Source organism: Lynx canadensis, chromosome B1, assembly GCF_007474595.2.
Source record: "Lynx canadensis isolate LIC74 chromosome B1, mLynCan4.pri.v2, whole genome shotgun sequence".
In the NCBI taxonomy this organism is placed as follows: Eukaryota; Metazoa; Chordata; class Mammalia; order Carnivora; family Felidae; genus Lynx; species Lynx canadensis.
In genome coordinates, this window is record NC_044306.2 from 194,393,997 (window position 1) to 194,538,175 (window position 144,179).

General features: G+C 42.7%; 2 protein-coding genes, 2 long non-coding RNA genes and 1 other non-coding gene across 8 annotated transcripts in view; 2 read left to right on the forward strand and 3 right to left on the reverse strand.

Annotated features, from left to right (window-relative positions):
- Positions 1-37,391: 37,391 nt before the first annotated feature.
- Positions 37,392-68,723, reverse strand: BST1 (bone marrow stromal cell antigen 1). Its single transcript, XM_030314173.1, has 9 exons — positions 68,493-68,723; positions 66,371-66,497; positions 64,519-64,654; positions 59,962-60,044; positions 56,078-56,154; positions 55,638-55,730; positions 52,873-52,959; positions 49,219-49,278; positions 37,392-38,847 (listed from the first exon to the last, which is right to left on the reverse strand). The coding sequence occupies exons 1-9, from the start codon at positions 68,663-68,665 to the stop codon at positions 38,742-38,744; spliced, it is 942 nt and encodes a 313-aa protein (XP_030170033.1). The 5' UTR covers positions 68,666-68,723; the 3' UTR covers positions 37,392-38,741.
- Positions 68,724-76,144: 7,421 nt separating this feature from the next.
- LOC115513098 lies at positions 76,145-78,950 on the reverse strand. Of its 3 annotated transcripts, none has more exons than XR_004343557.1 (3): positions 78,764-78,950; positions 76,734-76,855; positions 76,145-76,366 (listed from the first exon to the last, which is right to left on the reverse strand). It is a non-coding gene; the product is annotated as an uncharacterized LOC115513098 (transcript). The 3 variants fall into 3 exon arrangements; XR_004343558.1 differs by lacking the exon at positions 78,764-78,950 and adding an exon at positions 77,157-77,197; XR_004343556.1 differs by lacking the exon at positions 78,764-78,950 and having other exon boundaries at positions 76,734-77,150.
- A 1,403-nt stretch (positions 78,951-80,353) lies between these two features.
- Positions 80,354-90,214, reverse strand: LOC116737747. The gene is made up of 3 exons (XR_004343559.1): positions 89,851-90,214; positions 80,963-81,300; positions 80,354-80,498 (listed from the first exon to the last, which is right to left on the reverse strand). It is a non-coding gene; the product is annotated as an uncharacterized LOC116737747 (long non-coding RNA).
- Positions 90,215-90,530: 316 nt separating this feature from the next.
- On the forward strand, positions 90,531-98,696 carry LOC115512794. The gene is made up of 2 exons (XR_003968485.2): positions 90,531-90,772; positions 98,519-98,696. It is a non-coding gene; the product is annotated as an uncharacterized LOC115512794 (long non-coding RNA).
- Positions 98,697-121,763: 23,067 nt separating this feature from the next.
- FBXL5 (F-box and leucine rich repeat protein 5) overlaps positions 121,764-144,179 on the forward strand; it is a 41,941-nt gene continuing 19,525 nt past the window's right edge. Inside the window, exons 1-6 of one of the 2 annotated variants that reach the window (XM_030314176.1) lie at positions 121,764-121,915; positions 131,602-131,817; positions 135,979-136,074; positions 138,263-138,449; positions 140,815-140,997; positions 142,970-143,095. In XM_030314176.1, the coding sequence (XP_030170036.1) occupies positions 121,832-121,915; positions 131,602-131,817; positions 135,979-136,074; positions 138,263-138,449; positions 140,815-140,997; positions 142,970-143,095 (892 nt within the window). In that variant the 5' untranslated portion in view covers positions 121,764-121,831. The remainder of the gene's footprint in view (positions 121,916-131,601; positions 131,818-135,978; positions 136,075-138,262; positions 138,450-140,814; positions 140,998-142,969; positions 143,096-144,179) is intronic. The other variant, XM_030314175.1, reaches the window with a different exon arrangement.

A 144,179-nucleotide genomic window follows, 5' to 3' on the forward strand; every position in this document is an offset into this window, starting at 1 on the left:
AGGTTCCTTAGCAGTAACACCATCTGTGACATTCAGCAGAGACCTAAGGAAAGTGAAAAATCAGGCCACAGGACTTCCTGGGGCAAAAGTTCTCCAGAGGGTGAGGTGAAAAACTCTGAGGAAAAAAAAAAAAGAAAGAAAAAAAAAAAAAAAGCCCTTGACCTGTTGCAGCAGCAGCAAGGAGGCCATTGGAGCTGGAATGCAGGGTTAAGGGAGACAGAGCAGGAGAGTTCAGAGGGTAGCAGAGGACCAGATCACTAATAGCCCTGTGGGACAGGATAAGGAATTTTATTTTGAACACATTCAAGGTCATTGGGTGACTTGATCAGGCATGACATTTAAAATTTTGTTTTAATGTTCATTTATTTCTGAGAGAGAGAGCACAAGCAGGGAAGGGCAGAGAGAGAGAGAGGGAGACACAGAATCCGAAGCAGGCTCCAGGCTCTGAGCTGTCAGCACAGAGCCTGATGTAGGGCTTGAACTCACAAACCATGAGATAGTGACCTGAGTCAAAGTCTGAAGCTTAACCGACTGAGCCCCCCAGGCGCCCCTGGCTTGACGTTTTAAATGCTCAATCTGGCTTCTGCGCTGAGAATAAATTGTAGGAAAGTAAGGAAGGATGGAAAGGTGGAGACCGGTTATGATGACTTTGACCAGGAGAGTAGTAACAAAAGAGTCAAGAAAATAATCAGTTGGATCCTGGATACGTTTTGAAAGTAGCAGCAACAAAGGATTTGCTGTGGAGTCAGATGGCGGAGGGGGGTTGCAAGAAAAAGGAGTCAAAGAGCACTCCAGGAATTTGGGTCTGAATAACTCACCAAAGGAAGGACAGCACTGCCATTTATAGTGATGGCAAAACTGGGGGTGAGATAGATTTGGTTTGGGGAAAAAAGGTTCCAACCAAAAATTTGGTTTGGGAGGTAAGTTTGAGATGTTCAGTAGACCCCGAGTAGGGGACATCAGGTAGCTATTTGGGTAAAAATATCTGGGATTCAAGGGGTCAGTACTGGAAACATAAATATGGGAGGCTTTACCATACAGATAGTTTTTATTTATTTTTATTTTTTTAAGTTTATTTATTTATTTTGAGAGAGAGAGAGAGCACGAGCAGGGGAGGGGTATAGAGAGGGGAAGAGAGAGAATCCGAAGCAGGCTCCAGGTTGTCAGCACAGAGCCCCCACGCGGGGCTGGATCTCACAAAGCTGTGAGATCATGATTGGCCGGAAATCAAGAGTCGGACGCTCAACCGACTGAGCCACCCAGGAAGCGCCCCCTACAGGCAGTATTTATTTATTTATTTATTTATTTAAATTTGCTTAACGTTTATTTATTTTTGAGGCAGAGAGAGACAGAGCATGAACGGGGAAGGTTCAGAGAGAGAGGGAGACGCAGAATTCAAAGCAGGCTCCAGGCTCTGAGCTGTCAGCACAGAGCCCGACGCGGGGCTCCAACTCATGGACCGCGAGATCATGACCTGAGCCGAAGTTGGACACTCAACCGACTGAGCCACCCAGGCACCCCCCTACAGACAGTTTTTAAAGCCAAGGGGATAAACAGAAGTTTCAGAGACTCAATGAGTACTGAAGGTCAGGAAGATGAGGAGGGCTCGGGCAAAGGATGCTGGCGAGGGCGACCCCTGAGACAACAGCCTGAGACCAGACGGAGAGCTACTGGTGCGCTCGACAAGAGCCGTTGCAGAGGAAGGTGGAGGGACAGAGCCCGATGAGAGTAGGTTCATGGGAGTGTGTGAGAGGAAGACGTGTCAGTGAGCTCGATGGGAAGACTTTCTGTCAAACGGATAGAGAAATGAGGCCGTAGCAGGAGGACAAAATGTCTCTGAGGAGAGACCTACAAGCTTATGTCTGTGGGATGACTGGGTGACCCAAGAGACAGGCAACAGCTGATAATGCGGAAGAGGGGAGAATTGCTGGAAAAAGCTTAAAATTTGCAAAGCTCATGTGGAGGTGGTAGGAAACTGAGGCACGGGGGGGGGAGGGTTGGTGTGGGTGGGAGTCCAGCTGCCTCACAGAAGGAAGGTAGAGAACACGGCTTAGTGGACTGGCCGGCAGGGACACGTGGACACCCTCGTGGGCGCTTCTCAGTGAAATGAGTGGGTGAGAGCTGGTAGAACGCAGGAGACGAGCAGAGTGGGTGGATGGAGTAGGGAAATGAGAGACGGTCTCGGGGTGTCGTTAGGCGGTCAGGAATTTAAAGAAAGGCCAGTCAGTGAGGGGGTGTTCTTTTTGTCTAGCTGCTCCCCGCTGCCTAGTAGAAAGGGCAGAAAGTAGGCAGAGAGGGAGGTGGGATGAGGCTGGGGTTTGTGGGTTTGCCGGCGCAAACACACAAACCCACAAAGCCTGTTGCGGCTTAAACAGCAGAAACTTACCGTCTCACGGTTGTGGAGCCTCACATCAAGGTATCCATGGGGCTGATTTCCTCGGAGTCCTCTCTACCTGGCTTGTACACGGCTGCGCTCTTGCTGTGTCCTCGCACGGTCTTCCCTCTGTGTGTCCCCGTATCTCCATTCCAATTTCTTCTTCTTCTTAGGGCACCGGTTTTATCAGATTAGAGCCCACCTTAATGACCTCATTTGGACCGAAATTACCTCTTTCAAGGCCCCGTCTCCAAATCCAGTCACCTTCAGCATTGAAATGTGGGGCAAGGGGGACACTGATCAGCTGATCACCCCAGGTAAGTACAACGGAGTAAGAGAAAAGCAAGGAGGGAAGCAAAGATGGGATTTTAATAATGGGCCATCTCTCCAAAGGCCCACAGAAACTGAAGTCAGGGCAGAAGGAGGGTTTGAGACACTGAAGAGGAGAGCCCAGGTCTGGGGAGGTCCTTAGGAGGCCAAAATGTTGCTAGAGGAGGGAACATCTCCACTTACAAGTCACTCCTTCCAAAACTGAGCTGTTCACCTTCCTCCTTCAAACCGGTTCCCGTCTCCTTTTCTTGTTGTTGTTGTTGATGCTGTTGTTGTTTAGATAAGCTCCATGTCCAATGTGGGACTTGAACTCATGACCCTGAGATCAAAAGTTGCATGCTCTACTGACCGAGCCAGCCCGGTGCCCTTCGTTTTCTGGTCTTTTGAAATCTGGCAAAAAGAATCCACATCCCCACTCCATGGCTCAAATCCTCTGCGCTCCTTCCCCTCATCCCACATACTCACCTAGAAGTTGGTTCCTTCTGCCTACACGTTGTTCATTAAGTATCCACTTTGTTATTTCTACTACCACTGGCTTAGTGTAAGAGAAACTCTACCTTCTTTCTCACCTAGGAAGAGCTCCCAGCCGATCTCCCCAAATCTGCCCTCCCCACCTCCTCTACTATCCTTTCCACCAGACAGGGGGGTGGCTTCCTTTTAGCCAACCTTTGTAAAGAAGTAACTTTTGAAGCATCATCCTGATGACCTCACCTCTCCACTCGTTCTCAACCTAGCAAGAAGTGCATAAGCCCCTGGCTACTCCCCCAGCCTGCACGGGCACGTCTGTCCCCAACCCCAAGGCGCTCCAGAACTGCTGGCCTTCTCTCTCTCCCCAACCAGCCCAAGCTCTTCCCCGGAGCCTTCAAAGTTGCCATTGCCTCCCCGTCCTAACTCCTACTGATCTCCTTCATGTGACGTCCTCAGGTAGCCTATCCAAATCCCATGTAGCTGCCAAACTGGGTTCTATCTCCAAATGGAACACTTTCCTAACAGAATAACACAGATACCCATAGATCTCCCGGGCCAGTACTGTTCTCCAAAGCTCTGGTCTGGACAGCCCAGCCCTGGAACACATCCTCTGAAAATTTTTTCTAGATGTCCCCTCCCAACGGGACTCGGAGTTTGCTCCGGGCTAGGTTGGCAGGAATTGAAGCTTGTTACCTTAGTGTCCCAGGACTCAAAGTGGCATCCACAAGGGCTTGTTGAATGAATAAATAAATGAATGACCAACCAAAATTTTATTTGTGGCACCCATTATTCTACCCTTTCTAAACTGCATTCATAGAGCTGTTCTCACAATCCCAGATCTAAACAAAATTATGTGGAAATGGGATGAGAAATGTTGGTTTTGCTGAGCGTCCTCTTCTCTGCTCATCATCTTGCTTCCTCGACACTCTTGTCCTAAGTACAAATGTCCTTTTATATATATAAAGACGGTGCAAGGTCGAAATCACTTCATGTGATGAGCACTGGGTGTTGTATGGAAACCAATTTGACAATAAACTTCATATATTGAAAAAAAAAAAAAGTATTGGTGGGATAATAGTTCCTGTTCTACAATGTAGGTTCAATCTTCAATAAATCTACTCATAAAAAAAAAAAAAAAAACAAAATAAAACAAAATCACTTCATGTGTAACAAAGCTTGGCACCCATTCCTTGCTGAACCGAGCAGTCCACTATTATTCAGGCTTGTAAAATCTTGAAGAGCTGCCGCAAAACAGCCCCTTTCGAAAGGGTGTTTATTTTTGATAATAAATATACATGAAGCGCGAGTCAAATAGAACAAAGTGATATGTGCAGAAAATCATTCTTTCTGCTTCCCTGGACTTGCCTCTTACTATAGTAAGGAGCAAGCAGCATTCATACAGATATGTAGATACAGAGAAGCAAGCTGTCACAGTTTCGTAAAAATCATAACGTATCGTATGTCCTGTTGTGCACCAGGCTTTCTTCACATAGTGATATATGTTGAAGACATTCTCTATCAGCACACATTGCTGTACCTAATTCTATTAAGTGGCTTCTAGGATTCCATCGTATAGCTTACTAAAGTCTGTTTAACCAGACCCATATCAGTGGGCACTTAGATTTTCTGCTCCTTTGTTATGACATAAAATTTTGGAATAAATATTCTTGTGTCAGCAAATTTAAAAAGTAGGTTTCCGGGGTCAAAGGACCTAGTGCCCCCAGACACCCCAGGATCCACTCTGCAGTGATCCCTACAGATCTGTTTGAATGCCTTCCCCCACCTTCTGTTTGTCCTTCAACAGCCTGATCTAGCGTCGCTTTCTTTCCAAAGCCCTCCTAGAATCTACTCTGATTCATTGGGATCTCTCCTGTCTGCACGCAGCCATCCAAACACTATTCATGCCGTCCCCCCAACTTATCCACGGCTTCACTTTCCCCAGGTTAAATTACCAGTGGTGACCGTGTTCCGAGGCAGATGCTCCTTCTGAAAAATCGCCAGAAGGTCAATAACGGGCTGGCGCTATTCACATACCTGCACCATTCACCTCCCTGCATCTCTGATCTCGCAGGCATCAACATAAGAAGAAAGGTGAGTACAATACAATAACACATTTTGAGACAGAGATCACATTCACATGCCTTTTATTACAGTACATTGTTATAATTGTTCTATTTTATCATTAATTATTGTTGTTAATCTCTTACTGTGCCTAATTTACAAATTGAACGTTTTCATAGGTGTGTATGTATAGGCACGAACATAGAATAAATATAGGGTTCAGTGCTAACGGCATCCCCTGGGGGTCTTGGAACATGCCCCGTGGTTAAGGGGGACCACTGTACTTATTTGTTGGATTCTTGCTAGATGCCAGACATTCCGCTAAGTTCTCTGTATATGTCACCTGATTCAACTCTCAAAATAATTCAGTGATACCCACGGATATTTTTAAACCCATTTTACAGAAGAGGAACTTGTCCTCCAGAGAAGCTTTGATTACTTGCCCAAGGGGAAGGGCCCACTCAGGTCTCCCTGACGGGAAAGGCTGTGTTCTTACTGCTCTACACAGGGATTCCTCAAGGCCAGTCTATTTCTGTCCCTTCAGCAAGCTATCATGGTGCCTGGCACAAGGTCCCTAATACTGATTGAAGGAATGAATGTCAAAATACACCATTTTTGGAGCCTCAGTGCATTGTAACTATGTGCAAATAAGTCCACAATAACAACATTACCATGTGTCAAGTGCCCAGCCTGTCTTAGGTATGTCTGTTATCTCAGGTAATCCCTACTTTTTTAAAAAAAGTTTTTCCGGGGGCACCTGGGTGGCTCAGTCGGTTAAGCGACTGACTTTGGCTCAGGTCATGATCTCACAGTTTGTGGGTTCAAGGCCCGTGTCAGGCTCTGTGCTGACAGCTCGGAACCTGGAGCCTGCTTTGGATTCTGTGTCTCCCTCTCCCTCTGCCCCTCCCCAACTTATACTCTGTCTCTCTGTCTGTCTGTCTGTGTCTCTCTCTCAAAAATAAATAAACATAAAAAATTTTAAAAAGTTTTTTTGTAACGCTTATTTATTTTTGAGGGGGGAGGGGCAGAGAGCGAGAGGGAGACAGAGGATCCAAAGCAGGCTCTGTGCTGATGGCTGAGAGCCCAATGTGGGGTTCGAACCCACCAACCATGAGATCGTGACCTGAGCCTAAGTTGCACACTCAACTGACTGAGCCACCCAGGCGCCCCAATCCCTACTTTAACCTGACAAGTAGGCATTACACTGTGTCCATTTTACAGAGGAAAAAAATGAAATTCAAAAGTGCAACTTGCCCCAAATCAGAACACAGTTAGACGGCGTACTGGGAGGGTGGTCACTTTCTTTTGCATTTGTAATCTTTATCCCCAAGGGCATACTAGAATGTCTGACACTTGTAGCTGAACACCTCACTTGCAGAAAGAGAAATACCAAATGAGAAGGTTCACAAAGGAAATGACTTTGCAAGAGTAAAGGATTGCAGGGTCCTTTTAGTTTCCATTTTCCAAGGTTCATTACATTTAACAGAAGGAGAAACTAAAAGCTGAAGTGCTCCCAAATCAGTGCTGATTCAAAACCAGAAATGAAGACAAAGCCAAGTCCGAGAGTGTAACTGTGTGAATGTGGAAAAACCTGCATTCTTGGGCAATGCTAGTGTGAGTGCCACTTGGTACACCCTCTTGGACTGCCAGTATCTTGAAAAACTCTAGGGCACGAGGGGAATGACTACCTGTGAGCCACATAGCTGGCATATGGAAGTGTGGGTCCTAGCACGTGGGTTTTGAGCTCTCTTCTTTCCTTCATTAGCGATTTTTAAATCATTCAAGGAATACAATCACATTTTACAAATTGGAAAGAGAAAAGAAGAAAAATGTCCCCACCCCCGTTTCAAAACCCTAACCCAACTACCTTTAACATTTTGGTATCTTTTCTTCTAGCCTTTCTTTTAATCTCTGATGGCTTTAAAAGTAGCTATACTATATACTATTTGATATTTTATATATACATATATACTTTTTTTTAAATTTCTGCTCTTTCCACTTCACTGTGGTTCCTGCCAGCCTCTGTCTCCTCTCCCAAAACACTGGTCCTGCCAGCCTCTGTCTCCTCTCCCAAAACACTGAGTCAGGTTCAGATCCCCGTTCTGCACCCCTTGGTAGCTTTGAGCTGAGTATCTGATCCTGTATATCTCCCCGTGTCTTGGGCTGTCTGTAAGACCCTGTAAAGAACAGCCCTGGTACAACCTCTTAGAGATGGGGCTTCTTCCTCTCCTTACACCTCCCATTAGAAGGTTGGCTCCATGAGAACAGGACCAATGCCCATCTTTGTCCACCACTGAGCCCCTAACATCAGATCAATGCCTGGTATGAAATTGGCATTCAAGCAATGCTTTCAGAAAACCCAGTGACAACAGACTGATCATCCACCAGGAATAGAGAAACTAATAGGTCCAAGGTCTTCAACAGATTCCCCAGCTATAACCCATCCATCAACGTCTGTTGTTCATCTGCTGAGTAGTGAAGTGCGGTGTTGAAGGGAGAAGATGGGAGAGGCTAAGGTTAATTACATAATTCTTCTTTGTCCTCCTTCAGCAATAATTGCTAACCTCATCGCATGTCAAATACTTTGTGTACAATGCCCTACAGCAATTGCTGTCATGTAAACAGTTTATTGTTTCCGTATTACAAATGAGGAACCAGAGACTTAGAAAGGTAAGCAGTTTTGGCCAAAGTTAAGTTAGTCAAGAAGGGTTGTGAACCCAGACAATCTCATTTCAAGACTGTCCAGCTAACACTACCCCTGTGCCATTAGGCAACAGATAGTTAAAGGGCACCCACTATGTGCTGGCTCAGAGTTGGCACACTGATCCTGTGCTGGCAGAGGATTTGTGATCTAGAGTGGGGCCTTCTGGAAACATGTTCTTGAGCACGGGTCTGTGGCAACCATGAGGCTCTGAGCATCACTGAAAAACTTGGGGTGGACTTGTTTTCCTAGGAAGGTGTTTATCTTCTCAAGGTGTTTTACACCTCCTCAAATTAAAGTTCTGTCACAAAAAAAAAAAAAAAAAAAAAAAAAAAAAAAAGGTGAATAGATGCTGAATATCAAAAACAAAAAACAACAGAGAAGCACACTCATTGATGTCAGCCGGCGATCTGGTTTTTTCTAGTAGTCTTGTGAAAAGGAAAGGTATGATTTCTCCTCCCACATCCAGCAAATGAGCAGAGCTGAATTCGCTCTTTATTCTGCATAGTCAATGATACAAGAATTAGTAGAACTTTGGAGAATGCCTTGAAATGCTTTTCATTCACTTGGGCATCCCTGGCTTGCTTGTTTAGTTAAACCGGTAGAGGTGTGAGTGCATGAGAAGGCAACTTCTCAGCCACTCTCTCAGTTCTGGCTGACCTCAGCCTGACAGATTGAGTAAGTTCTCAACTCTCTCCACCCTCCACCCTCGTTACCTATTTACTTGTTCTTCCTGAACTTTCAGCTGACAGCTTAGATACCCTATGCCTTGGACATCTTTTATGAGCTTTCTCATTGCTGTCATTCCTGAGGTTTCATACATCCTATACTTCCTGCTTCTATTTTTGGATTTGGATGGTTTCCTCATCGCCTTTTTCCCCACACTAGACTGTAAATGAACTCTGAAACAGTCTTTTTCTTGAGTATGATTCCAATGAATAGCAAGTCCCTGGTACCTAGTAGGCACTACAAAACTGTGTGTTGATGAATATCACACTTTAACACAAATATTTTTTTTTCATTCATTTATTCTTCCATTCATCCATTAAATACTCACTAAGCACCTTCTGTGTTCTGTGGACTGTTTTAGGGACTGAGGATACAGTGCTTTAAGAAAATTCGGTCCTGGCCTTTAAGACACAGAACAGATGAACACAAGGGAAGGGAAGCAAAAATAATACAAAAACAGGGAGGGGGACAAAACATAAGAGATTCTTGAATATGGAGAACAGAGGGTTACTAGAGGGGCTATGGAATGGGGGATGGGCTAAATAGGTAAGGGGCGGTAAGGAAATCTACTCCTGAAATCACTGTTACAGTATATGCTAACTAATTTGGATATAAATTTAAAAAAAAAATTTTTTTTTTAAAGAAAAGGGCAAAGGACTGGAATAGACATTTCTCCAAAGAAGATATACAAATGAGGAACAGGCATATCAGGGATATGCAAAGCAAAACCACAATGAGATTATCAAAACCATTAGGATGGCTAATATTAAAACAACAATTACACAAAATAACAAGTATTGGCAAGGAAGTGGAGAGATTAAAAACTCTTGCACAAAGTTGGTGGGCATGTAAAATGGTGCAGCCACTATATAGAAAAGTATGAAGTTTCCTCAAAAAATTAAAAACAGAACTTCCATATCATCCAGCAAGTTCATTTCTGGTGTATATCCAAAAGAATTAAAAACCAGATCTCAAAGAGAGATTTGCAAACCCATGTTCACTGCAGCATTCTTCACAATGGCCAAGTTGTGGAAGCAACCTACTCATCAATGATGAATCGATCAATAAAATGTTATATATAACACCTCCAGAAGGGAGGTGGGTGCAGGGATGGGTTAAATAGGTGATGGGGATTAAAGAGTATACTCGTTGTTATGAACACCAAGTGATGTATGAAGTGTTGAATCACTATATTGTACACCTGAAACAAATATTACATTGTAGGTTAACTAACGAGAATTTAAATAAAAAGGTTTTTTTAAAAAAAAAAAAAAGTAAGGGTGCCTGGGTGGCTCAGTCGGTTAAGCGTCTGACTTCAGCTCAGGTCATGATCTCACAGTTTTTGAGTTCGAGCCCTGCATTGGGCTCTGTGCTGACAGCTCGGAGCCTGGAGCCTGCTTCGGATTCTGTGTCTCCCTCTCTCTCTGCCCCTTCCCTGCTCATGCTCTGTGTCTCTCTGTCTCTCAATAATAAATAAATGTTAAAAAAATTTTTTTTTTTTTTAGAAAGCATCTGACTCTTGATTTGGGCTGGTGATGATCTCACAGTTTGTGGGTTCGAGTCCTGCATTGGGTTCTGCACTGACAGCATGGAGCCTGCTTGGGATTCTCTCACTCCTTCCCTCTCTCTGCCTACCCCCCTCCCCTGCTCATATTGTTTCTCAAAATAAATAAATAACCTTAAAAAGATATCTAGAAAGAAAGAAAGAAAAAAAAGAAAGAAAGAAAGAAATTCTCTCCTAGGGCACCTGGCTGGCTCAGTCACAAGAGAAAGTGACTTTTGATCTCAGGTCATGGGTTCGAGTTCCACACTGGTGTAGAGATTACTAAAAATAAAAATTAAATTAAAAAATAAACAATAAAGAATAAACTTAAAAAAATTGTAATGGGGGGGGTCAGACCTGTAATAGGCAAGATAAAAATGTAAATCATAGTGTATGTGAGGTGGTGATGAGGGATAAGAAACGAAACAGGCAGGGGATGGGATAAGGATTACAGGAGAGGATTACAACGTCAGGTGGAAGGCCAGGATGTTCTCGCTGAGAAGGTGGCGTCTGAGGAAGGATCTGAGGAAGGTGAGGTAACCACAGGACATCTGAGGACACAGAGTTCCAACAGAGAGGGAAACAAAGTACAAGTGCTGAACATCTGGTGTGTTGAGGGAGGAGCAGAGGCCAAATACGGGAAGCGTGGTGCAGAGAGAGCAGGAGGAAAGAAGATGAGAACAGAGATGGGGCGGTGTGTGTGCAGCGACGGCAGAAGATGTTCCCGGACTTGCATCTCATCGGACTCACTGACTCCTTGTTGAGAATAAATTGAAGTGGGACAAGAGCAGAGCAGGGAGACCACTCAGGAGGCCATGATGCCGTCATCCAGACAGTGGCTTGAACCAGGGTGGCATCTGTGGATGTGGTTGGATTCCGGGTGTCTTTTGAAGGTAGAATTGGGAGGATCTTTTACAGACTAAAGAGACCAAAAGAGAGGTCAAAGACAACTCCAAGGCTTTGGGCTTGAGACAACTGGAAGGGTGGAGTTGTCATTTACTGAGTTGAGGAAGACTCTGATAGAAGAATTCATTAGAGGCAGGTTACATTTGAGATGTCTATGAGATACCCAAGTGAAAACGCTGGGGAGGCAAACACCGTGCCGGGCCCTACAAATATGACCACTCAACCCCAATAACAACCCACAAGTGAGGGAGTACACTTGGCCCCATTTTACAGGAGGAGACTGAGGCCCAGAGAGGATGAGTGATTTACCCAAGGTGAATTGGGGAGCTGGGATTCAAACCTGCCCAATGGGCTCCAGAATATACGCTCCTCTACACCAGGCTGTCTGGTAGCCAAGCAAACACACACACCCTACATGGTTCCAGCCACTTAAGAAAATCCTTGCCTTAAAAGAAAATAAAAACAGAAAAAGAGACAAACCATAAGAGACTCTTAAGTACAGAGAACAAACCGGGGGTTGCTGGAGGGGAGGTGGGTGGGGAGATGGGCCAAATGGGTGATGGGCACTAAGGGGGGCACTTGTTGGGATGAGCACTGGGTGTCGTATGCAAGTGATGAATCACTAAATTCTACTCCTGAAACCAATATTACACTATACGTTAACTAACTTGGATTTAAATTAAAATATATGTATACTTGAAGGGCGCCTGGGTGGCTCAGTGGTTAAGCATCCGACTTTGGCTCAGGTCATGATCTCACGGTTAGTGAGTCTGAGCCCCGCATCAGGCTCTCTGCTATCAGCACAGAGCCGCTTCAGATCCTCTGTCCCTCTCTCTTTCTGCCCCTACCCTGCTTGTGCTCTCTCTCTCTCTCTCTCTCAAATAAATAAACATTTATATATATATATATATATATATATATATACAAATCTAGAGCTAGAGCTAGAGCTAGAGCTAGAGCTAGAGCTAGAGATAGAGATGATAGAGATAGAGATGATAGAGATTTGGGATGAAAGAGAAAAAAAAGAAAGAAAATCCTTGCCTTTAGTTCAAAACCCGCATCCCGTGGCTGATGTGCTGTGATTACGTTGGGTCTGAGTCTCCAGCTGCCTGACCTGGGGGAGTGAAGCCGCACTTGGGCTGAGAGCCCAGCAGCCACCAAGTTCCCCAGAGGAAAATCAGGATATTGTCAGCAGAAGAGGGGTGAATAGAGGCCAAATTTCAAAAACAACAGGAAAGCTCGCAGATTAATGTCAGATTAAGCCCACTCCTAACAACTTGGGCCGTTTATAGATCGGTCATCCCACATATGCTTTTCAAGCCACCCAGAGCACCCCAAAATTCATGCCCAAACTTTCTCAGCAGATTTTCTTGTCAGATGTTTACTTGATTTCCTGGGACACTTGGGCTTTCCATTCTTCTATTCCAACACAGAGAGGCTAAAGGTCAAATATCTCAGCTGGGAGGAGAGCACATTCTTGAATATCTAAGAGGCAACTGCAAGGAATGTACTCTTGAGGGCAGGCTCAAAAGAAAACAAAGCAAAACTCAAAGCCCCAGATAAAATTCACTGAAAGTGAGGGTACTGAATATTATTTACTGCCTTAAAATTTTTTATTTATTTTTTGTGTTGGTTTTTTTTTTTTTAAGTTTATTTACTTTGAGAGAGAGAGAAAAAATGAGCAGGGGAAGAGCAGAGAGAGGGAGGGAGAGAGAGAGAGAATCCCAAGCAGACTCTATCACAGAGCCCCATGCGGGACTTGAACTCACAAAACCATGAGATCATGACCTGAGCCAAAACCAAGAGTCAGACGCTCAACTGACGCTTAGCCACCCGGGTGCCCCTTGATTTGTTTTGTTTTGTTCTGTTTTTAAATAAACTTAACTTCTTAGAGCAGTTCTAGGTTCACAGCAACATTGAGCAGAAAATACAAAGCTCCCGGGGCTCTGAATCCTAGAAATAGCAAGGGTTTTGACAAACGTATAAATGACCTATGTCCACCATTACAGTGTCACAAAGAATAGCTTCGCTGCCCTAAAAATCCTCTGTGCCCCTCTGTTCCTCCTTTGCCCCTAACTTCTGGCAACCACTGATCTTTTTACTGTCTCCATGGTTTTGCCTTTTCCAGAATGTCATATAATTAGAATTACAGAGTGTGGAGCCTTTCCGATCGACCTCTTTCACTCAGTAATAGATATTTAAGGTTCCACCATGCCTTTTCGTGCCTAACGGCTCATCTCCTTTTAGTACTGAATAATTGCATTGTCTGGATGTACTAAAGTTTATTTATCCATTCACTTACTAAAGGACATTTTGGTCGTTTTGTAGTGTGTTCTGAAGCTAAATTTTTTTCAACCTAAAGAGTTTTAAAATTCTGCTGATTTTACTAAGTAATTAGTAGTCAAATAAAATTTAAATTTATGTTTTAGAAAGATACCCCTTCTTGCAAAGTAACAGGTCTACAATTACTTTTTTCAAGCTATAATAACAATCTCATGCTCCTATGTAACTTTGAAAATTAAGAAGAGTACGAAGAAAATTAAATGACTCATAACTTTATCACTCAAAAGCAAATGTCATTTTAAAAAGCAAATATCATTAATATTAATAATGTAATACTAGTTAATGAATAATGTATTAATTATATTACTGCTCATAATTATTTATTTAATTAATAATCGGTTATTAACTGATAATCTATTGTTAATAATTAAATTGGTTAATGTATCATTGATATTTGGCTGGTTGGATTTATTAATAATTTATTGTTGGTTAATACTTTATTGTTAATATTTGAATTAGTAATTAGTACACATGATGCTAAGTGAAAAAAGCCAGTTACAAAAGACCACATATCGTATAGTTCCATCTATATGAAATGCCCAGCACTGACAAATCTATAGAGACAGGAAATAGATTCCTGGTTGCCTACAGCTGTATGTTAGGGGAATGAGTAGTGAAGACGATGGGGTTTCGTTTTAGATTGATTCAAATGTTCTAAAGTTGGATTGTGTGGTGGTTGCCAAACTATGAATATACTAAAAGCCAGTGAGAGGTGCCTGAGTGGCTCAGTTGATTGAGCGTCCAACTCCAGCTCAGGTCATGATCTCACGTCGTGGATTCGAGCCCAGCATCCAGCTTTGTGCTGACAATGCACAACCAACTTCAGATTCTCTGTCTCACTCTCTCTGTCCCTCCTCCACTTGCTCAGTCTCTCTCTCTCTTTCTCAAAAATAAACCTAAAAAAAATTGAATCGTATACTTTAAAGGATGAATTTTATGGTACATGAATTATATCTCAATAGAAATGTTTTTAAAAAATTCCTGCCCTTGTGGAAGTTTACATTCTTTAATGCAGCTCTGTCCAATTTTCCTGGATCTGATGTGAAGACAGCCCATTTCGTATTTGATGCTGCTGGGGAAAAACCAAGGGGAAGAAAAAGACAAGGAAATGAGGTATATTTAGCATGTATTAGTTTACGGTACTATCCAATGACACGGTGGCTTTTTGGCACTGTTCCCCATAACTCCTCCTGGACCTGGAAATAGGGAAAATTGTTTCTGTAGGCAGAACTGTTCATATGCTGCTTTTCATCACTCTTAGGAGGAGAAGGGAAAGGAAGGGAAAGAGAATGGCCGGGGCGGGGGGGGGGGGGGGGAGAAGAGGAAAAAATGGAAGTAGAGGAGAGGGGAAAGAGGAAGAAAAGGAAACAGGAAGAGGAAACATTAACCGAGCATTAAGCAGGTGCTGAACAAGCCACTGGGCTCTTACATGTATCATGTTATTAAATCCTAAAAATAGCCTCCTGAGGGAGGTTATACTACCATACTTACTTCACGGATTTGGAAATTGAACGCAGTAGGCATTGAATTTGTAGACAGGGAATAGGTTAAGTGAATTATGGAACAACTTCCTTACAGAATATTATGTAGCTATATTTTTTTTAAAAAGTGAGGAATCTCTCTAGGTGTTGATATAATGCCTAGGATACATTATTAGTACGCAGAAAAAAGCAAGACACAAGGTATTGTGGATTGAGTGCTCCCTTTTGTGTAAGAAAAGATAGGGAGTCCTAATGTTTATCCATAAGTGCTGTGTCTCCAGCAAGGAAAAAAGTGGTCATCAGAGTGAAACGTGGAGGAACCGAAAGATCCCAGGGCGGGAATGAGGCTTTTGCTGTTGTTTCCATTTACAAGCCACGTGTATAGATTGCCTTTTCAGAAATAATGTGAACATCGTCAGATATGATCTAAGACAAAAATAGCTGTTTATATTACTAAAATGGACCACTGGGGACAGCAAGGGTCTCACCTCTTCTCGGGCATGCTTATCAAAGCCCCTCCAGCTGAGAAACCAACAAAGTCAGTGTGTGTAGAGCCGCCTATCCTTTGTTCCTTCTTCATGTGATTCAAAACCACACAAAGCTAATGACAATATCCTCCTTCTCCTCATTGGCCCTCCTGCAGCCACCCCAGGGGCGCTGAGAACAGAGCCCCAGAAAGGAAGTATAAATATTTATCATAAGTCCCTTAGAAAGGAAGCACTCACGAATATGCGTATGCCTAACAGAAGACTATTTGGAAATCCAGAAATGTTCCCAAGCTAAACATACCCATTTCCCTGGGTCCCTTTGGCCTCTTCACGATGGGATCACAGTGACCCCCAAAAAGCTCTACCTCAGCAGCTTTTGAAACCTCTCCTTGTTTTGCAGAGCATTAGCCCCTCTCAGAGAGTCTCCCCCTTCATTATTTCTGTGGGTCCTCATGGCAAGTGGTTCATCTCTGCTCACACAGTTCCATGGCTTCTATCCAGATTTTCCTTTCCTGCTCAATCACCACTGGTGACTACACTGAAGAGGCTGCAGTCTGCACATCTTCCATCTGGCCTTCTAGATGCTTTTTCTTTTAAGTAATCTCCACCCCAAATCGGGCTCAAACTCATGACCCCAAGATAAAGAGTCTCACGCTCCACCAACTGAGTCAGCCAGGCACCGCTGGCCTTCTAGATGCTTCACCTCTCTTCGTTTGGCTCTCTGTGCCGACAGGCTCTCCCAGAGAGAGGAAGGACAGTGAGTCCTTTAGGGCTGCTGTCACAAAGCACGAAAGATCGGGGCACTTATAAACAACAGAAATTTCTTTCCCTCAGTTCTACAGGCTGGGAAGTCCGAGATCGAGGCACTGGGGATGTTCTGGCGAGGGCCCTCCTCCTGGTTCATAGCTGGTGCCTCCCTGCTGAGTGCTTACATGGTGGAAGGAGTGAGAGATCTGTGTGGAATCTCCTTTTCAAGATACGATCCCATTCATCAGGCTCCACCCTCATGACTTAAGCACCTCTCACAGGCCCACACCCCAATACTGCTGTCTTCAGGGGTTAGGATTCCAAGATATTAATTTGAAGTGGCAGAAAACAAACCCTCAGACCATAGCATTGCCCCAACTGGCTCCCTCCCTGCAGGGCTATGCCTCTGGATTCACTGACAGAAGGGCACTGCTCCCCTAGAGATGACCTCTCCAGGGGACCCTTTCTCTCCAGATCCCTGTGGCCACCCCCATCCGCTCTTCCCTTTGGGTCTCCGTGTGTTCCTGCACACTATCGCTGCCTCTGTACGGGGTGCTTTCTTCAGTTCTCCTCACAGTATCTTAATCTGAGTGCATCATCTGTGTCTGCTGGGACCCTGACTGTTACAGACTCTGGTCCTTTCTGCAAGGCAGTTTGGTTGCGTCCCCCCATTGTCTTTGGCGGCCACCTTCGCTGAGAATCTTCAGCTCTGCCGTGGCTAGGTCACCTTTTGAAAGCTGGGTCCCCGCACGATGCCATTCGTGACTCTGTATCTCACAACACTCTCTCTCCTCGGGGCTCTCCCTAGCTGATTAGGATGCTATTCATGGTTACACCCGGACAAAGGACACCAATTGGCCTGGTAGTGGGCCAACCAGGAAGTTTAGTCTTTACACCTGCACACACACACGCACACACAAAGACTGTCTCCGTTACAAACATGGCGACCATCTAATTCTCCTCCACTTTCCAGAACTCCTTGATTATCTGACAATTTCCCCGACAAGCAGACTTCTGGAAGCCCCATGCCATCAGCCCAGACTTATCTGAGCCCCAGAGATGGTCTGACTTTTGGAAGAAGAGTACAGTGTGCTGTATTTTGGATATGACATCATATTAGAGGAGGATATGATGAAGGAGGAGTTTCATCCATTGCCACCTACAACTCTAACAGGATAACACTTTACCTTCCTAGTGATTTCTCTTTGGTTAACATCCTCAGCATCAACACACTATAGCCAGAAGGCTCTTTTCTTTTCTTTTCTTTTTTTTAAGTTTATTTATTTATTTTGAGAGACAAAGAGAGAGAGAGAGAGAGAGAGCACGCGCGCGCAAGTGGGGGAGGGGCAGAGAAAGAGGGAGAGGGAGAGAATCCCAAGCAGGCTCTGCACTGTCAGTGCAGAATTCCATGCGGGGCTCGATCCCACAAACTGTGAGATCATGACCCTAGCTGAAACCAAGAGTCGGACGCTTAGGCACCCGAGCCTCTTAGGCACCCCTGCAAGGCCCCTTTCAGTGCCCTCTCACAGCTTTCCATCTCATTCAGAGAAAAGTCTGTGAAATGGCCTGCAGGACCCAGCCTGATCTGGCCTCCTCCCTTCCTTCACAGTGATCCTCCCACCCTGGCCTCCTAGCTGTTGCTGAATAGTTCAGACATGGGGTTGCAACAAGGCCTTTGCTTCTGCTGTTTCCTTCTACCTAAAATGTTCTCTCCACAGATATCGGCACAGCTTCGTCCCTCCACAACTTTGAATCTTTGCTTGAGTGTCATCTAAGTGAACCCTTTCCTGACCTCTGTGTTTAGAACCCTAGGCCAGCCCAGCACTTGCTGTATCCTTCGTTGCTATAGTTTTCTCCATAGTATGCGTCACCTTGCAAAATACAATTTACTACTTGATACGAGCTGACTTATTGCATATGCCCACCGCCTACTAGAATGTGTACTCCAAGAAGGCAGGGGTTTACTTCATCCACTCACTGAAGTAATCCCAGCACTTAGAACAGTGCCCAGAACCCATAGACACACAATGCTATTTGTTAATGAATTTGTGATTGAAGCACAAATCTGACCACACATCTCCCTTGTCAGAGTCGTTTAGTCTTCAGTAGCTCCCCATTGCTCTGAGGACGAAACTAAAGCTTTTTAGCATGTTTCTAAACTGGTAGCAATTTACTTCCTTATCTGACACAAGCCGCCTTCCCCCATTACCATGAACTGTTATGAAAGAGGAACGCATCCGATATGTGAAAAATAAGAAACATTGGAGCTTATGCAGTGAGATTAAAAATGAGAGCCAGGGACATAAGCACAGCCTGATTCAGGAAAGTGAGGATTGTGTGCATGTATTATGCAGGGTGCCCAGAAAAAGAAATAAATAAACATTGTCACTTCAACATGAGGTCAATATAAAAATTATGAATATGGGGCGCCTGGGTGGCTCAGCCGGTTAAGCGGCCGACTTCGGCTCAGGTCATGATCTCTCGGTCCATGGGTTCGAGCCCCGCGTCGGGCTCTGTGCTGACAGCTCAGAGCCTGGAGCCTGTTTCAGATTCTGTGTCTCCCTCTCTCTGACCCTCCCCCGTTCATGCTCTGTCTCTCTCTGTCTCAAAAATAAATAAACGTTAAAAAAATTTTTCTTTAAAAAAAAAATTATGAATGTGATATTTTATGTTCTTCTCCCTTTTGTACTCAGTGTTTGGAATATAGTGTTTATCTTACACTGACAGCCCGCTTCACTTGGGACTGGTCGTATATCGGTTCTTGGTAGTCACAAATGGCTAGTGGCTACCATATTGGACAGCACAGCCCTGGCAGCAGTTCTTTGAGTTTGAGATCTATATCTTACTTATCCTGCTCTCTTTGACAAATAATTAATAAACATATCTCTAGTTCTGAGCAGAGACACATATTAAAAGTCTTCCACGGGGCGCCTGGGTGGCTCAGTTGGTTAAGCGTCCGACTTCAGCTCAGGTCATGATCTCATTGTCCGTGAGTTCAAGCCCCGCGTCGGGCTCTGTGCTGACTGCTCAGAGCCTGGAGCCTGTTTCAGATTCTGTGTCTCCCTCCCTCTCTGACCCTCCCCCGTTCATGCTCTGTCTCTCTCTGTCTCAAAAATAAATAAACGTTAAAAAAAAATTAAAAAAACAAAAAAAAGTCTTCCAGCTGAGGGGGCACCTGGGTGGCTCAGTTGGTTGAGCATCTGACCCGACTTCGGCTCGGGTCATGATCTCACGGTTTCTGAGTTCGAGCCCTGCGTCGGGCTCTGTGCTGACAGCTCAGAACCTGGAGCCTGCTTTGGATTCTGTGTCTCCCTCTCTCTCTCTCACTCTCTCAAAAATAAACAAACATTTTTTAAAAATTTTTAAAAAGTCTTCCAGCTGAAGAGGTAGGAGTGGATTGCTAAATATCCTTTACTGTCATTTGCTAGTGCATTCTGCACCTACTGCCTTTGTTATAATCTACTGGGCTTCTTATACTGTGAAACAAGGAAACACTTCAGTTCTGACTGAAGAAAGTATTTCCAAAGGTATTATTGGCTTTAAAAAAATAAGGAGGGGCACCTGGGTGGTTCAGTAGATTAAGTGCCTGACTTTGGCTTGGGTCATGATCTCACGGTTCATGAGTTTGAGCCCTGTGTCAGGCTCCGTGCTGATAGCTCAGAGCGTGGAGCCTGCTTTGGATTCTGTGTCTCTGTCTCTGCCTCTCTCCTGCTCTCTCCCTCTCTCTCTTAGATTTGTTAATCTAATAAATAAAACAATAAGGAAGTGACCAAGATAGTGATAGAATAGGAAGTCTGCCATGAATTTAGCCAGAAGCATAAAAGAATAAAAGGATCCCAGAAAGAAGCTCTGAATAAAGTAAATGTATTAATAAAATCTAAACTGTCAACTGAGAAGCATTAAATCAAGTGACAAAAAGTCTGGCTATAGCATAAAATGCTAGTGCCTCATGCTTGTCCCTTTGGCAATAATCATCTCTGGGCATACCTGCCCAACTTCCGACAAGCACCTGTAACTCTGCCCCAGAGCCCTCTCTGATTTCCAAAACCTGCTCTGCCCACACTCAGGGCAGCCTGAACACGCCCAGGGATTAACATCCTCCCTGGGAGCAGCCCTCAACCAATGACTGACAGGAATGAAGGAGAAAGGCCTCAGCTCACGTGTGCCTCCACTGCGATAACTCTGAGGAATATTCCACCCTGCCAACCCAAACTCCCTGCAGGATTCATTTCTAGTTGCCCTCAGTGACACTTTGCCTAGCAATCCATCCGTCACTGGCTTCTTCCCTCCCCAGTCTCAGCCCCCCTCCCCTGGCATACTACCACATTACATCACTAAGACCCTCACTGAGGCAAACTGTGACGTGCTGGGGGAAATGGGTGCGTTGATTTACACACCGTTTGAACAACTGAGAGATGAAAGCAAAATGGTGATTATAAGGGATGTGGAGTTAGTTGGTGGTTTTTCCACTGCTACAAAGTGCTAAGGGAAGAAAATGACAGAATCGGGTCAGCTAGCCATTGACTCGGGGCATGGTGTGAAGTCAGGAGACCTCTATGGTGCATTTAAAGAGACCCTTATTCCCTACAGGAAGGTAGCCCAGGACAAACTGTGCTGAACATCTAGGTGTACTATGAGTGAGCATGTTCACTGTGGAGCAGAGCAGAGGGATAAGAAGTCCGAATTCACATCCTGGTAGACATCCTTCCCTGATAGGGAAGGTGTAGGGCCCTGAGACCTGGGATGGGGACATCTTTGTACATAGGACCGGAAACTCTGAGCCCCCAGAGTTGGTAGGAGCAGCTCTCTCCCCCTTCCTGGGGGGTAGCAGCTCCCTTTACCTGGAGACCAGCACAGGCCTTACATTGCAAGATGATGCTTGTCCTCTCCAGGATCTACATTCCTTAGTTGCTTCTAGATTGATAACTAGGCTCAAGCATGCACCCAGGGGGAAAATTTGCCCTCGTGTAGAAAAGGAATTATTGACCAGGAAAATTACAGGATCTGCCTAATATGTAGGCCAAGAACTGGGAAAACATGCCTAAGCATGGTACTGGACCGGGCATGGTGATATGGAACATAGAAACTGGATAAGACAGAATGTATTGTAAGGGAGCACTGTCCTACCACTCAAGTTTAACAGCCCAGCAAGGACACCGAGAGTCAGTCTTAATAACACTGTTGGAATGGTTCATTGAAACCTAGGAAAAAAAGATGCCTTGAAGTAAATAAGATGTATCTACTACTCTACTTTGGCAGAGCAGTAAAAAAGGGGTTGGGTGGGGTTAAAGGCTCAGAAAGATGGGCATGCTTGAAAGAACAGGACTATTATGATTTATTAAAGCAGGAAAGAATGTGCTTGTAATGAGGATACTGGCCTCATGGAGAAGCTCGGAATGACTGTGTGCTAAAGGCCAGGGATGATGGTGGGGATGTAGTTATGAGACAGGGCTTCCTAGAGCCAAGAAGAAATAGCAGAGCCTGGGAGGCAGCACTCAGTTAGCAGAGGCAAGGCGTACATGACCGCCATAATGGCAACAAAGTCAACATGGCTAATGGGGAATTGACAGGCAGGAATCTGAGAGAGACTATGAGATCCTATAGTTCCTTACAGCAAGAGAGATGGGCACTCAGTGAAGATGCATTCCACCTTTACCATCAAAACTGATCAACTGAGCCAAAGGCAGATGTCAACTACTACTGTGGAAGATCACAACCTACCACCCAGTTCCCAGACTTGTATCTGGAATCTCAGACCCACATCCAATCATTTTAGGGGAAGAAGGTGCCTATAATGCCACAGCAAGCATGTAAAATCATGATTTCCCCAATGCTTTCTCAAAGGGACCTTTGGACATTTATCTGAATTACTGCACATTGGAAGAATGGAAATACTCAGATCTCAGATCAATACCAGATGTTGCACAACTGCAACACCCAAAACACAGCCATGGTTCAACCTCTCTGAAAATTGACTTATCAGGTCATCAAAGTTCATACTTTTAGCAACTTCATCATCAACCCATTTAACTGAAGCTTGTCAGTCACTCTTGGCAAATTCAGTATCACAAATAATTTTGATCATCTATGTTTTGAGAAGGATTTTCTGCTGATACAGCTGTTACTAGAGTTGTAACCTGTATTTTAGAGGCTTTGACAGCATTAAACTAAATAAGAAAAATTATTTCATAACGTAAATTATAGTACCCCTAGAACAGATAACTTGCAGAACAGTTTTCTAAAAAGATTTAACTCTTGTACAAGTCAATTCTGTGTAAGTCTGAATTTGTTTTTTGTTTTAGTCTCTACATCCAACATGGGTCTCAAACTTATGACCCCGAGATCAAGAGTCACATGCTCTTCCAACAAAGCCAGCCAGGCACCCCTGTTTGTTTTGTTTTGTTAGTTTTTTTTTTAATGTTTATTTATTTTTGAGACAGACAGAGACAGAGCATGAACGGGGGAGGGGCAGAGAGAGGGAGACACAGAATCGGAAGCAGGCTCCAGGCTCTGAGCCATTAGCCCAGAGCCTGACGCGGGGCTCGAACTCACGGACCGCGAGATCGTGACCTGAGCTGAAGTTGGACGCTTAACCAACTGAGCCACCCAGGCGCCCCTTGTTTTGTTAGTTTAATTATTTATTTTGAGAGAGAGAGATAACGAGTGGGGGAGTGGCAGAGAGAGAGACAGAGAAAGAGAATCCCAAGCAGGCTCTATGTTGCCAGCACAGAGCCTGACATTGGGCTCAAACTCACAAAGCTGTGAGATCATGACCTGAGCAGAAACCAAGATTTGGATGCTTAACTGACTGAGCCACCCAGGCTCCCCTGAATTTGGGGGTTTTTTTGTAATTTTTTTAACCTTTATTTATTTTGGAGAGACAGAGAGAGACAGAGCAGGCGTGGGACAGGATCAGAGAGAAAAGGAGACACAGCATCTGAAGCAGGCTCCTGGCTCTGAGCTTTTAGCACAGAGCCTGATGTAGGGCTCGAACTCACAAACCATGAGATCATGATCTGAGCCAAAGTCAGACGCTTAACCAACTGAGCCACCCAGGTGCCCCAAATATGGTTTTAAATGTAAAGTTACGCAACGGTCTTTTGATGATTCCCCTGATGCATCTCTGCTGCGGCAGCCAGCTGTAACCACAGTGCAGGCTAGATGTCCTCATGGAGCAGGTCTCTGGTAGATAAATGTCTCAACCTCCTCCCGCCTCAGGTGCAACACTCGGAAGTATGTCCTATGCTGTCTGTAGAAATAAACTCCAGTTGCCTTCCCTTGGTAACCCTGGATTGGCTTCCTGCCCTTCTAGTCTCACTTCCACTCCTTCACCAGTGCTTTCTGGAAACAACCTTCCAAATCAACCACCAGTATTTACTCTGTCACAGGGTCTACTTTTGAGGAAATCCAACAACTTAAAATCAGTCAACAGACTTAAATCTGCCTCAAGTAATGAAAGGGATTCTTTGATTTTCAGGTTCTCAAGAAAAAAAAAACAAGTTCAGCAAAAGCCAGTGGGAGGGAGGACCTCCTCGTCTTCCCTGAGAAATTGCTTTTCACAACTTGTCACAGGCTTGTCACAGTGTGACCACAGAGCTGAGCTGAAGATGTTATAAGAAAATAAAATATTATTTGTCTGTATTGTGCATCAGAGAAGAAAGTAGAGAGTGGAGGCGTCATGCACCAACCAGATTGTCCGTGATTCTCCCAGAGTAGCAGCTGGGTCAGGGACTGCTGACCTTCTTGGACTTTCAGACCATAGGTCAGGGAACATTTTCTGTAAAGGGACTGATAATAAATACTTCCAGCTTTGAGGGCCACACAATCTCTGTCACAACTACTCAACTCTGCCGCTGTAACCTGAAAGCAGCCACAGATAGGAGCATGGCTAGGTTCCAACAAAACTTTATTTATGGCCATTGAAGCTTGAACATCATGTAATTTCCAGATATCATGAAATATTGTTCTTTTGCTTTTTTTTCCAACAATTTAAAAAGGCAAAACCACCTCGTGGATTTTTTGTACAAAAGCAAGTGATGGGCCAAATTTGGCCCCTGCTGTGGACCATCGACACATACTGCCAATAATACTATTGATTATGAGGTGCCTTGGTGGCTCAGTTGGTTAAGCGTCTGACTTCGGCTCGGGTCATGATCTCATGGTTTGTGAGTTGGAGCCCCGCGTTGGGCTCTGTGCTGACAACTCGGAACCTGGAGTCTGCTTTGGATTCTGTGTCTCCTTCTCTCTCTGCCCTTCCCCAATTTGTGCTCTGCCTCTCTATGTCTCTCAGAAAATAAATAAATGTAAAAAAAAAAAATCTTAAAAAAAAATACTGTTGATTATGCCTCCCCTTCAACCATAACACATATACACACTACATTGTAAGCCCCTGTGAAGCTTGAGAGCTTCCCAGAACCTCTCACTGTGATTTTTCATGAAGGCTATCCAGGGTAGGGACAGAATTTCTCAGCATTTCTCCCTATTTATCAGCCTAGGCTCTCCTGTTTCCACCTCCCAACCTCCATCACCATCTTTCAGGAAGGAAGAACTTTGTAATATAAGTGTTAAGAGCAAGGAATTCTTGGACCATGTTTACTCCTGGGCAAGGTTACCACATCATGTGTGTGACATCCTCGGGGGCTTATCCACCTTTGGTTACACAGGGGTGGCCGCTAGTAGGAAGACTGACAATCCAGTGGTTAAATAATGATAGCTAATTTCCATTGGTGCTTGTGCTCATCTAAGACAGCCTTGTTTGACAAATCCATTAGAGGAGAGAGGACCAGCAGAGTCTCAAAACAGTCTTGTGTCCTTGGATGTAAGACGTGTCACGACTTCTCCCAGAGTCCTAAGATAATCAGTAACTTTTGGCTGAGTATATAAATTTATAAATCAATAAAGTGCAAACATTTAAAACAAACTGAGTAGTTGAGGATATAAACCTTTGTACATGTAAGTCTCCCTACCTGGAAATACTTCCAACTCACCCCTCACACTTCTCATCTGGCTAAAGAACTCTTATCTTTCCCATCTCAACTTATAGGTCACTTCTTCTGGAAAGTCTTCTTTCCCTGACACTAGACTAGATTAGGTCCTCCACCATGCAATCCCCAAACACCCTGTGTCTCCACCACACACATAAAAATAGAGAGCCATGACCAATTTAGTGATCAGTTGGTGAGGGTCTGGAGAGTCTCTCTTTTTCTTCCCACCCCCAACCACCACACCATGTCCCCTGAATTCTCTTAACAGCAGCAGTAGTAAAGAACTTCATTCTGATTGTAATTCTGTACAGATCGCTGTGTCGCTCAGAATCCAAGCAAGTTTAATGTGTTCTTCTGAGAGCTTTTAACTATGTACAAGTTCTTCCCAAACAGTAAAATTTTACAAGAACCATCTTAGAGTTAATCATGTCACACTTGTATCACAAAATCCTGCAGATGCAGCTGATACAAGCCAAATTAAATCCCTTCTACTTCTGCACAAGGTGGAAATTCACACACTCGGATTGGCTTTTCAGCATTATGCATTTTTCGCAAATAAACAGGTCATTTCAATGAAGACTTTGGGTAATCTTGACTGCTACCCTTTAACAGCTATGTGATAATATGACTTTCAAGGTACCAAAATATCATAACAATGAATAAATATGCTTTAGAGAACCTGCTGCAATCCATATCTTTGGGGGAAAGAAAAAACTATTCCTAAAATGCTAAGTAAAGTAATTTAATACATATACATTTCTTATTATTGGGACATATCTTAAGATCGACTCTACCAAGAAAACACAAAAACATAATGCTATAAGTAATGAATAATTGTAGTGAAATTAGCAAAGTTCAGATTCTACAACTTGCTTCATTGATTATTAACGTGAATATTCAGAATCCTCACCAGGTCTCAAAAAGGCAGTTTCCCAGTCTCAACAATAGTGGTGCCCTGCTGGCCAGCACAGGCTTGCAGTTCCCCCTTCCTCTTGGCGCCAAAAGTCCCCTGTGTAGTGTGAAGCCGAGTTCTGCATTTCACAAGCCTGTTAATTAGCTTCCAACAACTGCAAAGTTTTCGATGAGGATTCCTTTCCATGAGTTCCACTTTCTGCACTGAGGAATTAACAGAAGAATAAGCTCTAAGAGCAGGATCAGCTCTGCTTTGGACAGTCCCCTGGGGAGTGGGGTCCACGATCACTTCTCCAAGTGACACTGTGTATTCACCCACATCTACCTGGCACCCTTTGCAAACCTCGATTTTCATGATCTCATGAAAGAAGGAATCATGAATGATGGTTTTCGCCTCAGCACATGTGTGCTTCTACACCTTCCTTTTGACACACTCATTAATGGTTTGCTGGGGCTGCCTTAACAAAATACGAATTTGGGGCAGACGCAAGTTAGTCGATAATAATTGTGTCCAGGGTGAATTTCAGACATGTAACCTATCAGGCAACCAAGATATGATCACTCCCATTTCATATCCTTGAAGACCATTGGAAAAGGGTTGGCACGCTTTTTGACTGAAGACCTGTGCTTTCCCAAATATATTTTAAATCCACCAATATTCGGGAGGCTTATTTTTTGGGGGGGATTTTTTTTCTCATTCTTTTTCTCCCTTTTTTTTGACCAGCATCATCATTTGCTTTAAAACTGGGTCCTCCCTGATTAACATTCCCACATTCTCCAGTCTCTGTGAATGTCCCTCCACTACCTTGATGGATGCACCAGGCGGATTGAATGTTTTAGCAAAGAAGGCCTCACATAGATGGTGATAGTTTTCCCTAATTTGTCTGAAATTCCTTTTCAGATTGGGTTTCTATTTTATCCTGCTACCTATGAAGCTTTTTGGAAACACTGACATGGACTGAATAAGCCAGGCGGGCTTGTAGGCTTTGAGTCAGCTCCCATCAGAGCCCTGCCTGGCTGTGCAGGTTAAAAATACTTATGTCTTCAGACTTGCTGAGTGGGCAGTATCTTGACCATCATGGTTTCTACCATTTCCTCTTCAAGTTCCAAAGTCCCTTGTTATCAAGTCTATTGTGCAAGAGGGAATGACCACCTTTTAGGGTGGCTATCACAGAGACCCAGAACAAAACAAAGAAGATCAGAACCCAGTTCTCCCACAGACCTGCCTATTTCTGCTCTGGGGACTTCCATGAGCATTTCTCCTATGGTCAAATCACTTATCACTCACTCAGCCGACATGCATCAAGTTCCCGCTGAGTGCTGGTGTGGTGCCGGCAGTGGATGTGTGAGCTCATGAGGAAGCCGACTGGCGTTGCTGCTTCAGCTCAAGCTGACTGCCATCCAGACCAGGAGGACCTCTCAGGGGCACCGAAGTTGTGGGATCTTGGCCAAGGAAGGAAAGCTCCCTATGTTCACGTTTTCTCCTCTGTAAAACAGGGTCATAGTAGTAGTAACAACAGTACTAGCCACGAATGCTTACACAGTGCTCACTTACCTGCCAGGCACCATTCTGGATTCTTTATGCACACGAACTCATTTCATTCTGAGCACTTGGTTTGTTTGTTTTCAGAAATTTATTTACTTATATTTTCAGTTTATTTATTTATTTGGAGAGAGAGAGAGAGAGAGAGAGAGCATGGGAGGGTCAGAGGAAGAGGGAGAGAGAGAGAATCCCAAGCAGGCTCCATGCCCTATGAAGGGCTCGAACTCATGAACCATGAAATCATGACCTGAGCTGAAACAAAGAGGTGGATGCTTAACCTACTGAGCCACCTATGTTCTCCTACATACTTATTTTTTAAGTAATCTCTATACCCAATGTGGAGCTCAAACTCGCATCCCCCAAGATCAAGAGTCAGAAGCTCTACTGACTGAATCAGCCAGACACCCCTTGTTCTAAGCACTTGTAATTACTATTTACAATGAAAGACTCAGAGGTATACACAATCTGCCCAAAGTCTTACAGCTAGCAAGTCATAAAGGCAGGATTTGGGCCACATTGTGACACCCCAGAACACATGCTGTCAGCCACAATATTGGGCGGCCACCTGACTTGGTTCCCAGTGCTATCATGATTTATAGTAAGAAATAAATATTTGGTCTCCCTCCCATTCCTGGCAAAAAGCCCCTATAAAACCTTTGGAATTTCCTATATCCTGAGAGGGGTTAAGGTGTCTTTCGTTATTTTAATAGGTGACATTGGACCACACCTAGGGGTTGACCAAGTGAGCCAAATAGGTGTGGGAACGGTTGGAACTTTCAGTCCCATCCCTTGACTCCAAGGAAGGGGAAAAGGGATAGAGGTTGAATCAGTCACCAATGGCAATGATCTAATCAATCGTGCCTATTAAATGAAGCCTCCATAAAAACCCAAAAGGATGGGGTTCAGAGAGCTTCCAGGTTTCTGAACACATGAAGATGAGGGGGAAAACAGCACTTGGAGAGGGCATGGAGCCCCCCCACCCTTTCACCATACCTCGACCTATGTGTCTCTTTCACCTGGCTGTTCCTGAGTTATATCCTGTATGAGTTATATCCTGAGTTCTATCCTGAATATGAAATCAGTGATCTAGCGAGTAAATGGATTTCTTGAGTTCTGTGAGTCACTCTAGCAAATTAATTTAACCCAAGGAGAAAATCATGGGAACCGCTGATCTACAGCAATTCAATCAGAAGCACAGATGACAATCTGGATTCATGATTGGTGTAAAGAGGGTTTGGGGCACAGTCTTGTAGGACTGAACCCTTAACGTGTAGAATCTGAAGGTATCTCCAGGTAGATAGTGTCAGAATTCAGTTGAATTGAAGGTCACCCAACTGGTGTCAGAAAACTGGATGATGTGGAAAAAAACCCACATGTTTGGTGACCAGAATGTCAGAAGTGAAGTGTTCTGTGTACACAGGAGAAACACAAGAGGAGGTTTTTTCTTTACATTCCTCAAACCTGATAATCTTACTAAATTTTAAATACAGATTCAACATTGATTCCTTTGTGAGAAGTAAGGGAAATGATTCATTTTCACAAATACCAAATAAAAACTGTGCTGTCTAGTTAACAATGGGTTTACAACCTATGGGAAATATGTACAAACCCCTCCCCCCACATAATGGAGTCCCAAACCTTTAGACACTTCACTTCCTGGTTCTTCTCCTCTCCATTTCAAGGGCTTATTTTCTTGGACTTTGTAATGAGCATGCACCAAAGAACTAAGGTAGGAGGGACTGAAAGTCTCTGCATCACCTCAGGGAATGTACATTTGTTCCAATCAGACTATTTTTTGCCTTACATGGGCAGAGGCGACTTCCTGATAAGGCACTACCTCTGTAGTGCTCAGCCAATGAGGAACCAGGGGAGGGACTTGCATGCTAGGAGATAAATTGTCTGCTGTAACTGCCTTGGGTGTGCCTGTCCATCAGACACCCACTCATGCAAGAACATTGATTAAAGCCTCACTTCACTGTGCTCTGAGTCTCCATGTCCCTCCTTTGATTGGGTTGGTGGACCTATTTCTCACATCCTTCACATAGCAAGTGCTCACTGGGTCATGGTTGTTCAGGGTGAAGCACTGTGACAGACACAAAGACAAATGGGCAAGACTCGGTCCTCAAGAGAGACATAAAAACAAATGCATTTGAGACTGGAACCAAGTGAGGCATCAAGGAGGAGGTGAGCAAAGGTACCAGATGTAGAATGGGGAGCTGAGAGAGGGCACCTGGAGAACATGAAGGGTCTCTGGAGACACAAGGCTGGAAAGGCAGCTTGGGGTCAAATGAAAAGATCTTGAATGTTACTTTTAAAAACATGGGTTTTTAGAGGGACATCTGGGTGGCTCAGTCGTTAAGTATCTGACTTTGGCTCAGGTCATGATCTCATGGCTGGTGAGTTCAAGTCCCATGTCGGGCTCTGTACTGACAACTCAGAGCCTGGAGCCTACTTCAGATTCAGTCTCTATCTCTCTCTATACCCCCCTGCTCATGCTCTTTTTCCCTTTCTCTCTCAAAATATAAACAAACATTAAAAATGTTTAAAAAATAAAAATGGTTTTATTTTGCACTGATGATTTTGAAGTAGGGCTGACCCTTGCTCAGGATGATTGCTCAAGCAGTGTTATAGAAATTAGGCTGGAGGGAAAATGCATCAGAAGCCAGGAGACCAGTCAAGAGGCAACTCTATGTCTGAAATCAGCATTTTAATGTGTAGAAAGCCTAGAACCTGACATTTAATGATTCTGCTCTCGATTCCATTCCTGATGTCAAACAAAACACCACCTTGTTGGTATTGTTGAAAATCTTTCAAGTGAGCAGGTGTTATTAACTTTAGATTCAGGAAGCAGGAAAGTTATTATTTTCTAAATGAAGCATTTTTTTTTTTTCCACAGAAACCCATTTACTTGCTAGATCACTGGCAGCATCTAAATAAGTCACAGGCCGGTGTGCTGTGAGTGACTGTGCAGGCCAACCGGTAACCCAGGCAACTGAAAGGCAGTGAACACTGTGTTCTCCAAGCCTGGCCCAAGAGATGCCTTGGCTGGGGCTTCCATGGGATTAGCCTGAGAAGCTGCTGGCCCCGACACAAACTGTGGACTAGAAATCACTTGGGGCCTTTTCTCTTCCTTTCTAGGTACTCCAAGTTCTTGTGTTTCTTGTCACCCTCTGCTCTGCTCCCCTAGCCCCCACTAGTCATATGTCATATACACTTATGGGTGTAGAGCATAAATACAGAAAAGTATGACCCATGATGCTTTTTGTTTCTTATGATGCTTTCAATCTCCTCTCGTACCATCCCTGACTTCCTCCAACAAAACTTACACTGAAAGAAAGTTAAAGAGCGTCTGACTAGCTCAGTCAGCAGGGCATGTGAGGCTCTATCTCAGGGTCATGAGTTCAAGCCCCACGTTGGACGTAGAGCTGACTTAAAATAAATACATGAATAAAATTACATTAAAAGAATATTAAAGAATCACCCACCCAGTTCATCCACATGTCCATTCTCTCATGAAACCCACTTGTGGAATGTACACTTCATCCAGGCATGGCTGGGCTGGGGGTGCACAGATGGGTGAGTCTTCAAAGAAGCCACAGTCCCAAATAATGACAAGACAGTGGGGATGGACCATGTTAGGGGAATTCGCAGGGGGCTGGGGAGAAAGAGGCAAATCACAACTGAGGCTCCGATAGGAGGGAGTGCCAGAGGATTCAATGAGGAGATGATGCTAGAGGAAGATCTTTAAAAAAGTCTGCCCAATGGATGCAGAGCAGGAAGGAAAGTCAGTGCAGAGAGACAGCATGTTCAAGACCCCTAGGGCTGAGAGAGTAGGGCACATCTGGGTCATGACAAGGTACATGGTTTGATGGTGCCCAGCCGGGTACAACTTCTCCAAGAAGTTGACACCACTCATAACCATGCCAGTGGCCACACTAATGAACATTCCACCACATGCCGATCTTCTTGGGTTTCATTCCCTTCCATTCTTTCTCCCATAGTTTGTTTACTTAACCTATTCTGAGCTTGATCTCGTTTCCAACCTCACCCACTCTCTGTGTAGGTGGTACCCCCAGGGAGCCCCAGGGTGTCCTGGCTTGAAGGAAGGAATCTACTGTTCCATCAGGTGCCTGAGTGAGGTGCCAAGTAGCTTCACGGAACAAAGCTAACTGGTATCCATACCCTAGGAAGTCTCAGAAGGTCCAACATACTAGGTCCAAGAAAGTCATGAAGCAAAAGTGGAATTTAAAGAAAAGGGCCTGGCACAAAAACAGACACTCAGATCAATGGAACAGGATAGAGAACCCAGAAACAGACCCACCAACATATGGCCAACTAATCTTTGACAAAGCAGGAAAAGAACATCCAATGGAAAAAAGACAGTCTCTTCAGCAAGTGGTGCTGGGAAAACTGGACAGCGACATGCAGAAAACTGAACGTGGACCACTTTCTTACCCCATACACAAAAACAAACTCAAAATGGATGAAAGACCTCAATGTAAGACAGGAAGCCATCAAAATCCTAGAGGAGAAAGGAGGAAAAAATCTCTTTGACCTTGCCTGCAGCAACTTCTTACTCAACACGTCTCCAGAGGCAAGGGAAACAAAAGCAAAAATGAACTACTGGGACCTCATCAAACTAAAATCTTCTGCACAGTGAAGGAAACAATCAGCAAAATTAAAAGGCAACCGACAGAATGGGAGAAGATCTTTGCAAATGACATATCAGATAAAGGGTTAGTATCCAAAATCTATAAAGAACTTATCAAACTCAACACCCAAACAACAAAGAATCCAGTGAAGAAATGGGCAAAAGACGTGAATAGACACTTCCCCATGTGATGGCCAACCAACACATGAAAAGATGCTCAACAACACTCATCATCAGGGAAATACAAATCAAAACCACAATGAGATACCACCTCACATCTGCCAGAATGGCTAACATTAACAACTCAGGCAACAACAGATGTTGGCGAGGATGCGGAGAAAGAGGATCTCTTTTGCACTGCTGGTGGGAATGCAAACTGGTACAGCCACTCTGGAAAACAGTATGGAGGTTCCTCAAAAAACTAAAACTAGAACTATCCTACGACCCATCAATTGCAATACTAGGTAATTCATCCAAGGGATACAGGTATGCTGTTTCAAAGAGGCACATGCACCCCAATGTTTATAGCAGCACTATCAACAATAGCCAAAGTATGAAAAGAGCCCAAATGTCCATCAATGGATGGATGAATGGATAAAGAAGATACACACACACACACACACACACACACACACACACACACACACAATGGAGTATTACTCGGCAATCAAACAGAATGAAATCTTGCCATTTGCAACTACGTGGATGAAACTAGAGGGTATTATACTAGGTGAAATTAGTCAGAGAAAGACGAATATCATATGACTTCACTCATGAGGACTTTAAGACACAAAAACAAATGAACACAAGGGAAGGGAAGCAAAAATAAAATAAAAACAGGGAGGGGGGAAAATATAAGAGACTCATATATCGAGAACAAACAGAGGGTTACTGAAAGGGGTGTGGGAGGGGGGCTGGGCTAAATGGGTAAGGGGCATTAAGGAATCTACTCCTGAAATCATTGTTGCACTATATGCTAACTATCTTGGATGTAAACTAAAAAAATAAAATAAAATCTTAAAAAAGGAGAAAAAAAAAGAAAGAAAAGGGTCAAGGGGCACCTGGGTAACTCAGTCAGTTAAGCGTCCAACTTCTGCTCAGGTCATGATCTCAGTTCATAGGTTTGAGCCCCACATTGGGCTGTGTGCTGACAGCTCAGAGCCTGGAGCCTGCTTTGGATTCTATCTCCCTCTCTCTCTGTCCCTCCCCTGCTGGCACTCTGCGTGTCTCTCTCTCTCTCTCTCTCTCTCTCTCTCTCTCTCAAAAATAAACATTAAAAAAAAAGTCAACAACAGAGAACAATAACTTATTCACTGGACATCTATTAAACATCTTTTAAGTGCTAAGCCCTAGGCCAGGGGCTGAAGATACAGCCATGAGCAGAGTTAGTTCATCCTTGCCATGGCTGCTGTTGGTACCCACAACATGGTGGGCCAGTTGTTAAGGCTGGTGGCTTTCCTGCTTAAACCATTGGGTGTCTGCTCTGATTGACCAGGCTGTACCACAATGGTTAAATATTTCTTAATGCCACCTCCAATTCCCACCTTTGTTTTTAACACACGTGTAATTACGAAGTGAAATAAGTAAGAAAAAAAAAACTCTGAACCTGACCTCGATTGGGAGGATTGGTCAGGAAAAGCATCACTGAGGGAGAGGCCCTTGAACTGAGATCCAGATGATGGGCTGAAGCTATTTGGTGGACACAGAAGGTAGAACAGAAGATTAGCACATCTGAACCCATAGGGAGTCAGACCATTTCGTGGATAGAGTTTGTTTGACTCCTCTCAGGCGAAATGGTGGAGAATTGAGAGCAGTGAAGCCTCTTCTGAGTTTGTTCGGGCATCAGCCCCTGCTATGGTCTGAATGTTTGTGTCCCCCCCAAATTCCCATGTTGCAATCCTATTGCCTGAAGTAACGGCATTAGTAGATGGGGCTTCTGGGAGGCCCCCAGGAAGGTGGAGCCCTCGTGAATGCAATTGGTGCATATGTAGGAGCTCCAGAAAGCTCCTTAGCGCCCCACCATGTGAAGATGTAGCAGAAAGGCCTGAGCTTGTGGATCTGGAAAGAGGGTCCTCACTAGAACGTGACCACGATGGTGCCTTGGACTTGTCAAGGACTTCCCAGCCTCCAGAACAATGACAAAGAAACTTCTGCTCGTGGTAAGCTACCCAAGCCTGTTGTATTTTGTTATAACAGCCCAGACTATGACAACACCTCTTCTGTGGGGCAGGAGGGACTGGTACGATTCACATAACAAGAGGTGATGGCTCAAACCGCTAACTGCCGAAGCCTCAGTACTGCTGTGCCTCACGGGGCTTAGAAAGAATGTGCACAGCAAAGGGCTTCACGACCAGCAGAACAAGCCCAAACAAGCAGTCCATCCAGCTCTGTGCACACGGGCAAAAACTGCCATTTCACATGGGGGATGCCCCTCTCCACCAATGAAAAACCCTATAAGCTACGAAAATGTGGAGACATGGCTGAGCCAAGTCATCTCCTCCCTTCGCCCTTGGCTGGGAGACCTTTAATTAGAATTATAAGTTGATCAGTCAGGACTTGGAACAGAATCCACTCCGGCCAGTTTAAGCAGAAAGCAAGTATACAATCTCCAGGAGAGCCAGGGGATGAAGCTTCCAGACTGTGCAACTCGGAGCCAAGCCCCAATTAACCATGTCCGACCGCCCAGCAGAGATCCTGAGCCCACCACCGGCACAGTCACCTCAGACGGAAACAGCCGTGTCACCATTAGCACCCCACCCACTACTGTCCTTTCCTCTGGACAGTCTGACTCCTTGGCCACAAGTCCCCTGAAAGGAAGCCTCAAGCACATGCACCCAACTGGTGAGCTTTACATCAAGTATCGGCATCCTGGCTTCAAGGGCAAAGGGGGAAGCAGACTGCTAGCTTCTTTCTTGGAGACGTGGGACTTAAAGGGTGAGAAGGCCCCCAGGCGTATGAAATGTGCTCCAAAGGAGCTAGACCTCACCCTTTATGCTGGAGGTCTGTAGTCAAGCCTGGAGGCATTGTTTTCCAAGAGGGGACAGAGCCAGAGCCTCCATTGTCCTGTTTCTTATCTATGAAACAGAGCCACCTAAGACAAAATAAAACCCCCTTTGTCTGGCAATACTTCACTTCCACTCAGGCCCGGCCACATGATTTGCAGGGCCCAGTGAAAAGCGCAAATGCTAGGTTCCTTGCTCAAAAATTTAAAATTTAAAAGACAGAAACAGAAGAGCATTAGACCAAGCTGGGCCCTTCTGAGGAGGAGTCCCTGGGCCCCTGCACAGATCACATGCCTTTGAGGCTGGTTCTGCTTCCTCCCTCCTCTGTGGCCGGTAGGATTGTATTGTTTGAACCCTTGTCTAATCTAGCGTTGCTAGACATAATGGGAAGAGAGGGGAACTCAAATGATATTCTTGATACCACAGTATCTAGTAAGGTCTGGAAACCTCTTAGAGTTCATTTTGGGAGTGTCACGCTGGAATCTACACAAGGAAGAAGAAATCATGAAACTCCAAGGCCTCAATGAGAAGAAAAGTTCCTCTGGCAAGCTTGATCATCCTGCCTGATCTTGTAACAATGCCCTACTGCCTGTCATAGGATATGGGTTGTCACGGTGCAGGAACTGGGGCAGGATTTTGAAACACTCCAGAGATTTCCTTTCTTCCTTCTTGTCTTCCTTCTTTCCTTCCTTCCTTTCTCTCCCCCCACCCCGCCTTCTTATATAAACCTTGGCCAAATGTTTGGCCAACCCCCTTTGAAGCTAAAGGAAGATATCCGTGGTCTGATACTGTATGCCGAAGGCTACAAGTGGCTAACCTTTATATAAAAATAAAAAACACCCCCAAATTCAATCACCCACACCAGGTTTCTCAAAAAACCCATGGGACCTCAGCTACTAAAATAGAAATCTGGGCACTGGGAATAGCCAGGCTCATATGCATGGAAAACTCTTGTTTCCATGTAACTGTAAGTCTAATTTCCACCTGCAATGCTCAGGCGGTTTGAGTAGGGATATGACAACATCAGCCCTTGGAAGTGAGATAGAAATTATGTTACCCTGACAGGTGTCGTTAAACATGCCAAGGCAAGCAAGAGAGGTGCCAGTATGGACAGGAGAGAAGTCCAGTTTGGGAGAAAGAGAGACTGTTTTGTGTCAAAGCGCAAGGGAAAAGCAAAAGCAAAGACGATACGTGGATAGCAGGGTTGGAAATCTACTGAGAAAGGAGTCCATTCAGATGGTTCTGAAACAGAATCTAGGGATCCTTAACATTTGTGGGATCTTATTTAGTACAGCAGATGGGCAAGCACTCCAACTCTGGTTGTAGAAACTCCTCCTTTCCACTTACTAGCCTTGTGACCTTGAGGAAGTGTCAAGCCTCAGTTTTCTTGTCTGCAAAATGAGATAGTAATGATAACTATGTGAATGATTAAATCATTTATCAGGCATTTACAACAGTGCCTGGCTGATGATAAGAACTCATGAAATGCTAGCTATGGTCATGATGATGGTGATGATCATGAAGGTAGCTGATGACAGTGGTTAAGGAAGTTAGCTGGTCTCTCCTGCCAAATCACCAGCAATGGGCCAATGAGCCGGTGGATGCCACGAGGGAGGGGTAACGGTGGGAGAGAAGGAAACAGGAGAGAAAGAGATGGGAGACAGAGGGAACTAGTCAAGAGGCTTTGACGTCATTCCCAGGGAGAGAGATGAGGCCAGCCCAGGGGAGTCTGAGATGCTCTTTAGCTATTCATGGGGTTGTTATGTGTGTCTATGTTATACACAGTGATCATGAGGCTGTTCAGTTTTCCAACTGTATAGGGACTATTTGGTCAAGCGTCCACAAAAACTGAGGAGAGACACTGCCAGGGAGGCCTCACCTAGAGATGAGGGGCACTGGGGTAAGAGAGAAAGAGCCCTGTGCTCAGGGTTACACATTTGAGGAACAGCTCTACCGCCCTTGGACAATCTTTTTCTCCCCCTTACAGAGATTTACAGGCCCTGCAGGAAGTGAAAGAGCTCCCGCTGCCTGTTTCTGGGAACCGGGGCATCAGAATCAGGGAGTTCTCATGTCTGAAACCCCCACACATGCTTTAGGTAAGAAAAGGAATAAGGAGAACAGAGAAGTGTCTGTGACAAGCTTTTGGTTTTATTTTTGTCTTCTGGAAATGTTTTGTGTCAAGACAAAGTACCACACACGTATGATATGTGCGTGTGTGTATATGTGTGTGGATTTCTCCCTTTCTGATTATAAAAGTAACACATACTCATTAGAGAACATCCGAAAAACACGAAAATGCCAAAGTCAAAAATAGGAATCACTGATAAGACCACCACCCAGAGATAATTGCTCTGCCTTTGAGTTTATTACTGTTTCTTTCATTTGTTTACAATATGCATATCGTAATAGAATTTGCTAAATTTGTATTATATTTTAGAAGGTTTTATATCTCACTTCTTGTACTTCTTGTTGACATTTTTCTATATCATTAAATGTTCTTTGAAAACATTTCAGTTACACACAGTGAAATTTAAATTTACTCTTTTTGATATACGGTTCTAAGTGTTGACAAAGACATAGATTCACTACCACAATCAAGATACAGAACAGTTTCTCCCCCAAAATTCCCTCACACTACCCCTTTGTAGTTACCCCCTCCCCCTAGTCCTAACCCTTTGCTACCACTGATCTATTCTCCATTCCTACAGTGTTACCTTTTCCAGAATGTCATATAAGTAGAATAATACAGTATGTCGCTTATTGGTCTGGCTTCTTGTATTAGCACATCTGAGTGTTACTCATGTAACATTTTCTTTCTGACTATATAGAGAGTGTTGCTGAGTATTGTATAGATGTACCACAGTGAGCCCATCCGTTCACCAGCTGAAGGACATTTGGATTGGTAAACATGACTTTTACCAGTTGAACGCGATTCTAACCTACAGATATACCAAACCATATGAAAACAGTTCCCCATTATTGGACATTATGAGTTTCTCCCCCCCCATTATACATAACCATTAAGTGAACACCTTTATTCATAAATCTTTGCACGTCAAATATATATACATTTATAGAGTGTATATATATCTTAAGCTATCAATAAGCAAGCAGTGTGCCCCACAGGGGATATAGGAAAATTCAGAAAAAATAGAAAATCTAATTCTACTAGAATTTTCTAAAAATATTTTATTATGTAACAATAGTCTGGGTCTCAATGCTTTATACAATATGACACAAGAAACTAATAACTTGCTTTCATTCTAATGCAGCAATTTTAACCTGCTAAGTATAACTAGACTAATTTCTTGTCTCTGAAATCCCGAGCTTGTGTATCATTGAAAACATTAACATTTTTTCCCAGAAGGAAGCTTCTTTAGACAGTGGAACCACCTGGTATGCACAGAACAAGACGGAGGAATGTGCAAGGGCGGGTTTCAGGGCGGGGGATGGTAGGGCAGCACAGCTGGGCTTCCAGTCACAGTTGAATAACTGAAGCCAGAACCACTAAGAAAGGAATGAAGAGGCTGGCACCATGTTCTGCACAGAGGGGTGGGGCTTCTCTTCGAGTGGAGGTTACTGCTCTGCAAATTAAAAAGGAAAGAGAGAAAATTTCAGTATTGGTGTGCAACGCCTACTGTCAAAAATATACATGCATGCTGCAAAAAAAATTGAAATAGTGCAGAAAGTTAACAAGTGACGAGTAAAAGTGCCTTCGACTCCCCCATTCTTGCTTTCCACAGAGAATCATTGCTGACGGTTTGAACTGTCTTCCCAGGAACGTAACACGTATGCATACATTACACATGTTCCCACACACACCTTCACACACCCTTTCATCTGAGTACAAATGCAACCTGTAATTTTTTTCCCCTAACATCATATTTTGGACATACTTTCATATTGTACGTATGAGTTAATTCATTCTTCCTCATGGATGAATTCTTACTGTATGGATATACCATAAACCTAGCCAACTTCCCTACTGATGGACATTACATTGTCAGAGTTTAACTGGCGTGGAAAAACCTATCTTGACTTAAAGACACCAAGAGAGGACCCGGCCAAAAAAAATGGACTCTGGTCGGGGCTCCTGAGTGGCTCAGCTGGTTGAGCATCCGTCTTCAGTTCAGGTCATGATGTCACAGTTCGTGGGTTTGAGCCCTGCGTCGAGCTCTACACAGAGCCTGCTTGGGACTCTCTATCCCTCTCTTTCTGCCCCTCCCTTGCTCGCTCTCTTTCTCTCTCTCTCTCAAAAATAAATACATAAACGAAACATGGACTTGTCATAGCAAATAGAGTCTGACCACTGACTGGATTTTTTAAAACAGAAATTACTGAATTTTTAAAAACCAATTCAAAGATACATCTGTTTAAATCGTGAAACCATCGAATGTTGGCTTGGAAATTTATCCCATGGTTTGGGACTCCATCTGAGTGCTGGTCACCCCTCATTCACTAATGTTTATTGCAGCATTATTTATAATAGCAAAATATGGAAGCAACCTATTGATGGATGAATGGATAAGGGAGACGTGGTATTCACACACACACACACACACACACACACACACACACACACACGTGCTCATGCAGACACTCACAGGACTATTACACAGCCACAAAAAAGGATGCAATTTTTAGCATTTGCAACAACATAGATGGACCTAGAGGGTATTATGCTAAGTGAAATAATTCAGACTATGAAAGACAAATACCATATGATTCAGTTATATGTAAATCTAAAAGAAAAAAAAAACAAATGAATAAACAAACAAAAAGTAGAATCAGACCTGGAAATACAGAGAACAAACTGATGGTTGCCAGAGGGGAGGAGAGTGGGAGAATGGGCAAAATGGATGAAGGGGAGTGGAAGATACAGACTTCCAGTTATGGAATGAATAAGTCACAGAAAGGAAGGAAGGAAGGAAGGAAGGAAGGAAGGAAGGAAGGAAGAAAAGCATAGAGAATTTAATGATACCGTAATAGTGTCATATGCTAACAGATGGTAGTTATACTTGGGATGAGCATAGCATAATGTATAAGCCTGTCTAACCACTATATTGTACACCTGAAACTAATGTAACATTGTGTGTCAACTACACGCAAATAAAAAACAAATAAAAATGGAATAAAGGAACCTCAAGCAGACACAAGTTTGTACTAGGGCTCCTCCTGCTGGACATTTCCTATAATTGCACTTCTGATTCAGTTAACGTTTCAGACTTGATTTAGTCAAAATTATTTTTTTTTTCTTTACAATAATTAACGAATCCAAGGGTATACTTATCTTTATTCTTTTAGGAAAATAAAGTATTACAGAACTAAACATAGTCATAAGAGTCTCCGCCCTTTTTCAGTTCTCACTGCCCTTTCTAGAAGTAACCACTGGTAGCAATTTGGAGCTCCTCTCCTTAGACCGTTTCATCACTGACATCCATTATCACGCACACACAGAAACACGTAGTTTTCCTTTGCTTTTCACGACTGGGTTCATGTTCTAGGCACTGATTTGTCACAACTTAAACTTTTCCTGTCCACATGAGGTTGTGCTGGAGGGCAATTTTTATGCAAAGAAAAAACACTATTTGCAATTACTTTGGTTTTAAAAATTAATTCTAGCTATTAAGCTTATAAATTCAAACACCTTATTTCTCCAAACATTTTTCTAGTTGACTTACGAGTCATATTTTTCTGTTTAAAAACCTAGGCGGGGGGCACCTGATGGGCTCAGTTCACAACTCTGGATGTCGAGGTCATGAGTTCAAGCCTCACATTGGGCCTAAAGCTTACTTTTAAAACAAAATAAAAAAACCTAGGGACCTCTGATAATAACTTTTTTTTTAAGTAATCTTGGGGTGCCTGGGTGGCTCAGTCAGCTGGGCGTCTGACTTCGGCTCAGGTTACGATCTCATGGTGCATGGGTTCGAGCCCTGCATCAGGCTCTGTGTGGACAGCTCAGAGCCTGGAGCCTGCTTCCGATTCTGTGTCTCCCTCTCTCTCTGCCCCTCCCTTGCTCATGCTCTCTCTCTCTCTCTCTCAAAAATATCATTAAATTTTTTTAATAAATTAATTAATTAAAAAATAAAAAGTGATCTCTGTGCCCAACATGGGGCTTGAACTCACTATCCCAACATCCAAAGTCACATGCTCTACAGATTAAGCCAGCCAGGTGCCTCTGACAATAAGTTTTAAGGGGATTTCATACCTAATCAAATTTCCTTGAATATTTTTAACTCAGGTTATTTTAGACTAAATTATTTTAAACTTATCTTTTTTAAATGTTACATTTTTTTAAATACTTCAAGTGACTTTAAATGAGCAACACCTTCTCAAACACTTGATTCTAGTAAATCTAATAAAGGTATAAAATTTCATCTTAATTCTCTTAAACATTCCAATTTTGGCTAAAAACTTAGTAGAATCTCTTATAACTTTCAACATTAAAAAACCCAAGTCTACAATCAGTTATTTAATAGTTACATACATATTTGGAATCACAGGGCTATTTTTATATGCTAAATTCTCTAAAATGCTGCAAATTTAATTAAATACCAAAAAATGCAAGTTCTTCCTAAACTTACCACAAAACTATTTTTTTTAATGTTGATTTATCTTGGAGAGAGAAAGAGCTCGAGGAAGGGAGGGGCAAAGAGAGAGGGAGACAGAATCCGAAGCAAGCTCCAGGCTCTGAGCCGTCAGCACAGACCCTGACATGGGGCTCAAACCCATGAACCATGAGATCATGACCTGAGCCGTAGTCGAATGTTCAACCAACCTAGCCACCCAGGCGCCCCAACTTTCCACAAAACTATTAATAATATGAGTTGGATTTATATTAACAGCTATATATTCCGTTCTAAACCTTTGTAGATTAAAAGTCCTTTGTTCCACTATTCCAAAGCAAGTTGAGCTTGGATTTCCCACTTCTGTGTCCTAGGGTGTGTGGGCGGAAGAGGGACAATGCATTTTGGAGAATTCCGACCAAGATGAGACTTCTGATGTTTCTCCTTGACCTCGATTGATACAAGGAGTCCTTTTTCAATAACATAAGTATGTCTGTTTTCTCATTTCCTCACCAATCCTGTATTGTCATTGTGCTGAATTTTTGGTCAATACTGGAGTCTACAAGATTGTTTTCTACATATTTTTTCATGAGAAATTGTTCATGAGAATTTCTCCATATTGCTGTATGATTATCCTATCAATGTTTCCCCCACCCAGCTTTACCGAGATATAATCTACATACAATGTCTACATTCTATTCCAGTAAATGTAACCCTTTGATGTAACCATTCACTTCTCATTGGATATCTACCTCTGATTCAGTATTATAAAGAATGCTTTGGTGAACATCTCTGAGCATAGAGGTTGTGCCCACATTCTGAATCGTTTCTTTAGAAGAGGGTACCAGAAGTACCCTAAGGTCTGACTTAAGGTCAAAGATTATGAATATTTTTATAATGCCTGATACATATTGTCAAATTTTTCTCCCAAAGCAATTTACAAACTTATAATGGCATCAAGCATTTAATAACATCTTTAAAATATTTTTTTCCACTGTATGTCAAAGACATTGTGGTGAAAATTGCACCTCATGAAATCTGTATCTCATTTGGGGCACCTGGGTGGCTCAGTCAGTTGTGTATCCAACTTCAGCTCAGGTCATAATCTTGCCATTCAGTTCGTGAGTTGGAGCCCCACATTGGGCTCACTGCTCTTAGCACAGAATCCACTTAGGATCCTCTGTGCCCTTCTCCCTCTACCCCTCCCCGACTTGTGCTCTCTTAAAACAAATAAACATTAAAAAAATTATATCTCATTATTACTACAAGGAGGAACTCATTCTCTGTATTTGCCATTTGGGGATCATCTCTTGCAAATTATCCATCAATATTCTTAGTGAAGTTGTTTAAAAAAGAGATCAGTAAAATTCCTTCCAGGGCAATGAGAGTGGAGGAAAATCTGGCAACGAGTGAAAGAGGGTTTGGGGTTTTTTTTTATTATTTATTTTTTTAATTTACATCCAAGTTAGTTAGCATCTAGTGCAACAATGTTTTCAGGAGTAGATTCCTTAGTGCCCCTTACCCATTTGGCCCCTCCCCCCTCCCACCCCTCCAGTAACCCTCTGTTTGTTCTCCATATTTAAGGGTCTCTTATGTTTTGTCCCCCTCCCTGTTTTTATATTATTTTTGCCTCCCTTCCCTTATGATCATCTGTTTTGTACCTTAAAGTCCTTATATGAGTGAAGTCATATATTTGTCTTTCTCTGACTAATTTCGCTTAGCATAATACCCTCCAGTTTCATCCACGTAGTTGCAAATGGCAAGATTTCATTCTTTTTGATTGCCGAGTAATACTCCATTCTACATATATACCACATCTTCTTTATCCATTCACCCACCGATGGACATTTGGGCTCTTTCCATACTTTGGCTATTATTGATAGTGCTGCTATAAACATGGGGGTGCAAGTGCCAAGAGGGTTTTATTCTTGACATTCAATGGAACTGGGAAAGAACTGTCATAAATAAATCTATTCAACAATCACTGAAAGAATGCCCAAACAAAGTAAAGAACAGATCAGGGACTATAAGCCCCTTCCTGGCGTGCCTGTGGCTCAGTTGGTTAAGCGTCTGACTTCGGCTCAGGTCATGATCTCATACTTTTGAGAGTTCAAGCCCCACATCAGGCTCTCCGCTCTCAGCACAGAGCTCACTTTGGATCCTGTCTCCCTCTCTCTCTGCCCCTTCCCCCTCACTCTCTCTCTTAAAAATAAATAAACATTTTTTTTTAAAAAATCCTTCCTTATCTGCTGTGATGTGAACCACAGGGACATTTTGAGGCAGTGTGGTTTGGTGGGAAAAACAAGGATTTGACACACAAACTTGCATTCTGGGTGTGGCTCTAGCCAGTCCTGAATGACTCTAAGAGATCACTTAGCCCCCTCAGCATCACTGATGGGGATCAAATTGCCCACCTTCCAGGAACGTGATCAGGGGGCAAGATGATGACCCCAGACTGCCGCACTGGAAGCCCGACACACCCAAAGTCCTCAGAAAGGCCTGGGAGAGGCAAGGAGAGCCAACCGCACATCCTGCAGCAGAGGAGGTAAACTGAGGCATGGGGTGCCAGGGTGGCACCACTTGCCTGTTTCAGGAATGGCAGTGGAGGGCCCAGTGGTTTTACAAAAAGAAACTTTACGTGATCTGTATCTGTATAAAGTTGACAGTCTGCTTAAGGAAACAGGGAGTAAAACCGTAAAGACCCGAGTTACACTGTAACACTAAGGAGCCTACGCGGCCAGGCCTTTTGAAGTCCCCAGCAAACTGGGTTGCCCAGGCCACGAAATCCTCCCACAACCTTATTCCCCTTTTCTCCGCCTAAGTGAACCATCGGTTTCTGTTTCTTGCAATCGAAATCTGGAACTTACACATTTGCTACCACCAGGCATGTCTCCAACTTCCTAGGACACCTGTCATTCCTTTTGGCTACCTGGCCAGATTGAGACATTGTCTGAAACAGGTGCTTCCACAGAGAGGAAACCAATCCCTTTCTGTCTTTTTTCTTTCTTTCTTTCTTTCTTTCTTTCTTTCTTTCTTTCTTTCTTTCTTTCGTCTTTCTTTCTTTCTTCTTTTAACTGGGGTTGCGGTCGGGTTTAGGAGTTTGCGGGAGAGGTGAGGGATGGGTTTTGGTGATGGGGGGGAGCTAGTTTAGGCAAGGCGTTATTATTTCGTGACTTTCGCGGGTCGCGACCTCTTTTCTTTCTTTCTTTCTCTCTCCCTTTTTTTCTTTCTCCCTCTCTCTTTTCTTTCTTTCTTTTTTCTTTCTTTCTCTTTGTCTCTCCCTTTCTCTTTTTTCTTTCTTTCTCCCTCTCTTCTTTCTTTCTTTCTTTCTTTCTCCCCCCCAATCTCTTTCTCTCTCCCTCTCTCTCTCTCCTAAGTGCCTACCAGGTTGCAGGCTCCATGCTAATCTCTTGGGAAACATCCATCAGTGAACAAAACAGGTAAAAGTCTCTGTCCTTCTGGGGCTTATGTGCTAACAGGTGGGAGAAAGGCAGTAAAGAATAAACTTAGGCACCTGGGTGGCTCAGACGGTTAAGCATTCAACTTTAGCTCAGGTCATGGTCTCATCATTTGTGAGTTTGCACTGACAGTGTGGAGGCTGCCTGGGATTCTCTCTCTCTGCCTCTCCCCCACTTGCATGCACACATGCTCTCTCTTGCTCTCTCTCTCCCTCTCAAAATAAGTAAACTTTAAGAAAAAAGTGTGTAAAAAAAGAATAAAGTTAATGAGCAAATAACTCAGAAGCTGATAAACATCATAAAAAAGAGAAATAGAGCCACAGGAGGGGTTTCACAGAGCCAGTCCATGGTGCAGGCTGTAATTTAAAATACCGAGGTCAGGATAACTTCCTGGAGGTGAGATACAAGCTAATACAGCAGGGGAGTTAGCCCATTGACAGCTAGGGGAAGGACTTCCAGGCAGAGGGAACAGTGCAGGTAAAGGTCCTGGGGCAGGAATGCACCTGGGATGTTCCAGGAGGCCACTCTGAGGCACAGAAAGGAGAAGGGAGTAAGACGCTGGAGAGAACTGGGCCAGAGCAGGCTGTTTGGCTCTTACTCTGAGCGATATGGGAGTGACTGCAGAGTTGTGAGCCAACGAGTCCCATGACTGAATAGTTACAGAACTACACTCTATACTTTGTGAACTTCTGGAAGTTTCCCTAATAAACAATTAAAATGGCAGCTGGGCCTCAAACAGGCCACGAAGGACGGGACAAGGTGGAAGCAAGTAGGCTCATTAGGGCCCGCTAGGTAATCTAGCTGGCTGCTGGCCAGGCTGGTTCTGGTAGGTGACTGCATACTCCATCAATCTGTAGGTTGAACCAGTGGAATTTTCTGGTAAAGCACGAGAGAAGGGAAGGAATCAAAGACAGCTCCAAGATTTCTGGAACGGGCATTTGGGGATTTGGGGAAAGCTGGGCATTGCCATCAATTGAGACCAGGAAGACTCTGGGTAGACCAAGTTTAGAGGTCTCTTAGTTTCCTGTTGCCACTGCAACAAATCAATCAGTGGCTTAAAACAACGCACATTTACTCTCTTACAGTTCTGAAGGCCGGAAGTCAGAAACCAGTCTCACCACACTAAAGTCAAGGTGTCAGTGGGGCTCCTTCGTTCCGGAGAGCCTCCTGAAGGAAGAATCGGTTCCCCTGCCCTTTTCTGCTTTTAAAGTACGCCCTTCCAGGGGCGCCTGGGTGGCTCAGTCAGTTAAGCATCTGACTTCAGCTCGGGTCATGATCTCACGGTTTGTGCGTTCGAGGCCCGCATCGGGTGAGCTGGAGCCCTGCCCCGCGTCAGGTGAGCCCCGCTTCTCTCTCCTCTCTCTCTGCCCCTTGCGCACTTGCACTCTCAATAAATAAATAAATAAATAAATAAATAAATAAATAAGGTGCACCAGTCCAATCTCTGCTTCCACGATCACACTGCCTGCTTGTGTTGTGCATCGAATCTCCCTCTGCCTCCCCCTCATAAGGACACTTGTGATTCTATTTAGGGTCCACCTGGATAACCAAGGATAGTCTCCCCATCTCAAGATCCTCGACGTAATCACATCTGAAAAGTCCCTTTGCCATACAAGGTGACAGTCACAGATTCCAAGGATGACAACTGGGTATCGTTAGGCGCCATGATTCAGCCTACCGGGGCAGGTAAACTCAGTTCGGTTTGGGATGTGTTGAGATTGAAATACCTATTAGACCATCCAAGTGGAAACACTGAGTAGACTGTTAAATATGCAAGTATGGCGTTCCGTACAGGACCTAGACTAGAGACATTCATTCCGGAGGCACCAGCATATAGGTGAGATTTAAAGCCACGAGGCTGGATTTAAAGCAGATACTCACTTTCGCACCCTGCCCTGCAGTTAGCGCACAGACACATGACCAAACTCTGCCAAACAGCTGTCCCCATTGGAGCACAGTGGATTGAGACAGCAGGGCCCCCCAACGTCTAGTCTAGGGGCACCTGGGTGGCTCATTTGGCTAGCGTCTAACTCTTGATTTCGGCTCGGGACGTGATCTCATGGTTCATGAGATCAAGCCCCACACTGGGTTCTGCTGAGTGCACTGGGATTCCCTCTCCCTCTCTCTCTGCCCCTCCCCCACTCACACTCTCTCTTTCTCTCAAAATAAATAAGCTTAACAAGTAAACTGTTCTAACCATGAGGATGCCTAAGGCACCAGCGCTCTGAGGCTGCAGTGGCAGAGACTGTAGAAGCACCCAGGTGTGAGCACAGGTACTCTCTGAGCTGTGTGTACCCACACAGGCTCCCCTCCCGCAGTTCTGGGTCGGACTTCGGCCTGGCCTCCGGTCCCGCTTCCCCGGCTCTCACAGGAAGATTCTGTGTGGTGCCTTAAAATCTTTGAATACGTCCCATTTCTGCTGAACTACCTGGAGCTGATGTGTGATGCTTGTAGACAAGAATTCCGACCGATGCCCTTCCTACTTGAACTTGAGGAACCTGGGCCCTGTGCCCAGGCCTGGCTCTTTAAGAGTCTTTCCAGTGTCCTGTCGAGAAAGGAGGTGGGGGGCTAATACACCCGTTGCTTTCTTCAATCTCCACGACAATCCTGTGAGGTGGTTTCCATTATTTTTCATTTGGGGCCTGAGAAAACCGCCCACCTCAGGCTATGGGACTCCAAGCGCAGTGCTCTTACCGCAGCCCAAAGGCTCACTGTCTGCGGTCTGTGGGCAGGAAAGTTCCCCGTGAGAAGTTGGGTGGTGGTGTGTGTAGAAAGAGTGTGAAGGACCCGGAAGGCCAGACTAGAAGTCTGGATGGGTCACAGGAACCTTGAAGGTCTTTGAGCAGCGTGGACGGGACGGTGGGTGTCCTTTCCACGTGAAGCAAGTGAGGGCCCAGGATCATAGAACATTCTTGCTCTTTCATGAGAGGATGAGAAAACTGCATGCCTCCTCTGAGGGGTCAGCTCCAGGGTCACATGCTGTCATGGTGGGTCTGCTCGTTACTTCCCTCCCAGGAACAGTCCGGGGCGGACACGGCAGCTCCACGGTCGGGAGCGCCCAGCCTCCCCCATTGTGCGGCTCTGTGCGCCCAGCTGAGGACGGTCCCCACCGCGTGGCCCAGGTCCATCCACGGGGCGGCAGGAACGCACACAGGGAAGACAGGTCCCTTCCTTTCAAGTGGAGTCGCGCCCATCGCCCCACCGCAGCGCAAAGGGAAGCCAGGAAACACGCTCGCTGCTCTTGGCAGCCGTGAGCCCAACTGAAATGCGAGGGTTCTCTTACTAAATGAAGGAGACAAGAGCTCTGTGGGGATGGTGAGCAGTCCTTCTCTTTTTCTGTGTCTGCCTGTCTGTTTCTCTCTTTCTAATGGACTAGTTATGAAACTGAACAAAATATTCTTTTTTTTTAATGTTTTTTAACGCTTATTCATCTTTGAGAGAGAGAGACAGACAGACAGACCACAAGCAGGGGAGGGCCAGAGGGAGAGGGAGACACAGAACCCGAAGCCGGCTCCAGGCTCCGAGCTGTCAGCACAGAGCCTGACGCGGGGCTCGAACCCACAGGCCGCGAGATCACAACCTGAGCCCAAGTGGGACGCTCAACCGACCGAGCCACCCAGGCGCCCCAAAATGGACAAAATATTCCATGTGACGCACACAGCACAATGTGCAGCAGCCAGAGTACTCTTCCCCTTACAGATGGAAGAACGGATGGTATGGACTTCAGCTCACCTGGGCAGGTGTTCATCAAACCTGCACCACCTTAGCCGCTCAGAGAGCCCGAGCCGCTCAGTGCAGAAGCACAGGACTCCCTCCACAGCCACATGTTCTAGGGCGCGTGTGTAAAATCATACTGCAATTCATCAGTGGTCTATAAACAGTCCCGCTTATCTTGGGGAGGCAAGGAGGTCGGGGCAGGACAGCTACTTACGAGTTTAAGGCACAGTCAGGATGAGTGCTGTGGTCCACGCACATTAAGAGCTTCACTGGTCTACAGAATGAAAAGAAATAATATGTAAGGGATTAAATGACTCTCACTCATCAAACATATACGGTATGCCTGGAAAGTACCAGGGATACAAAGTCTCTCACCAAACACAAACTGTTTGTTTTTAAAAACATTAGCTAGCATTTATTAGGCACTTACTACATACCAAGAAATTTGATGATGGATTTTTTTTTTTAATTGTTTTACTCTTTATTTATTGCTGAGAGAGAAATAGCACACACAGAGTGCGAACAGGGGAGGAACAGAGAGACAGGGAGACACGGAATCCAAAGCAGGCTCCAGGATCTGAGCTGTCAGCGCAGAGCCCGACGCGGGGCTCGAACTCACGAACCTCGAGATCATGACCTGAGCCGATGTCGCACGCTTCACCAACTGAGCCACCGAGGCGCCCCGATGAGATTTTCTATATAGACTTTGCCATTTAATCCTCACAAAGACCAAACAGAGCAGGTATTAATACCATCTCCAGTTTACAGGTGAGAAAGCTGATCAGAGTAACTGGCCCAAGAACACACACTAAGGGCTGTGGGGCGGAATGTGAGCTGAATGCGAACCCTGCAGGCTCACCCCAGAGCCCAAGTGCAGAACCACCCAAGCAAGCATGTACAGTCTTGCCTGGAAGATCCTCTCGATAAGTTCTTTGGCCAGAAAGTTGGACTTGAAGCACACGGGTGATGGCCTTTGCCCAGGCTCCAGCGACAAAGAAAGCTGACTGGCTCCGCGAGTAGAGGGAGGAGACGTGGAGTCCCAGGAGGGCAGGGAAAGCAGTAGTGAAGAGAGAAGCCGGGTACCAGGAGCACAGGGCACACTAGGTAGGAGTCAGGCCAACAGGGGCTCCCTCCCTGGCCAGGTGGCTGGAAGGGACTTTGGAGAAACAGGAAATGTGTGTGCGCTCTACTGCTCCCCGAGGCTTGCCTACTTTCCAGTAAAGTCTACGATACACAGCTATTTGCTATGACCGTAGTTTATTGCTGTGGCTTCATGCCCCCCACTCCAAGGTCATTGAGTTTCACTGAGTCTGGCCCAAGACAGCGCTCACAGAAAGCAACCAGGAGGCAAGAGAGGCTATGACAAGAGAAGACGTGGCCAGAATTGGCAAGAATCTTGGGGAGAACTTCCGTCTGCCACAGGACAGAGGACAACATCACCTGAATTTTATGGGGCAGGTTCTCAGTTACATCTGGGTTGGAGTTTGGTTTGTTACCCTTTGTGACTCTCCTGCAGTAAGCCTTCTGTTACCTCCCCTGTGCCCCGGGAGCAAAACAAAACCCCACCTTGACACAAGAGCCCGTGGGCAGTAAAGAAGTGGGAGAAGGGGAGCTGACCCAGGCTTGCAAGGGAAGAGCCCTGAAGGCCAGCATCAGTGGGGACAACACTAGGGCAAGTGACAGCAGGCTAAGTCCCTGAGGACAGCCGTGCGCAGGGAAGGAGACCTTGGGCTCTGGCCTGGGTCACCATACGTGGCCTGACGTCTTACAAAGACAACTTCCTCGAGGGAGTTCTGGGCCAAAGCAAAGTGGTCTCACATGTGGAACTTTTTGGCACAATTTTCTCCATCATTGAGCAGTTTTAGTAAAAAAAAAAAAAAACAAAAAACAAAAACAAAACAAAAAACAAAAACTGCCTTTCAAGAAAAATATACAAAAATCTGGTGCTTTCTTGTTGTGATGAGCACTGGGCGCTCTATCGAAGTGTTGAATCACTATATTGTACACCTGAAACTAAGATTACATGGTATGTTAATTGACTTCAATTTGAACAAAAACATTAAAAATAAATAAAATAAAATCTGGTGCTTTAAGAAAGGAAGGGTCCTATAGTAGAGGGGCTCCTGGGTGGCTCAGTCGGTTAAGCATCCAACTCTAGATTTCAGCTCAGGTCATGATCTCACAGTTTCATGGGCTTAAGCCCCACGTCGGGCTCTGCCCTGATAGTGTGGCGCTTCCTTGAGATTCTACCTCTCACTCTGCCCCTCCCCGGCTTGCACTCTCTTTCTCAAGAATAAATAATAATAAATTAAAAAATGAAAGAAAGAAAGAAAGAAAGAAAGAAAGAAAGAAAGAAAGAAAGAAAGTCCTCTCGTAGAAAGAAAAGAGCATACTTCAAAGCCATAGAATGCTAGGTTCAAAACTCAGCTCCGCCACAGAGTAGTGACCTTGCAAAACTTATTTAATTTCTCTGACCCTTAATTTATCCCTCCATGGAAAGCGGGTGTTTATATAAAGCTTAACAACAGACAAAACGAATCCACTACAAGTCTAGACAGAGGCTACTATTGTGGGCAGGTGGGGAGACTCTGGGGTGCTGGTTATATTGTTTCTCGATCTAGACAGGTGCGTGTGGAACTTGTGAAAATTCATTCAACCGTGTACTTAGGGCTTGTGCATTTTCCCATACATAGTTTATATTTCCCCAAAAAGAGGACATTGTTTTAATAGAAGATGGCAACACTTAACTTTTGAGTTTCCTGAGAGCGTTAACAATAACAGATGAGTACACTGGGACAGCTTCAAGCTGTGGGGCTCCTTCTCTGGGAAAGCGGAGGGCAGCCCACATTTCCCGTGGGCTCTGCTCGGTGGGGACGATTACCCAGCCCCCAGAGCCACGGAGAAGGTATGGTACAGTAGAGCCAGACGGATGGTCGTGGGGCCTGGCCAAGACCGCAGATGTAATTGCCACCCTTGCCAATTTGGGGTAAAGCCACTAAGGCCTTGCAGTGTTGGACTTCGGCCCCGAGGAACCGAGCAGGGCTGCAGACTTAGGCAGTGAGGCAGAGAAAAGCAGGAAGCAGCAAGGCAAGAACTCCCGGTCCAGGGGAGGGTTTCCAACAGGTATCAGGGTTTCAGCCAAGCTTATCTAAACTTCCAAGAATCAGGAAAGCCCTCAGGCAATATGTAAATACATAAAGTGCTTAGCCTACAATGTGCTCAGAAATGGTAGCTGTTACTATTTTCCTATCGGTCCACTGTCAAGGTCTATCTGTAAGTACCTCAAACAAACCCACCTTGGCACCTATTTTAGGCAAGGACCCATGGCATCCACAAATGCCAGGACCACAGTGCCTGTCCTCGGGCGACTCACCATTGCTGTAAGCGAGGGAGGGGAAATGGGACAAGCAGCCAGGAAACAGGACTTTACTGTCCGTCCTTGAAGTTTTTTTTTTGTTTGTTTTTGAGACAGAGAGAGAGCATGCACACATGCTGGAGACAGGCAGGAGAAGAGAGAGAACCTTAAGCAGGTCCAACACTCATCGTGGAGCCCAAGCCCAACACAGGGCTTAATCCCACGACCCCAGGATCACAACCTGAGCGGAAATCAAGAGTCAGACCCTCAACTGACTCGGCCACCCAGGTATCCCCTTGAAGCATCTTTTCAAGGGGACCCAGAAGTGGGTGGGACCCAGGCAGAGGTCTGGCCAGAAGGCACCCTCAGCCCTCGTGCCCAGTGACCACCCAGAAGGCACAGTCCAGGGGCCCTCATCGCTGATCCCAGCAGAACCCTTTCCAACGGCCCCTTGCCCTCCAAAATCACCGCTCCGCCTTGGAAATTGTGCACTGATTAGGATATACCACCTACAGGTGATCATTAATACAGCGGTACTGAAAGCCCATTTTCTCCAGTCTCTCTTCCAGGATTTTCACACTGCCTTCTCCACAGGATTCCCTAAAATACAAAAACATAGAATATAAATAAATTAAAGGAGGAAGAAGGAAGTTGTTTCTGGGTAAATCAGCATGTCTCATGACTACGTGCTTTCTGGATCAGTCTCCACTCTGAAGGAATATGGGAAAACCCGCTGCACCCTAGAAAGCTGAACGCTGAGAACCTGTCTTGGTGGGTCCAGCTGAGGGGGGGGCGGGGGGGGGGGACCTGCCCTGGCACATGGTGGTGGTCACAGGGCACTCCGCAGCCCTCCCCCCAGCAACACACCTTAGGGCAGAGCCCCAGGTCCCCAGAATGCTGGCGACTTGTGTCCCATACAGTATGTTTTAAATGAAAGCAAGAACACACAAACCAAAAATTATTAAAAATGCAAATAAACCCATGGGGAAAAAAAGCACCCTAATCGCACATCGCTAGAGATAACTACGGTTAACATTTTGGTGTATACCGTTCTCAATCTTTGAAATGCATTCATTCCCATGAGACTTTTTTTTTTAATTTTTTTTAACGTTTATTTACTATTGAGAAACAGAGACACAGCATGAGCATGGGAAGGGCGGAGAGAAGGGGAGACACAGAATCCAAAGCAGGCTCCAGGCTCCGAGCTGTCAGCATAGAGCCCGATGTGGGGCTCGAACCCACAGACTGTGAGATCGTGACCTGAGCCGAAGTTGGACGCTTAACGGACTGAGCCACCAAGGCGCCCCAGAGACTTTTTAAGTATAACAATAGCCTTCTGCTGTCCAATGCAGTTTGTAGTGTGCCTTGGCCCGTGTCTGTTGAAGTGTGTATATATACTTCTTTAATTCCAGCATGATCGCCGTCATCATCAGGACATGATTCATAAAACCAGTCCCCTCTTGTTGATGCTCAAGGCTGACGTCACACTAAAATGAGCCCTGTCGAAGCTTCCTTTTCACACCCATCTTGAATTACTTATTTCCTTCGCATAAATTCCTGAAAGTAGGTTTTCTGGCACCACGGTTTTGAATGCATTTTAAGGCTCTTCCATAGCGTTAAAGAACAAACATTCAACTGAGTAAATCTGAAAATCTAATTGGCTTCATTCAACAATTCAGGAATAGACCCTTCTAGGAAACAAGACATCGCCCTGAGGAGTTGCACAAGGTGGAAAGCTTTTGTGTGGGCAGGAGGGTGTGACGAGGAAGTTGTCAGCAAAAGAAAAGACAGGATTATTTCAGGCCAGGTCATCATTTGCAATTTCCTTATCTCACTAAAGGCAGGTTCGAAGGGCAAGCTTTCTCTGAGAGAAACGTTAAAATAACAAGGAAGCAAAATTTCCCGACAAGAGGCAACTTCCCACAGAAGTAAGACAAATAACATGCACTGTTTTCTATGCAACATAAGTATACTTTGTCTTCTGGGAAGAGAAATGCAGATCTGGTAGAACTATAGTAAGTCATCTGCGAACCTAATCTCTTGCCTAAGACACAGGAAAAAAATAATCGCTCATTATATGGTGAGTCTTAGAGGGTCCTAGGGGCCTGAAATGGGGAGGTTGCTAAGATTCTCCCAGAACATAGTCCTTGGGGTTGTCAATGCTTTGCATCAGTGCTCTGAAGAACAAGGCCCCGACTTGCTTCTGACATTCCACTGCGGCTGCCAGATCGGCTTGTCTCTGAATCAACTGGGTTTATGTTTTGTTTTTGTTTTTTTTGATGTTTATTTATTTTGAGAGAGAGAGAGAAAGAAAGAGAGAGAGCAGGGGAGCAGCAAAGAGAGAGGGAAAGAGAGAGAATCCCAGGCAGGCTCTGCACTCAGCACACAGCCCGATATGGGGCTCGAACTCATAAATCGTGAGATCACCACCTGAACCTAAATCAAGAGCCAGACGCTTAATCGACTGAGCCACCCAGACGTCTCTGAGTTTATGTTTCTTATCTTTAGTTTTTCCAGCAATGCCCCTCACTGACGAGAAGGATAAGTTGAGGCTTGCATTTATATAAACTCAGGTGGCTTTCCAGAAAAGATGGACCTTAACCATTTCCTTGGCCAGTGAACTAAGATCCAGTTGTAGAACTGGGTCTTTTCTGAGAATAGTTTCCATTACATACTCTTTGGGTTCATTGTGAGAATTCCTGGTGGGGGCCTTCAAACAACCAGGAGGAGAAATTGGCTTTGACCCACACGAATGCATAAGGAACTCTCCAATGCTACCCAGGTAGCTCAGAAAGGACAATTTTCCTCAGCTGAGAATAGTATCTGAATAAAGGAGGTTTTCTCTCTGGACTCAGGACTGGTTAGTGGCATTTCCAAAAAAGTCAAGCCTTTGTCTTTCTTTACCCATGACATTAGAAACAGAGAAGAGGGGTGCCTGGGTGGCTCAGTCAGTTAAGCATCCGACTTCAGCTCAGTCCATGATCTCGTGGTCTGTGGGTTCAAGCCCCACGTCGGGCTCTGTGCTGACAGCTTAGAGACTGGAGCCTGCTTTGGATTCTGTGTCTCCCTCTCTCTGTCCTTCCCCCACTCACACCTGTCTCTCTCTCTCTCTTTCTCTCAAAAGTAAATAAACATTAAAAAAAAATTTTTTTTAATTAAAAAGAAACAGAGAAGAGTGTTGTGTCCCCAAAAATGAAAATGTAAAACGGACTTGATCATATGAAAATCAAGAAAAGCATATTTGCACAATTACCATCATCAGAAACACCATGACTTACACCTTTGGTCTCCCGATTTCATGCATAACCCAGATCTCAATTCGTGTGATTTTATCCTTCTGGAGGTAGGGAATTTCAAAATCTGCAAAAAAACTGAGAAACAGGAAAGGCATTTCTTAAAGTCTTAAAGCAATAGGATACTTTTCCCATTTTGCTAGTTGATTTACACATCACTTTTGTTTTGAGGGGTGTTTTGGGGGGGTATTTTTAGCTTTTATTTTTAGGTGATCTATTTCATTCATGCATTCATCCGCTATTAATGGCAGAAATGTGTAGACGTGGCCCCGATCTCCAGGTCATTCGATTGTTTTGCTTTACTGGAATTTACAAAAGCAAGCATTACACTGGGAATGAAGACAATTTTCTTAAGCCTCCATTTGAAAACACAAAGTGAACATTTCGGCATTCTTTGTTGTATTTGTTGATGCTGGTATTCTTACCCTTTAACAGGATAGGCTCCTTTGGGCTCTGAACCGTTCAGCATGACGTGGATCACCCCAGAACTATCCTTCGAATACTGTAAGAAGAAACAACTATTTGGAGTAAATTAACACATGTCATTTTTCAGGTATGAAATGAGCAAGTTTTTGAAACTGACAATCCTCGGGAAGCCCAGGGGGCTCAGTCGGTTAGGTGTCCAACTTCAGCTCAGGTCACGATCTCGCAGTTTACGGGTTCAAGGCCCTCGTCGGGCTCTGTGCTGACAGCTCGGAGCCTGGAGTCTGCTTCAGATTCTGTGTCTCCCTCTCTCTCTGCCCTCCCCCATTCGTGCTCTGTCTCTCCCTCTCTCAAAAATAAATAAACGTTCAAAAAAGTAAAAAGATAAAAAAATAAAACTAACGATCCTCAGTATTAGCAAGGATCTACTAAAATTTGGTATTTCAAAACAATTTTGATATTCCATATAGCTGGTAGGGATACAACTAGTGTATCTTGTAAAGCAAATTGCTCTGAAATGTCAAAACCTCATAGACTCAGCGATTCCGTGTCTGGGAATCTACTGAGGAAATAATGTGATTCCAGCATCGTAACAGCTGAAACAGACTAAATTACACAGCCATTGCAAACAACGTCAAAATCACAGTGGCTTTAAGCAAGAAAGAGTTGTTTCGTGCTCACACTACACGTTTATCACAGGTCGACTGGGGTTTTGCTCCATAAGTCCTCGCTCTGGGACCCAAGCTGATGAAGACTCCGTGTCTGTAAAGTCGCTGATTGTCAGGGAAGGGAGAAGGGGACGGTGGCAGATCACAGACCAGTTCTTAAAGGTGCCCGCCCGGAAACCACGCACACTCCCTCTCACATCTCTTTGGCCACCGCAAGTCACACCCAAGGAACTTGAACAGGCAGGAAAATGCAAACCATGTGTGTGGAAGATGAGCCCAGACATATTTTGTAAACAACTCTACACAACCCGAGGGGCCACCACAGGCACTGTGCACAGAGGTGTGTGTGGCAGTGTTGTCTGTAAGCAAACTAAAATAGGCAACAACAAAGGATGGTAAGCAACCCAAAGTACTCACATTTCTGAAATATTAGCCAACCGTTACTACAAGTCCACACGAGATTTGCAAAAGCGTAAGAAGCGCTCACATTTAAAATGAAATGCATGGGGCGCCTGGGTGGCTCAGTCGGTTAAGCCGCCGACTTCGGCTCAGGTAATGATCTCACGGTCCGTGAGTTCAAGCCCCGCGTCGGGCTCTGTGCTGACAGCTCAGAGCCTGGAGCCTGTTTCAGATTCTGTGTCTCCCTCTCTCTGACCCTCCCCCGTTCATGCTCTGTCTCTCTCTGTCTTAAAAATAAATAAAACGTTAAAAAAAATTAAAAAAAAAAAAAAAAAAACGAAATGCAGGATGACGTAGACTGAGCATGAGCCCTCATTGCTCAAAATAAACGGGCAAAAGTCTGGAAACATTAGTCAGCCCCCCAAAATTCCCAAGGAAGGGATAAGTCCAGAGAAGTTCCCAAATCTCCAGTTCAGAATACTACTGCCTGGCTTGGTCTGTAAAGAATACAACTGTTGGTCTTGGGGTTGTGTGTTCGAGCCCCACGTTGGGCACAGAGATGATTTAAACATAAAATCTTGAAAGAAAGAAAGAAAGAAAGAAAGAAAGAAAGAAAGAAAGAAAGAAAGAAAGAAAGAAAGAATCGTACTGGAACATGCGATTTCCCTGATAAAATGTTTCCGTTAGTGAGGCGGGGGCCGGAAAGGCAGGTGGCAATGAGATACCCACGCTGGACTTATTGTCTGACAAAGTGACACCTAATGCCAGCAGCAGCAAAGCGACAGTGCACTTCACGCTGTGTACGTTTTAGCTTGCTTCAAAATAATGCTAATGGTCACGGTTAAATCCACAAATGCCAAAGTCTGGCGACCACTATGCTGAAGGGGTCACCTTTACTTATACACGATGAATTTTTTCTTATCTATATTTTCTATAATTTGTCATTTTTAAAAATAACTTTTTAAGAATAAGTCTAGAAAGAACGTCCAGATATTCTTCTTTTTTTAAAACATGCTTATTTGTTTACTTTTGAAAGAGAGAGTGTGAGAGACAGAGAGACAGAGACAGAGAGAGAGAATCCCAAGCAGGCTCTGCACTGTCAGCACAGAGCCCAACTTGGGACTTGAACCCATGAGCTGGGAGATCGCGACCTGAGCCAAAACCAAGAGTCGCACAATTAACCGACTGAGCCATCCAAGCGGCCCTAATGTGTCATTTTTTAATCCTGAGTGGCTACTACATTGATAAGAAAAAAAGGTAATAAAAAATGCATGCAGATACAATGAAGCTATATGATGCAGCAGATGTAAGTCCATGACTCCTCGACTTACGAGCTCTGTAATAAGCCTGGTTAAGTTTCCTGATCCCTTTGTGCCTCATAAGGATCCCTCCCTCATAGGATTGTTGTAAAGATTAAATCATTTAAAATAATAATTATTGGGCACCTGGACGGCTCCATCGGTTAAGCGTCTGACTGACTTCGCCTTAGGTCATGATCTCACGGTTCATGGGTTGGAGTCCCACATGGGGCTCTGTGCTGACAGCTCAGAGCCTGGAGCCTGCCTCAGAGTTTGTGTCTTTCTCTCTGCTCCTCCCTGCTCACTCTCGGTCAAAACTGAATAGACATTAAAAAAAATTTTAAATAATAATTATTAACATCTATTGAATGAATACTTCTCTGCTACAATTCAGACCCTCTCCTCATCGTTATGCTAAACTCCTCTCCTTGTGCATACACGACCCAGCTCATTCCAAGGGCTCCTAAAACGTGGGTATGATTCTTGGACTCCCATTCCAGAGTTGGAGAGGGTAGAGGAGATTGGTTTGGAGCACACTCTTTGACGTGGGGCCGGTGCACGGCAAAGAGTACATGGTTTGTTGTTGTTGTTGTTTTACGAGAATGTTGACATTGCCCCTGAGTTGCTGTGACAACCAACCCCACATTCAGGCGATGAGGCACCCACAGCCTCCGTGAGCGCTGGCAGCCCAATGCTCACTGAGCGGAGTCTCCACTGGAAACGAAGCCTATGGGTAGTGAGCAAAAGTGGGGTGCCCCCGCTGGCGCAGCAGGAGAGTGCAGACATTAACAGTGCCTTTTGCCTGGCGCAGGCCCATTGCCCTGCTCTAAGCCACAACGTGGAAGAGGGTCTAACAAAAGTCACCCTGATTAACAATGGACCCAGTGGACACCTGGGGATCCAGAATGGGACAAAAAGGGACACGGACAGCCCTGAAAGGGGGTGGGTGGTTGTAGGTCATGGGACCCTGAAGCCCACTGGCCTCCTAGTCAATAGAGCCAACGGTTAATAGACTATCATGAACTGGTAGCTGTATAGACCTTCCACAAAAGACCATTTCCGTGTCTCCAGTTTACCCTCTGCTCACCTGTCACCTATCACCTCCTCTATCATTAATATCAGTCTCGGGGACATTTCTGACCCCCACATCTCAATCTCAGGTGTCCCAGGGGTTCGCATAAAACAAGGATCACCCCATTTTACATAGCAGTCAAAACCACATTGATTTAAAATACCAGGGCAGCCGCGGCGTGGTGGTAGTAATAGTGACTAGTTAATATCCTCATCTATACCAACACTCACTGAATGTGTCCCCTGTGCCAGGCGCTGCAGTAAGTATTTGGGCTCCTACGTCCTCACACCTCTACGGAGCAGAGTGAATCAGACTGGGCCAAACATGGATGGGAAGAGAGGCTCAGAGAAGTTAAGTCATGACCCGATGGGCCCAGTCTCTGAACCCCACTGTCTCATGTTTGCAGGCCTACACCTGCTTAGCCTCTCAGCTGCCCTCCCCATGCTTACCTGCATAGATGCCATTTTCCAGTAAGAATCCACAGGGTTGTTCTCACAATCTTCTGACATAGGGCAGGACTGATAATCGAGCCCTAAGGGGAAAACAGACAAACATGTTTCATTCCAAACATTGTATCAAAGAAGAATTAATTTAAAATATTTGCTGGCCCCACAAAATCTATTTAGCTTGTGTTTACAAGTTTGACATTCACGGTAGTTCTGCCCACCCAATCCACAAGGAACGTGGCGAGGGATCACTCAATCCGTGACAGCAGGACAGGTGTCATTTTGCTCAGCACAAATGTGAAGAAGGCAGAGAACTAAGCAGTTAGTGAATGAGTAAGGCTGCCGACCACTGAGCATCAGCACGTTAGCTGGGTTATTTCTTTACTGAAGTTCGAGTGAAATTATTTTTTAAAAAAACTCTTTGCAGGGTGCCTGGGTGGCTCAGTCCGTTAAGCATCTGACTCTTGATTTTTGGATCAGGTCATAATCCCACGCTTGTGGGATCGAGCCCCACATCAGGCGCTACACTGAGTGAGGAGCCTGCTTAGGATTATCTCTCTCTCTCTCTCTCCCCCTCTCTCTCTCTCTCTTTCTCTCTCTCAAATAAAATTTTTTTAATTAAAAAAAAAAACTTGGCTTTCTTGGGAGAAGTGCTTTCTCCAGTTAGCCCTGGTCTTGGACATAAATAAAACAAAAATACACCAAGAAAGTGATAGTCCTTGGCCAAAAAATAGATATTTTATAAAATTTAAAATATATAACATGTCGGCACAAAAACAGACACTCAGATCAATGGAAGAGAACAGAGAACCCAGAAATGGACCCACAAACATATGGCCAACTAATCTTTGACAAAGCAGGAAAGAATATCCAATGGAAAAAAGACAGTCTCTTCAGCAAGTGGTGCTGGGAAAACTGGACAGCAACATGCAAAAGAATGAACCTGGACCACTTTCTCACACCATACACAAAATAAATTCAAAATGGATGAAAGACTTCAATGTAAGACAGAAAGCCATCAAAATCCTCAAGGAGAAAGCAGGCAAAAACCTCTCTGATCTTGGCCACAGCAACTTCTTACTCAACACATCTCCAGAGGCAAAGGAAACAAAAGCAAAAAGGAACTACTGGGACCTCATCAAAATAAAAAGCTTCTGCACAATGAAGGAAACAATCAGCAAAACTAAAAGGCAACCAATGGAATGGGAGAAGATACTTGCAAACGATATATCAAATAAAGGGTTAGTATCCAAAATCTATAAAGAACTTATCAAACTCAACACCAAAAAAACAAAGAATCCAGTGAAGAAATGGGCAAAAGACATGAATAGACACTTCTCCAAGGAAGACATTCAGATGGCCAACCAACACATGAAAAAATGCTCAACATCACTCATCATCAGGGAAGTACAAATCAAAACCACAATGAGATACCACCTTACACCTGTCAGAATGGCAAACATTAACAACTCAGGCAACAACAGATGTTGGCAAGGATGCGGAGAGAGAGGATCTCTTTTGCACTGCTGGTGGGAATGCAAACTGGTGCAGCCACTCTGGAAAACAGTATGGAGGTTCCTCAAAAAATTAATAGAACTTCCTTATGACCCAGCAATTGCACTATTAGGTAATTCATCCAAGGGGTACAGGTGTGCTGTTTTGAAGGGGCACATGCACCCCAATGTTTATAGCAGCCCTTTCAACAATAGCCAAAGTATGGAAAGAGCCCAAATGTCCATCGATGGATGGATGAATGGATAAAGAAGATGTAGTATATATGTACAATGGAGTATTACTCGGCAATCAAACAGAAATGAAATCTTGCCATTTGCAACTACGTGGATGGAACTAGAGGGTATTATGCTAAGTGAAATTCGCCAGTCAGAGAAAGACAAATATATGACTTCACTCATATAAGGACTTTAAGATACAAAACAGATGATCATAAGGGAAGGGAAGCAAAAATAATATAAAAACAGGGAGGGGGACAAAACATAAGAGACCCTTAAATATGGAGAACAAACAGAGGGTTACTGGAGGGGGGGTGGGAGGGGGAGGGGCTAAATGGGTAAGGGGCACTAAGGAACCTACTCCTGAAAACATTGTTGCACTAGATGCTAACTAACTTGGATGTAAATTTTAAAAATTTTAAAAATTAAAAAAACATAAAAAGAGTAATATTCTATAAACTTCAAAATTAAAATGTTACTAATATAATATTACATAATCTTTCAAAATTCAAATAAACATTTTTGTGCATATATATATACATAAAGTGTTAAAATGTATTAATTCTTTAAAATTTTAATGACAGAATTCAGCAGCCATATAATGGGATCATGTCCACCATTTACTCTATGAAAAAGGAGAAGGTACTCACTGACAAGTTGTCCTAGAGAGAACCAAACAGGGCAACATATGTGCTTCCGAGGGGAAGTATGGGGAGCTCCCACGCCCCCTCCAGGCCCACCACCCTCCCAGCATCTGCGTTCACCAACTCAGAAACCCTCTGAACCCCACTACACAAGGGTTTTATGAGATTTCATTACGCAGACACAACTGATTAAATCGCCAGTTTGGCGGTTAACTCAACCGCCAGCCCCTCTTTCCATCCTGGAGGACAGAGACGGGGCTGAGAGCTCACAGGCTCTAATCAGGCTTTCCTTGGTCTTCCTGGTAACCAACCCCCATGTGAAGCTCTTTAGGGGCCCCCAGCCACCAGTCATCTCATTACCCCACAAAAGACACTCTTCTCTCTCCTCGGATTCCCAGGGCTTTAGAAGCTGTGTGCCAGGAAATGGGGACAAAGACCAAACATTTGTTTGTGATTATACTGTACTCTCCTTTCCTTCACGTTCTTTCTCTCACACCCCTTCCCCATTCTCCCCACCCTGCTGCAGGATAACCACAGACTTCCTGGTCACTGTCCGTTGAACAAATGACCGTGTGCATTGATCTGAGCCCTGCAATTTTCCATCTCCCCACCCATGAAAGCCAGAGTCCTCACAGGTCCCATGTTGTCTGGCCTTCCTTTATTCCTCTAGCCTCACAGCCTGTACTTTTCTCTTTAGTCACTGTCGTTCTTGCTGTCCCTTAAATATGCCAGACACCCTTCCACAGATTATTTTACTTGCCTGTGTATTGTTTTATCTCCCGTCTATAGTGTAAGAATGGGGTATGATTTGCCTGTTTTATCCTCTGCTGTGTTCCCAGTGCCTAGAAGAGGAGGGCTTGGCACAGAGTAGGCTCTCTATGGCTCTGGGTTGGATGAATGGATGACTGGAGGAGAATACAAAGAACTGAGCTTAGGCTACCTTTGAACGTGACTCCAATACCCAGGGAGGAGGAATCTCCAGTTTTCTCAAGGGAGCACCCCCCTCCCGCCTCCACCTTTCCTGCTCACCCTTCGAGACTCACTGAGAACCAAGAACTGCTGGGAAGCTTCACGGATACCCTGGTCTAGGCTGGTGTCTGTGCTACTGCTTAGGACCTGGCTTTTCCTGCGTCAGAGCACAGCACAGAAGGGAACGTCCCTCACAAGGCTATAAGCGCCCCGAGGAGGGGGCTCTGTTATCTCCAGTTCCCAGAAGGATCTGGGAGATAAAATGCATGAGGAGAGTTTTCATTCCCACCAGGCCAGCCCTTGTGACTTTCACTGTGATTTCAGTCTCCAAATGTCTGCCGGCACTTGGCGTGGCATTTAAGAGCACAGGCTTCAGAATCCATCAGGAGAGAATTAACTCCTGGCGCTGCTTCTTCCAGTGATTTAACCTCCCTAAGCGTCCGTTTCCCCTTCTGGAAAGTGAGGGTGGTGAGGCCAAGTTGTGCAGGATTGGGAGCGTGTGTTCTGGAGTCAGACTGTCTGCCTCTGCTGCTTCCTGGCTGTTCACTCCTCAGCAGGTTTCTTAACCTTGCTGGGCCTCAGGGTCCTCATTTATCGAAACAGGAATTAGGAGAAGACCTATCTCTTGGGGCTGGTGCAGAGATTAAATTAGTTAATACTGTATATGTAAAGTGCTTAGAGAGTACCCAGCAAAAGATAAGTGCTTTCTACCTATTATTGTTATTATTAATTATTATTACCACCTACCTCAGAGGATTTGGGGGGAATCAAATGAGACAAATGCATATGAAAGCATTTAGCACAAATGCACAATATCTACTTAAATGAGAGCTCTTACTTTTGTTTTATTTTTAAGATTTTATGGGGCGCCTGGGTGGCCCAGTCAATTAGGCATCGACTTCAGCGCAGGTCATGATCTCACGCTGCTTCGTGAGTTCGAGCCCCACGTCGGGCTCTGTGCTGACAGCTCAGAGCCTGCTTCGGATTCTGTGTCTCCCTCTCTCTCTGTCCCTCTCCCACTCACGCTCTGTCTCTCTCTCTCAAAAATAAATAAACATTTAAAAAACAGATTTTATTTTTTTAAGTAATCCTACACCCAACACGGGGGCTCGAACTCACAAACCCGACCCCGAAATCAAGAGCTGCGTGCTCCAACAACTGAGCCAGCCAGGCCCCCGGAGCTCATACTTTTCTTGTGGTTTGTGCAGGAGTCTTACCGGAGGCATTTTCCTGTCGACACCAGCTCAGAAAATCTCCAATCCTGCCGTACAGAACATCACACAGAGGCATAAAGCGACGGGCATTCTCCGCATAGCTAGTGACAAGGAGGTGGTTGTTTTCCCAGAACAGGGACTAAGGAAAAAGCAAACACAAGATTACCATATAAAATAAAATCAAGGCAGATTTTTTTCAGACACGTCAGGCAGTCCATTGCTCATTCAACTCCAGCTTGCCTGACAACTGAACTTTCTTTTTGTCTCTGTTTACCCATTCAGAGAGTATCCCGATATTTACTCCCCTTATTCCTAGGGTATCAGGCAAACATTAACAAAATACTTTCCCAGCAGCGTTCATATAAACATTTCTGGATTTAAAAAAAGATCAAAGGACCTGGGTTTGAATCCTGAGTCTGTTCATACACTAGATGTGTGATCTTGAGCAAAGCATGTAATCTCCCTGTGCCTCGGTTTCAACATCTGGAAAATGGGGAGCATGAGCCTTTTCTCTTCTACCACAGCTGTGTTCAGGATAATATGTAACCACAAAAAAGCACTTCCCAGAGCATAAAGTGCCTCAGAAATATGTGACTTTTATATTATGTTTTACAGTTTCCACCGTCAAGCTACGGTGTTTTCACACAACAGTAATACAAATAACGATATCCCACTCATAATCTCATTAGATCCTTAGTAGTCCACTTGGTCTATGCCCAGACTGGAAGGTTCCTGGGGGAGGGGCTGTTTTGTTCTCTGTTGCACTTTGTCCACTTGTTGCCTTAGCACAATGTTCAGCAGGTGGAAGTAAATTGGGAACTATTTCCTGAGTTCATCAGCTAGCACCAAAGAAAGAACAAAATTCATCGTTCCTCTTTTTACTGGCAGGGAGCTGGCAAGGTGCAAAATGCAACCTATTTTCAATCTATTATATCACTGAACCTTCCAGCTCTATCAGAAATGATGTTAAGATTCTCTCATTGGTAAACATTATTGTTACCTGATTTTACAATGAAAAATCAGGTTAAGAATTATGTTGTCAGAGAAACAATAAAGGTATCTTTCTTTAAACTCAAGGTATTGTTCTAAGCAAGCATTTTATGTAGATTTTCTCATTTATTTTGATTTTATTAGAACTCAAAACATAAAAAAAAAAAGAATAACTCAGAACATAGACATGTGGTTTTCTTAATGGTACTGAACAGATAGAATCTTAAGGTTCCTTAAAATGAGGGATCAGGGGGCACCTGGGTGGCTCAGTTGGTGAAGCATCTGACTTCGACTCAGGTCACAGTCTCACAGTTTGTGAGTTTGAGCCCCGTGTCAGGCTCTGTGCTGACAGCTCAGAGCCTGGAACCTGCTTTGGATTCTGTGTCTCCCTCTCTTTCTGCCCCTCCCCTGCTCACACTCTGTCTCTCCTTCTCTCTCAAAAATAAATAAACATTAAAATAATAATGATAATGATAATAATAATAATAATAATAATAATAAAAGGAGGGATCAGTCTTCTGGGAAGATATTGAGGTTAAAGCCTTTCTGAGTCCCTCAAAGTTCAGACCAAATGGGGCCAGTTGGGACACAGGTTATTCAGAATTGGCTCGGGGCAGAGGCCCAGGAAGAAGGTGTGGCAACGTCCTAATGTGGTGATTCCTGCACAGACTTGTTGACCTAGGAAAGTCCCTTCTGCCCAGACAGGCAGGAGACCCAGGATTACCAGTGAAGATGCCTTCCCATCAGAGAGCTCAGGTGAGTTTGTTGCTTGATTTTTTGGTGATACTGAAATAGGGTCCCACAGGGTCACAGATACTGGCCCAGGCACTATCTATCTCTGTAGAGACAGAGAAGAACATTTTACCTTGTCCCTGGGAATGGAGTGTCTGGAGAGGCTAATAAAAAGGTCATAGTCCGAGGGAAATACAGAACAGGGATCCTTGTCCAGAACCACTTTAAAGGCTTCCCAGATAGCTGTGCAGTTCTTGTCCCTGTACAGAATTACAAGTTAAAAAAGAAAAGAAAAGAAAAAAAAAACCAACGACATCATGAAGTGATGTGAAATACTGTCGTTTCTCTCAAAGTTCAACAGCTTTACAAGCAATTTTGCCATTTATTAACTCTGCAGAACTAGGCACAAGAAAGGCAGCAAACTGTCATGTCTCATGCATTAACCCCAGCTCAGAAGAGGAGAAGACAAACCCATGACGGATTTAGGAATCTGACCGTGAAAGTGGTCTCAGAAGGAACTACACACATGTTTCAGAGCTAAGGAACCTAAGTCTTGTCTCAGGCTCCCAGAGACCAGCAGAAAAAGCACTGTGCTGGAGGATGACAATTCCAATAAGCCAATGCAGGCCCCCAATTTGAGGTGCCTCTCCATGTAGACCTAAGGTCCATTGTGTCAGGGGCCAGGTGAGATCAGGCTGGTGGACAAGACCTTATAAAACCAGGCATGGGCTCTGAGTGTTGACAAAAGCTGTTACACCCACTGCTAATGTTATTTAGGAATAAGGTCACATCAGGGACCTAATGTCTCATGAGTGAGAAAATAACTATCTTGTTTCTCCAGCATATTTGTTTTCAGCTTCACAAGTCCTTGAGGACCTCACCGTTCCTGGGAACCCTCCAAAGTTACTCGGGAGAGTAGATTCCTTGGGTACCTGGGTGGTGCAGTCGGTTAAGTGTCTGACTCTTGATCTCAGCTCAGGTCACGATCTCATGGTTCAATCTCATGGTTCGTGAGTTGGAGCCCCACATCAGACTCTGCACTGATGGTTGGGAGGCTGCTTGGGATTCTCTCTCCTCTCTGCCCCTCCCCCACGTGTGTGTGTGTGTGTGTGTGTGTGTGTGTGTGTGCGCGCGCACGCGTGCGCGTGCACCCTCTACTCTCTACTCTCTCTCTCCCTTTCTCTCAAAATAAATAAATAAACTTAAAGAAATTTTTTAAAAGAGAGAGAGAGAGAGTAGATGCCTGGGAACACAGATCATAAATGTTCCTGGGAAATTGTAGTTAAGCTAACCCCTTGTAAGCCATGCTGGAAAGATTACAAAGTTTACCAAGTTCCTGTGACCAGCTACCTATTTGCAAGAATAACTGGACAAAATGGTGCGGCTGGCAGTATAAGCAGCTCTGAAGTTTGTGTTAGAGGAGACAGTGCTTTGAGAACTATCTCCCTGTCTCCTTCCTCGCTGAAAGTAATAAAAAACATTCGCTCAAGAAAACATTCGCTCAAGCCAAGGGATTTGGGCTGATCTATCGGCTGACACGCCCAAGCCGTCACCCTTTGCATTAGGTGACACTAAAGCAGAAAGGATGCCCTCCAGCGACAGCCACCACTCTTGAAGTCCATTCTAGCTTTTCAAAAACATTCCCCAAGGCATTTGTAACTTTGTATGTCTCGTGGTGGGCAGTGGCTATCATGGGTGGGTTCCCTACACGATTCTCTGCTGTTTTTATTTGTCTGAACCTTGTCACCAAAAAAAAAAAAAAAAAAAAAAAAAAAAAAAAAAACCTGGCACAAAAAAAAAACATTATGAAAACAGCAAAAGTAGGTCCAAAGAAGGTATAAAGATTAGTACGAAGCACCGTGCGGGCAAGAGAGACTCAACTTAGAAAGTCCTCTACCTTAGGGGATCTGATAATGAATTGCCCAAGTCCCCGGACTCACCAATTCCAGCGGAAGGCCCTCTTCCTGGGTCTGACCCCTCTGGCTGAGCACTTGCTGTCTGTCATCCAAACTCCCCTCTACCTAAGCCTCACCTCTAGGCCGACCACCCACAGCCTGCTTCACACACACACACACACACACACACGCACACCGCTAGACTCCCCACTCTCCACATTTGGCTCCCCGCACCTCTAGAACCCCCACTTTCCCCCACCCCTCTCGGGTCAAGATCCTCCCCTTCCCCCCAGGCCCCGACCTTCAGACTCCCCACGCCCTCCTCACCTCCAGACCTCCCGCCGCCCCCGCCTCGCTCACCGCAGCTCCGGGCTCAGCAGGGAGCTGTACTCCGCGCAGCGGCCCAGAAAGATGCTCCGTAGGTGCGGGCTGGTGCCCTCCCCGCGCCACCGCGCGCCCCCTGCGCCCGCAGCGGGCACCAGCAGCAGCGGCAGCAGCGACAGCAGCGAGGACGCGCGCCCCAGGGCTGCCATCCCCCGGACTTTGTCCCTCCGGCTCTGTCTTCTGGACTCGCTCCTCTCCCCTGCACGAAGCCGGCTCCCTCCAGCTGCGCTCCGCAGACGCGCACCCCACCCCACCCCCACCCCCTCCCTCTCCGCCCCTGCGAGCTGCTTCAGTTCCAGGACTGAGTTAGGACTTCACCGGGAACAGGACTCTGGCTCTTGGCTGATCTCCTCCCCCTCCCCTCCCCCTCCCCTCCCCCTCCCCCTTCTCCTTCTTCTCTTTTTAAAGATTTTAATTTTTAAGTAATCTCTACGCTCAAGGTGGGGCTTGGGCTCCCAACCCTGAGATCAAGAGTAGCGTGCTCTGCTCTACGGACTGAGCCAGCCAGACGCCCCTTTTGTTCTTCTGCTCTTTTGTTTGTTTTTTTTTTAATGTTTATTTTTGACAGAGACAGAGACAGAATGCGAGTGGGTTAGGGGCAGAGAGAGAGGGAGACACAGAAGCAGAAGCAGGCCCCAGGCTCTGAGCTGTCAGCACAGAGCCCGACGCGGGGCTGGAACTCACAAGCTGTGAGATCGTGACCTGAGCCGAAGTCGGACGCTCAACCGACTGAGCCACCCAGGCGCCCCATCTTTTGTTTTGTTTTTAATTGAAGTGTAATTAGCATACAGTTTCAGGTGTAGGACAATTCTGTACATTACTGCATGCTCACCACACATGTAGTCAACATCTGTCATCACAGGTTATTATAATACTATTGACTACGTTCCCCAGGCTATACTTTTCATCTTCCTGACTTCTTTAATTTAGGAGCCCCTTAATCCTTTTTACCTTGTTTCGCCCATCCCGCCCCCACCCCCGTCCTGGCAACCGCCAGTCTGACAAACAACAAACAAACAGAAAAACAGGCTCTGGGCTAATATTGGCCAGGAAGAAAGAGCTCCCAAAGAAACAAGGTTGGGGAATAGGCCTGGGAAGTTTAGTCATTGAAAGAAAGATATTTCTGGTCCCAAACTCTGACACCTTTGATAGAAGCCCTCTTTTCCACTGGTCAATGGTGAGTGGGTTTTGTTTTCAGGAAGTAATAACCACAAACACTAATGTTTGTTGAGCTGCTATTATGTGCCAAGCACTCTATAAGCATAGTTTTCAATTACTTTTCACAACATCCCTCCCAGCTGGGTTTATTATCTCCATTTTATTTATTTATTTATTTACTTATTTATTTATTTATTTTTGTATTTATTTTCATCCCCATTTTAGAGATGAGGAAACGCCGGGAAGTTAAGGAACTTGTGGGAGGTTATAATCTCCCTTCCAGATAAATGCAAACTCCCAGAGGTAGGCAATTCAGAGAGCCAGGATTGCCAGAATTGCACTTGGAATTCTGGGGGCCCTAATCCTCGATTCTCACAGTAATGATAGCTGTGAACAGAGTGCCCACAGCAAGCATCTGGTAAACATGGGGAGCTGGCGAGGGGTGGGGTTGGGGGTTCTGTAACATTTTATGTGACTCTTTCTCTCTTTTTTATTTATTTTGTTAAACGTGTATTTATTTTTGAGAGAGTGTAAGTGGGGGAGGTGCAGAGAGAATGGGAGACAGGACAGAAGCGGGGCTCCCTGCTGACAGCAGAGAGCCAGATGCGGGGCTAGAACTCACAAACCAAACACACAAACCTGGAGATCATGACCTGAGCTGAAGTCGGACACTCAACTGACTGAGGCATCGAGGTGTCCCATCTACCTTTTTTATTTATTATTTTTTAAGTTTTTTGCTTTGTTTTGTTTGAGAGAGAGGGCACAAGTGGGTCAGAGGCAGAGAGAGAGGGAAGTGGGACTCACCCAAAACGGGGCTCGAGCTCACTCAATTTGGGGCTCAAACTCAAAACCGTGAGATCATGACCTGAGCTGAAGTCAGATGCTTAACCGACTAAACCACCCAGGCGCCCTGACTCTCTTTTTCACTTGTAAAGTTTATAACCAAAACCCACATTCTCCTGTCCAGTCCTCCCTGACTCAGTTCACTTTCCAGAAATGAGCATTTTTAATTATTTCAAAAAAAACTTTTACTTACTTCTGCGTTTCCAAATAACATGGCTATCTGCTGTTTCTTGATGTTTCTATCTTGGATATTATTCTTTGACTTCCTAAGATGGAAAAGGAAATTTTAATTTTAACCTCACACATCCTCAGAAGGCATCTTTCTGTGCCTTTCATCATCCCAAGTGTTTTATCTCAAGCTTGAAATCAGTAATCAGCATCTACGTTATTATGACCTGTGAGTATTATTCATGGCTGAGCTTGTGGTATTCTATGATTCTGTTTCCTTTTTTGTGAACTTTCTCTTTATCCTAGAGGAAAGAATTAATCTCTGTTATCCTCCTCCCTTCCCCCTTTCTTCACCCACCACCCACACTTCTTTGTTTGTGTGCTTGGTATCCTATGGACACTTATGATTATGGTCAAATTCTCTGCAAGATGCATGCATCTCTCAACGCATTCAAAAGTGTCAGTCTGGGGGCGCCTTGGTGGCTCAGTGGGTTAAGGCTCTGACTTTGGCTCAGGTCATGATCTCACAGCTTGTGAGTGAATTCAAGCCTGCTTGGGATTCTGTGTCTCCCTCTCTCTCTGCTCCTCCCCTGCTTGTGCTCTCTCTCTCTCTCTCTCTCTCTCTCAAAAATAAACAGTAAAAAAATTTTTTTTTAAGTATCAGTCTGTATTTTAGGTGATGTGTTTGATATCTTTCTTTCCCTTCCTTTCTTTCCTTCCTTCCCTCCCTCCTTCCCTCCTCCCTCCCTCCCTTCCTCCTTTATTTCTTCCTCTTTCTTTCTTTCTTTCTTTCTTTCTTTCTTTCTTTCTTTCTTTCTTTCTTTCTCTTTCTTTCTTTCTTTTTTCTTTCTTTCTTTTTCTTTCTTTCTTTCTTTTTCTTTTTCTTTCCTTAGAAACATCCTTCCCAGAGCACAAAACATGGAAACTAAATAGAATACCAAGTACATAAACAAATAAGCTTGGCTGGGGGTTGAGGAGAGATAGTTATTACCTCTGGGGTGAGCAAGAAGTTTACAAGAAAGGAAACAATCATAGAATACTGTAAGTTTAACTGTGAATGATATTCACAGGTCATAATAATGTGAATGCTGATTACTGATTTAAAGCTTGTGTCTAGAAAATAGAAGGAACTCAACAACTCAGAAACAACAAGAAACGCAACACAAATTTTTAAATCGGCAAAATAATTGAACAGATACCTCACCAAAGAAGATATTTACCAAGAAAAAGATGAACACATGTCTATCTGAAGATTTACACATGAAATGTTCATTGAGCTTAGTCCATAAAACCCCCAAACTAAACAATGTAAATGTCCAACAAGAAAAGAATAAACAAATTGTGATCTAGTCATACAATGGAATACCACTCAGCAATGCAAAGGCATACACTACTGATACACTGAAGCATCTAAAAGTGTTCACACTGAGTGAAAGAAGCTACAGGAAAAAATATATATATAATTTATTATGCCCCTTATAGGAAGTTCTAGAAAAAGGAATAGAATGCTGACATCCAGAGTTGGAGGAAAGAGATTTCAGATGGTACCAATTGCTCAAGCAAAGGCAGAATAATGGGAAAGCATGGGACTTTTTCTGGAAAAAGATCAAAAGCTAGTTTTATTGATAGAGTGTAGCCTGAGACTTGACGGGAAAGCTAGGGTCACACAAAAACCTCGAACTCAGTACTAATTTGTACTTTGTTTCCTTGAACTTTAAGAGTTTTCAGTGGGGCGCCTGGGTGGCGCAGTCGGTTAAGCATCCGACTTCAGCCAGGTCACGATCTCACCGTCCGGGAGTTCGAGCCCCGCGTCGGGCTCTGGGCTGATGGCTCGGAGCCTGGAGCCTGTTTCCGATTCTGTGTCTCCCTCTCTCTCTGCCCCTCCCCCGTTCATGCTCTGTCTCTCTCTGTCCCAAAAATAAATAAACGTTGAAAAAAAAATTTAAAAAAAGGGGCGCCTGGGTGGCGCAGTCGGTTAAGCGTCCGACTTCAGCCAGGTCACGATCTCACGGTCCGTGAGTTCGAGCCCCACGTCGGGCTCTGGGCTGATGGCTCGGAGCCTGGAGCCTGTTTCCGATTCTGTGTCTCCCTCTCTCTCTGCCCCTCCCCCGTTCATGCTCTGTCTCTCTCTGTCCCAAAAATAAATAAACGTTGAAAAAAAAAAAAAAAGAGTTTTCAGTAATTCTGGACTTCCTTATTAAAAATGTCTCTTTTGTTGGCTGGCATTCTTGGTTGCTAAAGGATGAAGAGAAGTGAGGCTTTTGAAGGTCTTAGCACAGTGTGTTTCATAATGTTCTCTCAATGAATGTTTTGAATGCTTATCATCTTATTTGCTTCTTGTTTTTGTTTTCTGTTGTGGCAGGCCAGAGTAATGGCTCCACAATATCCTAATCCCCAGGAAACTGTGAATCCATCACCTTACACAGTTGGAGGGACTTTGCAAAAGTGATTAAGTTAAGGATCTTGAGATGGAAAGATTATAATGGATTGTCTGGATGGTCCAATGTCTTTTTAAGGGTCCTTATATCACCAGCTCCAGTCCTTGGGGTCCCTAAGAAATAGAAATTGATGGGCGTCCAACAGGAACAAAGGCCAGGGAATGTTTTTAAAGAGACTGAGGAGGGAAAGGAGTGACCTAAGCGCGAATGGGTGGGAAGAGATAAGAGGGAGTGGGGCAAGCATGTATGGCATGTCTCAATAGCATGATCAATCTCCACCCTCCCTCCCTCCCCCGCCCCCGCAGGATTTTTAGTATTATAATGAGGGAGAAAGTCGGTGAAAGGTCAGCACTGGGGTCCACCTTGGCGAAGACTGGTTTGGTTAGCTCTCTGCCAGTCTACATGATGAAGTCCCTCCTTTAGGTAAGCATGCTGCATTTGCATTCCTGCAAGATAACGCTACTCAAGAGGCCTAGAGTTCCAGCTGCCAAGGAATGCTGGGTTTTGGGTTAGGGTTGAGGGGGCCTGAGTCCAGTCCCCGCTCTGTCTCCCTTATAAAAGGGAGGCAGGTGGATCAGAGACACAGAGAAGGCAATGTAATGATGGAAGCGGAGAGATACTTGGGGGTGCTATGCTGCAGGATGGGGCCATGAGACAGGGAATGTAGGCAGACTCTTGAAGCTTGAAAATGCAAAGAAAGATTCTTCCTGGGGCGCCTGGGTGGCTCAGTCAGTTAAGCGTCCAACTTTGGCTCAGGTCATGATCTCGCGGTTCGTGAGTTCAAGCCCCACATCTGGCTGTCTGCTGTCAGCACAGAGCCTGCTTTGGATCCTCTGTCCTCTCTCTCTCTCTCTCTCTCTCTCTGCCCCTTTTCCTCTCACTCTCTCTCTTGCAAAAGTAAATATTTAAAAAAAATGGGGGGGGCACCTGATTGGCTCAATCAGTTGAGTGTCTGACTTTGGCTCAGGTCATGATCTCACGGTTTGTGGGTTCGAGCCCCGCACTGGGCTCTGTGCAGACATCTTGGAGTCTGGAGCCTGCTTCAGATTGTGTCGCCCTCTCTCTCTGCCCCTCCCCCACTCACACTGTCTGTGTCTCTGTCTCTCAAAAATAAACATTAAAAAATTTAAAAAAAAAGGAGAGATTGATTATTCCCTAGAGCCTCCAAAAGGAACAAGACTTGCTGACATCTTGACTTTACTCCTGGGAGACTGTCGTTGGACTTCTGACCTCATTTCTAAACAGATACATGTTGTTTTAAGCCACTAGGTTTATGGTAGCTTGTTAGAGCAGGATCTGGAAGTATCCCTTTTCTGTTTCCCTGTTTTCTTCAGTTCCGAGACTGAGCTTGGGATGTCACCAGGGACAGTTACTCTTGGCTAATCTTGGCCAGAATCTGCAAGGAGGTGCCCCAAAGCCGAGGTGAAGTTGGAGAACAGATGAGATAGCTACAGTCATCAAAACAATGAGATTTTTCTGGCTTCAAATTTTGGCAAGTCTGCTGGAACAAATACTCAAAATATGGAAGTGGTTTGCAACTGCACCGAGGCTGAAACCATTTGGGGGAACACAGTAGAAGAAATCTACATTGCCTTAAAACAGATTGTTAGTAGAAATACGGGTGTCAAAGACTCAGGTCTCTGAGGTCTCAGGAGTGAAGAGTATGGTAGAGAAAACCTATATCATCCTTTTTTTTAAGTTTATTTATTTATTTTGAAAGAGAGAGAGAGTGACTGGGAGACAGGCAGGGAAGGAGAGAGGATCCCAAACAGGCTCCATGCTGTCAGCGTGTAGCCCCACGAGATCATGACGGGAGCTGAAATCAACGGAGCCATCCAGGCACCCCAAACCTGTATGGTCTTAAAGAATACCTGTATCATTGGGGTGCCTTGGTGGCTCAGTAGGTTAAGCATCCTACTCTTTTTTTTTTATTTTTTTTAACATTTATTCATTTTTTGATAGAGCGTGAGTGGGGGAGGGGCAGAGAGAGAGAGGGAGACCCAGAATCCGAAGCAGGCTCCAGGCTCTGAGCTGCCAGCACAGAGCCTGACGCACAGGGCTCACACCCATGGACCCTGAGATCATGACCTGAGCTGAAGTCGGACGCTCAACCGACTGAGCCACCCAGGCGCCCCAAGCATCCTACTCTGAATCTCAGTTCAGGTCTTGATCTCAGAGTCATGAGTTCAAGCCCCATGTTGGGCTCCCTGCTGGACGTGAAGCCTACTTAAAAAAGAAAAAGAAAAAAAAGAATACCTAAGTCGTTGTAAACAAACTGTAGCATAATTGGATGTTAAAAGCACTGCTGTGAGGGCTCAGAAGCACCTCACCAGCAGTTTTTGGGTTTTTTGGGGTTCTGTTATAGAATGATAGAAAGGGGAAGTTTAGGATGGATTATGTCCTATAATTATATAGAAAACAGGACTTGAGAGCAACGAACTTGGATTTTATGTGAGATTTCCAAGCCAAGTATTGGAGGTATGTCCTGGGTTTTTTTGTGGCTTTTAGTAAAATGTAAAAGAGATAAAAAGGAGGGAACTGTTACAAAACGGAACCAGAATTTAATGTTTTTCTCCCTTTTTGAATGGGAATGGGTTGTGACTATTACCCTAGAACAGTCTGGGTATTTTGAAGCACAGAACTGGTTTCTAATTTCACAGGTCACAGATAGGTCACAGATGCAAGATTTTGCCTCAGGATAGATTATACCCAGATACTGTACCCACACCTAATCTAGGTGATTTAGGTGGAAGACTTGAGCCTTTGAGCCAGTGAGACTTAGGCGAGGTTTTGGACTTGAGTTGATGTAATGGGCTGAGACTTCTGGTCACATTCAAGATGGGTGAGTATCTTTCTCATGCAAGATGCATATGAGTCTTTGGTAAGAGTGGACTGTGATAGGCTGAGTCCCCCCTTCACCACCCAACAGATGTCCAGATCCTAATCCCCGAAACCTTGAATGTGTGCCTTGCACAAAGGGATTCGGCAGAGTGTCATATACCGACAAAAAGACACACGATCTTTGAGTCAGAAACAATTTATTACTCACAGCCAAAAAAAAAGAAGCAGACACATCAGTTTTGTTTGTTAGCTCCCCATACCCCAACTCCCACAGCGTGACATGGTAAGGATCAGATGTCACCTCTCCATCATGCAGTGGGTTGCATGACATTAGACTCTAGGGTTTTGTGGGGTTGCTGGTATATCTTCCCATCCTCGTCTCCAGGGAGATTATCCATTACTCTGGAATGCAAGCAAACAACTCAGGGGAGGGAAAGAAGGTTTTATCTTTACTTCCCTGGTATGTCTCTAGCTTCATGATCCTCAACTGTCTCCCTTTACAAACATTCTTTTTTTTTTTTTTTAATTTTTTTTTCAACGTTTTTTTAATTTTTGGGACAGAGAGAGACAGAGCATGAACGGGGGAGGGGCAGAGAGAGAGGGAGACACAGAATCGGAAACAGGCTCCAGGCTCCGAGCCATCAGCCCAGAGCCTGACTCGGGGCTCGAACTCACGGACCGCGAGATCGTGACCTGGCTGAAGTCGGACGCTTAACCGACTGCGCCACCCAGGCGCCCCGACAAACATTCTTAATGTGGATGCAAATACCTTCATTCAGAGAATCCACGCTGAGCGGACATGTGAGATATTCCTGGGGAACTGTATTCCAACACTTTATTTCGAGTCCCAAAAAGGCAAGTAAAAAAATCACCTTTGATAGAAGACAAAATCTGAAAACACAAATATTACAAGAATGCTAAGCATGGTAGCTGATGGAAAGGAATTGCTCACCTTTACAATTTTAGAGAGAGCCCTTGCCAAGAGCAACGCCACCCACTGGAATCAGTGACTATAGAAAGGCAGAAGTTGAAATTAATTTGAGGAACACATATTAAGCAATTTAAGTTGCTCAATTATCAGCAACAATGTGAGGAAGCCATATCAATCAATGCCATTTTCGAATGCTTATACAGATTATCGGACCAAATCAGATTTTAAAATGTTAAAAAAAAAAAAAAATGGGGGGGGCACCTGGGTGATTCAGTCAGTTAAGCATCGGACTTCAGCTCAGGTCGTGATCTCAAGGTTGGGGAGTTCAAGCCCCACATTGGACTCACTGCTATCCATGTAGAGCATGTTTCTGTCCCCCTCTCTCTGTCCCTCCCGTGCTCGCACATTGTCTCTTTTCTCAAAAATAAATAAATATTTTTAAAAATGTAAAAGAGACTTTGCCACACATTTAATAATTATTCCTGAGACTACAACCTCAAGTTACAGATGTTAGAGATCATTATTTGTTAATTAGATGTACATTACATCCCCACTTACTGTGTATCATACAAAATGGACATGAATTCTGCTCCTATGAAGCACTCATTCCAGGGTAGCAGATTGACAGAATTAGTTATCAAATAAATAAAAATATTACAAATGATACACTACCAAGAAAAGAAACAAAGGGAATAATGGAACAAAAACTAAGGTGGGTTAGGAAAATCCTCTTTAAGGAAGTTAACGTTGAATTCCATTTATTCTCAAAATGTCAGCCAGAGTCTTCTATTTATTTCATCTTATTTTATTCTTTTAAGTAATCTCTACACCCAATGTGGGGCACAAACTTACAACCCCAAGATCAAGAGGCACATGCTCTAGGGGCGTCTGAGTGGCTCCCGTTGATTACGCGTCCAACTTCAGCTCAGGTCACGATCTCACGGTTTGTGAGTTTGAGCCCCGCGTCGGGCTCTGGGCTGACAGCTCAGAGCCTGGAGCCCACTTCAGATTCCGTGTCTCCCTCTGTCCATCCCTCCGCTGATTGCACTCTGTCTCTCGCATTGTCTCAAAAATAAATAAATATTAAAAATAAAATAAAATTGAAAAAAAGAGGCACATGCTCTATTGACTGAGCCAGCTGGGCACCTATGAAGTGAATCTTTTAAAACCTAATTCACATCACATCTTTCCTCTGCATAATCCTTCAACTGCTCTCCATTTCAGACAAAAACCCAGAGGCCCTTTGATGGTCTACAGAGCCCTTCATGATTTGGTGCCCAAATAACAGTTCCCGAGCCTTCTTTCTTATTGCTGTTTCTATAGCACTTATTACCTTTAAAATATTTTAAGGGTTATTTATGGTCTGTCTGTCTCTCTCCCTGCCAGTTCCACGAAGTTCCACTACAGAATGATCTTTGCTTTCTTCATTTTGCATCCCAAATGTCTCTAGAAAACTTCCTGGCCTCTAACAGAAGTTCATTAAAGTTTTGGTCAAAGAATGGAAAGTTACATTATGATTTCATTAATATTTAAATATGCCAAAAATAAAAACCAAGTTACCACATACAATGCTGTGTTAGCATCTGAATTCAGCCTAGAAAAATGTCACAAAATAAGAAACACAAGAACACAAATCAGGGAAGATTCACTTAAGGTGACGGGTGTGTTTGACTGCTGAGAAGTTCGCTCCAGTCGGGAACACAGGAGGACAGTGCCACCCGCATATCTGCTGCACCTTTCAACCCGTTTCTTTCCTTTGCTTTTAACTGGGTCAGGACTGAAAACCCACGCTCGCACAAACTGGTTGTCGTGAACGGTAACAGAAGCGGGACGCTCTTTCTGCTTAGCAGAGGGAAGTCTTCCTTTACCTTAATCCAAAATGCCGATAATGTTAATGCTTCGTAGTCAGTCTTCAGTGTATATGAGGAACTGAGCTGCAGTAATTCACTCTCTTCTTCAGGCACCAAGTTTAACTCAATTACCGATTCTGGGTTTCGAAAAGCAAAGGGATCTTTCACCCAGCTGTTTTCTCTTAACGTTTCAAACTTCTCTTCTGGAAAGAAATGGTTAAAAGTTTGAGACAGAGAAGTGAGATGCACCAATATCTCTAATTTTATTTCTTTCAAAAGGTTTTCACTAATAACGTTCTCTTCGATATGTTGCAAAAATCTTGGAAACATGTAGTAGCTCGGACGGCTGCTTTTAAGCCTCGCTTGCCATAACGATAGTGTCTTTTGGAATCCCTGGATGCGTTCGACCTGTTGGAATATATTGCTATTTTCCCCCTGTAGTTTTAAACTCAGTTCGTGAAGAATGCCAAAAATATCTGTTAAATATGCCAATTTCATCACCCAAATGTCATCTTCCAAAATACTTGCCAAACGAGACTTTTTTTCAGTAAGAAAACGGTGGATCTTGTTCCTGAGTTCGTAAACCCTGCTTAGTATTTTACCATGAGACAACCAACGAACTTTGGTATGGTATAGTAAGTGGGTACGATTAGCTCCAATCTCTGAACAGAATGTCTCAAGAAGCTGGTTATTTAGCGGACTTCCTTTAATGAAGTTAACAACTTTCACTGCGTTTTTCAGTACTTCCAAGAGATTCTGTGGGATTTCTCTGGATGCTAAAGCTTCACGATGTATAAAACAGTGATTCCACACGGCGCCATTATTAGTCACTTCTAGCAATTTTTTAATTACTCTGCTGTGTCTTCCGGTTTTGCTTGCTGCTCCGTCACTTGTAATCCCTTTGCAGTTCTTCCAGCTTAATTTATATCGGCCAACAATGCACTTTTCTAATTCTGTAAAAATATCTAACCCGCTTAGGTGTGAGGTTATATTTAAGCAACACAAAAAATCCTCCATGAAATCTTCTTGCCACGCGTATCTGACATAAACTAAGAGTGTCGTGCCGCTCCCCAGATCGGTGCTGTCATCGAGCTGGATCGCAAAGTCTATACCAGTCTGCAACCGGGTAAGAAGCATTGTTTCTAAGTGTTCCGCAATAGTGCACATTCGAAAAGATATTATGTCATCACTAGATATCGTTTTTAATTTATCAGCCGATTTGTCATCAAAAATTGTACGCACCATATCCAAACACGCTGGAAGAATTATTTTTTCAGCAGCCGTGTGAGCCATTTTCTCTTTCGCCACTCGATATGCAACCAAATACGACGATAATAAGGCTTTCTCGCCAACAGCTGTAGGACAACCAAGAAATCGTGTAGACAACTTTACATCCTTTTTCTTTCTTTGAAAATACTCAAGAGGCTTATCAGTAAGTTCAGCATGTTGAGTTTCTAAATGCCTTTTTAATTTAGAAGGTTTTAAGCTCTCATTTGCAAGAATATTATTACAAATAACACACTGAGGTCTGTCATTTTCAAAGGGTTTTTCACATTTGATAAAACCGTATTTTAAATAATCTTCATTATAACGTCTTGCACTTAGCTTTTTCTTTTTGAAATGTGGCTCAAATGAGGTTGAAGTTTGCAGATTACAGTCAGTATTTCTCTCAACATGGTCACTATTCACATTTCCAGGTGCAGCAGCTGAACTTGAACAAGTGTCTGCACATTTCACTTCATTTTTCCTCTTTCTTTTAAAAATGATAGGATCCATTTTAAAAGTAATGCTAATTAAAATGTTTTAAATGCCACTAAAAAAATTGTGTGTATATATATATATGTGTATATATATATATATACACATACATATATATATATAGCCTAGATAACATCTTTCTCAAAAAATATAGTTTGCAAATGCATCTCAGTTGAACATCTCAGACTTCACATCTAGTTGTAAGTCACGGGAACATAAACTAGACTGCTCACCAACTTTACTATTATGAAAACGAAACAAGACACCAGTGGACAAATGCTTGAAAAGCCATTTCTTAGCCAGTATACATTCTATTCATTATATGCCCTCCATTAGTTAATTTTCTTTTCAGATCTTGAAATTGACCTTAGTATTCCTGGCAGCACAATTCTGGCAGAGGAATCTCACAAAACACTTGATATATTTTACTGTTTTAAAAAAACTTTCACTGTGACTTACAGAACTGATTTCATGACCTGCTAATAGGTCACACACAGAATGTGAAAAATGTTCATAGAGAGATTTTTCCTGCGCTGTGCTGAGCTTGAGTATGTCTGCTTGACGATCAAAGCAGCTAGCTAATCTGTTAGGCTGTCGGCTGGTACAGGAGCTTTCTTGAAGTGGTAGGTATATATCCTACATTTTCCTTCTTGATACTTTATGATGGGAAGAGTTTTTAAGAATGCCAGTTATGGTCTGACCCAGTGAGGATCCAATGAGGCTTTCCATGGCTAGGTCAACTACCAAGTTGGACCTGATGATATATTTTTAGAACTTTCTTGGACTGCATCCTTGGCCTGGGAATAAGAGCAGAGAGATGACATTAAAACTTTAGAATACAGAGGTTATTATTGCCAGCTATGGCAACCTTCAGGATATCCAAGATCATGGGTCCTGAAGCAAAAGGCCTAAAGCTCTTCTCATCACTATGTCATATCAGCTTAGGTCTATTTTTGTAAGGCAAATGACCTAAACCAAGATTGGTAAATAGAAACAATGATGTCAGGGGTGCCTGGGTGGCTCAGTGAACCGTCCAACTTCAGCTCAAGTCGTGATCTCGCAGTCCGTGAGTTCGAGCCCTGCGTCGGGCTCTGTGTTGACAGCTCAGAGCCTGGAGCCTGCTTCGGATTCTGTCTCTCTCTCTCTCTCTCTCTCTCTCTCTCTCTCTGCCCCTCCCCTGTTCACGCCTGTCTCTATCTTTCTCTCAAAAGTAAATTAAGCATTTAAAAAAAATTTTATTTAATGTTTTTATTTATTTTTGAGACAGAGAGAGACAGAGTATGAGCAGGGGAGGGGCAGAGAGAGAGGGAGACAGAATCCAAAGCAGGCTCCAGGCTCCGAGCTGTCAGCACAGAGCCCGACGTGGGGCTCGAACTCACGGACTGTGAGATCATGACCTGAGCTGAAGTCAGACGCTTAACCAACTGAGCCACCCAGGCGCCCCTAAAAAACTTTTTTTTTTTTTTTTTTTAATTTTTTTTTTTCAACGTTTATTTATTTTTGGGACAGAGAGAGACAGAGCATGAACGGGCGAGGGGCAGAGAGAGAGGGAGACACAGAATGGGAAACAGGCTCCAGGCTCTGAGCCATCAGCCCAGAGCCCGACGCGGGGCTCGAACTCACGGACCGGGAGATCGTGACCTGGCTGAAGTCGGACGCTTAACCGACTGCGCCACCCAGGCGCCCCAAAAACTTTTTTAATAAAAAAAGAAAAAATGATGTCTGTAAAACCTGGAAGTTGGCATCAGAAACTGCAAAGTACACTTAATAAAGCTGAATACAGCGAGCCATGGAGGCCCATGGTTCATCTGCCACTTTAGACTTCCTCCCAGTTCAGTTTGGGTATGTCCATCGTAGAAGCACAGGTATCCCCCACTTTCTAAAAGGTTGTGTTATGCCATTTCACTTCTAGGGCAGACCTACATTGATACCTGTTTTTGCTAACAGAAAGAAATCCAAAGAGGATTTTCACTTTTGTGCAAAGAGCCGTTACCATACTAACGTAGGTCTTTGGTAAAAGCAAAGTGGCCTCACACCAACTTTCTGAAAGCAGGGGATTTCACAGGAATGCCCTATTTTCAAAGGGGAAACCTGTGCTCACTGCACTGCCCTTTGACCTTGGTGTTATTTGGGTCTTAGTGTCATACACAGCACTTTCTTACATAGCGTTCCATCAAGTTGTTCCGCCTTTCTGGGGGAGGGAGGTAAAGCCTTATACTTACCGCAGTGTTTACTAGAAATTCAACAACTTAAGGGCACCTGGGTGGCTCAGTCGGTTAAGTGTCCAACTCTTGCTTTCGGATCAGGTCATTATCTCACGGTTTGTGAGTTTGAACCCCACATCTGGTTCAGTGCTGACAGTGTGGAGCCTGCTTGGGATTCTCTCTCTCCCCCTCTCTAGCCCTCCTCCACTCACACACTCTCTCTCAAAATAAGTGAATAAAAAAAAAATTCAACATCTTACAGCGTGAATAACTGTTATTAGAATCATTTGCATTAATATTTTCTTATTATCTGTATTCTTGATGCACTCTGGCATCCGGGTTCTCACGAATCAGAGAGGGACTGGGCATCCCCCAAAACTACTCTAGAGATGGCAAACAACTCAACAGATAGCAACCAGCTCAACCAGTTAACCAACTTTCATATGCAAACTCACCCTTCTAGAGCCCACCCCACCTGCACACACACCCCACCCCACCCCAATCAGGCTCTTAAACTCAGGCAATATTCCCCTCGGCCCCAGTCATCTCAGAGCCAGGTATCTGACAACTAGGAACAGTCCCTATGCCCTAGAGCCTGTTGAAATCAATCAAAAACCCAATTTTAAACCTGCTTAGCCAGCTCATCCTGCCTCACTGGTTCTGTCCTAGAAAACACCCAGGCTTTTCCACAATACAGGCTTTTCTGCAGTTTCCCTTCTGCTCCCTCTGCCTCCTGAAACCTCCTGTTTCCCCCTGTGGCCCCTTGCATGGCTTGGCATGCTCTATGTCCAGCCTCTAGGGATCTGGGAGTATAAAAACTTCCTACTGTGTGACATTTTTGTGTCTGTGTGTCTTATCATGCCTGATTAAAATAAATCCTGAAGAGGTTTCAAATCATTTTTGTTATTGCTCTAGTTACAAAGTCATATAGTTTGGTCCTCATCCCATTGTCCCCATAAGGCCTGTTATTTTTTAGTATAAATCCTGCATTCCTTGAGTTCTTCCAGGAAGTCATAGTGTTAAAGCTGAAATACACATTATCTTAAGATTACTTATTATTTGCCTGGTGAGCAGATTTCCCCCACTCACCTGAGAGGAATATTAGAATCCCCTGATTAGGGGGACACACTAAGTATTTTCCTTTCTAACTACCACCAATTCCTCACCTGAGTGAAAGAGTAGAGTAGACTTGTATACTAGGACACAAGCAAGGTATGGGTATAAGGAATATCAAGCAGCTCTCAAAAATGAGCCATACAGGGGCGCCTGGGTGGCTCAGTCGGTTAAGCGTCGGACTTTGGCTCAGGTCAGGATCTCGTGGCTCACGAGTTCGAGCCCGCATCGGGTTCTGTGCTGACGGCTCAGAGCCTGGAGCCTGTTTTGGATTCTGTGTCTCCCTCTCTCTCTGCCCCTAACCCACTCACATTCTGTCTCTGTCTCTCTCAAAAATAAACATTAAAAAAAATTAAAAAAAAATGAGCCATACATTATTTATATGCCATCAATATTCATCAGCCTATTGCTGTTATATTTATGTGGGGACCTACCCTTTCAACTATAAAGCCAGCTTGGAAAGAGGCATCACAGAGAATGGTAAATTTGAGCAAAAAAGATGTCAGAAAAGGCTATAAAGAAAAGGCTATAGTCTTGGTGATATTCTTCTGTGAGACTTCATTAATTATACCTATATGGACTTTACTATTAACAATAATTTGACAATAATTGACAAATGTATGACATGTATCCATCGCTATGATATCAGAATATGTTCACTGCTCTAAAAATCCTATGTTCTGCCTATTCATCTCTACTCCCTCCAATCCCTGGTAATCACTGATTTTTTTTAATGTCTCCAGTTTTATCTTTTCTAGAATGTCATAAACTGGAATTTACAGTATGAAGCATTTTTACATTGGCTTTTTTCACTTAGTAATACATATTTAAGGTTCCTTAATGTCTTTTCATGGCTTGATGGTTCATTTCTTTTTACCACAGAATAATATTCCATTGTCTGGATATAAAAGTTTATTTATCTATGCACCTACTGAAAGACTTCTTGGTTGCTTCCAAGGTTTGGCAATTTTTTTTAAGTTTATTTGTTTATTTTGAGAGAGAATGTACAAGTGGGGGAGGGGCCGACAGAGAGAGAGAGGAGAGAGCCAGAATCCCAAGCAGGCTCCGCACTGCCTGCATGAAGCCTGACACGGGATTCGAACTCATGAATGGTGAGATCGTGACCCAAGCCAAAGTTGGACGCTTACCTGCCTGAGCCACCTAGGCATCCCCAAATTTTGGCAGTTATCAAAAAAGCAGCTATAAACATCAGTTGCAGATTTTTGTGTGAACATAACTTTTCAACTCCTGTGGGTAAATACAAAGGAATCTGCTGGACTGTACATATGGGTGCATTTTAAATGAGGATGTCAGCAAAGGCTGTGTATCTTTTTGTTGCTGGAGCATACCATAATGGTGGACACAGATTACACATTATAGACCAAGTGTGGTTGTTGATTCTTCTTCTTCGACTTCAAATGCCAAAGGGACTACTCAAGGATCTCATGAGTCATAACGGCCTAGCATGCTACTCAGGTGCCTTGTTGGTCTCTGATATGAAATGTCAGAAAACAGAAGCAAGTTAGAACTGAAGGGTCCAGATCTGGAGGTACAGGCAGGAGTAAAGATGGCTGTGAGATGGGTCACACGATGTGGCATAATTCAGTGAGAAACAGGGATGTGAAGAGCTGGTCAAGAGAAATCTGTCCTGTTTGGTCAGTTTAGCATTGGACAAATGTTAAATCTCGAATTTAAGGGCTGAAACTTTACGAAAAGCTTTAATAGGCACTCTGGAGCAATACTGGAATGCAGCTTCAGGAAGGTGCCAGGGAAGTGGCAGGAGAGGCCACTGAGGAAACGGGGGTTGCTGTAGGAGTAGGATGAAGTTGTAATACGCAACAGCACAAAATGCATCACCTTGTCTCTAGGCTAGCACTCTCTTGGCATAGTTTTCTGTGTATAGTAATATAAAGGGTTGGTGCCCTCAGGAAGACCTACAGATAGGGACAGAGGTCAGGGTTTATTAAAGTGGTGGCAATTTTAGATGTTGGTTGCCTTAGGAGGGGCTTGGAAATATCAACTTGGCTAGTTATTATAAATGCTTTAACGATGGCTAAGTAGCCTAAGTAACTAGAAATCTACTGTATACAGTACCAGACTATACTTAAAAAGATGTGCATCTGGGAGAGAATTCGGGGACTGGTAGATGCCTTGACTTAATCTTGGTTAGAGGTTTCCTTGAAAGATGGCATGTTCCAAATATTTCACCATGGTCTGAAAAAGGCAGAGCTTTTCTTATGTCCTGTCTTCCAAGATAGGTTGGTAAGGACTAGAGAGTTTATTTCTCTTGGATGTCAGAGCACGGTGTATATCATTGATGTTTAAACCAGAACTAAATTGTTGGAAACTCAACTGCATCTAGATTTCTTTTTAATGAAATAAGAAGAGTTGGAGGGAAATCACAGTAGCCTTAAAAGCAATCTGACTTCGATACATAGCTGCCCTTAAAAGGTGAAAGAGAACAATTATTGACTCTTCCTCTCAGTTAAAAGTTCCAGTAAGGATGCTTCCTTGTTTTTAATACTTCTTTCCCTCCAAGAAATCTCAAATCACTAGCGGTTTTTGTTGTTGTTGTTTTTAAAGATTTTATTTTTAAGTAATCTCTACACCCAACATGGGGCTTGAACTTTAAACCCCAAGATGAAGCATAGCATGTTCTCCCAACTGAGACAGCCAGATGCTCCACAAGCCATTACAATTTTAAGGATAAAATATGCCATGTTCCCCCAGGTATTTTATAGATATTTACCTTACACAGCTAAAGAAAAAAGGGGCTAAATGTGCTACAAAGTCTTTTGTCTGCCCTCCTTTTGTTTAACGTCTCTTAATGGGAAGTCATAGGAGTTTTGGGGGATAGGCTCAAACCTGTTTTTGGTCTAACCATAAGTTGGGGAATTTTAATTTGAAGAGACATATTCGTAATTAGGAGTCAATGTACATCAGAGCATACACATACCATACATAACATGAGCAAGTACATCAGTGTAATTCTACAGCCCAAATGGGCTCTGCTGGGACAGATCCCTTCTAGGCCAAAACTTAAAAGATCATAAACGTGTGCACTGATGCTTAAGATAGACATATTGAAGTTGACCATTGTCATTTCCGAGCAATAATGCTATTTAATCAGATGTGCATATAGCGTAGCCATCCTTTACGACAGAATTTCAATTAAGTTGACCAACTAGTTGTACGGGAAGTTTCCTTATATACCAAGATGCACTAACATAGTTATGTGATATAGTTTCAGGTTACTGATTTTGCACAAATGAATCTTATCTACCTGTTCCTAGAATGTGTTTGTCATATGGTAGGTACTCAGTAAATGTATTTGAAATAAACGAGAGAATGAATGACACTATTTTTACCAGTCAGTGAAAAATAAATTACCAAACTATATTTGAACAATTTGGTAACATGTAAGACAAAGGCTAATAAAACATATTCTTTAAAATAGGATAATCAAAGATACCCTATTTTACAATAAACTGCTTATAATGTTAAGTAGCAGAAAGAAGGGTCTTATACAAAGATACATGTAAACTATGTTTAGATTTAGTTTATAAAGCTTAGCACCTAAATCTACCTAAAAATAACTCACGTAAAATACTAGTATCTCACTTATAAGTTTGAATTAGTATCCTTTTAGACAAAACCAACTGTCATTTAAGCATTGTTTTTTAAAATATTTTTATTACTCCTATTTCAACCCAACCCTCTCAGGAGTTTATAATTGGCTATGCTTCAGACTGTTGATTTAAAAAAGTATTTCTTTGCGGGGGGCGGGGGGGGTGCCTGGGTGGCTCAGTCGGTTAAGCATCCGACTTCGGCTCAGGTCATGATCTCACAGTCCGTGAGTTTGAGCCCTGCACTGGGCTCTGTGCTGACAGCTCAGAGCCTGGAGCCTGCTTCGGATTCTGTGTCTCTCTCTGCCCTTCCCCTCTCGAGCTCTGTCTCTCGCTCTCTCTCAAAAAAATAAACATTAAAAAATATTTTTTTAAGTATTTTTTTTTAAGTTTATTTATTTTTCAGAGAGCATGCTCACAGGAGGGAGGAAGGGCAGAGAGAACCCCAACCAGGCTCCACACTGCCATTACAGAGCCCAACACAGGGCTGGACCCACAGTGAGATCATGACCTGAGCCAAAATCAAGAGGCTGATGCCCAACAGACTAAGCCACCCAGGCACCCTCAAAAAGCATTCTTAAAGAGCGTACTCCCTCTCCTAAATCAGACAATTCACCTACAATAATAGTAGAGGGAATGTATTGGGGTATAGACCTGGTAGAAGTGGTAATGAAAGCCTGGGAAACCCCTTCCTTTTTTTTTTTTTTTTTAATTTTTTTTTCAACGTTTTTAATTTATTTTTGGGACAGAGAGAGACAGAGCATGAACGGGAGAGGGGCAGAGAGAGAGGGAGACACAGAATCGGAAACAGGCTCCAGGCTCTGAGCCATCAGCCCAGAGCCCGACGCGGGGCTCGAACCCACGGACCGTGAGATCATGACCTGGCTGAAGTCAGACGCTTAACCGACTGCGCCACCCAGGCGCCCCCCCCCTTTTTTTTTTTTTTTAAGTTTATTTTTTTATTAAGTAATGTCTACCCCTAATGTGGGGCTCAAACTCCTGACCTCGGAGATCAAGCGTCTCCAGCTCTTCTGACTCAGCCTGCCAGGCCTCCAGGGGGGTAAGTCCTTTTTTAACTGAAACAGGACGCAAGGTATCAGCAAGGTGTCAGCTACGTGGAACACAGAAGTAGAAAATGTTGCAAGTTTGACAGAAGGTGTGAAACAGTTCAGGAAAGTGGTGCTATGAATGAATGGTCTAGGAAAACGTTTCAGGATTTTAAGCAAGTATGCATGATTGTCTTATATGTTTAATGCAATGATCATTCTTGCTGTAAGCATAACGGGTGATCTTTAATTCCCTGACACTAATTCTTACATCTTAGACATATCTCCATGGTGTTATGAATATTATCCTCTAAAAATACAGCTTTTTGGGGCACTTGGGTGGCTCAGGTGGTTAAGTGCCCAACTTCGGCTCACATCATGATCTCACAGTTTGCGAGTTCGAGCCCGGTGTCCAGCTCTGTGCAGCCTGGAGCCTGATTCAGATTCTGTGTCTCCCTCTCTCTCTGCCCTACCCCCACTTGTGCTCTGCATCTCTCTCAAAAACAAACATTAAAAAAGTAATAATAAAAATAAAAGTACAGCTTTTCATTTATTTTTATTGCCAGGCACTCACAAAAAGTAGTTTTGATCAGTTTTCTCACAATTCAAAAACCTCTAATGGTTCTGAGCTAGTGCATTCTCCTCAGGACAATTTCTTTAAATCTAAGCCTCATCTTATCCTTCATACAATTCTATATTTTAAGCTCTAAGACTACCACAGTTCTTGAAATTTGTCCTGCACTTCCACGATTCTGCTTCTGACTAGTATTGTTTGTATGGAATATCCTTAAGTCATTTGAGATCCTATTCATTCTTTAAATGATTTAGCTCAAATGCTACAGCATTCATTCACTTAACTAATATTTAGGAACTTACAATGTATCAGGCACTGGGCATACAAAGCAAAAAAGAAAAAAAAGGATAAATACTGAAAAATTAATATAAGGGAATACCTGTTCAGCTGTTACAATGAATGAACCAGAGTTACGTTACACTGGTAAATCTTAAAAACATAAGTTAACAAGCAAGCTATAAAAGGATATATACACTGCTGATTGTTAAAATTATGCAAAACATTACTATATATGTAGTTAAAATTAAAGCATAAAAGTGCTTGGGAGAGTGGTTACCTTGGGCAGGAGGGAACAGAATGAGACTGCGTGGGTCAGACAAAGGACTTCAATTTATATTATCAAGGAATTTATGTAATTTATTTCTGCAGTTAGGTGGCGAGTACACAATGTATGATTTATACTTTTGTCTGTATAAAATAGTCTACATTTGTAAAGGATATGTAAGGCTTGATTCCCTCCTGAAGACACTGCAGATCTGTCTCATAACCCGTAACCTAAAATTACCTTCTGTCTCTTGTACTCTCGTTTACCGTATTGCCTCGATGCACTCATTAGGTAGGACACTAGATCCTAAGGGTAGGAACTTGCAGGTATCACCTTCAGGTATATTCACATGTTTTCCTCTTTCCAGCGGATTCCTGACTTCTCTCCAGTCCTCTCGGGCCCAACTAGGCCTTCTAAGAATTTCAGCTTGCCTCTTCCAACCGACCCTAGAATAGCTCCGCTCAGACCCCGGATTGCTGTCCCTCTCGCCCCGGGAGGCCTCAATTCGTCCCCTGTGCGAAACCAGAAGGTGCCTCCCCCAATGAAACCCGGGATATCTCCCGTTAGCAGACTCTGGTCCATCCCTATCAGAGGCTGCCTTTCTTCTCACCTCCAGCCAGCGCCACAAGCCTCCCGCTTCGCCCGACGAGCGGCGGTTCAGCTCGTCCCCCCTCCCCCCATTCCCTACGCAACACCACTTCCGGCCTAACCTCACCACTCACAAACGTCTCACTTCCAGCCGGGAAAAAAAAACAAAAAACAAAAAACAAAAAACAACACTGGCTCGACCCTTTGCGCACGCGCAAAACGGCGGACAGGGCCGAAATTTTCGCCTCCCGGCAGTGTCGCGGTAGTCTCGCGGTATTTGCTTGTCCCGCGGGAGTTCTTTTGAACGTTCTGGCGGTAACCCCGCCCTGGGTGCTCCGCTGCGGGCGGACCGGAGCCGGAGGCGGATTTGGAGTCTGGTCCCGCAGTTTGTCTGGTCCCGCCGTCTGTCGGGGCCGCAGTACCCCTGTGCGGACGAAGCTCGTCCCAGCCAAGTCACGGCGCCATGGGTGCGGAGTAGAAGCTGCTGTCGGTTAAGGAGGCCTTTCAACTGGCGCAGCAGCCGCACCAGAACCAGGCGAAGTTCGAGGTGGCGCTGAGCCGCACCTACTGCAAGGTCAGCGCGGCCCCAGCCTCGGCCGCCGTCCCCCCGCGCTCCCGGGACCCCCGAGTGGCCCTTGAGCGCACGCTACCCCTGACGGTCTTCGTAAGACGATTGTAGGGAATTTTGAATTTTATTACCGTTTTACCTGGTTTACTTGTTTAGAGACCCGTGTTGTATTTAATGATCATAGTCTTGTGTCTCTTTAGGTTAACAGCTCACGGACTTTTAACATACATCTTCATTTCATTAAACTAGGTTTAAAATACATATATAAGTACATATTTATGTTTCTGCCCTGTAATGATTTTAACAAAACACACTTTTAAATTCTTGACAAAATCAGTGCAAATAAGTGCATCTTTGTTACAAACCAGCGACTTTTCAGGTTGATATAGTTATCGCCTTTTTTTTTGTAAACTATACCCAGTACGGGTGGTGGGGGTGGTGGGGAGGTTAGGGGGATCGGGGGGGGGGGGGGGGGGGGGGGGGGGTGGTGGTGGTGATGACTCAGCTCTGGGCTTGAACTCACAACCCTGAGATCAAGACCCGGGCTGAGATCAAGAGTCTGCCGCTTAACCAACCGAGCCACCCAGGCGCCCGAATATTTATTGCCTTTTATTATGATTTTAAGAAATAGAAAAAAATGTTAGGTGCAGGAGTTTTTATTTTAACTCAGACTTCACACGACATGAATCAGTAAATTTTTTACAAGCACTAACTACACAGAAGAAATGCTCCTTCCTAGTCCCCACCAGTACTGTCCCTCATAGTCTTCTACAGGTAACCATTTAAAAGAAAAAAATTTTTTTTTAATGTTTCTTTATTTTTGAGAGAGACAGAGACAATGCGAGTGGGTTAGGGGCAGAGAGAGAGGGAGACACAGACGCAGAAGCAGGCTCCAGGCTCTGAGCTGTCAGCGCAGAAACCCGACGCAGGGCTTGAACTCGAAAGCTGTGAGATCATGACCTGAGCGGAAGTCGGTAGCTCAACCGACTGAGCCACCCAGGCGCCCCTAAAGGTAACCATTTTTAATCAGTTTCTTGTTTATCCTTCCAGTCTTCATGCAAATACAAGCAAATATGACTATGCATGCTTATTTCCCTCCATTCTTTCTTCAATATTTTCTGCGTTGTTTTGCACTTTGCTTTTTTCACTTAATAGTATATTCTGGATATTCCTTATCACTGTCTAGTTACATTTCCTCTCTTTTTTTTTTGTTTTTTTTTTCTTTTTTTAGCTGTGACATATTCCATTTTGTGGACATACTCCAATTTATAGCCAATCCACTATATGTACACACTTGTTTCCAGCCTTTACATATTCAAAACAATTTTTTTTAACCTTTACACCCAAGGTGGGGCTCAAACTCACAACCCTGAGATCAAGAGCCCGTGCTCCGCGGACTGAGCCAGCCAGGTCCCCTAGAAACAATATTTTAATGAATACATGTCGTATCCTACATTTGCACAGGTAACTGTCAGATTGTCTGAAGAGAACTGGGTCAGGTAGGAAATGCATTTTTTTTTTTTTTAAGTTTATTTATTTTGAGAGAGACAGAAGCAGCCTAAGTGGGGTAAGGGCAGAGAGAGAGGAGAAGGAGAGAATCCCAAGCAGGCTCCTCTTTGCCAGTGCAGAGCCCAACTGGTGGCTGGAGCTCAGGAAACCTTGAGATCCTGACGTGAGCTGAAATCGAGAGACAGAAGCTTAACTGACTGAGCCACCCAGGCGCCCCTTATAGGAAAGGGATTTGTAAATGTGATAAGTACTGACAGCTGCCCTTCATAGAGTGGTCCATTCTACACTCCCAGCAGCCAAGGATGAGAGGTATTGCTTTTTTTTGTTTGTTTTGAGGAGGAGAAGGAGGTTTGGGAACCACTGGAATATAACCGAGAGGATGTTTTATGATAGAAAAGAAAATTGTAAGTGAAATCCTGAACAGTGTGGGAATATGAGTTACAATGATAAACAATTCATCAAAAAGAAAAGAAATTGGGGCGCCTGGGTGGCGCAGTCGGTTAAGCGTCCGACTTCAGCCAGGTCACGATCTCGCGGTCCGTGAGTTCAAGCCCCGCGTCAGGCTCTGGGCTGATGGCTCAGAGCCTGGAGCCTGTTTCCGATTCTGTGTCTCCCTCTCTCTCTGCCCCTCCCCCGTTCATGCTCTCTCTCTGTCCCAAAAATAAAAATAAAACGTTGAAAAAAAAAAAATTAAAAAAAAAAAAAAGAAAAGAAATTGCTGTATTATAGGAAGGCGTAATTGTAAAAGGCAGTGTTGAATTGACACCAGTGGGTTTTTTCTTTTCTTTCTTTCCTTATTTATTTTTTTAACGTTTATTTATTTTTGATACAGAGAGAGACAGAGCATGAACAGGGGAGGAGCAGAGAGAGAAGGAGACACAGAATCTGAAACAGGCTCCAGGCTCTGAGCTGTCAGCACAGAGCCCGACGCGGGGCTCGAACTCACGGACCACGAGATCATGACCTGAGCCGAAGTCGGCAGCTTAACCGACTGAGCCACCCAAGTGCCCCTCCTTTTTTTTTTTTTTTTTAACTGAACTGTATGTATCTTTCCTAAACAGATTGAAGGGTGTGTAGAAGAATCAAGAGAATCTTTTGTAATCAAAATCTGTGCTGCCTTGCTCCATAACAGAAATAAATCAAAAACAGGAGAGCAGGAGTAAATGATTATTCAAGGCTATCTTCCTTAATAATTTCTCCTTCTGGATAGGCATTTAAGAGTTATTAAAGAAAAAAGATTTTAGTTTGGTGAGAAATTATTAATACCTTGGAGTCTTAGGTCAGTGCTAGGAATAAAGACTTAACAATGTAGTTTGAAGGATTGTTTTTATATTTCTGGGTATCAGTAAAACATTTTTTGAGGAGGCACTTGTTCATACCTTAAATACATTATGATATCTGTAAATATGAACCTGCAGAGGAGTGAGAAATACACTTTGTAGCAGTTTATTTTACTTTCCTTTAGCCAAACTGAAGGCAGAAGAAGGAAGTGACATTTCAAGTTATTTTGTTTTACCTTCTCTTGAAATCATTTTTTGTTAACATTTACAGTGAGTGTGTGTATCATTTAAAAATTTACTGGGTTTGGGGTGCCTGTATGGCTCAGTCGGTTAAGTGTCCAACTTTTTTTTTTTTTTTCTTACCGTTTATTTTAAAAAAAAATTTTTTTTTTAACGTTTATTTATTTTTGAGACAGGGAGAGACAGAGCATGAACGGGGGAGGGTCAGAGAGAGGGAGACACAGAATCGGAAGCAGGCTCCAGGCTTTGAGCTGTCAGCACAGAGACCGACGCGGGGATAGAACTCACAGACCGCGAGATCATGACCTGAGCCAAAGTCAGCTGCTTAACTGACTGAACCACCCAGGTGCCCCATGTCCAACTCTTTCAACGTTTTTATTTATTTTTGGGACAGAGAGAGACAGAGCATGAACGGGGGAGGGGCAGAGAGAGAGGGAGACACAGAATCGGAAACAGGCTCCAGGCTCCGAGCCATCCACCCAGTGCCTGACGCGGGGCTCGAACTCACGGACCGCGAGATCGTGACCTGGCTGAAGTCGGACGCTTAACCGACTGCGCCACCCAGGCGACCCCGAACTCTTGATTTCAGCTCAGGTTCATGAGTTCGGCCCCGTGTTGGGCTCCTCCCTGATGACGCTGAGCCTACCTGGGATTTTTCTCTCCCTCTCTGTCTGCCCCTCCATGGATTGCTCTCTCTCAGAATAAATAAACTTAAAAAAATTAATGGGTTTAAAGCTTTAAGAGCTTATAAAATTTATTTATTTTTCGGTGTTTATTCTATTATTGAGAGAGAGGGAGACAGAGGATCCAAAGCAGGTTCCGCAATGACAGCAGCAAGCCCGATGTGGGGCTCAAACTTACGAAACCACGAGATCATGACCTGAGCCAAAGTGGGACACTTAACTAACTGAGCCACCCAGGCACCCCAAGAGCTTGCATAATTTAGAGAAAAGACAGCTCCCAGGGGTCTAAATTTATATGTGATGATAAGTAAGTTCATGGTATATGTATATACACACATATTTATGTCCTATGAAAGTCACCTTATAAATATTTTCTATGATAAAATATTATAATCAAAAGCCAATTTATTGTATAATACTAGGTTTAATTTATTTTGTTTACTTTTCTAATGCTACCTTATTTTTTTAAGTTTATTTATTTTGAGAGAGAGAGAAAGTGTGAGTGTGGGAGGAGTAGGGGGTCGCTCAATCTCATAGAGCACAGAGCCTGATTCATGAACCATGAGATCATGTGCTGACAGCAAGAGTCAGCTGCTCAATGCACAACTGACTGAGCCACCCAAGCACCCCTGTAATGCTAGCTTTAATTTAAAAAACTTAGGAACCAGTTTGAGGCAGATATATTTAAATGAGTACTTAAGAAGATCAAAGACTTTTTTTTGATCCAAAAATTATTGCATTCTTGTTATTTGGCAAATATTTCAGGTAAAAGTTATTTTGAGACTCTATTAAATATATATTTAGTAAACCTATGCATGAAATTAACATAACTTTTTTTGCATGAATTATGGCTTCCTTATGAATTATTGAATTCTGGAATTCTGAATCTGGGGAAAATCAAATGGTTGTCATTATAATGCCACCTGGGAATAATTTGATTTATGTATTTTTTTTCAGGACTGAGGCAAATAGCAATGAGTTGGGTTTTTAGTGTGCCAGATTCTAAGTAAATTCTTGGGAAATAAGCTGGAAAAAGGCCAGATTGGTAATGTTTTGTGCATAAAAAGAATGAAGCTCTTATTAGGCTAAAAGATTAGATGTGAGGATACAGGCAATCCCAGCTCTTTCAAGACTTAGAACATTTGGGTAACGATTGCCCCATGGTTAAAGGTATGTGCTACTTCACGGTGTCTTATTGATTTTAAATGCACGTAGTTGAATTTTTCCTTATTAAATATATAATATATAAGTGAGAGAAGAGAGTGTGTGATACATGCATATACCTCATTTAAAGATACATTGTTTCAGGGGCACCTGGGTGGTTCAGTCAGTTAAGCATCTGACTTCGGCTCAGGTCATGATCTCATGGTTCCTGAGTTTGAGACCCTCATTGGGCTCTGTGCTGACAGTTCAGAGCCTGGAGCCTGTTTTGGATTCTGTGTCTCCTTCTCTCTCTCTCTCTCTGCCCCACCCTGGCTTGCACTGTCTGTCTGTCTCTCTCTGTCTCAAAAATAAATAAGCATTAAAAAAATAAAGATACAGGGGCACCTGGGTGGCTTAGTCGGTTAAGTGTCTGACTTCAGCTCAGGTCATGATCTTAAGGTCTTTGAGTTCGAGCCCTGCATCAGGCTCTGTGCTGACAGCTCAGAGCCTGGAGCCTGCTTCAGATTCTGTGTCTCCCTCTCTCTCTGCCTCTCCCCAACTCATTCTCTCTCTCTCAAAAATAAATAAAAAACTTGAAAAAAAAATAAAAAAAAAATAAAGATACATTATTTCAATAGCAATATTGAAAATTTTTTTTAATGTTTATTTAATCTCTACACCCAACATGGGGCTCAAACTCACTACCCCAAGATCAAGGCGTCCCCTCTCCTTTATTTTTAAAGTCAATTGCAATCCTTTGATACCAACTTGGTATCCTATAATGTAAGTATAACTAGAGCAGAGCCACAGGTCAAGCAAGGGCTCAGTCCCACAAGACTGCCCTGACTTAGGACACCAGCCACAATTCTCTGGTATCCCCAAACTGCTTCCACTTCTATGTAGCTAACTGCAAATTTTGGGGATGCCCATGACCACCACACCCCTTCCCCAGGTATGAAAATTCTCTAGAATGACTGACAGAATTTGGGAAAGTGATGTACTTACTATTACAGTTTTATTGTAAAGGATGCAGTGAAACAGCCAAATGGAAGAGATCTATAGGGCAAAGTAAGGGAGGCATGGGGGTGCAGAGCCCCCATGACCTGTCTGGGTATGCCACTGTCCCGGCCTATCTGTGTATCCACCAACCTGGAAGCTTGAGCCTAGTTGTTTCAGGGTTTTTTATGAGATTTCATTGAGTAGATATGTTTGATTAAGTAATTGACTATTTGAACTCAATCTCTAGTTCCTCTCCCCTACTTGGAAAAAGGGTGATGGGCCTGAAAGTTCCTGCCCTGTAATCACCTGATTGTTTCTCAGCTGACCAGTTTCCATCCTGAATCTAAGGTCCTCATATGCCCAACCCCTGCTCAGTCCCCTCATTACCATAAGCTCACATAAAGTTGAAAGGGACTCCAGAATAACAAGACATTCCTATCTCTCAGGAAATGCCAAGGTTTTTTGAGCTCCAAACCAGGAATTAAGATCAGATACATTTTTTATTACTCCATGAAAGAATAATAAAATGAACACATATACCTAACATCTAAGTTAAATGGAATGCTGAGGTACCTTTGTTAAGTTTCTTATGCCTTTTTCTGAATGTATTCCCCCTTCTTTCCTTCCCAGGGGAAACCCTATCGTGAATTTTGTGTTACTCATTACCTTTCTTTTTTTTTTTGGTGGGACTTTCTCTTTATTTTAATTTTTATTTAATTTATTTTTTTAATTTACATCCCAGTTAGCATATAGTGCAACAATGATTTTAGGAGTAGATTCCTTACTACCCCTTACCCATTTAGCCCCTCCCCCTCCCACAACCCCTCCAGTAACCCTCTGTTTGTTCTCCATATTTAAGAGTCTCTTATGTGTCCCCCCCCCCCCGTTTTTATATTATTTTTGCTTCCCTTCCCTTATGGTCATCTGTTTTGTCTCTTAAAGTCCTCATACGAGTGAAGTCATATATTTGTCTTTCTCTGACTAATTTTGCTTAACATAATACCCTCTAGTGCCATCCATGTAGTTGCAAATGGCAAGATTTCATTCTTTTTGATTGCTGAGTAATACTCCATTGTGTGTATACCACATCTTTATCCATCCATCCATTGATGGACATCTGGGCTCTTTCCATACTTTGGCTATTGTTGATTGGCTTTCTTTTCTTTAGAGTTTACTTTATTATAGTTTTAAGGCTACGTAGATGTATCCCCCAAATAAGTACTTATCTTTGCCTTTTTTCACCTTAATATAAATGGAGTTATATTACATATACACTTTTGTAACTGCTTTTTTTTCCACTTAATACTCTTTGTAAGAATCTGAAGTGCAAATTTATGCACGTAGCTATAGCTCATTCTTGTTCACTACTAGATGGTACAGCATTTCGTTTTAGAAAGAGGGCATACTTGGGGCGCCTGGGTGGCTCAGTCAGTTAAGTGTCTGACTTCGGCTCTGGTCATGATCTCGTGGTTCGTGGGTTCAAGTCCCACATCGGGCTCTGTGCTGACAGCTCAAAGCCTGGAGCCTGCTTCGGATTGTGTGTCTCTCTCTGCCCCTCCCCCACTCACACTCTGTCTCTCTCTCTCTCTAAAAAATAAATAAACATTAAAAAAAAATTTAGAAAGACAGCACACTTGAATTATCCAGTCTGTTTAGTATTATGAACTAAACTGCCATCAGCATGCTCAAACATGTGCTAAAATTTCTCTGGCTAATAATGCCTAGAGGTAGTGTTAGGGACTGAACTGTGTCTCCCAAATTCATATGTTGAAGCCCTAACTCCCGATATCTAAGAATGGGACTGTATGTGGAGACAGGGTCTTTAAAGAAATAATTAAGTTAAAATAAGGCCTTTGAGAGGGGGCCCTAATCCAGTCTGACTTGTGTTTTGGTAACAGAAGGCAGTTAGAACATACAGAGAACTCATGGAGAGAGGAATGGCCGTGTGAGGACACTGGAAGAAGACATGTACAAGCCAAGAAAAGGGCCCTCAGGAGAACCCGGACCTGCTGACAGTTTGATCCTCAGAAGTCCAGCCTCCAAAACCAAGAAAATAAATTTCTGTTGTTTAAGCCATCTCATCTGTACTACTTTGTTATGGCAATTCTGGTAAACAAATGCAGGTAGAATTGCTAGATGGGAGTATGTCGGTGTGCAGCTTAACCAGTGGTACTCATGTGTTTTTCTGAAGTAATTGGACCAATTTGCAATCCTACTGTCAGAATTCTGTTTTTCTTTTTAAGTTTGTTTATTTTGAGAGAGAGAGAGAGCACAAGTTGGGGAAAGGCAGATAGGGAGAGAGAGAGAGAGAGAGAGAGAGAGGGAGGGAGAATCCCAAGAAGGCTCTGCACTGTCAGCGCAGAGCCCAATGAGGGGCTCAAACTCAAGAACCGTGAGATCATGACCTGAGCCGAAATCGAGTTGGACCCTTAACCGACTGAGCCACTCGGGCGTCCCTCCTCTTATTTCTTTTTGTACTAGTATGTTTTGTTTCCCATTTTACTTTCTTTGTCCTATAAATATTAGGTGTAGTTGATACTAATTTGAAGAAAATGAGTTATGTAACAAAATATAAGAAAACTAGAGGGAAGTCACATTCTTCTACAGCTTATATAACTGAACAGATGCTTTGAAATCAGTGATGTGAAAAAATCTTCTATAAGCCTGGTTACACTTCACTGAACTATCTTAGAGTTGCTTCATATGTCTGATATGTAAAAGTAGCCTGCAGTGGCAGACTCACTGTTTTCTTTTTTAGTAACTCCCAGTGAACTGATGGGAATTTGCAAAAACAATGGTTGTTGGTATATGACAAATTAATTCATCATTAAACACCATTACCTTGATTATTTCCTAACACAATAGAAATATGTAAGCTGATAGGGAGAACAGAAGGTTATATCACTGAAAAGTTTCATGCAATGATCCCTTTGTAAGAAAAAAATATCCCATGCAATTTCACTAATGTATAAATACAACAGAGAAATAATCCCAAATAAACACAATGCAAATAAAAACTGGGCGACATTTTATTTAATGTGATGAGTGTGCTGTCTTTAGGAGTTCGTTCCAGTCGGATGCAAAGGTAATTCTCACATGCCTGATACACTATTAACCCTGTTTCTTTTTTTAATTGGATTAACTATTTAAAAGTATTAATAAGTAGTGCTATAGTAATTCTGTTTTTTTAATGGGCAGTCTTCATGCAAAAGAATGATAAAGCCAATGTCTCATAATCATTGTTCAGTGTTTATGAAAAGTGTTAATGTTTTATGTTCTTCTCGAGTATAATTGATTTTCTGATTCAGAGTTTTAGAAAGCGAGTGAATCTATCCAGATATTTTTCTTGAATGTATCAAAGGTTTGTGTGTGTATTTGTTTGTTTCTGAGGCATGATGGTTAAAAGTTTGAGACAGGACACTAACAGTAAAAAATAGACAAAATATTCAAAACGCTGTTTTTCAAGATATGAGGCAACGAAGGATGTGAGCCCTCGTGGAGAGGAAGCAAGGTGAGTTCTATGATTGCTCCAGCTTACTGCCTTGGGAGAGTTTCTAGGCCACTGCACAGGGAGGGGGGAAACGGAGACAGTCTGGTGAAATCTTAGGAGACAGAGCTGAGAGTCCTTGCAGAGTTTGCAGCAGAGACCATTAGAGGGAAGAGAGCTGCACAGAAACAGCTCTAGAAATCTGGAAGGACTCTTCTTGAGTTTTTAGGTGAGTACTAATCAGCATATGCAGCTGAGGAAAAAACCACCCGAAAGTAATAGAGCAGCTCAAAGGTCTGGGAATAATGTCTGTTCCTACAAGACAGACTGGAAAAGAAAACCTCATCATTCTCAGGGCATTGGGTAGAGTACACAGAAAGGTTTCACCTCCGTTGTGGGGAGTCATTAGTCCTAGGCGGAGCACTGTTCTGTCTTGCCTTGCGTTTAAAGCAGGACCTGAAAGCATCAAATTATTTCCAAGGAACTGTACCAGAGCAAAGATTTGTAGAAATAAAAAAATATCTAGTACCCAGAAAGATAAAATTCCTAATGTTTAGCATCCAGTCAAAAACTACCAAAGATGTAAATAAGTAGGAAAATAGGACCCATGATGAGTCAAATCAATTGAAACTGACAAGTATGTTAGAATTTGCAGACATTATATTGTAACTATTCCATTTGTTCAAAAATCAAGTAGAGACATGGAAGATGGAAAGACACCAACCAAACTTCTAGAAAGAAAGTATAATATGTGAAATATAAAACACCGGTTGGAATAAATGGCAGATTTGATATTGCAGCAGAAAAAAATTAATGAGTTTGAAGACCTGTCAATGGAAACAATGCAAGGTAACAAATTTTTAAAAGCATCCAATATGTTGAATAGACTAAGGTGTGGGGAAGGAATTTGAAGAACCTATTTGAAGAAATGATAGCTAAAAAGTATTTAAATTTTGATGAAAACTATAAACCCACAGATTCAAGAACAATGAATCCCAAGGACAAGAAGTATGCAAAAATGTTCACTGAGGCACATCATAATTGTTTAATACCAATGAGAGATTAAAAAAAAAAAGTGAGAGAGATGAGGATAAAGGCACTATTTGCAAGTAACTTGGAAACAGTTAAAAGACGAGGATGAAATCAGATTTCTTTCAGGAAACAAATTGTAAAAGTCAGTATACATGATGTATTAGAAAAAGCCCTGTCAACCTATAATTCTATGCCCAGAGAAAGAATATTTAAAGATAAGTATTTATTTAAGTGTTTAGGTAAAACATAAGATTTATTTAAAATATCTTTAAAACAGGGGCGCCTGGGTGGCTGAGTTGGTTAAGCGTCTGACTTCGGCTCAGGTCATGATCTCATGGTCCATGAGTTCGAGCCCTGCGTTGGGCCCTGTGCTGACAACTCAGAGCCTGGAGCCTGCTTTGGATTCTGTGTCTCCCTCTCTCTCTGTCCCTACCCTGCTCGTGCTCTGTCTCTCTCTGTCTCAAAGATAAATAAACATTTAAAAATAAATAAAAATAAAATATCTTTAAAACAAAGGCAAAATACTTTTCCAGACTAAAGCTGAAAGAATTCATCACTAGCAGATCTATTAGACAAGAAATGTTAAAGGAAGTCAAGTCTTTCAGGCAGATGGATATACACTGGAGACCAAAAAACTGATCTGCGGCTTGTTATTTAAGCTTTAAGCTTAGAATGGATTGCACATTTTTTAAGCGCCCCAGTATGGTGACAATTATTGGAGCCTGGTATTAGGTACATGAGGGTGTTCATTATACTATTGTCTATTCTTATGTTGGATTTTCCACAAGTTTTTTTTGTTTTTTTTAAATTTACATTACCCAACAATCTAATATCTCCTGTAAATAAATCCAATTCAGTTTTGTACAGTGTTTTATTTATTTATTTATTTAGTGCCTTTGTTCCTCATTTTATTTTATTTTATTTGGCATTTTTAAAATTTATTTTTTTAATTTGCATCCAAGTTAGTTAGCATATAGTACAACAATGTTTTCAAGACTAGATTCCTTAATGGCCCTTACCCATTTAGCCCCTCCCTCTCCCACAACCCTTCCAGTAACCCTCTGTTCTTCTTTAAGAGTCTCTTATGTTTTGTCCCCCTCCCTGTTTTTATATTATTTTTGCTTCCTTCCCTTGTGTTCATTTGTTTTTGTGTCTTAAAGTCCTCATATGAGTGAAGTCATATGATATTTGTTTTTCTCTAATTTCACTTAGCATAATACCCTCTAGTTCCATCCACGTAGTTGCAAATGGCGACATTTCACCCTTTTTGATTGCTGAGTTATACTCCATTGTACATATATACCACATCTTTATCCATTCATCCATCGATGGACATTTGGGCTCCTTCTATACTTTGCTTATTGTTGATAGTGCTGCTATAAACATGGGGGTGCATGTGTCCCTTCGAAACGGCACACCTGTATCCCTTGGATAAATGCCTAGTAGTGCAATTGCTGGGTGGTAGGGTAGTTCTATTTTTAGTTTTTTGAGGAACCACCATACTGTTTTCCAGAGTGGCTGCACCAGATTTCATTCCCACCAGCAATGCAAGAGAGATCCTCTTTCTCCGCATCCTCGCCAACATCTGTTGTTGCCTGAGTTGTTAATGTTAGCCATTCTGACAAGTGTGAGGTGGTATTGTGCAATGTAATATTTAAATGACATAGATCTGTACTAACTGATCTTGCTACATATATCAAAGTGTTATGCAATTTGTTCTCATCAAATTGGATTTTGAAATCTGCAGACTACAGTAAGAACTATTGCTTCTAATTGTTATAAGATAGTAAATAAGCTGTGCTGTCTGCAGAGATTTTAATTAATTAGCTGAGACTTAAAGGTATACATACTGTATCCAAATATGATCAAAGAAAGCATGTGAGTTTCTTTTGTCTCACAATATGCTTTCATGATGATAGTAAAGTTACATCAGTAACAATGGTGGACTAAGAAATTAGACTGGGGACTTGAATGTATTTTTCTCCTTTTCTTCATCAATAATTTTAGCTTGTTTCCAAGTAGCTTTTTGATTGTAAAGATCTTATGCTTTCATTTTTAAGGTAGCAATTATTTGATAAGCCCACAAATTAAATTATCTTTATTATAATTTTCTGTACTTTTTTTTTCTTTTCAGAATGCAGCTTGAATGACGGCACCTGGCTGGCTCAGTTGGTGGGGCATGTTACTCTTAATGCCAGGGTTATGAGTTTGAGCCCCACACTGGGTATAAACACTGCTTAAAAATACAAAAAATTAAAAAAGGAAGAAGAAGAATGTAACTTCGATGAAGTAAAGCTTTGCTGTTTAAACATTTTTGGTGGTGTCTGAGTGGCTCAGTCGGTTGAACATCCAACTCTTTGTTTCAGCTCAGGTTATGATCTCACAGTTCGTAGGTTTGAGTCTTGTGTATCAGTGCAGAGCCTGCTTGAAATTCTCTCTCTATCGCTCTCTCTCTCTCTCTTCCTCAGTGCCCTTCCCTGCTTGCACTCGCACACACACCCTCTCTCAAAAACAAATAAGCTCTGTTAAAAAATTTAAAAAATAAACACTTTTCTCCATATAGTCATTACCTTACATTCCAGGTTCAGCCAATGTTCAGTTGAATGTTCAACTCAGCGTTCGAGTTGAGTTCGAATACTGTTTTCACTTCACACTTAAAAAAAAAAATATGAACTTTTTAAAAAGTAATCTCAAAAAACAAAAAATAATCTCTACATCCAACATGGGGCTCGAACTCACGACCCCAAGATCAAGAGTCACACACTCTACCAACTGAGCCAGTCAGACATTCCTTCACTTCATACTTTTTTATTATTTTTAAAATGTAGTTTATATGCAGTTTGTATTTATGTGCAATTTGTATTAGTTTGATTAAAATGTTACAATTTACAAAGTTGAAAATGTCCTACTACATAGTTTCTGACAAATGGACTGAACATCTGTAGCTGAAAATCTTGATACTTCCTGTCTGTAGCAGATGAAATTCCTTCACACATTAAGCCACAAATAATTGGATTATATTAGCCAAACATTTTGTACAATTATGAGCTTTCCCAGTAAAGCAATAGTTAAGGTGACCATCTTATACCAGGAAAGCAAATGAGAAGTCAGCAATCAAACCATCCTAGTGACTCATGTTTTATTACATCCTTTCCATTGGTTGTTTCTTATTTTTTTTTATGTTTATTTATTTTTGACAGAGAGAAAGACAGAGCATGAGTGGGGGAGGGACAGAGAGAGAGAGAGAGACAGAATCCGAAGCAGGCTCCAGGCTCTGAGCTGTCAGCACAGAGCCCGACGCGGGGCTGGAACTCACAGACCATGAGATCATGACCCGAGCCGAAGTCGGACGCTCAACCGACTGAGCCACCCAGGCGCCCCTACCTGATTGTTTCTTATGACAGTTGCTACGACTGATGATGGTATTTGTGGCAACAGGCAATAGTCCTTGCTCAGACTTTAAGCAAGTTGCTCTGGCATTTTCTGTTAAAAAGGTTTGCTGGTTTCAATTCACAATTAGCTTGTGACCTATTGTTTAAGAAAGCACTATACTATGCCATTTAATTTGCATTTAGAGGCAATATGAAACATTGCTTAGTCTCATTTGAATGCAATCATGAGTCTTTCCAGATTTATGTGTCAGATAGGAGAATATTCCTACTTAGTATGTAACTCATAAAGAATACAAGTTGTTTAATATGTGATACAACTTCCATCTTTACAAATATTGAATTCCTGGGCACCTGGGTAGCTCTGTTGGTTAAGCGTCCGACTTCATCTCAGGTCATGATATCACGGTTCATAAGTTCAAGGCCCACATCGGGCTCTGTGCTGACAGCTGGGAGCCTGCTTCAGATTCTGTGTCACCCTTTCTCTCTGCCCCTTCCCCTCCCGCTCACACTTTCTCTCTCTCTCTCTAAAAAATAATAAAAATAAAAAAAAAAAAACCAAATGTCGAATTTCTGTAGAATATGTCGTGTTATGTTAGGCACTTTTACTGTGTTTTCTCAGGGATTGCTATAAAGGTTAAAGATCTTGCCCATTAGCATATGGTTATTTAGTGCAAGAACCAAAGAATAGAACCTAAGTACTGTGACATGTATTCAAGTGTCCTTTACACCTACCATGATTCAAATCATTAAGCATGGGATAAAATTTCATGACTTTTTTTGAAATTTCATGATTAATAGTTGCAATTTGTAATAGTACTATAATACAGTTTATAATTTTTCACATTAAACTGGATCGTATTCAACAACCGGTAATTTCTTTTTAAATGAATCTTAATTAATACCAGTGAACTGAAAACACAACCAATGTTTGAAAACTCTGATCCAGTTAGCAGTTTGGGTGAGTTTTCTCCATTGATACCTAATGTTTAATAGGCTCCAGTTTCATAAAAATAAAACCAACAACAAATACCTCATATATTTAGAATCTGAAAAGTCAAGTCAATCTAAAAGATTTGCATTACATGAACGAGATAACTAAATGGTCTCTCTTTTTTTTTTTTTTTTCCAATCCAAAGTGTGCTTATTGGGATATTTTCCCACTCATCTTGATTCGGGATGCTTTCAGTGCTGCTTCCGTCTGAAGGAGCATCCTTCTGTAAGCCTTGTTTTTCTTTCTGCAGGCTGGCAGAGGACAGTGGAGTGGCCAACACACAAAACTACTGTTTGTGCATGGCTAAAGATGATGGTCATTTTGACATTTCACGCCCGTGAAGTAGGAGGTGGGGCTCTGCCCCAGGCACTTCTTCTGTGCTTCCTCTTCTCTTCCAGGGAGGAGTGGAGGACCCTTTGCAAGGGTCATGTTCTCGTGGGGAGGTCATCACTGCCGGATAAATGGTCTTTCTAGAAAGAGTGTGTCAATAGGCGCTTGCAATCCGGTCTCCAGTAGGTCACAAGAAAACTGAATCAGCTTCCCCTTGCTTCAGCCGAAGGGTTTGGCGTGTGGTCTTGCGCACTTCACTTGTGACCCAGATTCCTTTGGAGGGGTGCTTTGGAGAACATCCCTGCATTTTATCCTGTAGTCCCCAGAGTCCTGGCAACAGTCAAATGCATCTCAGCTGAGAGCCCACGATCTTTGTTTTTGTTTTTTCCTGAAATGCCAGAATTTCTGTGTAGTTGTGGATTTAGGGCCAGTGAGTCTCATCTCATCCAAATTTGTGCTGCTTTCCTCAGATAAACTCTGGCTCTTCTCAAGTGGCATATAAATTATTTTTACTACATTTAAAAACATTGATTGAGATTTTCGTACGCACAGAGCTCCGTGCTAACCAGTGGGGTTGCTGAGGGTTGTGGGGAGGGAGAGACAGATGTAGCTTGGCATGTATGTTCCCTGTGGGCACTCTGTGACTCAGATATCGTATACATCTAGCATACTGCCAGGGTGGCCCCACAGAAGTTTGACCAGATTTGCCGAGGTCACTTAAATAAGGCAGACCATCCGAAGGGAAAAAGAAATGAGTTGGATCAATACGAAACCATTGTTGCAGGGAAGGAGGGATTCGAACATGATGGTATGGCTGTACCTCAAATTTGTCCTGGCTCAGACCCCTGACAGATCTCATGCCCAGGGAGCTAGAGGGCTCTACGTGAAAGCTCTTGCACGAAACTCACGAGGCTGAAGCCAACCCTCCTTTAACATTATTTTGCAGGGAAGAAAGCCATTCTGTACCACTGTGGCACCTAAGCTCATGATGATGATCAGCACACGGGACCCCGAGGATGAACGGGAGAACCACAGTGGCTCGTTTGTCATGGGAGGCAGCGGCCTAGCTACAGTGGGAGAGAATCTGCTCCTGAGCATGTCAGAAACATCCCTCGGGAGTCCAAAGTTCTTGGTAGCAATGGTGGATTTTGCTAAAGCTGCAGTTCCTGCACCTGCTGGAGGAGCCATGAATCGTTAAGGTTCTTATGTTAACGATATTGTGACCTCCTTTGTACCTGTGGGCTCTTGGGGAGATATGGTCATATAAAGAGGAACAAAAGTGTCCCTACTTTCTATTTTTTTAATTTATTTTTTAAAATTTATTTTGAGATAGAGATAGATTGAGAGCAGGGGAGGAGCAGAGAAAGAGAGAGAGAGAGAGAATGAGAACCCCAAGCAGGCTCTTCACTGTCAGTGCAGAGCCTGATGCAGGGCTTGAACTCACGAACTGGGAGATCATGACCTGAGCTGGAGTTGGACACTTAACTGACTGAACCATCCAGGCATCCCAAATGTCCCTACTTTCAAAGAGGGCTCATTTTAGTGGGGAAACAAGAGATGCTCATATCAACAGGAATGCGCTGGGTTCCTCACCAAACAACACATTCTGTAGAAACTGCCGTTAAATGTTTTGAACTAATGGAGAGTCATTTATCCGATCTATGTTTTAGAAAAACTTCTGACTAGCTGGTTTGGAGGAAGGATTGAATGAGAAGAAGCTAAAATCAAGGAAACCAGTCATTTGATCAGAAGGTCAGTGGGACCCAAACTAGTCTGTATCAGTGTGAACAGAGCAGAGGGGATGAGAGATGTTTAAGAGGACTATGTGGGAGCACCTGGCTGACCCAGTAGGTGAAAAGCATGCACTCTTGATCTTGGGGTCATGGTTCAAGCCCCATGTTGGGCATAGATACTACTTTTAAAAATAAAATTAAAGGGCTCTGAACTGTCAGCATGGAGTCTGACACTGGGCTCGAACTCACAAACCATGAGATCATGGCCTGAGTCAAAGACACTTAACTGACAGAGCCACCCAGGCGCCCCAGCATCCAGCTTTTCATTTCAGCTCAGGTTGTGATCGCGTGGTTTGTGGGATGGAACCCCCATATCAGCCTCTGCACTGACAGTAAGGAGCCTGCTTGGGATTCTCTCTCTCCCTCTCTCTGTCTCTGCCCCTCCTCTGCTCACAAGCATGTGCCCACGTGCCCTCCCTCTCTCAAAATAAACAAACTTAAAAAAAAGATTCATACATCTTTAAAAAAATAAAAGTAATCTCTGCACCCAACATGGGGCTCAAACTCATGACCCCAAAATCAAGAGTCGCAGGCCCCACAACCTGAAACAGCCAGGTGCTCCTAGAGGCAGTATTTTGCACACTAAAAGATATGAGTTCTGGGACTAGACTGCCTAGATTTGAATCTTCGCGCCATGGATGGGAATGCCTTGGGCAAATCAAGTATCCTGTCCATCCCAGTTCTTTCATCTGTGAAATGGGGATGGTAATAGTGCCTACATTCATACAGTCATTCTGTGTGAATAGATCTAACTGAATACCAAAAAAGTCCTTAGAAGAGTGCCTTGTGCTGAGGTTTGTTTGCTATCGTTATTCTAGGTAGGGTAACTAGGTGAACAGCAATAAAAGTCACTGAAATGAAAATATAGAGGATTGGCAAACTCAGAGGACAGAGAAAATGGTGAGTTCACTCTTGGGACATACTGAATCTGGTGTTCCTGACCCAGATAGTCACATAGTGTTAGAAATGAGCAGGTTTTTCCTTTAGGGCTGATTTACTGTGTTGGTGGTAAGTGAGAAAGTAGACCAGCTGGGATTTGAACCAAAGTTGGTGTGCTGAACCACTACAATGATTTGAACCATTTTGAAACCTCTGGCCCCTGAGTAGCTAAAATGAACAACTCAGGAAACTACAGATACTGGCAAAGATGTGAAGAAACGGGAACCCTCTTGCACTGTTGGTGGGAATGCAAACTGGTGCAGCCACTCTGGAAAACAGTGTGGAGTTTCCTCAAAAAATTAAAAGTAGATCTACCCTATGACCCAGCAATAGCACTGCTAGGAATTCACCCAAGGGATACAGGAGTGCTGATGCATAGGGGCACTTGTACCCCAATGTTTACAGCGGCACTTTCAACAATAGCCAAATTATGGAAAGAGACTAAATGTCCATCAACTGATGAATGGATAAAGAAATTGGGTTTATGTATACAATGGAATACTACTTGGCAATGAGAAAGAATGAAATATGGCCTTTTGTAGCAACGTGGATGGAACTAAAGAGTGTTATGCTAAGTGAAATAAGTCAGGCAGAGAAAGACAGATACGATATGTTTTCACTCTTATGTGGATCCTGAGAAACTTAACTGAAGACCATGGGGGAGGGGAAGGGGGAAGGGAGGCAAACCATAAGAGACTCTTAAATACTGAGAACAAACTGAGGGTTGATGGGGGGTGGGGGAGAGGGGAAAATGGGTGGTGGGCATTGAGGAGGGCACCTGTTGGGATGAGCACTGGGTGTTGTATGGAAACCAAGTTGACACTGAATTATATTTAATAATAATGATAAAAACCTCTGGCCCCTGACATCTCTTAATACTAGAGTGTATTAAGATATGGCATCCTATTTTATACACTGTTCGATGTTTAATAATAATAATACCTATCAGGGCACCTAGATGGCTCAGTCGGTTGAGCATTTGACTTGATTTGGGCCCAGGTCATGATCCTAGGTTGTGGGATTGAGCCCTGAGTTGGGCTCTGCGCTGAGCATAGGGCTTACTTAAGATTCTCTCTCTGTCTCTCTGTCTCTCTCTCTCTTTCTCCCTCTCCCTCCCTCTGCCCCTGTACCCCGCTTGCACTCTCTCTTTCTCTCTCTCTCTCTCAAATAAAAATTAAAATAAGAATACCTATCATTTACTGGATGGCTATTATGTATCAGGCATTACACATATATTGTCTTCAGTCTTCACAATACCCCATCAACGTATCATAAGCAATATTTTAAAGCAGTGGAAACTAGGGCTCAGAGATGTTCAGAAACTTGCCTATAGTTGTACAACTTCTAAGCAGCAGAGGAAAGATTTGAGCTCAGTTCTGTTTATTCCCAAAGTTTGTACTATTTCTATAGTAATCTATCTTCCAAATTTGGCTCTATTACATTTAATGTATCATGTCATGTTTTGCAAATGATACTATGAGTTCCATGAATTCTATAACCACCTTATCAGGGTTGAAAAACAGTTTTAGTTATAGAAGCATAGTAACTGGAATAGCATTTCTCAAACTTTAGTTACATAAGAATCATATACAGAGCCTGAGTCCTTGCCCCAAATGTACTGAATCAAATGTCCAAGGGTGACTCTTAGAAATCAGGTCTTTTTTTGTTTTTAATTTTTTAATGTTTATTTTTGAGAGAGAGAGAGGCAGAGCACAAGTGGGGAAGGGCAGAGAGAGACGGAGGCACAGAATCCAAAGCAGGTTCCAGATTCTGAGCTGTCAGCACAGAGCCCCATGAGGGGCTTGAACCCGCAAACTGTGAGATCATGACCCGACCTGAAGTCTGAGACTCTACCCTGACACTCTACCGATTGAGCCACCCAGGCGCCCCTGGAAATCAGGTCTTTAAAAGGACCTGATGTGATTCCAATGTAGGTTCTCCTAGGACCATATTTTGAGGAACACTAAGGATGGGCTGGTTCAGGTGCTCGTGGCTCTCCGAGTGAAATCCTACGGCACTTACATTGCCAATACCATACAGAGTATTACCTCCTAGTTATTATTTCAGGTCTTCTATTATTAATCTAGCTGAGAGCAAGCACTTAGCTAAGAACCTTGAAGCAGTGTGCACTCTGCCTCCTGTCCTGCCATGTATCATTTCCCACTCTCTGCACCCCTTTCCTCTGTTGAAATTCCCAGCAAAGCTGCATGGAAGGACTTGTGTTTCACAGAAAATAAAGTGTGATAGCTGTACAAGAGGAAGAGCATTGTGGTGTGGTGAGAGCATCAGACCCGGCTGCAAACCCTACTTCTGCCTCTCCAAACTTTAGTTTCAGTAAAATTGGGTTGGCGTAACCTACTTCACAATGTTGTGAGATGATGTGGTTCCTGGTCTAGTGTTAGTCTTTCAATAATTGGTGGCTGTGGTCAATGTGAAACATACCTTTGTGTTTAGAGAGGAGATCACAGAGGTACCATGTTGTATGCAAAGGGAGGGATATCATTTCGCATGAATCGGTTCACTTAGAGGCCGGCAAGATTAAATGCACGTAAATCTGTAATTTTTCGTGAATAATAGCATTCCTCTTATTTCGATCTATCCTAAAGCTGACCCAAATTGGACATTTATGTTTGGTAACATTTCACAACGATCTTTTAAAGTTTATTTATTTTGAGAGAGAGAGAGAGAGAGAGAGAGAGAATGCGTGCATGAGCGAGGGAAGGACAGAGAGAGAGGGAGAGAATCCCAAGCAGGATCCACACTGTCAGCACGATTCATGAATCCTGACATCGTGACCCGAGCTGAAATCAAGAGCTGGATACTTAACTGACTGAGCTGTCCCTGGAATATTCTTATTATATATATGTGTGTGTATATATGTATACATATATACACACACATATACATACATACATACATAGCATTGAATTCTTACTGTGCAAAGCCTGTTACACTTATTAACTCAGGTGTTTGCCACACAACACTTGAGGTGTCTCCTAGTTTATCAGTGAGGACCCAGAAATTCAAGGTTTGGGTAATTTGCTCTGGGTCCCATAGCATGGAAGGATGGGAACCTAAATCTGTCTGATCCTGTGCTCTCACTTCCAACATTAGTCCCGGTGAAATCTCGGTATCTGGCTCCCAGCCTGACTGCAAACTCATGAGGGAATCTCGATCAGCATGGCCCAGCTAGGCCACTCCGGAATTCTTGATCCTTAGAAATTGTGAAATCATAAATGTTGTTTTAAACCACTAAGGTTCGGAGCAATTTGTTACACAGCAGCAGATAACTAGTACCCTGAGAAAAAGAAGAAAACCTCTCTTGTTTCTTGTCATTTTGGGTCTTCAGTCACTTACAGCCCAATCTAATTGAATCCCTCCCTTCTCCAGTTTAATTAATTTATAGGATTTGCCCAAAGAACCAGCTTTCAAGGTGCTGTTCCTTGAGGCCCAGAGTTCAGAACTGGAGGAGACCAAAGAGAATATCTTGTCTAATTTCCTCTTTTACACAAGCAAAAGCAATAGTTAATATTTAGTGCTTCCTATGCTAGACTCTACAAAGTTCCTTACAACATACAATTCTCAGGACACAGTGAGGAAGAACTCACTATCCCATTTTACAGAAAAGGAAACTGGATTCGCACTCTTACCCAGTCTGCTGTACTATCTCTCTACTGTTAAAGAATACTTTTCAAGTAGTTCAATTACAAGCACATGTCAATGTGCTATTATAATCTCGCACTTAAGGGACTGTAATAGTCTAAAATCACCTTGGTAGAGACATTTTAGGAAAAGTGAATGGAACTAATCACAGTAAAATGAATCACAATTAAACTAATTACAGTTAAACTAGTTACACAAAGCAAATAATGATTGGGTAAAGGTCAACTAACTCTTGATAGACTTATCTGGTTGGTTGGTGATTGATTTCCCATAATAGGTAAGCAGTTGTCTGGGAGAGTCCTTTTTACAGGTGTTGTAGATTGTATGTATTAATTACTTATCACGCTTTATCATTCTCAAAAGCTTCCCAGAAAGGGCAAGTGATTTGCCCGAGATCTCATGGATAGGTAGGTAGTGGCAGAGGGTATTTAAAAAAAAAAAGGTATCAGCCCATGGGAATCAAAGGTATATATGACATTCCTGTTTCTGCCTATATAGCTGTCAGCATCTAAAAATTTTCTGGGAGTTGCCTTATGTAACTGCAGATATTTTTTGTACTGTGTTTTGGGTTTATGAAGGTTTGTTGTGGTTTTTGTTGTTTTTTTCTTTTTAGCTAACAGGTAGTGTTTTATTAGTTTCAGGTGTGCAATGTAACAATTCAGCAATTCCATACAACACCCAGTGCTCATCACAAGTGCACTCCTTAATTCCTCTCACTTATTTTTCCCATTCCCCCAGCCACCTTCCCTCTGGTAAGGATCAGTTTGGTCTCTACAGCTAAGAGCCTGTTTCTTGGGGCACCTGGGTAGCTCAGTTGATAAAGCATCCGACTTCTGCTCAGGTCATGATCTCATAGTTCACAAGTTTGAGCCCCACATCCAGCTCTGGGCTGGCAGCTCAAAGCCTGGAGTCTGTTTCAGATTCTGTGCCCCCCTCCCTACCCCTCCCCTGCTCACACTATGTCTCTCTCTATAAATAAATAAACATTTTAAAAAAGTCTGTTTCTTGGTTTGCTTCTTTCTCTCTTTGCATGCGTTTTATTATTATTTTTCATTTCCTTTAAATTCAGGTTAGCTAACATATAGTGTAATAATGGTTTCAGGAGTAGAATTTAGTGATTCCTCACTTCCGTATAACACCCAGTGCTTATACCAACAAGTGCCCTCCTTAATACTCATCACCCATTTAGCCCACCCCCCCACCCAACACCCCTCCAGCAACCCTCAGTTTGTTCACTGTATTTAAGACTCTCTTAAGGTTTGCCTCCCTCTCTGTTTTTATCTTATTTTTCCTTCCCTTCTCCTGTGTTCATCTGTTTTGTTTCTCAAATTTAAATGTCACTGGTAAGGAGGAAGGAAACAGAACTGGTACTTCCCTAAATAATCCCCTCCGCCCCTTCTGTAGGCAGGGGATTAAGCAATTGCCTGCCAGATTTCATCATTACAATAAATGTAAGCCTGACAATTTACAGGAAGCTTATCGGTCCTTTCTGTTCCGAAACTTGCGATGCTTTTCCTCGCTACACGGTGCAAACAGCTGAGTCAAGTTGTCTTTGAGAGTAGCCACCTTTCCCTCAGGCCACATACACGGCAACATCCTGTTAGCTCATAATAGGCCCTTTGAGTGGAAGTCAAGAAGTTGGAATTCACTTGGCACCATTTATTAAGAATAAGATAAGTGACACACAGGTATGTTTAGGAAATGGAAGGCTCTTACTCGGTTGAAATTTTTGCAAAGAAACATTAGAAGCCATTATACACATTATTTGTCCATATTTGTAATCAAGCAAAACTATGTTCTTAGCATTATCTGAACTACTAATCTTCAAAAGGTAACCTAAGGACTGAGACTTCTATATTTGGACACGTGTAGTTTATGGGGTAGCCCGCGTTCTTTGCAGTAACCTTTGGCTCCAGGTCAGAGATTAAGAGCACATGTTAGTCATTTAGTTTGTTGACATAAACTAATGACAAAATTGTCTTTTCAGTGTAAGTTTAAGTGCATGTTCTAGGATGAGTAAGACATAGATTTATAGTCCTGATTTTCCACTAACTGGCTCTATGACCTTGGACAAATCAAGACCTCTGTCTAAACATCATTTCCCTTTTCTGTCACATGAGAAAAAATAGAACCTTCCGCATATAGTAGTTGTAAGGACTACACATGATAATTCATGTAAAGAATTTATAATGCCCGGTACATAGTAAGACCTTAGTAAAATTTTAGCATTGCGTTCTCCTTTCTATTTCCACCTATACATTTTTCTTTTTTATTCCTCCCTCACTCTGTTCATCTTTTTTTTATTTCTGTCTTACCTATCTATCCCTTTATGTTTTGTTTTTTTTTTTATAAGGATGGGTTTTTTATTTTTTTTTTAATTTTTTTTTTCAACGTTTATTTATTTTTGGGACAGAGAGAGACAGAGCATGAACGGGGGAGGGGCAGAGAGAGAGGGAGACACAGAATCGGAAACAGGCTCCAGGCTCCGAGCCATCAGCCCAGAGCCTGACGCGGGGCTCGAACTCGCGGAGCGCGAGATCGTGACCTGGCTGAAGTCGGACGCTCAACCGACTGCGCCACCCAGGCGCCCCCTATCCCTTTATGTTTTACGTCTCTTCCTCTCCTCAGCTCTTCAGTTATCCTATGCCTTTGTATACGTCCGAGCAATTCTTTTTCTCATATGTAAGGCACCAGCCAGCCACCTCTAGGGGAGACAGGGCCACACCTGTAAAAAAGGGCACAGTAAGAAGGGGCACCTGTATTCCAATCTGATGCCCTATCAGCTTAGCCGAGAATGGGAAGCATGTGCTCCAAAAATGCAAACTTGAAGTTCTGGAAAGGGATACTGAGACCCATTGTGGACACAAAGGGCCATCAAACAGGAAAATGTCCAAGGTGGTAGATAGATAGCCACCCCCCCAACCCCTGCTTCCACCCCCCCACCCCCTTCTCCACGCCCCTTGTATCTCTAAGGTTTGAAAAGAGCTAGCATCAACCTTGGCCGCTGGCTAGGGAGCTCTTGCCAAGGTGAAGGCAGTCTTAGGTGTGTGTCATGCCAGAAGTGCCACAGAGGCTTGGTGGTCTAAAGACTAGAATCCAGCTAGAACTCACTGGAATGGCTTCCAAGTGACAAGCTGGGAAGTCCTGTGTCACGACAATAGGACCATGAGGCAAGATGTAGGCAAAGGTCCACTGAAATCTTTAAACCGAAGCCTAATTTTTAGGGGACGTTTTTTGTTCAAATTTCAAGGAAAAAGTAGCTCCCCTCTCCCCCAAATCAACTATAGTTCTACCGCTAAAACACAGCCAGTATCAACATTTTGATATATCTCCTTCCAGCCCCTTTAAATGTATTCATAAAATGTAATTGTCATCAGATTGTAATATGCCCATTTCTGTATTTTTGACATTAAAAGTAGAGCATGTTCATTTAAAACATTGGGAAAAATAGAAAAAATGTAAAAGAGGGAAGGAATCACCTATAATTCTTATTCAGAGGAGACTTATTAAGATTTCGCCTCATCTATTTCTAATCCTTCTTATGCATGTTGTAAACGTGGGTGTGGGTTATACTGTAAGTACAATTTTGATCCTGCTCTTTTTCACTTAACACTTTACCAGACCCATTTCCTCAGTGTCTTTAAAACATTGTCCCTACCCTCGAAGATGCCTCCAGTCCTACGGGAAAGATGATTGTGGACTAAAGGGCAGGGTACACAGAGAAACCAGAGAGGCAAAGCAGGCGTACGATACAGGTTCGAATAAAAACTTGGGATAAGCATAAAATGACTCTATGTGCAATGAGCACTGTTGCTACTGATTATGTATAATCAAACATTTTTCCTCTCATAGTATTAAAGATTTAAAAGTTATTGCCTAAATTCTGTTAAGATGCATTCTTATTAATGAATTTCTATAACTGAAGACCAACAGATGCGTGTAGTAAAATAATAAAACTATACCAAAAGGTACATATTTGAAAGGTATTTAACTGCTTCCCATCTCAGAACCCCTGTTTACAAATTTCTGTTTTTATTCTAGAAACATACTTTTTGTTTTTTTAATGTTTATTTATTTTTGAGAGGGGGAGGAAAAGGGCAGAGAGAGGGAGACAGACAATCCCTAGCAGGCTCTGCACTATCACTGCACAGCCTGATGTGGGACTTGATCTCACAAACCTGAGATAATGACCGGAGCTGAAATCAAGAATCTGTCACTTACCCGACTGAGCCATCCAGGCTTCCCTGTACCTTTTTTTTTTTTTTTTTTTTTTTAAACACAAAGGAGATTCTATTTAACAAAGTATTCTCTACATTTTTCTAACTTAGAAAATCTTGATTTCATTCCATCCAGCAACATAGATCTATCTTATGCTTATGCTTTTAAGCATAAACATACATATATATATATACAAACATATATATAAACAAACATATATATGTATATACATATATATGTACAATATATGTGTAAAATATATATGTTAAAAGGTATATATATATGTATATCTATATACACATATGTACATATGTATGTATATATGTTAAAAGGTATATATATGTATATGTATATATACATATATATATATTAAAGTAGGCTCCATGCCCAACATGGGGCTTGAATTCACAACCCTGAGATCAAGAGTTTGTTTTTTTGTTTTTTTTTTGTTTGTTTGTTTTTTCAAATAAAATTTTTTTAATGTTTATTTTTGAGAGAGACAGAGTGTGAGTGGGGAAGGGGCAGAGAGACAGGGGGAGACACAGAATCTGAAACAGGCTGCAGGCTCTGAGCTGTCAGCACAGAGCCTGATGTGGGGCTCGAATCAGGAATGGTGAGATCATGACCTAGGCTGAAGTTGGACGCTTAACCGACTGAGCCACCCAGGCACCCCGAGGGTCACATGCCTTATGAAATGAGCTAGCCACGCACCCCATATCTCATGCTTTTTTTTAAACAGATGCCTATTTGTCCATTGAATGAATGTGCTGTAATCCAGTATCCTTCTGAGGGACATCTAGTTGTTTCCAGTGTTTTTGGTCATTATATAAAAAGTTTTATCATATCTTTATAACAAACTTTTCTTTCCATAGTGTTACAGGCTGAAATGTGTTCCCCCCTAAATTTATTTGTTGAAGCCCTAACCCTCAGTATCTCAGAATGTGACAATATTTGGAGATCAGGCCTTTAAAGAGGTGAGTAAGTTAAAATAAAGTGGTTAGGGTGGGCCCTCATCAAATCTTACTGGTATCCTTGTATGGAAAGAAGATAAGGACATAGACATACACAGGACAGAGGAAAGGCTCTGTGAGCACACTACGAGAAGGTGGCCATATGCAAGGCAATGAGGGAGGCCTCAGAGGAAATCAGACATGCTGACACCTTGATGTTGGACTTTCAGAACAGTGAGAAAATAAATTTCTGTTGTATAAACTGCCCAGTGTGTGATATTTGTTACAACAGCTCTAGCAAACTAATACACACAGTGACTCATCTATTATTATACAGTGAACACCAATGGGGAAATAGCATTCACTATTTAAATTAAAAAAAGAAAGTAAGGATTTGGGGCAAACTACAGGCCTATATATATATTTCCTTTTCTGAGGGCCATTTGCATATAAACTATCCTAAAGGAAAATGAAAAAAAAGAAAATGGCCTTGCATTTCAAATCTGGCTATCTTTTCTCTTAATAATGCCATCACCCCTACTAAAATCTTTACTCCTGAATCAACTAGCCTGTTGCAGCAAACTGTTGATTGGCTGTTTTGACAGACAGTGAGGATCAATTCTGGTACCGAGTTAGGACTGGGATTCCAACTGTTTTTGCAACAGCAACATTCTTCCATAGCTTGTTTTCACAACTCACCCCCTGTTGGGGAAAGTGCTGTGTCACTCAGATAAACAGAGTTAAATGCCTTAGATTTGACTTTCCTTGACCACTAAGCCTTTCCAGGGCCCTCCAAACTAGGGTGGAAAATACTAGCCAAGAGGCCTACCATCATATTTTTAGGTCACCATGGAATGATTTGGCATCTTTTTCCCCCTCCCTGTGTCATGCAGTTTTTCAGAGATAATGAGAGCAGGAAAGAAGGAACCCTCAATACAACAGGCACTAAGCGATGTGGATTTTCAGTGCTCTGTTCACATGTCTATCCAGTCTCATTGAGGTAGCCGATAGCTAGATGGTCTGTTAGAGTTCCTTCTCTGTCATATAGGAGAAGAAATCAGAGAGAGGTGGTTTAACTGACAAGCTTGGCCTCCATAACAGTTCCTGATCTGCTGTAGCTGCAGCGACCCATAATGAGACTACGCTGATCAATGTCTTCTTTCTGGGGCTAAAGTTTAATGTAAATCAGTCATTTATTCTGGATATAGCAAGTGATTAATTGCCACATTACTCAGCACATAGAGCTAATGTTAACAGCTTCTTTCAAGGGGAAGAATGATCCACAGGACTTATTTATTTTTTTATCACTTTCTTTCTTTCATTTTGTCATCTTGAACAAATTCCCTGAAATGGCCAGAGTCCAAAGTGGCTATTATTATTGTTGAGCTGACTGCAGAGCTTCAAATTCTGGGTTACAGCAAAACTGTGTGTGGAAGGATTTGTTGTTGTTGTTAAACACTTATTTAATGTGCTTGCATCTGGGGATACACAGGTGAACAACACAGATACAAACAAGTATTGAGAAATAGAATACGGTGTAGTAGAAGTCAGTTAAAATGAGGAAATTACAGAATGCCAAGAATTTCCCTCATTCCTTCTTTTTTTTTTTAAAAGACTTTTATTTTTAGGTAATTTCTACACCCAGCCTGGGTCTTGAACCTACAACCCCGAGATCAAGAGTTGCACACTCTACCCACCGAGCTGGCCAGGTGCCTCTATTCTTTCTTTCTTTTTTCCACAAACATTAAGTAGTAACGTATGATAGGCATTGTTCTAAGCGCTGAGCATAAAACAAAATGCATGTTCTCTTGGAACTCATTTCTCCATATAACTGGTTCACCTAATTCTACATTTCAAGACAGCTGGGGGGAAAGACCCGAACGAAGTAAAGAAATAGAGGGGAAATGAGACAATGTCTTCTGGGGGATATTAAAAAACATAGAAGCAAAGCCCTGGTGAAAGAGCAGAGTTTAAAAGAAAGGAGGGGAGGGGCACCTGGGTGGCTCAGTCGGTTGAGTGCCTGACTTCGGCTCAGGTCATAATCTTGAAGTTGATGAGTTTGAGCCCCGCGTTGAGCTCTGTGCTAACAGCTTGGAGCCTGCAGCCTGCTTGGGATTCTGTGTCTCCCTCTCTCTCTGCCCCTTCCCTGCTCATGCTCTGTCTCTCAAAAATGAATAAACATTAAAAAAAATTTTTAAAGAAAGAAGGGGAAAGGGGAAGAGGATGATAGAAATATTAAGGGCCCTATCTATGTTCTATTATTTAAGTGTTATTCTTGTTTCTTTAGATGCATAAACCATATCTCCGTACCCCACACAACTAACAGTGCCTGAGAGGGTGTTACTGGACCTAGATTCATATGGCCAGATTATTCGGTTACTAATTTGTGGGATGTTAGGCAATTACCAGAGTGTCTTCAGGACTTAGTTTCCTACAGGACTACCTCACAAAGCTGTTTTAATAATAATAGCTTACAGGCAGTATTTACTATGTGCCAGGTGCTAACATAAGCAGGTCAAATATATGAACTCTCTTAATTCTCCTAACAGTGACATGAGGAGGTATTTGTCTTAGCTCTAACGAAGATACCACAGACTGGATGGTTTATAAACAACTGCAACTTATTTCTCATGGTTCTAGAGGTTGGAAGTCCAAGATCAGGATACCAGCATGGTAAGAATCCTTTTCCCGGTTGTGAACTGCCAATTTCCGCTTCTATCCCATGGCATAGGAAGCAAGCTCTCTAGTGACTCTTGCAAGGGCAACAATCAGTCACGACCTAATGTTCATGACTTCATCTAATCCTGATTACCTTCCAAAGGCCCACCTCCTAATACGATCACAGGGTGAAGCAGGGGGTCAACATATGAACTTGAGAACACAAGCATTTAGTCCATAGTTTTGTCCCTATTTTCTAGAAGAGGAAACTGAGGCACAAAGACCTCATGTAGCTTACTCAAAGTCATACAAGCAGTATCTGGCAAAACCAGGAATCTTACTTTATCCCCAGTCTGTGCTTTTAACCGCTGCTCATACTTCCTGTCCATAAAGGGCACATAGTAAGATGAGAAATAAACAGATGCGCCCTATTGCAAGGTTCTTTCTCACCTTCTACCCATCATTTATTGAATATTCATCAAACCTCTGTGTTGTCATGGAACTGTGACAGATAATGGGGAGATAAAGGATGAACAGATCCTGTTTCTTGCCTTCCCACAGTTTACAGTCATTAAGCAAATAACGTAACACTTTCAGGTTCTCAGCCTTCCCTGTTTTCTCCCGTTTCTCTGTGTGTCCATTAGTCCACCAACCAACCAGTCGAGGTTTGATCGTGATCTGCGGAGCCCGTGACAGGGTCTCCCTAGGTTTCCTTGAGGTCTGGATGGGGCGGGGGCACGTGACCTGTGGGGAAGAGACTGACCTCTCGGCAGTGACCTTGCTGGTCTCCTTTCTCCCTGAATCTCGACTTAAAATGGAGGGATGTGTACCAAGGTTCTTTCCCCGCACTCACCTTCTGTGATCATTCGCCCCTCCCCCCCCACCTCCCGAGACCTTTCTGACACCCCTGACCTGGTGTTTCTGTGCTTGAGGTACATTCCAGCCTCCCTGATTCCCAAGGGACATTTTTCCTTCCTTGGAGGCGCCAGAATTCCACGCTGCCCTCCCCTCCGGCCTGCTGGGGAGGAGATGCCGCCCTGCCCCCAGACCCAGGCTGGGCGTCCGCCCCGAGCGGAGGGGCGGCCAGCGTCCAGTCGGTTCACGCGGCACCGTTTCCCTGTGGGTCCTAAGTTCTTGGAACCCCGGTCCTGGGCCACCCATTAGCCGGGGCCTTTGACCAGCGGGCAGGGAGGTCGAGCCCGCCACCTGGGCATGGCAGGGAGGCAAAGGGCGGCCTAGGAGGGCCCAGTGGCGCCCAGAACAGCCACCCGGGCGAATGGGCGTCACGGCCCGCGGCGCCCAGGCGCAGCTCGGGCCCGAGCGCGGCCATTGTGCTCGGCGGCCTCGGCCTCAAGGCCTGGTGGGCGTAGCGGCAGCGCTGAGAGGGCCTCCAAGACGACACCCCCTGCCTTCGGATAATGTGTTTTATGTTGCGAAACAAATAGGGTAAAGACTTGGGTTTCTCTCCTCAGCAAGCGAAGGAGACAAGCACGAAAAGAACCCAGCAGGTAAGAGAGAGCTCCAGCCGCTGCCGCTACCGCCGCCGCCGCCGCCGCCGCGCGCATGGTCACGTGGGCCTCGGGGACCGCATGGCGGCGGCCCGCGCGTCCCCGCGTCCCGGCCGGCCGAGTAGGCCGGGCGCGCGCGCCGACGGGGCGGGCGCATGCGCAGGGGGGCGCGCCGCCTCTGCCCCGCGGCGAGGGTGTCTATGGAGAGGCGGCGGCCGCGGCTGCTGAGGCAGAGGCTGAGGCAGTGGCGATGGCGCCCTTCCCCGAAGAAGTGGACGTCTTCACCGCCCCGCACTGGCGGATGAAGCAGCTGGTGGGGCTCTACTGCGACAAGGTAACGGTGTGCGGGGTCTCTTGCTCCGGGCAGCGCGGGCCGCGAGGAGGAGCGGGCCGGTCCCCGGGCGGCCTGGCCTGCGCCGCGCCCGTGGCCCCCGGGGCCGCGCCGCGCGGCTTGCCGCCTGCGCAGCTGTCAGCGCCGCGCTCGCTCCCCCGCACCCTCGGCGGGGAGCCCGCGCCCCCGCCCGGCCGGCGGCCTCGGACGTGCCCTCGGGGCCCGCGGCGCGGCCCCTGTCTGGCTGCGCACCCCTGGCCGGGCGGGCCCGCTGCCTGCGGCCGTGCCGAGCCTCCCGCCCCCGCCCCCTTGGGGAGAGGGGCCCCTCCGCGCCCCACCGACCTTCGGGGACCCCGGGCCGGCCACCTGCGCTGGGCTTCCTGTCCGCCTGGGGCCGGCCGTTTCTGCAGTTGTCCCCCGCCGCCCCCATCGCCGCCGCCCCTCATCCTGCTCCCGGCCGGTTTGGGGGCCCCCGGGTCTGTTTGCAGGCGCCACCCACCCATCCATCCTTCCGAACCTCTCGCTCGCTTCCTGGCTCGAGGGGCAGCTTCTCCCAGCCACCCCCCTGCTCATCTTACGCCCCCCGGCCGTTCCCTGGCTTGATTTGGGAGAAACCCCAGGTTTCCTGGTCTAGGATGGGGAGACGCTTCTCTCTTGGTTTAGAGTTCTCTTTCTCCTTGCAACTTTTATTGTCCTGGAGCATTTCCTCGGCGTGGATCGTGTGATACGACCGCTACTCTCTGTTGGAATTCTTTACGTGGGCTCCAGTGAAACGGGCCTCGGAAAAAGTTGGTTTAACTGTGCGAACCTTTTTGGACTCTTGATTGGTGCAGCATTAGCTGAAAAAGCACTTTTCACTTTTCTGGAGATGGCTCAGGGCCTTCTGCTAGGGTTTTTAAAGCAGTATCAAGCGCCCACATTTTTGTCAGTGTTACGTTGGGGGAAAGAAGGGCCACCTATGTCCACGTAGGTGCTGGAAACTTCGGGCAGGCCCGTTTTCGTGTAGAAATGAACCAGATGAAAAGCATTTCAACAACTCTTGTTGAAGCCCAGAAGTCAGCTTTTGTGAATTTTCAGAACTTCCACAGCACTAAGCAAAAGCCCTGTTGAGGGAAAAGAGGGGTTCTGAGAGCCCAGTGAGGTGGTTGGAGGATGCCCAGAGGGCTCAGGGCGAAGCCACGTTAAAAACCAGCAATTAAAAACGCACTCGCAACCACCCTTTTCCTCCTTCCATTTTGGAAATTAAAAAATAACCCGATTGGGTATAGGCTTAAACAGGACGGGCCAGAACAGTGTTTCTCAACCTTGGTAGCTGATTAGAATCCCCCCCCCCCCCAAGGCTGTTAAAAATCCAAATTCAGTGCCCAAAGCACTGAAAATTCGGGAGTGACCCTGGCATCAAGTATGAACAATTTGAAGCTCCCCCGGTGAGTCCAGCTCGCAGTGCAGCCAAGGGTGAGAACCGTTTACCCAGAAGAAGCGAAAGGAGCGGGTAAGCCATCCATTAGGCTGCCCGACCCTGAAGTGTTTCAGTTAGATCGCTGCAGTGTTTTTACCTCCTCTGGGTTTTCAACTTAGTTATTCCGACAGTGGTCACGAATTGCAGGAAATTAAAAAAAAAAAAAAAAAAAAGGTTTTTTTTTGTTTTGTTTTTTGTTTTTTGTTTTTTGTTTTTTTTTTTTACTTTCTCAAAATTGAAAAGGGAAAGTTGGTGAGGACTTCAGGAATATGAGGTCTTCTCTGCAGGTCAGCCTGGAGATGGCTTGAAATTGTTACGGAAATTTTTGTGCACGTGTACACTTTCCCAGCGTGTTTGTGGTTTTCGCCAGGCGGTTGTGACTTTCCCGTGGTAGTTAAGAGTCACAGTTTTATTTAGTTACGTGATAGACTAACCAGCCTTATACAGTGCCATTAAAATTTTTTTTTTAAATGTTTATTTATTATTTTGAGAGAGGTGAGCAGGGGAGGGGCAGAGAGAGAGGGAGACCCAGAATCCAAAGCGGGCCGGGTCTGAGCTGTCAGCACAGAGCCTGACACGGGGCTGGAACTCACAGAGATCATGACCTGAGCCAAAGTCAGACCCTTAACCCACTGAGCCACCCAGGCGTCCTATATACAGTGTCATTAAAAAAAATTTTTTTTTAAATCTTTATTTATTTTTGACAGAGAGAGAGACAGAGTGCAAGCAGGGAAGGGGCACAGACAGAGGGAGACCCAGAATCTGAAGCAGGCTCCGGGCTCTGAGCCATTAACACAGAGCCCGACTCAGGGCTTGAACTCACAGACCACAAGATCATGACCTGAGCCAAAGTCGGATGCTTAACCGACTGAGCCATCCAGGCACCCCTTACAGTGCCATTTTAAAAACCAATACTTGAGTATGGGGCGCTTGGGTGGCCCAATCTGTTGAGCGCCTGACTCTTGGTTTCAGCTCAGGCCATGATCTCACTGTACATGAGTTGGAACCCTGTGTCAGGCTTGGGGCTGAAGGCACGGAGCCTGCTTGGGATTCCCTCTCCCTCTCTCCTGCCCCTCCCCGTCCCCTGCTCCACCTCTCTCTGTCTGTCTCTCTCAAAATAAGTAAATTCATTAACAAAAAAAACCTGAGTCAAATGAGATTCTTTTCAGTACTTAAATGTTTCCTTTTGCAGTAATTAAGAAAGCATTTTCAATTTGACATAGCATAAGTCAAAATTATCACTAATTCTTAATTAGATGTAGTTAATGAGATTGTTGTAGATATTCATCAAGAAGATTAAAAGTCCAGTTTTCCAAACTGTGGATCAGAGATCAAGGTGATTTAGGGAGGAAAAAACTATAGGAATTCTATATCCAGATTTCTTCTTGATACTAATAGCTAGTGGAAATCTCCTACGATGTCCTTTGGGAGCCAGGGTGGAGAGGTAAGTGTTTTATGATGGCTGAATAATCTTAAAGGACTAATTTAAGAAAAAAAAATTTTTTTTTAAATGTTTATTTATTTTTGAGAGACAGAGACAGAGTGCAAGTGAGGGAGGGGCAGAGAGAGAGGGAGGCACAGAATCCGAAGCAGGCTCCAGGCTCTGAGCTGCCAGCACGGAGCCTGACGCTGGGTCCCAGCTCACGGACTGCGAGATCAGGGCCTGAGCCGAAGTCGGATGCCTAACCGACTGAGCCACCCAGGTGCCCCTAATTTTTTTTTTTTTTTTATTCATTTATCATCTCAAGTTTTGCCTTCACCATTGTTTGGTGGTAAAGACCACGGATATTCAAATAGCCAGCAGTAAAACTTTACAAAATGAGAACTAGTTTTTGTACTCAAACTAAAAAGGTACAAGATATATTATTTCACTGTATTCTAGTGTTGATTCTGAATGCACAGTAATTATAAAAGAAGTCAGTTTTATTTCCAGTATCAAACTTTTCAAGTACAATATACTTTAGAAGCATCTGTGTATTTATTAGCATCAACTCAATCATTTATATACTTAGACTATAGTTTACTTAGAATAACATACTCTGAAGTTATAGGCCATTTTAAATATTGCTGTGTAATACCTAATTTAATTCTTTGCTCTTGGATTTCCTCTTAAATTTATATAAGGTTTCATGGAAAGTTTTTTTCACTGTTATCTGGACAACAGTCCTTTGAAGTAAGTAAAGGAAGGGTTATTCCTGTTTTATAGGTGGGGACTTGTAGGCCTAGATTAGCTAGACCCAATTCACATGAGCAGTTAGTTACAGATCTAGATGGAAACCCAAGTCAGGATCATGATTTCTTTTCTTTTCTTTTTTTAAATTTAATTGTTTTTAAGTGTGTTTATTTGGACAGAGAGCGAGCTAGCGAACATGAGTTGGGTAGGGGCAGAGAGAGAGGGAGAGAGCTTTCCAAACAGACTCCCCACTGAACCCACGAACAATGAGATCATGACCTGAGCTGAGATCGGGAGTCGGAGCTTAACCAGCTGAGGCACCTAGGTGCCCCAGGATCATGATTTCTATTTATATCATGATTTAATTTGTATGAAACCATAGTAGTTTCTGAAAAATCTTTTTGGGTAACAGTCTGTTATGAAATCTTTTTGCTAATTCACTCATCTTCCAGATTGGGAGGATTTTAGTGAACGTTTCATTGGATGACATCCTTTTTCCAGTTTACTCCGATTCCTCAGTCTTTCCTCTAGTCCTCAAAATTTAACATTAATTCTGCCAGTAAGTCTGGAGTCTCTACTGTCTGTTGGCCCTGTGTTGTGTCAGTAGCTTGCATTGGTGATATAAGGTGTGATTCCTGTTCTTAAGGAGTTTACTATCTAACATTTGTGCTAAGGTGGAAATCCAGATGTGGTACAGTGGGAGCCAAGGGAAGTATATGGTCCGCTGTGCATTAAAGTTTCAGGAGTGGTCTCAGTCTCTTTGAACTGAGTGCTGAGAACAAAGTAGGTGGTGGTTCTAAGGATGTGCATAATACAGAGATTCCCAGACTTACACATAAGCCAGTTATAAAAGATTCAAGTGGTGGGGGCTTTATGGAGTGCCCAGGTTTTTCAGGTAAGGATATTAAAAGTGCTATTTACTTTATCAATTTATAAACAAAGGACATTTTGTAACTGAAGCCCTAAGAGGGAAATAAGCTAATAACTTGAATAGATTATTTTAAAAAATTGGATGTAGCTTTATGAAGAATTTAGTTTCTTTGTTTTTCTCTGCATACCTGTAAAAGCTGTTACTGACTGGTATTGGGGAGATTGGTTTATTAGAGGGAATATTGAATTGAGAACTAGAAAGTGAAGGAAAGGGGAATTTAATGAGTTCCTACTACATGCATACATTATTTCTTTTAATCCTTACAAGAGCCTCGTGATACAGGTATTATCTGTTATTTAAAGATGAGGAAACAGACTTAGTTTAGTAATTTACCCAACCCACACTCAACTAGTAATTAGGAGAGACAGAATTTTAATCATAGGATTTTTCCCCCCTTCTGAAGCCCACATTTTTTTGTATTACCTTATTGATTTTGTTACTTATTACCTGTTACATGATTTTCTGCAAACATTTCACCTGTGGGCCATAGTTTTTTTTCATACAGTTAGTCCATAATATAGTTAAGGTTTTTTTAATTGAGTATAAATCTCCATTGATTGAATCATAGCATTGGCTGGCTAAGTAGATAAAAAGTAAAAATTTATTGGAAGCAATAATGTTTGGGTTTTTATTGTACTATTATATATATATATATATATATATATATACACACACACACACACACATATATATATATGTGTATATATATGTTTGAACTTAGTCTTTAAGTGACACAACTTTTTGAGTCCGTTTGAAGCCAGGTTTTAAGATTTTAGGTTGTAGAGTGTCTGAGACAGAAAGCCAGTTACAAATCCTTTTAAATATGAGAGATACCATGTTACTGGGTTGTTACTATTTGTTGACTATGTGTATCCTGTTCTATATAGGTTTATGGGGTTGAGTTTGCCAGGCATCAAGGTATACAAGTTTATAGGTCATTTAAGAAATTTTATATCCTGTTGTAGCAGTGTTTTTCCTAGTGTGTTCTATAGTCCATTAGTGGGTCATGGAATCAGTTTCATGGGATACAAACAGACTTTAAAAAATGAAATGGAAAAGTATATATTGGAGTACATCACAGGGTAGAGAGGGAAATAATTGTTTCCTGAAATTTGTTTGAAGTGTTTGTGATGTGTGTGTGTGTGTAGGTTGCACTGTATTTCAGACTAAAGGTCATGGTTAAATGTGTTTGAAAAACACTTCTTTAGAGTAGCATTTCTCAACCACAGCACTGTTGACACTTTGGGCTAGATGGATGATTCTTTCTTGTGACTGTTTAGCTGGATCCCTGGCTTTTTACCCACTAGATGTCAGTAGCACTTATGCAGTGGTTAACAACCAAAAATGTCCTTGCACATTAGTTCCTGGAGGGTAGAATTGACCTTTGGTGAGAACTATTGCTTTAGAGCAAGGTTCTGACAGTTCACTCTCTTTGTTGGATGTGGAAAGATAGCTTTATGATTGGAACCGATATTCTATGTTGCAGAAAGAACATAAGATTTAGAATCATAGAGGTTTGATCTCTGGTTTGTTGTCTACTAGTTGTATGGTTTTGGGCAAGTTATTTTTTCTGAGCCTCAGGGTTTTCATCTATGAAATGGGAATTATAATACCTACTTTATCTAAAAATACTTACTTTAGGGGCACCTGAGTGGCTCAGTCAGTTAAGTGTCCAGCTCTTGGTTTCGGCTCAGGTCATGATACGATGGTTTGTGGGTTCGAGTCCTGCATTGGGCTCTGTGCTGGCAGCTCTCTTAAAATAAATACGTAAACATTAAACAAACAGCACTTAGTATATAGTGCATCATAGGCCTCAATATGTCCCAGATATTACTAGTTTCTAGGTTTTTTGTCTCAATCAAGTTTGTGTGTTTGAGTAACTTTGCAGAGGCAAGCTAAATTTTAAAAATTCCTATAAACCGATTTTTTAAAAGTTAAATTGTATGCATTCTGGTTATCTTTTTAGCTGCAAAATTTACGGACTTTAGTCCCAGGCTAAAACAATTGCTCATTTCAAGTGGAAATGAAGTGATTTGGGTAGCATAAGGACTTCTAATGATAGTTTTATTTGGGCTAACTATAAAAATAACAGAAAAACCCAAGCAGGGCTTATTTATATTAATTTTGTGTTCTTCGGATGTATTATTAAATTATAACAAGAGCTCTATGAGGTAGTTAATATTATTAGCCTTCGGTTACAGATGAAGAAACTGAGGTAGAGAGCCATTTAGTGACTTGTGGCAGAGATGGATTCCTTTCTTAGCATCGCACTTGCAGCCACTAAGCTGGATTGACTCTTTGAATCATGTAGAGTCCTTTCATGGATCTCATTGGGTTCTCAGTCTGTAGTATGGACCTGGTTTTTATTTTAGCTTGTTGTTAAATCTGAAAGATTTCCTAATAGTCCAGTGAGAATGTATGCAGAATTTCCTGCATGTCTTTTAAGATGTTATTTTCCTTAAGTCATGTGAGGGCATTATTTATTTTTTTTTGCCATGCTTTGGTTTTTGTTTCTTAAAAATTGTATAGCAATAGTGTGTTTTAAGATTTATCTGTTATTTCTAAGACTTATTTTTAATTAAAAAACATTTTTTATGTTTATTCGTTTTTGAAAGAGGCAGCACAAGCAGGGGTGGGGCGGAGAGAGAGGGAGACACAGAATCCGAAGCAGGCTCCATCCAGGCTCTGAACTGTCAGCACAGAGCCTGATGTGGGGCTCGGACTCATGAACCGTGAGAGCATGACCTGAGCTGAAGTCGGACACTCAACTGACTGAGCCACCCTGGTGCCCCTATTTTTAATTTTTTTTAAATGACCCATGATAGTATTTGCTAAGACTAGCCACTGGTGAATTTTGTTGTGATCTTGTGTAGCATTTCTTAGGATAAAATCAACATTAGTATAACCAGATCTGTTCTGCCTCTTGTTTTTGTGTGACTCAGGAGCTACGAATGGTTTTTACATTTTTAAACAGTTGGAGAAAATCAAAAGAATAATATTTTGACATGTGAAAATTGTATGAGATTCAGATTTCTCCATCCATAAATAAAGTTTTATTGGAACATAGCCACATTCATTCGTATGACTGCTTTAATGCTACAGCAGCTAAATTAAATAGTTGCTACAGAGTATGCCCTGTAGAACCTAAAATATTTATTATCTGGCCCTTACCAGAAAAAGTTTCTCGATAATTTACTTACTTATTGTGGCTACTGTTCCTTATGTTATTTCCCTTCACTAGACTAGAAGCTCCATAAAGGCAGAGATGTCTATTTTGTTCATGATGTTCCTATCTTGAGTACAGGAACAATGCCTAGCTCTTAATAGCTGCCCAGTAACTATTTGAATTGAGTAAAAAAAAAAAAAAAAAAAAAAGCATGAATTTATAAAAGCGAATGATTAATTTTCAAAATGACTAGAGCTAGCATTTATTAAGCACCAATTCATTTTAATTTCATAGCTACCATGTGAACTACAGATGTTGTCATTCTCATTTAACATCAAGAAGAAACTAAGACATTGCAAGGAGTAAAGTAACTTACCCAGGGTTACACATTTAAATAAATGGTAGAAGTAGGATCTGATCCGTAGAGACTCTGTTGTGGTTTCCTATAAATGACTTAATACCTAATACACATAAGTTTTACATAAGCTACTTAGTTAATTCTATGTGTAGTGGAATAGTTCTGCTTTAGGTGTTTACCATCTTTTCTGGTGCTTTGTCATAAGCCTACTACTCCTGTTGAGAACAGGCAATTGAGACAGCTTAGGGTCTGCTCCATTTTAGGAATACTGGGTCAGACTTGACCAACCAAGTCTAGGAAGTGTGGTGTCAGTAGCTTCTTCCCCTCCATTCACTGTCTGTGTTTTTAACCTAATCAGGTTTTCCCTCTTAAAATGGACTTTGAAACTAGAGTTGATACAATAGAAAGTAGATTTAATATGGCAGTGGAGGGTTTGTATATTATTTTGAGCTTTAATTTGAATCAGGTTTCTTGATAAGATTATACATTTAAACATGAGAATTTAATTTGCCATTCAGTGTAAAAAAATTAAAATTACTTCTGAATAGTTATTTTCTTTGGTTGAATAGTAGAATTAAAGAAAATGACAGTGTATGTATTTCTTTATTTTGTGATTGATTTGTGCCTTTCCTTCAAGTGCATTTACTTTCTCGTGCCGTGATGTGCTAGGTTTCCGTGTTGTACCGTTGCAGTGCCTTTACCTCAGAAAAAAACATGATTTCTTATCTGAGCTGCTAAGTGTTTATTCTGTTTTTCTTAAAAAACAAAAACTAGTTCCCCTAAAATCATCTAATTTTTTTTAAGTTTATTTATTTATTTCGAGGGAGGGAGAGAGCAAACAGGAGCAGGGGAGAGGAGGGGGGAGAGAGAGAGAGAGAGAGAGAGAGAGAGAGAGAGAGAGAGACAGACAGACCCAAGCAGGTTCCATGCTGTTAGCGCAGAGCCTGATGCAGGGCTCAATCCCACAAACCAGACTCTGAAATCATGAGCTGACGTCAAGAGTCGGACACTTAACCGACTGAGCCACCCAGGTGCGCCCCTAATAATATTCTGATAGCTCAATATTTTATAATTATTTCTGGAACAGATCAGACTCATCTTGATATTAAAGTTTAAACAAACTATAATAGAGTATTTTTAAACTTTTACATTGTAAAAGTAGTATAATAGCATAAAGAACATTTTGAACAAAGAAAAAAGTACTTATCATATTATCCTAACAACTATTTAAAAATTTCATATAACTTTATGGAGTATCTGTATTTAGTATATGTGTAGAATAACAGAATCTTAGGTTTGGAGGGAGTCTGGTCTAATCCCTTTTATTTAAAGAAACTATGTGATTTTTTGGCTTATGAATCAGTTTCCTGTATCATCAAGCTTTTCAGAATGCAGACCATTTTCTTTCTGACCCTAGTGTACTTTTTATTATACCATTATAATTTGTCAATTTATGAATTTCCTTTATGTGTACTTGAACAAATAAGTGTAAGGGAGGTATTTTGCTGTGTACAAAACTAAATAGGAGTGTATTTGAATATTTTTTATTGGTGTGTATTTACATATATTTATTATGCCTTTCTTTTTAAAATGTTTCTTCAGCTTTCTAAAACGAACTTTTCCAACAACAATGATTTCCGTGCTCTTCTGCAGTCTTTGTATGCTACTTTTAAGGAGTTCAAAATGCATGAGCAGATCGAAAATGAATACATTATCGGTTTGCTTCAACAACGCAGCCAGACCATTTATAATGTACATTCTGACAATAAACTCTCTGAGATGCTTAGCCTCTTTGAAAAGGGACTGAAGAATGTTAAGGTGAGTTGCAAAAATGAGTATTTAACTGTCAAAACTTGTGTTCTTACTAGTATGTCATTAGCAAAACCTATTAGCATTTTATAGTAAATGATGTTATGTTACAGAAAAAAAAATATTCTCACACTGTTAAAGACAGTAAGGAAGACTTTATTCAAGGGATTACTTCATTGGGGTTTTGCAGTAGGGGAGAGAGATTGGGCTCAACTGTGAATAGGATATCTAAGGATTTATAGCCAAGGAACAGAGCAGGGGTCAGGAAAATTTCTAAGAAGAAACATCAAGGCTGGACTGACTCAAGAGGATTTTTGCTGAAGGCAGATCAGGGTGGTGAGATATTGAGGATGGATAGATACTGACTATGATCAGTGTCAAGGGTAGAGGGATTTTTGCTAAACTGATTCAGAATGACTTTTGCTAAAACTAGACTAAGTGGGCCAAGGACAGAGCTCAAGGTTGAGCTCTAGTTGAGAAGAGGGCTCAAAGGAGCCTGAGTCTGTCAGGTTGACGAGAATCTTTGTTAGTTACCTCTTTATTACTGTATATAAAATTTATAGTGAATGCTACTCCACAGGTCTTAAAGTTTTTGTACGTTGAAATTTTAATTTCCACAAAATTTTTACTTTCTGGTAACATTTGCTCAACTCTTAGAAGAAAGCTATAATGAATGCAGTTACTGGTGACTAAAGGTGAGATTGTTACTACAATGAAGGAATACTTTTAAAAAATTTTATTAAAAATTATTAATTTATAAAAATTTATAAATTTTTATTTAAAATTTTATTTAAAAATTGAATGTTAGCTATAACATTTACTATATTCCCTTTTTCCATATTTTAGGGTGCAGGGATGGTTAAACGGGACAATTTTTAATTGACATAAAATTAGACCTATTTGAGTATAGTTTAGGATAATGATATAGAAAGATTTTCCTTTTACTTATATCTGCATATTGTGGAAATGTGAAGTTTTATCTTTTATCTCCCTCTGGCTTGGTGAAGCATAGATTTAAGTTGCAACTCTGCAAACAACCACACACCTTTCACTTACAGACTTGCGTTCTAGAAAGACTGTTGTGCAGCAGGGAGGAGGATGGGTTGAAGGGAAAGAAAAGACTGAAGTAGAAAGACCAAGACCATTCTAAAAAATACTGTAGTAGTGTCTAGAAGAAGACACTGTAACTCCTTGGTGGAGAGGTGGGTGATGGGGTGAGGGTGGGGTACTGGGTAGTGATGGAAGGGAGATTTACTTTTTATTGAATACTCTTGTACTCTTTCAATTTTATGTCATGTTCATGTATTACTTGTTCAATAAAATGATTACGATCTGAACTAAAGTAGTGACTAGAGGAGATAGAGGGAAGAAGACACACCTGAGAATTATGTAGGACATAAAATTGATAGAATGTAGTGCTTACATACAAAGGAAAAGGGAAAGGAGAAGGAGAAAGAAGTAAGAATGAGAATTGAGTCTGACTTTATAGGGAATATAGAAGAGGCTTGGGGAATAAAAAGATCCATTTTGGACACGTTGGGTTTTAACTGCTTTTGCAATCCAGGTGGGCACTTTTTTTTTTTTTTTTTTTTAAATTTTTTTTTTTTCAACGTTTATTTATTTTTGGGACAGAGAGAGACAGAGCATGAACGGGGGAGGGGCAGAGAGAGAGGGAGACACAGAATCGGAAGCAGGCTCCAGGCTCTGAGCCATCAGCCCAGAGCCCGACGCGGGGCTCGAACTCACAGACCGCGAGATCGTGACCTGGCTGAAGTCGGACGCTTAACCGACTGCGCCACCCAGGCGCCCCGCAGGTGGGCACTTATTAATAGGAAGAGGTATAGATGGGATTTGGGGACAGAAGAGTAATTTGATTTAGATAAGCAAATTTGATCATTATTAGCATGTGAAGTGGAAATGGAAGCCACTTGGGCATGCTTAGGGAAAATGTGTAAAATCTTTAGAGATTAGGACATTGGATGGAATATTGGGAAGCATTTGAATAAATTAGTACAAAAAGGAGACTACAAAACACTCATCAGGAATAAAATATTCCCACATTTTATTATTTAGATTTTAAATTTTAATTAATTATTTTTTTAATTTTAGAGAGAGAGTGTGTTTGTGTGTGTGAGCAGGGGAGGGGGCAGGGGGAGACAGAGAGAGAGAGAGAGAGGGAGAGAGAGAGGGAGAGTATGTTTTAAGCAAGCTCCAAGCTCAGCATGGAGCCCCTGACACAGGGCTCAAACCTGTAACCCTGGGATCATGATCTGAGCTGAAATCAAGAGTTGGCCTCTCAACCTGAGTCACCTGGGAGCCCCTATTCCCACATATATACAGTTTCATTTAAAAAAAACTTTTTTTTAATGTTTTTATTTATTTTTGAGACAAAGACAGAGCATGAGCAGGGGAGGGGCAGAGAGAGAGAGGGAGACACAGAATCTGAAGCAGGCTCCAGGCTCTGAGCCGTTAGCACAGAGCCCGACGCAGGGCTTGAACTCACGGACTGTGAGATCATGACCTGAGCTGAAGTCGGACGCCCAACCGACTGAGCCACCCAGGCACCCCTAAGTGTTTATTTGTTTTTGAGAGAGAGAGAGAGAGAGAGAGAGAGAGAGAGAGACAGACAGACAGACGCAGAGCATGAGCAGGGTAGGGGCAGAGAGAGAGACACACACAGAATCTGAAGCAGGCTTCAGGCTCTGAGCGGTCAGCACAAAGCCTGATACGGGGCTTGAACCCACGAGCTGTGAGATCATGACCTGAGCCAAAGTCAGACGCTTAACCGACTGAGCTACCCAGGTACCCCTGTAAAATTCTGCATGTTTTAAGTTGATAGGGCTGATGTAGAAGTGTTAGATGTTACAGGGAGATGAGATCTGAGTTCATGTGAGAAAGAACTTTTTAGCTATTGTCCAGAATTAGAGTGATTTACTAAACAATGTTGGGAGCCCCTTACCCTTAGAAGTACGTTGATAACCTGACTTTTTGAAGTAGATATGGTCTTCCGTCAGCATAACATAACAGGTGTTGTAGATCGTGTAGTGGAGGGTGCCCCAGATGAGTTTGAAGGAACTCTGGTGATATAGTCCAGTAGGCTCTTATGAACTGCTCAGACATAGATTAGGAAAAGAAACATAGAGATTATATAAATGTAGACATTAGAAGTCAATAGAAGTTTTGAGCAAATACTTGCTATTTTTAGACTTTATGACATTTTAAAGTTTTGTTTTTTTATTTAAAAAAAATTTTTTTAACATTTATTCATTTTTGAAAGACAGAGAGAGACAGAGTGGGAATGGGGAAGGGGCAGAGAGGGAGCGAGACACAGAATTCAAAGCAGGCCCCAGGCTCGAAACAGGCTCCAGGCTCCAAGCTGTCAGCATGGAGCCCGATGCAGGGCTTGAACTCACAGACCACAAGATCATGACCTGAACCGAAGTCAGCTGCCCAACCGCCTGAGCCACCCCGGTGTCCCATAAAATTTTGTTTTTTTAATGTTTATTTTTTTTGAAGGAAGAGAGAGAGAAAACGTGAGGGGGTGGGCGGGGGCAGAGAGAGAGGGAGACACAGAATCCAAAGCAGGCTCTGGGCTCTGAGCTATCAGCACAGAGCCCGACCTGGGGCTCAAACCCATGAACCATGAGATCATGACCTGAGCTGAAGTTGGAGGCTTAACCAACTAAGCCACCCAGGCGGCCCAACTTCATGACATTTTAAAGAAGTATAAGATCACATTACTAATAATCCAAGGTTCCTTTGCAAGATAATTTAAAGACATCTTTTTTTTTTTTAAATTTTTGATGTTTATTTTTTGAGAGAAAGAGACTGAGCCTGAGTGGGGGAGGGGCAGAGAGAAAGGGAGACACAGAATCTGAAGCAGGCTCCAGACTCTGAGCTGTCAGCACAGAGCCTGACACGGGGCTCAAACTCACAGAACGCGAGATCACGGCCTGAACCAAAGTTGGATGCTTAACCACCTGAGCCACCCGGGTGCCCCTTTAAGGGTATCTTTAATGCTTTGAAAAGTACAGAGACCACTTTGCTATTTGTCAGTCTGTTCTTTTTCCTGAGGTTTTATGTTGCATTTTAAACTGATTTCCTAGGATCAGTACAGTGTAAATAATGAAGCAAAACTTTTATAGGATGTAATTTTTTTTATGTTTCTAGAATGAATGTGAGCAGTTAAATTATGCAAAACAGCTGAAAGAGAGATTGGAGGCTTTTACAAGAGATTTTCTTCCTCACATGAAAGAGGAGGAGGAGGTAAGCATAATTTTTTCTCCCTTGTAAATTTGATTTATGAAATTTTTAAGATGTTATTTTGCCTTTCATTCTTCAAAATAATGCACAGGAAGATAAGCCTCCAGTTCATTTTAGGAAAGGAAGAAAACCCCAAGGAAAACATTAATTTTGTTCCCTTGGTTGCTTTTCATTGAATCCTCTATGTATGTATGTATGTATGCATATATGTATGTATGTTTAGTTTTGAGAGAGAGAGAGTGCAAGCAGGAGAGGGGCAGAGAGAGAGAGCAAGACACAGAATCCGAAGCAGGCTCCAGGCTCTGAGCTGTTGAGCATGGAGCCTGATGCGGGACTTGAACTCACAAACTGTGAGATCATGACCTAATTCGAAGTCAGATGCTTCACTGACTGAGCCACCCAGGTGCCCCCTACTCTACACCTTTAAAATTTTTTTTTAATGTTTATTTTTGGGAGAGAGAGAGAGAGACAGACAGACAGACAGACACACACACAGACACAGACAGAATCCCAAGCAGGCTCCAGGCTCTTGAGCTGTCAGCACAGAGCCCAACTTGGAGCTTGAACTAGTGAACTGAGCCACCACCCAGCTGTCCCTCATTGAATCCATTATTTAATTCAATTAGTCAACTAATATTTATTTTCTTACTATGTAGATGGCATTGTATTGAATGTTAGTAGCTTTTTATGTTACCTTAATGTCTTCATAGAACCTTTAGGGGATTCTTTAAACTTTTTAATGTTTTGTGTATTTTCATGCTAAGTTTAAAGAATTTTTACTGATCTTTTTTTTGTAGTACATTTTGGTAATCAAATGGTAGTGTTAAACTTAACAATTTTATTCCTACTACACACATACTGGGTTATCACTGAGTGGATGAGCAAAACATTATTCCATTCTCTTTTTTCTCTAAAGTGGGGTGAATATCAGGATTAGGGTAAGGAATAGAAAAATAAATAATTTTGAGGAGCTGGATTCTTGTTTCGTTGCAAATTAGTTACTGTGGTCATTCTCACTTATGGCTTCACCTTATAATCAGATCTATATTTAAAAAAAATAAAATAAAACTACTTTTCAGCTCTCTCCGGACTAATTAAATCAGGTGAGAGATTCTGGCCTGGATATATTGAAAAGTCCCCAAGTCATTGTGACGAAACCACCACTGAAGCCACTGAGTTACTAGAATAGTGTTTCTTAACCTGTGATGTACATCAAAATGATCGCCCCCTTCCCGCCCTAAAAAACAAAAGCCTTGTCTTCACTTCTTCAAGATTCTAATTCTGTAAATTGGGGGTTGGGACTAAGCATCTGTTTCGAAGAAGAAATATAGATAGTTCAAGGTCTCAGTAGACCTCTGAGTTTTATGGTTCTTAGTACACTGGGTACCTTTCTCATGATTTAGAGGCCCTGTTGAGGTAGAGTTTAGTTACTGAGGTATCAGAAGGCAGTTAATGGATCTAAATGTCTAACCATATGAGACTGATAAGAGTGTTTGTACAGAAAACCTTCTGCTTTTGACGCTTTTAAATTCCATGGGATTTATTAGAGAAGCTGTAGAAAGAAGGGTCTTTTGGTGATACTCTTTACACACTTTTTTGGCTAAACTAACTTGGTGGCAACAAGTAAAATTTTTATTTTTTTGAAATACGAGGTCATAATACTACACTCGAGCCATTAATAATTTAAAAGGTATAGGGACGCCTGGGTGGCTCAGTCGGTTAAGCCTTTGACTTCGGCTCAGGTCGTGATCTTGAGGTTCACTAGTTCAAGGTCTTCATCGGGCTCTGTGCTGACAACTCAGAACCTGGAGTCTGCTTCGGATTCTGTGTCTCCCTCTCTCTCTCTGTTCCTCCCCTGCTCATACTCTATCTTTCAAAAATAAACATTAAAAAAAAAATCTATACATAGGAATCTCTGGGGCACCTGGGTGGCTCTGTCGGTTGAGTGTCCGACTTCCACTTAGGTCGTGATCTCCTGGTTCACAGGTGCGAGCCCCAAATTGGGCTCTGTGCTGGCAGCTCAGAGCCTGGAGCCTGCTTTGGATCTGTGTCTCTCTCTCTCTCTCTCTCTCTCTGCTCCTCCCCCGCTTGCATTCTGTCTCTCTTAAAACTAAATAAACATTAAAAAAAAGGTGTAGAGTAAACAGAACTAGTTAAGCATATTTACTTATGAATATTTTGTTTTATTTAGGTTTTTCAGCCAATGTTAATGGAATATTTTACCTATGAAGAGCTTAAGGATATTAAGAAGAAAGTGATTGCACAGCACTGTTCTCAGAAGGACACTGCGGAACTCCTTAGAGGTCTTAGCCTGTGGAATCAAGCTGAGGAGCGACAGAAGTTTTTTAAATATTCTGTGGATGAAAAGTCAGATAAAGGTGAGATTCGTACGTTTATTTTTTTATTTTGTTTTAAGTAGACTCCGCACCTAATGTGGGACTTACGACCCTGAGATTAAGAGTTGCATGCTCTACTGACTGAGCCAGCCAGGTGCCCCTGAGATTCCTATGTTTAAATAATGAATGATTTAGTTTTGAGGCCATCTGTGTCTTGTTGATAATGAGCTTCAGATTTTGTTTGAGGAATAAATTTAAACCATTTATTTACAAGTGTACATTTAATTGAAGACTAGTTTCTAAGAATTTGATGTTATGATAATTTAGCATCGGCGGCGGGGGGGGGGGGGGGTGGGTGGGGGGGGGCACCTGGGTGGCTCAGTCCGTTAAGCATCTGACTTCAGCTCAGGTCATGATCTCACTGTTTGTGGGTTTGAGCCCCGCATCGGGCTCTGTTGACAGCTCAGAGCCTGGAGTCTGCTTGGGATTCTGTGTCTCCCTCTCTCTCTGCCCCTCCCCTGCTCGTGCTCTGGCCCTCTTTTTCTGAAAAATAAATAAAAATTAAAAAAAAAAATCCCATATATTTGGGCCACAAGCAATATAATATAGTGTTTCTTAAAGGAACTCATGTTGTAGTAGTAATAATTATTACTTTGGCCAATCAAAATTATTGAAAGCTACCATATACAGAGCACTTTTGCAGTATCATCCAACTTTCTGAGCTCCATTGACCATAGTGGCTGATTTTATCCTTCCTTGTTTTTCTCATCATTTTTTTAAAAAAAATTTTTTTTAAGGTTTATTTTTGAGAGAGAGTGTGTGCATGTGGGAGGGGTGGAGGAAGAGAGAGAGACAGGCTGACAGCGTGGGGCCTGATATGGGGCTCGATCTCATGAGTGAGATCATGATCTGAGCCAAAATGAAGCATTGGACAATTAACTGACTGAATCACTCAGGGCCCCTCCATCAGATTTTAAAATCAGTTGTGCTTATAGTTTTATTTCCATCCTTTTCCATGTGTCATTGTCTTAACGTATATCCAGTAATACAAACAGGAGTGAGAATGAGAGGTATTGTTTTTCTGTGTACAGTTACTTTGAGGAAACAAATGACAAATGCAAGTAAAATATGTTTGCCTATTTTATTCATAGACTATTTCCTCATTTTTCTTAAAGATCTTTGATAGCTTTGCCTTTTAAAACCTCATTGAGGAAAACTGGCATCCTCAGGCTAGTAAAAATTTCTTCTGTTTCTACATGGGCAATAGCAATGACATTCCTTTTAAAATTGCTTAAAATTCTTTGAAATTGGTCCTTTTCTCTTTATTTAACAAAGTAGGTGAGATGCATGTTGAAACAAAAATGTTTTTATAGGTGAACCTATAATTAAACCCATAAAACTTGGGTGCTGCACTTTGAAATGCAGCTTGGGCCTTAGACACCAAGCCAAGACCTGTTGTGTCTAGTTTAATTGTAATTACAACATGGGGTTTAAAAGCATCACACTTATTACGTTTAATTTTCCCACTCCTTCAAAGCAAATTATAGCTGTATTATGATTAAATATTTGCCATTTGAAAAGGGTTAGGTTAAAATAATTTGATCATAGCATTTCTGTATTTAAGTTGCTTTTTGAGGGCAAATCAGATGTACAAAGTACCTCAAATTCTTTGTAATCCTTTAATGATGAATCTTTTGTATTCTGTATTCTTTATTGTAGCGCCTCATTTGCATTTTTTAAAAAATTACTGAAGTAATTCTTTATGGGAAATTGGACATTCAGTGACTATTTTTTATAATAGTTGCTGACAAAAGATTCCTGATAAATGTATACCAGCATTAGAAATGTTTACGTTTTCTCAACTGGCTCACAAACAGTAGGTTAGCCATGGTTATAGAAGTTAGATTTCACAGGCATCTTGTATCAAATGTGAAAATCAGAGAGGGAACGCAAGGAAAATACTGACATAATCCTAATAGATGAGTGGAACGTGTTGTGAGATTTGTGTGTGTCATTAAAAATGCCTTGGAGAGCTCATCATCTGGCTGACTCTACACTGGAAGCTGTAAAACCTGCTGGGTTCCTTTTTCAAATGATGCTTCTTATGCTACAAAGTGAGTATTGTTTTTTCTGTGATGCCTTTGTAAGAGGAAGTCAATTCTGTGTTCATGATTGTAGCTCCCACTGATGAAGTATGATTTGGGCCATGATAGTTTAACCCTACGGGTTCTTAACAAGTTGAACATCCCCATGTTACCACTAATCCATGTTATTTCCTTTTCACATCTTGGAAGCAGGAAGGAGTGGACTTTAGGCACTGAACTTTATTTATAGAAATGTGATTGTAACTTCTTACTGCATTTGCCCTTACAGCCTTTAATGTTCAAGTTTTTCTTTTTTATTTCAGAAGCGGAAGTGTCAGAGCAATCCACAGGTATAACCCATCTTCCTCCTGAGGTAATGCTGTCAATTTTCAGTTATCTTAATCCTCAAGAATTATGTCGATGCAGTCAAGTAAGCACTAAATGGTCTCAGCTCGCAAAAACTGGATCGCTTTGGAAACATCTTTACCCTGTTCATTGGGCTAGAGGTAGGTAAATGTGACTTTTAGCTTGTTTAAAAAATAATTTCAATCCGTTTTTTTCAAATGATTATTCATAGATGTTAATAAGCAAGGTCAGGAAGGGAAATTCTGAGAGGTTGACCAAAAAGTAGATTTCGTAGTTAGATCACGTGTTCTTTGTATACTACTTTTGAAAAACTAGCAGTGCTGAAGTATCCGTGAGTGATTTATGTGATGCGTGCAATTTCTTCTAAAATAATTAGGAAAAAACAGGGGAGAGGTTGCTAAATAATTGGTAAAATGTTGATAATTGTTGAAGATAGGTGATGAGTTCAGGAATATTCATTATGCTACTTTTTAAATGCTGCTTCCTCCTACTTTTGAGTGTGTTCAGAGTTAAAAATGAAATTAATGCATTGTCAGAACAGCTTTAAATAGATTCAGTATTTTAAAAATAATAGAATAAATTCCATAAAATTTAAAGATGAGGCACCATTATGGCTGCCTTGGCAGTGGCTCAGAGTAACTGAATCTGTTTTTGTCTTTAGCATGTTTTTGTTGTGATTGTAATGCCTCATTCTACAAATCACAATTTCATATTTAATTCACTGCGGTAAGTTACTTTGACGTGTGAACAATTAAAGAAAATTTCCTTTTCATGAGCATTTAATGCAGTCGTGGAGTAAATGCAAGTAATATGACATACATTTTTCTGTCATTGAATTAAAACAGTTTCATCTAAGTGACTCTTTTAACCTCAAATTTATGTAAAAGTTTTTTGTTTTTTATAATTTATGACTTGGACGTGGAAATATGTGTTTCTCTTATAATTAAGTTACAAATTGAATTTAAAAAGTTTTATTTTTTTATTAATATATAGCATGTTTAAAATAGCTGTTGTTAGATATTTTTTGAGCAAAGCTATTTGAAGTATTGTGTAGACAAATGATTAGAATTAATATTTTGATGTGGAATAATTTTTTCTATTAGTTGTAGGAAAATGAAATATCAAGTGAAAAGTCAAGGCAAATATGGATATATTTAATGCTTTTTGTTTAGTTATATTTTTAACTGTTAACTAATTTGAATTAAAAGATAATTAGGTACTATTTGATATAAAGATCAAATGTGAAAATGCTGTGCAAGACTTCTATGGTGTTCATCAGATCTTAAATATGCTTTTTTTTTTTTAATATGTTTAAACAAAAAGTTTCAATAAAAATGTTTGTTTATTTATTTATGGTGTTTGTTTCCAATGGTTCTCAATCAGAATTTATTTTACCACCTTCCAGGGGACATATTGAAATGTCTATGGAAACATTTTTGTTTGTTTTTATTTTGGGAGATTATACTGGCCTCCAGTGAGTAGAGGCCAGGGTTTCTGCTAAATTCCCTCCAGTGCACAACAAAGATTACCCAAGTGCAGAATGTCAATAGTGTTGAGATTGAGAAACCATACTTTAGATATAGTGTTAAAAGTTCAGTAAGTTAATTCTGCATTGTCTCTCACTTGACAATCATATAATTTAATCGCAGTGTATTCTCCAGGGTCTTTAAATTTATGGTTTAGCTTTCCCTTAATCTTTCCCCTTCGACTTTATGTTCCTACCTGTTGCTGAATGAACTGCCGACTACTCACTACTGAGCAGAAAGTCTGTGCTTGCTTTTATTAGCTGTCATCATTTGGAGGGTACTGGTGCCAGTGTGAAGTCACAGTAGGGGAAAAAGGTTAAGTTCTTTTCGATGATTTCTAAAATTGCATGTAAGATTATTGATGGTTATTTTTCATAATTCTTTTTAGTATGTCCGAAATTGATCCTTTGTGTACTATTTACATGTAATATTTTAACCATGATTGAATATTTCTAACAATAGCTGGCCCATTGCCTAGAACTCAAGTATTTTCTGTGTGCGGAGATTTTTATTGGAAATAGATGATTTTTTGGGCAGCGGTAGCCAGTGTGATCTTATTTTGTTTTCTTACTTATTTGTGGAGTAGGTGACTGGTATAGTGGTCCAGCAGCTGAACTTGATACCGAACCTGACGAGGAATGGGTGAAAAACAGAAAAGATGAAAGTCGTGCTTTTCAGGAGTGGGATGAGGACGCTGATGTAGATGAGTCTGGTAAGCCACGTTGGGAGTTCACGTTAGTCCATGCGACTCTGGTAATTCGTACTATATCCAGCAGTTATGAATTTACAGACTACTAGGTGTTAAGGTTTACACATTTTCTAAAGAAACATTTACATGTTTTCTAAAGAAACTCGTGTTTTTAAGTCTACTACTTTGTAAGATTTGAAAGAATAATAAGCAGATTTAAAGTTTATTCTGTTTGAAGTAATTGTTAAGTGTGTGTAGAGGTTTTTTTATATTTAAATACTTTAAAAAATTAAAGACTGTTCTCCTTTTTGAAGTAACGTACATCCATTATTGCACTTTGCAGTTTACAATGTGATTTTTAGGACCATTTCATTTGACCAGTTCAGCAGTATTTATTGAGTCCTCTGTGGCCTAGAGGAAGGAGTGTGAAGCTGTTGAACCTGTTTCTTCATTTGTAAATAGTCCTGCCACTTGCCTCACAAGGTTGTTGTGGAATTAGGAAGTAATATATATACATGAAAATCCTCTGCAAATGGCGAAGGATTGTAAAAACTGGGGTAGCCATTCTTTAAGCACTGTGGGAGAACTCAAGCGTGACTAAGGTTATCCTTACTGATAAAGAACTCATATGGGAGAGAATTTGGAATACGTAATCCTTAATTCAAGGTATTTAGTAAAAAATCGCATAATAGAGGTGCAGAAAGATGCTATTTGGGAGTATGGGGGAGGAAGATAATAAATCCTGTCTTAGGTACTATTCTAGGAAATAATTGCTAAAACTTGATGAAATAGTAAAAAAAAAAAAAAGGGACAAGACACTAATACTTCGTAAAACTGAAACATTAGGGAATTTTTATTCTAAATTGCTCACTTAAAAAATAGTAAGCTGGTCTGGCAAAAAAACTAAACATATAGAAAGCGAGGACTAAAAGCATATAAAGATTATTTCAGTAGCAAGTTTACTTGTCTGAAGTGAAGTCGCCACATTTTACATAGTTTTGAATGTTTATGTGTTACAGTTTTGAACATTTAGAGGGTGCTACTTAAGGAAGAGATATTTGCCAGTTAGATTTGGTGATGTGCTTACCTTGTGACAAGAGAACCCTCT

Bases quoted from the DNA above. Each gene is read 5' to 3' on its own strand.
- BST1 (XM_030314173.1), bottom strand. From the start codon at position 68,665: ATGGCAGCCCTGGGGCGCGCGTCCTCGCTGCTGTCGCTGCTGCCGCTG. The intron at 66,498-68,492 runs GTGAGCGAGGCG...AATTCTGTACAG, and splicing joins CTGCTGAGCCCGGAGCTGCG to GGACAAGAACTGCACAGCTA. The intron at 64,655-66,370 runs GTAAAATGTTCT...CTTTTTCCTTAG, and splicing joins ACTCCATTCCCAGGGACAAG to TCCCTGTTCTGGGAAAACAA.